This window comes from Ambystoma mexicanum, chromosome 5p (genome assembly GCF_040938575.1).
Source record: "Ambystoma mexicanum isolate Mex_15411 chromosome 5p, UKY_AmexF1_1, whole genome shotgun sequence".
NCBI lineage: Eukaryota > Metazoa > Chordata > Amphibia > Caudata > Ambystomatidae > Ambystoma > Ambystoma mexicanum.
Window position 1 is genome coordinate 626,735,126 of NC_090930.1, and position 144,179 is coordinate 626,879,304.

Sequence of the window (144,179 nt, forward strand, 5' to 3'; positions counted from 1 at the left end):
AAAACACAAAAGGGAAGAAACAAATAAGTGAAAACTTAGTCATTAATCTATCAAGCAAAATCCTTACCAGCGGTCAACTTGAAATCTTGAACCGTGGTGTCTCCTTTGTACCTACCTGTAACACCTCACTGTTTGAGGAAAAAATCTGTCTTCGCAAAGTACTGAGGAAACTCAGATTGAAGATGTTTTTCGAATCTGATTCTGAACTAGAATCACAGAATCTAGATGATGACAACTCGGAACTACGCTCCAAAAGTACTTTCGACCCACAGATCCAAAATTCAATTCTGGACCTTTTTGAGAAAAGTGTCATTAATGATCTAAAGAGAATAAGTACCCCGGCGAGAGACAATCAGAATGAAACAAGCATTCTGATTGGCTCTCGCCAGGTCCATACCCGGCCGGGAATCCCTCCGTCGGGATTCCATGGCCTTTTTCCCCAGCGAGGGGCGTGGCAACCCCTCAGCCTATGGGGAGGCTCAAAGCGGGGCCTCCCCGCGGCTGAGAGGCTGCCTTCACCCCCCGCCGGGGACTCGGGTAAGTATTTTTTTTTCTCCCGTCCCTCTCCTCCCTCCCACCCGCCCCCCCAACTTACCCACTTGTTTCTGCGTCCCCGGCGGGGGACGAGGGAAGTCTCCAGCCGTGTGGAGACTCGGAGCGGGGCCATCCCCGCTCTGCGCCTCCACACGGCTGGGGGCTTTCCTCGTCCCCCGCTGGGGTCGCAGGTATGTCTTTTTTTTTTGTTCCCCTCCCACTCCCACCCTCCCAACCCCACTTACCTTATTCTTGATCCTTTTTTGCATCCCCGCCGGGGGACGAGGGAAGTCTCCAGCCATGTGGAGACTCGGAGCGGGGCCATCCCCACTCCGTGCCTCCACACGGCTTGGGGCTTTCCTCGTCCCCCGCCGGGGACGCAAGTACGTTTTTTTTTTGTTTTTTTTTCCCCCTCCCAACCCCGCTTACCTTTTTCTTGATCCTTTTTTGGGAGCGGACGCGCTGGGAACACATGTGTTCCCAGCACGTCCGCTCCCGTGACCACCATGGAAAGGGAAAACGGACTCCGTTTTCCCTTTCCATGGCGGCGGCCATTTTCTTGGCCATTTCTATTTCTCTGTCCCGAAACGCTGCAGCGTTTCGGGACAGAAAGAAATTGCTTTTAGTACCCCGGTCACGCAAATATTGCGGGCCGGGATACTAATAGCAATATCACCCTCGCGGCGGGGGCATTACCGACTCTGGTAATGCCCCGGGGCCTTTGTTAAGGCCCTCGCTTCGCTCAGTCCTATAACTATGGGCCCCGGGGCATTACCTGAGTTGGTAATGCCCCCGCCGCTCGGGTCATATTGCTTAATTAACTACCACAGTACTACACCAGTGAACATTAGGAATAGTCAATTAGAACATGTGGAGCAATTGGCCAAAGATGAAGAACTTACCATCAAACCTGCTGACAAGGGTGGAGCAATTGTGATCATGGATTCATCCTATTATATACAGAAATGCCTGGAACTACACCATTACCTACACTAAACTTGACAGTGATCCACTACACAGAATCAAAGCCATCATTGAGAAAGTCATCGACAACGCATTTGAAAATGATTGGATCAGTGAAAAAACGTGTCAGTTCCTAATAAACAAACACCGAATCACGTCTGTGTTCTATGGCCTACCTAGGGTCCATACAGACAGTAAAAATCCCCCATTAAGACATATAGTAGCAGGCACAGATAGCATGTTTGATCCATTGGCTATCTATGTGGATCTATTACTCCAACCCGTAATCCAGGAAATACCAACCTACCTGAAGGACAGTACGGACTTTCTAAACTGCTTACAGGAGATTACAGCTCTAGATACAAGTTGAATCCTTTTCAGCATTGATGTGTGCAGCCTATACACCTCGATCTCTCATGCTGATGGGATAAATGCTGTACTTTGGCTCCTGATGAATCACGCACACATAAGAGGGAACAAGGAATTTGTCATGGAACTATTAGAAATAATACTCCACAACAACTACTTCCGCTTTCAGGACAAATACTATGTACAATCCTCAGGCACTTCCATGGGGTCGGCCATGGCACCTGTGTATGCTAATACCTACATGTACACATTTGAAAAGGAAAATGTACTGGATCATCCATTTTGGTCATTGAAGATCCTACTATAGAAACAATACATAGATGACATCTTTGGGATCTGGTGTGGAACTCGAGTTGAACTGGACCTCTTTCTGGAATACCTGAATTCAGTAAGTAACACAATCAAATTAACAATGGAAATAGGAGAACCATCATTAGATTTCCGAGATGTGAGTCTACTGATCAAGAAGGGCAACATCGACACCACGGTCTACAATAAACCAACAGACGTCAACAATCTTCTTCACTTCAGTAGTTTTCATCCGAAATCTATGTTGAAAAGTCTCCCGTATAGCCAAATGTTGGGACTTAAGAGAATTATCTCAGATCCAGCAGGTCTGGACTCAGAATGTTCAGTTCTCATTGAACGATTTGAATCCAGGGGATATCCAGATACAGTCACAGGTGAAGCTTGCAATACTTCGTATCCAGAGAGTCAAGGCTAAGTCAACACCACTACTTTATATCTCCAAGAACTCACGCCAGAGTTTCCAAATCAGTAAAATGTTGCGAAAACACTGGATATTCTAAACAATGACCCTGATCTCTTGTAATAATTTCCCAAACCGCCTATGATGGCCTATACACGTGGTTGTAATCTAAAAGATAAACTGGTGAGAGTGCAAAGACCTCTCAAAGACAAACAACTTGTGTTGAGTACGAGAAAGAAAGGCACTTTCCCTTGCCTTAATTGCACAAACTGCAATAATGTGAACAAAGGTGAAAAAATATCTCACCCCCAAACGGGCAAGAAATTTAAAATCAGGGATTTTGCAACCTGCCTCACTACAGGAGTTATCTACTTGCTAAAATGTCCTTGCAGCAAATTATACACAGGTCAAACAATGAGACCTGTGAAAGAAAGATGGTCTGAACACAAATCTACCATCAGGTGTAAGAACCTTAGATCCCCTGTGGCAAGACATTTTATTGAACACCAACATACAATCGCACAAATTAAATTCCAAGTGGTAGAAATTGTCAAATGACCATGTAGGGGTGGTAACTACCAATCTCTTCTATCAAAACAAGAGAAATACTGGATTCATACATTAGATACTCTACAGCCTAAGGGTTTGAATGAGGAATTTTCCCTGAGTTGTTTTTTATAAAGCAAGGACACATGCAATGATGAGGCATACCATCCCATTTTTAATTGAGGCAATTGAGCCTTACTAATTCTGCCTTTTGCTTGGTTAAAAAAAGAATGTGATCCTGTCTATTTCCATGAGATCGAAATATGATCTATGTATGACCTGTATATTTTTTCAGCTGTTTGAATTTTCATGATTATCCATGTTTGATGCCTTTTAACTTGACACCACATTGTACGAGTCACATTGTACATTGTAATCTGTATATATCTGTATCCTGTAATCTTGCATGTTCTTGACTCTGCAGCTCTAAACATGCTTAGAGTAACTCTTTAAAGAATACCTTGCCTTGGGTCCATATATTTGCTGCAGATAGATTTGTCTAGTGCCCTGTTCCTTGCTTTTATATACACAATCATACCATGGAATATTATGTTTCTTGTTGCTGTGCAATGTATTACTCCTTGTGGGTGACCATACCAGTAAATTGCATTGTTAATTACTCAATCATCAATATAGTGAATATTGTCAACATGTTTTAATTTTTTCTTTTGATAAATATAGCGGTATGATGCAATGCGGTGGTTAACAGCAAGCCATTAAGCCGCCTGATATAATTGCTAATCCGCGTAGCCCCAGATTCACATAATCGTGATTACATGTCCCTTTCTTTGGACATAACACTTTCTTTTACCCTATTTTTCTTTCTCTGTACGCATTTGGTTGAGCATTTTGGTCCTATTTTCATCGATCTCCCTGTGGTCATTACGCTTCCATATTTGAAGTATTTCCTTTATATTGATTTGGGCACTTCTGGGGCCCTTAAATTGCTTGACCATTTTCCATCATCTTACCTTATATGTTTGGTAAAATGTCTGTACCCTTTTCTATGGGTTACTTTGCACTTTAAACCATTTAAAGATGGAGGCCAGTTTTATTTCTATCCCCATGTTACTTTACAAACATGGTGGCCTGACTGCAACGTGGATCGTTTCCCTGGTAACGACCATGCTGAGAATTTGCTCGCCGTCCCCAGCCTTCCAGCATCGTGCCCCAAGGTTGTTAAAGGTAAGCGATCGTAATCTTCCCATCTTCCTGAGCCGTAGGATGGATATATTGTTCCATCCATACATTAGTTTAATCATATTTAACGTTTTGGTGGCATCTGCTTCAGTTTTCAGCAGACCTCCTGCTTGACAACTCGCCACTCGCTCGGCAACCGCAACACACGCAGACGCCGCTGTCTCCAAAGCAACTCCTTCCCGAGACGATTCTTTGGCAATAGAAGCCCATGCAGAGAGGTAAATTAGTTATTCCCTTAGACGCTTACACACAGCATTGTCTACTATTATCCTGTTTTTAATATGGACATTTCCCTTTTTGGACCCATTTTTTTACACTCACACATTCCTGTGTATCCATTTGTCAAAGTTTCACTGACATACTTGAGATACTCTGACCTTGTCAGTACTACTTGAGAATTTGATCCTCTACAGGATATCAAGACTATTGCCTTTCCAGAGCTCCGTGATGAGGTAATAAATGAAACATTTTAGTTGCTTCCACTTGTACTCAGCTGATTTTATATATAAGTAACTTGCTACATTTTGGTTCTGTGGCATTATAGATTTGTCTGAAATACTATTTATTATTGACAGAATAGCACAGTTGGGATACTTAATTCTGCCTGAATCTTAGTTGAGTTCAAACCATTGGGATGACCCGTTCGGCACTATCCGCCTCCTCTTTTATTACCCTATGTAATATTATACCATTTTCCCACAGCATTTGTTGTTCTGGGATGACATCCTTACTAGATACCTCGTCCTTTCGCACGGACATCCACAACATATAGACGTGGACTTCTATGCCGTTCAGATTTTCTTTTGACCACTCCCTACACTTCTCTTCATTTCACTGTACCTCTGGTTTTACCCCGTTCTCCTTCTTGGAACCTAGATATTAGTACTCTCGGATTATTTCACTATTAGTCAAATTACATTAACTCAATAATCTGAATATCACTTCTCTGGTGGACTTTCTGAGATCTTCTCCTTTGGAACGTGCTAATGCTTATTTCCTCCATTTTTACCCCTTTTGTGTCTTGTTCATTAAGACTGGATTATTGGGTTCCTCGATTATGACTCTCACAGAGTTGGCCATCCTTACAACACTGGATTGACTTTTCTCTGCACCTTGGCTAAATCGCTCTGCTCTTGACCATCGTCTTAGCATCTTGATATCTGTACTGTTGCAATATCTACTTACTGGTATTGACATGTATATTGTTTTCTTTCTGTTTCTTTGAATTGTTAAAAATAGTCCAATTAGGCCCTTTTGAAGAAGAGGGAATCCTTGAAACATGTCAGCCACAACACAATTGGACATCGCTTTTTGCATCATTTGTTGCTTCTTCGCATTTTAGTATGTTAAATGTAACAAATTATCTCTTTTATTTGTAAGTGCTTCTTGGCACATTCTTTCTATGTCAAATAAATTGTTATTTAAAATCTACATAACATTGTTATGCCCATATGTTTGAACACCCTTTGTGGCATCTGTAATTAGTGGTGCTCAGTTTAATGGTGTAGATGCTGGTGGCAGGATCATAGTTTGGAGCGCTTGATGGTCGATGTTGGCCGAGGCCACCAATGTTGGTTTGACTGGCAATGTAGTATGGCAGCGAAGATGCTGGTGGTTCGGAGGGTGGTTCGAATCTGGCAGACACAACACTGGATTTCGAGTTTGAGTTGATGCAACAACATGCCCCACTCACATGGCATGGCAGTGAACTGATTTGATGGCATGAGACAGAGGCTCTAACATCAGTTGAGCGACAAAGGCAGCTGTGGAATATCCTGCTGGCACAAACTGGGTAAAAACAGCTTGAGTCACTCCTCAAAGCAGTTCTACACTGAACAATAATATATTGTTGGCTGTCTTGGCTCTCAAATGTTGTTTTCCCACTCTGGGGTCTCAGGGTCAGGTTCAGTGCTTGATGGAATTACGAATAATGATCTCAGAGCAAATAATTGTACAGCCTCAAGGAATATGGCAAAGTAGTACTTTATTCTCATGTAATAAATCATGGAGAACTGATGGGCATCGGACTGATGCATGCACCCTCACACAGTAGCTTGCTTACTAGAGGTATTATACCCCAATATGTGTCATTTATAACATTATTCTATGTGGCAACCTATGAAACCTATTGATGGTAAGGATTGGTTAAGGGAACACATTTACATATAGAACATATAAAAATGAGTACATCATTATCTACCCATTATCTGTAGGGTATGCCTCAAACTACCTGTAAATATGTATAGTACTGAGTATAGCAGACAAAATTGCAGTAGATTGCTCTATGAAACATTGTATGTTAGGTTGCCCCTTAAACCCACTGATTGGCTGGCATTCTTTTCCAACCTTGGACTTTCAGCTCTTTAGCAGCATGTACGTGAAACAAAACTTAGGTGTTTGAATACTGTCAGACTACTCCCTGTTTTCCCAATTACTACATCATCTCTCATCAGTCGGCCATAAGCCAAAGTCTTCCATCTGTAGTTCACTGTGTAGCCAAGGGAGTGTGAGCACACCACTATCTTCGTCTGAGACTCTAATGAATAACCCTTGTCGACTTCTGAGTCACATGTTAAGAGACCACAAATGTGTCCATTAAAATCTCTTATTTACTGCTATTTGATTCAATTATGCATGGTGCTGTTGCTCTTCTTGGCCTCTAAAGACTTGTTCACTCTACCTTACATAGATTTCATAAACTTTTAATTGTCAAATACTTTGCCATTGCAGATGGTTTCTTCTTCTTAATCTAAGAGAAATGTCCCCTTTGTTCATAGCTTAACCTGGTTAACTCCCCTTGTGCCGTGCAATTATTCCTTAAAATAGCATCCTTGATCCTGGCCAACATATTGTTCCTGTGGTTCTGCACAAAGAACTGTTCAGCCTCTCCTGATTCTGCAACCTTAATCTGTCTCTGAGGTAGCTTGGTTGGATTTGTCATTTATTTTATTGTTTTTTTATAATGCGCTTAATACCTGAGTTTGGTTTCTAAGCGCTGATCTGGGATTCAAACCTCTGTTGCTCTGAGTGGTCATGCTTCCAAGACCAGCACGTTGCTCCTGTGCTATCCTCTGTTCACAAGCCAGCGTCATGACCCAGCATCCATTTTTCTATCATGGCCATCCTTGCTGCATTACATATTCCTCTATAGCAAGCCTCTATATGTTTCCTTTCTACCTTGCGTTACTCCATATTTACAGTTATTGACCAGTAATTTACTTCATCTTCTTTGCACTCATGATTACTTTAGCCCTAGGTACATGTTTCTTTTGGTGCTTCAGTTACATTGTTACTCTTAAGTATTTTCACTTCAACATAGGATTATATATCTTCTTCATGACATCACTCTGCCCTCATCAGTTTTCTTTTTAATGTCCCATGAAGTCCATAGGTGTGTGCTGACATTCTTCCATGCAGCATCCTTCCACACTTTCAGTGCCAGGGTACATTCTGTAGGGCTGTCTGAGTGCATAACATCTCTCATACACTTTATGCAGTAAAGGAACGATACAGGTGCTCCCATTTACTGTTCTAATTCTACTGTTCCAATCAATATAACACTGGCGAGGGAGTGGGAACTAGTGAAAATACATCCACATGCTCCTCTACAGTGCTTTGAAAAGTCAACTCTCCAAACAGAGATCCAATTAATTTTTTCTCAGATGTTTATTCCAAAGTGAATCAGATAAGTGATGGGATACCTTATATTCTAAAGGCAAATGTCCACAGTTGATTGGACTCAAGCAAGCCCGCTTTAGGGGTCCAATCCCCATCCTTAGGAAAAGAGGACTTTGACTTCTAACAACATACCTAAAGTGTGTTGTGTTGAAGGAAGTAGAGGACTGGAAGGAAGAGATATTCAGATGCTGCAGTATTCCTCCAGCTGGGATGTGCTACCCCTGTCTAAACTGACTCAGCCCCCATACCATTGTCAGCTGCTTCAAAGGCGCTTTTGGTATGCATCAAGCTGATGTGTGGCTAATACATTTGGGGTGGTTGTGCCCTTTGATTTTTGCTTCCCAGGTCAGATCCTGCTGGGAGGTTAGCTCACTAGATAGGAGTGCTACCCAACCTCACACAGGATCAAAGGAGAGGCATATCCATCCAGTTCCCTGCCCTGTCACTTGCAAAGGCTAGGCTGCCTGGCCAGAATTCACATAACCCTTCCAGAGCTGTGCTGGGCTCACAGTGTTCACACATCTACAATATGAAATTGATGTGGCTACAATAAGTGTCAGAGCTGCTAGCCACCATACCCTAACTCAGGCATGGCTCATATTTAAAGTTTACAACTACCTCAAGGAAAGTAACTCTCAGTTATGTGGTGGTTTTGGTGACCAGGTATACAGGGCTTTAAATCCTAGATGTAGCCCCTGCCCTGCAATGACTTAGCTGTCATCACACCTGTCAGAGGACACATTTAGGCACCAGGCTTGCTCTGTAAAATTCGGGAGCAGGCATGGCAGTTCAGAGTATTGATTCAGCAGGGCACAGGTGTACATTATGCTTTTGGCATGGAGACCACCAGCTCTGAGAGAAAATTACCTCCCTCGGGTTATCTATATATATATAAAAACAAAGTTGTGTTTGTTTCTGGGTTTGTATATAGCATTGATCTTGGGGACGTACCTCCACACGTACCTCCACACAAACAGTGAGGTCTAGCGTCATGAATTTTACATTGAATATTCTTTATTTCATTGCCAGATTAATGCAACTATTTCTAGCTCGATAGGTCATCCTGTTCCCGAGATAATTAATTGTTTTGTTTTTTGGTATTACGTTTTGTGGTGCTCCGGACGCCATCTACACGTCGTCATATGTAGAAAATGCTCATCATCATCACACTTCACATTTTTTTAGAAGTGAGTTAGGGCTTCATCACGATTTGGGCGGTAACGCCGGCGCTATTACCGCCAGCGCTATTAGCCCTACCACCAAACCCCCCCAGCGCTATTAGCACTGGATCATGGGTTTGGCGGTACAGTTAGTGCCCATTCCCCATTGGGCCCATTCGGGAATTCCTCATTCCCCATTGGGCCAAATGGGGAAAATTTGCGCTATTACTGCTGGCAGATTTCCCGCTGGCAGCAATAGTGCCGAAAATCAGCAAATTTGCCACAGGTTTCAGCTGGGGGAAATCCGCCAAGGCCATGATCTGGCGGACCCTTAAATGCGGCAGTAACAGCGCTACCGCTGCATTTAAGGGTTACCGCCAGACTCGTGATGAGGCCCTTAGTGTGTCTTTCTTTTTTTATTGATTTGTTTTCCAATGAAATCGATACATGTTAATGTCATTAATTAATTGAACACCAAATCTGTATTTACTTGTGATTAAAATTCTCACATGAATATCATATGTGTATGCTTACTCTGATTATTTGCAGTGTGTGTTGAGTAGCGAAAATGGCCACCACTGCTAACAAAACTGCAAATAATCAGAGTAAGCATACACATATAATATTGGATAAATAGACATTTGGTGTTCAATTAATGAGTGAAATTAACATGCATTGCGTTTTTCCTTTCATTGGAATATGAGAACAAATCTGAGAATGGACATCCCTGGCAAATCTGGGTGGTTAAGCTTGAAACAAAGGGAGGTAGTCCTACAATCTACATTTGGGTGTTTACATATTATTTGTGCGAATATATTACATTTTGTCATGTTTCACTTGACAGGTATGTCTCTGTGTCTACTATAACCTTAATGTTAATAGAAGAACACTAAACTGGTTTGAGTTGACACAGCATTTTTTATTTTGCTAGTAAAACAGTTTTTCTTCTTTTGTCAATGCTTTTTTTGAAAAAAAAAGAATTTCTATTTTCTATATGACTTTGTTGTCTCTTTTGTCATAGAACAATGATTACACAATGAACAGTGCAAATACAAGTGCATTCAACATATATAAACAAATGACGGATTACTGCACGTCTTAGTTTCACATATCCAGGTGTCATCCTTATGTTACATGAACTCATACAAATATAAAAAAAAACAACAGAACTCTGAAAAAATGGGGGCTCTGTTGCTTCAGCACAGAAGGTGCAGCGTCCAGTGACGGTTCGGCTGGTAAGTGAAATATCCTTCTTCTTGGGCCAGGACAAGGTCTCCCTATAGGAGGGACATATACATGCACTCAATTAGTGAAGGACTCTTCTCAATTAAACTTAAGTGCAACAGTGTAAAAATATGAAAATCAAATAAAGGTTAAAAACCGTATTAGAAGAGAAAAGACTTCTCTAGTACACACCTGTAATTCACTGACTTTAAATGTATTCCTCTTAAGGAGCTCCCTTAAAGGGAAGGGGCTGCAATCGCAAAGTGTGTCTTCAAAAAGTCTTGCCACATGGAGTTCTTAGTTTTGCGTTCTGTTAGAATAGTAGAGAGAAAGAAAGAACACTTCTAACTTTCAATACTAAGAGTTCAAAAATACTGAGCTACATGGTAGATTCCTATGCCTAGATTTTAACAAGGAGTGGAGGAAGTCGTTACCTGGTTATGTTGTGTGAGCCAAGCCTGGTAGCGTAGGAAGGTGATCTGGGGTTCTGCCGTCTATCTGCTTACGGTAATTGGTTCCTGTGGCACCCTAGAGGTGGAGAATAGCTGTGTTACGCTTGATGCATGGCTAGTGATATAATTGGATTATGTGGGGGACAGACAGTAAAAGGTATGCAAGGGCGCCTACCAGAAGTGGGGCCGTTGGACCATGCACAGCAAGTCGTGCTATCTGGAACACTCTCGTAAGGTGTCTGTGCTGTCCTTGATAATCTCTCTGTTCAGGAAGTGGAGAATTCCCAGAGCTGTGTGTTTTTATGTATCACGCATGTGCATGAGATTGCTATCTCCGCAGAATGCGCATGCAGCAGGGTGCACTCATCCCGTTACCATTGGAAACCCAAGTCCTAAGCAATGGGAAGGGAAGCAGCATACCTTAGGGTTTAACTCGCAGACAGGAGCATGCAAAGTGTGTAAGATTAGCATTGGGGTGCCGGCAAGTTGTTTGGTACAGTGTGTAATGTTATCATAGGACACGATTAGTGTCAGATCCTTCACACAGAGCGTAGCGCCTGCTAAGTAATTAACAGCACATCTTGTCCTGTGAAAACATTCACTGTAATTAAGCTTGTCTATATGTATAACAGTCAAAAATAGTGTGTTTGTTTGTTTGTGGGTTTGCGGCTTTGCAACATGTAGGTGTATGGGAGGTGAAGATGTATTAGAGACGAAAGGCAAAGGCGTATGGGAGGCGAATGGACTTCATGGGCGAAGGTGAAGGCAGGTAGCATTCCACATAGTTTCCAAAGTGTTGCTATATAAAGAGGTGTGATAGGCTTTTCTGTTACTCTCTTATGAATGGTGCTAACGTGGTATTTCACAAGAGCTGTTTGAACGAGCCACCCTTGCTGCTAAAAATTATTCTGTCAATGAAATGAATAATGAATAACCAGATTCAGGATTTGCTTCCATGCACAGTTACTGAGCACAACTCAATCGATCCAGTGGTGGATGCCGACGAAGCCGTAAACTATCCAACAGAATTCCTCAACCCAATTGACCCTCTAGGAATGTCACCACATCACCTCTGACTGAAAGTTGGGTCATTCATAATGCTGCTTCGCAATCTTGACCCACCTAGGCTGTGTAATGGCACATGTCTGTGCATTAAAAGATTGCTCCCCAACGTAATTGAAGCTACAGTGTTCACCAGCAAGGGAAAAGGAGAAGTATTCATCCCAGGTATTCCATTCTTCCAGACATACATGCCATTCAGTTCAAAGTGCCTACAGTCCCCTGTTAGGATGTTGTTCGGTATCACGATGAACAAGGCACAGGGCTAGTCAGTCAAGTGCACTGGTATCAACTTGGAAGCTCCATGTTTCTCCCACGGGCAGTTGTATGTCATGTGTTCTAGAGTGGATTCCCTGAATCAGTTGTATCTCTTTGCTCCAACTGGAAAAACTAAAAAATGTGTTTATAAACAAGCCATATGAAACATATTGGACTAGTAGGGGATATGCCTATAGATCCCCTTGTATCAATGTCACACACAAAAATCCAAGGTAAACAATTAATCAGTTATTTCACCAAAAGTGTAGCCTAAGTCTATCTTGCCCTCCAACATTCTAGCTAAACCCTGATGAGTGTTCTATCCCTAGTCAGCGCTAGGGATCCACTTATCTAGGATTAGGGTAAAGTAGAGAGAAACCTGCTCTAATCTATATGCTAATCACCAACCATGGGCTTCATTACAAGTTTGGCGGTAGCCTTGCTGGTAAAACCGGCAGGCTGTGGCCAAACTTGCAATTTATTCCAGCACCCGCGAACGTGCAATTACCGGGTCATTACGGCCCAGCCGGACCCAGTAATTGTCCATTCGTGGGCGCCGGAATGCTTTACTCCCCATTCCCATAGGGCTCAATGGGATTGGGGAGGTCAGATGCACTGGCACCATTGGCAATGGTGCCGGTGCATCCGACATACTCTGCTCGTGGGTGCCGGTATGGCCACCAGGACAGACCTGGCGGCCGTAATGGCACCCACAAGCAGAACTTGTAGTTTGCCGGTCCAGGAACTACGGTACTGGCAAGTTTACCGGTATCATAGTTCCCGGACCGGCAAACTTGTAATGACCCCCAATGTACCCTCTAGGTCTAATATCTACTTTGCCGCTCTATAGTTAGCCCTGTTTCCTTTTGAAATGCAACAGGTGTTCACTGGGGCACTTCTAAGGGAACATAACTCATTCCAGCTTGTCGTCATGTGGCCAGGCATTGCTTGTATACAGGCTCCAGGGTTTTAGGACCTCTGAATTGCACTGTAGTCTACACTGAATGATGTGAGCAAGGAAACCAACATTGGCCATCCTGGTGCTGATCAAAAAATCTCTGCATATAAAGGCATTCTATTCCCCCTCGAAGGGAAAAATGGCGTGTGTCATGCATTGCACGGATAATGTTTTGCATGTAATTCAATGTAAAAACACTCTCTCACAGTGTGTGGGCACCAAATGAAGACACAACTAGGCCATTGGCAAAGGAGAGGTAAGGTGGGAGTGTGAAAGTAAGCCCCTAAACGCTCACACCAGAGAGAATACAACTCGATGGGGAAGGAAGGCCCAAGTCGATCTTGTTAGGATAACAAGTTTAATCTCATGTGCAGATGACAGCAACAGCAAAGAACTCTGCTGCCGAGAACGTTCTGCCAAATAGAGGTACAAGCAGAAACATTTAAAGCCAAACATCGTCATTAATTACGCAATACATATGGTGACAACCCGCGTGGCTGATTGGATGGACTCTATACAGGTGCTGCCTTTATCCATATGGGATGGCAGTTTATTGGTCCCAACCCAATCTGTCCATCTTCCATCAAGTGGGTGCTGCAGGGCTCATCTTCTTCTCATGTCGAAGGTCAGAAAACACATTAATTATACTCTTACTATACAGCTTGTTTTTCACTCATACCATGCACTTGGCAGGATTCCAAACAGACACACAGGAGTTTGCAGGGCACTCTACCTTCACCCGCACATTTCACTCACTCCCTCCGCCCCATCCGGCTCCAAGGTCTCCACCCTCGAACTATCATTTATCCCTCCCAGTACCTTGCAATACATATCACACAATTGTCGCTGAAACAATAGATCCTGTCCATCAACTTTGGACATTTCTGGACTTTTTACTTTCGGGTCGATGGCCAAAGGGCACCTGCTGTCATGGAATTCGGGAATCTAAGGGTTTAGTCATTTATATGGGCTATAACTCGTGGTCACTCAGGAATGGGCCTCATCATGCTTTGGCCAAAGTGAGATAACATGTAGACCAGGGGCTGACCTCTGATCACAGCTTTGCAAGGCACATTCCTATTGGATGAAAGACACATCTTTGCAACACTTTCAAGAACAATGAACAAACAGTGTGGCGAGTGGGGCTGTGAATTGTCCTCATGGGAGCTCGGGCAAGACTGGAGATTTCCACTGCCTCGTGGATTTGGGCCTTGTGCATTCAATGCCGCCTGTACCACGCAAGCCTTATCTTCTACCTATGATTGTTAAAATCTATGCAAAATAGCGATGCCGCCCATGCCTTGGGTCACACTATATGGTTACACTATAATTGGTTATATTAGCATGGGATCCTGCTAGATGGGACCAAGTCCCTTTCGCTGAAACCCCGCCCCCTGGTTCATTACAGTGCCTTGAATGCATCTCGCCTTACTTTAATTTGTCTCGGGGGGGGCTGCCCCCTCCCATCGGTGGACTGTTTATTAATGTGGGTGGGTGGGCAGGGAAGGATACAAGGCAGGGGAGTATCAGGGGCTCTGAGACTGTCCCTCAGATATTGTGACTGTGGCACTGAGGCAGGGTGAGAAGGGCTGGAAACAAGGATCATGAATTCCATTGGTGGCCCCAGAGAGGTTGTGGAGGTACACGTGGCCAGGCAGAAAATTCATACATTTCTCATAACTCCCTTTCTGTGATAGTCATCCACAATGTGGTCTGTGAAATTGATCAATGTCACAATGGGACATAGGGCTGTGGAAAATATATAGGAGAACATTCAGATGTACAGAAACCCCTTTTTTCGTGGCTTGTGTGATACATTCAAGGGAGTCCTAATGACCTCCATGCCAGATCCTGAGAGGAACAGAAAAAACAAACTTGAGACAGAACTATACTATGGCATGTATGTGCTTTTTCAGAGTATGACATGTGATCCATTTTGTGCCCTAAAACTGTGCACTCCTTTGAGGCTTAATTCTGCTTTCACTATGGGTGTTGGATGTGACACCATGGCTGGATGCAACAATAGTGTGTAATACTAAGCATCACCATTTTCACCATTGGCTGCTGGTAGAATTTGTTTTACATCCTATCTTCCCTTGTGGCTGTGGAGTGAAGGTGCAGGTGTGTGGGCCATTGTAATTGTCTGTATGTGAGCTTATTTCCTAGGTTTAGGGTTGTGTCAGTCGGATGCCAAATACAGTATTTTTCTAAACCGATTGTGGGATTTTTGAGTCATGTTATGGCTATTTTGGTTAGGGTGAGATCCAGGATGATGTATTGGTCCTGGAAATAGTGGGGGTTACTCTTATTTGTATACCAATGTTGCTTGTGTTTTTTGCCCATAATTGATTGAGTGACTGAAGTTCATGTTCCAGGATATGATCTCACAGAATCACTAGGGAAGGGAATTTGGTCTGTAGATTTCATGCGAGATACCGTAGAATACATAATAGAGCATATAGTAGGTTGCAGTAAACCTACATCTAAGTGGATGCATAGTTTTAGGTTTGGATTAGTCAGCTGTTACTTGGGTACTATTGATCCATATTAAATGTCAGGTCTTATATATGGATGTTTTTAAATTATACACCATTCTAGGTGGTACTCTACGTCCATTGGTATCTCACGGTGTATGAGTTTTTTAGTGTCTGGTGACACGGGTGTATGAGTTTAATTTGCATTCAGAGGATATGTGAGTGCATTGATGCTGCATTTTTTGTGCATGCATCCGATAGTGTGAGTTATCCAGTGACCCAGGGGTTTGTGTGTATGGTTTCATTAAGTCCTCTTAGTGTGTTTATTTTTTATATTTGTTACATGGTACTAGTTTGGATACCAGTTCATTGGCTCTGTTTGTATTTTGGGTAGTTATGATATGATAAGTTAATTTTCTAAGAGCGACGAGGAAAGGCATGGAACACAGCGGGAGGACAAAACAAATGATCTTACTAGTCGTGTCATTCAGATTGTGCAAGTGCAAGAACGAGAACTGCAAGGAGATGGGGGAGTGCCAAGGAGAGGGAAGGGGAAACAGGGAAGCATTGCTCTGAGTCAGTGCAGCAGCGGAGCGCAGCCCTGTGTAAGTGCAAGGAGGCACAGGACTGTAGAGGTTGGAGTTACAGCACCTGAGGGCGTGGTAGGCACAGAGGCGGTGCAGGGCTGACTGATCATGAAAGAGCCTGGTACCCTGTGAGATTCTGAGGGTAGCCAAGCAACCAGTCAGGTGCAGCAGACATGTGGTCAGGTATGTCAGCAGGGGAGGGAGAGAGGGAGCGCAGAGGAGAAGAGGAACGTTTTGAGCAGCTTCCGGAACTTCAGGTGGTCTGGCTGAAGTTTGAGAGGGGCAGGGAGGCCGTTCCAGAGGGAGGCACCGGCAGAGGAGAGAGATCTATCCCCCACTCTCTGCCTGGAGAAGCGCCTGCCTCTTAAAGAGTTGGAGGTCACTGCGCAAAGGGCTCTAGAAGGAAGGTATTTTGGAAGAGAGAGTTGTATGTAGTGCGGACCCTGGCCCCAGAAAGCCTTGTGGACAATGCAAAAGGTCTTGTAGTTGATCCTTGGTGCCAGTGATGAGATTTCAGGGCTGGAGAGATACAGCGCCTGGACTTGAGGCCAAGGATAAGTCTTCCAGTCCTGTTCTGGATTAGTTGCAGAGGGTGAAGGGAAGCAAAAGGAAGATTGAGAAAGAGGCTGTTGCAGTAGTCCAGCCTTGCGAGAACCAGAGCTCTGGAGAGAGTGAGCTTCTGGGGGAAGGTGAGAAACACACTGTGCACCTTAAGTGTTTTATCTACCATTGGGGGGTTGCACTAGTTTGGTGTTCTATTCAATGCTAACTCAGAATGTATGGAGCAGTGGTGGGTTTTAATTAATGGTTGTTGCATGGTGTCCACCTGGGTCCATGAGGTGTGGGGTAGGAGAGAGAGAGAGAGAGAGAGAGAGAGAGAGAGAGAGAGAGAGAGAGAGAGAGAGAGAGAGAGAGAGAGAGAGAGAGAGAGAGAGACTGAGAGAGAAGAGAAATAGAGAGGGGGGGCAGAGAAATAGAGAGGGACAGGGAGAGATATTGGTTGTGTGTGTGTTGGAATCAAATCACAAGACCTGAATCTGCCATTTACAGCTCTCATGACTCATACAGATGTTACTGCCCATAGTGCCTGTGTTGTATCTGTAGGTCTTGCCCTGGATAGAATTATGGGTGTGTGACTGAGAAAATGATGCTGTTGCGTGTTGGTGTCTGTGTTTCATGTGAGTTCCTAGTCTGTCAGTTAGGGCAATTACATCTAGCCTTCCTCGGTGTAGGATGCCCGGTCCTCTGCCTCCTCCATTGTTACCTGAATTACCTACCTGGAGTCCTCTATCTGTTATCTTGGTCTCCTAATAAACCTACTCATGACTACACACCTGAGTCAGTGTTTTGCCTGAACCACTAGACCTCGATATTACAGTTTTTCTTTCATTCCAATACTTTATTTTATGTTATACTGTGCTATGTTATGTTCAGTTACGCTTGATTAATGCTGTGAAAAGATTTACTATAGTATAAAACAATGTTCAAACGGTAAGACCAACATTCCTCTTTCATCATGGTTGCAGTGGATATTATTATATTGTATGCAATAGATGACATTCCCTTGCTTGTACATTATTGGAGTGGGTCGTTTCACATTTGTTTTTCTGTAACCTTTGGCATTGACAAGATTCACCTAAAAGTCTCAGGTCTTAAAACAAAGTACCCGGCAAGGGACAATCAGATTGTAACAAACAATCTTATCCGCCCTAGCTAGGTCATTGACTGCCCGAGAAAGGCTTACCTGCTACGGTTTGGAGTGATGTGGCTTCATCTGGCCGCCATGGATAGGGAGAAGGCACTACCTGTAGTCCCTTCGCCCCAATCCATGGAGACCATTTTCTTTGCATTCATTTTTTACTATTGTTTTAATTCCCACTAAGGAAAGGGAGAATGGACTATATGTAGTCCCTTCTCCCTGATCCATGGCAAACGTTTCCCTCCCCCCTCGAGTTGAGAAATGGTTTACTTGCTGTTTCTCCACTTGAGTAGTAAAAATACTATTAGTTCCCCTGTCCAACATGCCGGGGCACTAATAGCTTTTTTCATTATAATGAGTATGGCTAGTAAAATTAAGCCTTTTTGCATAACAATCATCATTCTAGTTACACAACAGTTAAAACAACAATTAATAATCACTCATAAACATTTCACATTTAAAATCCTCATTCAAGAGTTCACATACTACAATTTCATGTTATCATTCTTTAGTAAGTACATATCCAGATTACATTATTCAGATAAATATATAAAAATCACTTTCAAGTTAATATACATAGGCCCCTTGATGCCAGGAATCTACCTCCATGCTTATTCTGTAGACTTGACCTTGTCACTATTTGCGTGTTATGTCCTCCCAGACGTGCATCGCAGCTGCAGTAATCACAAGCGACTCTTGAGCCACAATCATGGAACCAAAACTGATCTGTTACAATGCTACCTGGCCATGTGCAAAAGTGCTCATAGCCCTTGAAGTTGCCTTCTCACATGCCAAAATGTGCCTACTAGCTTCTATAGATATGGCACACAAACCGCAAAATCTTTTTGCACGTGTTATGGTCTACCAGATGCCAGTATGTTGCAAAACCGGCAAAATATTTAATCACAGGTACATGATAAAGCGTCCTAGTGTGTGAAAACATGCCCTAGGAAGGTTACTGCATGGCAAATGAAATTCAACGCGTCGTTTAGCATACTCCTCATAATGCCGCCCGGTCTATAGTATACCAATAGATCTCACCCGGTCCCCTGCCTGTGAGTTGAACTTTAGTTTGTTTAAATAGAAACTAATATCTGTTGCATCTGTCAGGGGCAGGCCAATATTCTCCAAAGTCATGCTCAGAGTCAGCCAATTCAAGCTTTTTTTACCCATTTGGTAATATACATGTCCTTTTGACATAGAAGCTATGTTAGGGATATCCATTTTAGCACTAATTTATCTTATTTTTTAATAGCCACTTGCTTCACGTTAGTTTCCCGATGGTATACAAGGTGGTAGTGCCTAGTTTCATTCTCAAGGCAGACACAGGAACGGTTGTGAGTGAGTTCAAAAGTGACCTAGGTATTTGTCTAACCAACCCACGTGATTTTCAGGAACTGTTTCTAAGCCATATAATATACATGGTGCAATGACTTTAGTATGCACTTCCAAATGTCCCTCTACTGACTCTCCACCAACTCTCTTGATGAATCCCCTCAATACCAGCCATCATTGCATAGCTTTAGCTTTAGCATAGGCATTCATTTATTTATGTATTTATTTAGTATTTATTATTTAGCATAGTTTTGTGAGGATGTAGGAGCACAATAACATAGTAGCCCAAAGTAGACATAGTTATTAACTTGCTCCAATGTTGTGTCATCAATATGCCAGCTAAACCTATATTGTGTCGACCTTTACTCTGTATGGGCATAACCTTGGTCTTTACAAGATTGATCTTCAATCGATTCTCGTCCGCAAACTGGGCAAGATCGTCAATAGCTCTTTGTAGGCCAAGAAGGGTGTGGTCAAGTACAACTGTGTCATCCACATAAGTAATCCATGGTAACGCCACACCTCCAATATGTTCCGGGAAAATCCATGTTTTACTTAATTTAGCCCACATGTCAGCCACATAGAGGTTAAATAGAAGGGGCACACAAACACACCCCTGTTTTAAACCACTATTAATGGGCATGGGGGAGGAAATATCCCCGTCTTGCGAAAGGCGAACCGTGACAATTGTATCGTTATGGGGGGCCTTGGCAAAATACAGTAAACATTTGTCGATACCCGATCTTTCTAATTTTGACCACAAGATGTGTTGATCGACACAATAAAATGCTGTCGAATAATCGACAAAACATATGAAAAGATCGGCATCTATCCCACTCAATACCTCAGCAGCTAACAAACAGAAGGCCCACATAGTCTCTATGGTAAAATTGCCCTTCCTAAATCCTAGCTGTTGGGGTTTTAACAAGTGTTTGTTGCTGGCCCATTTATTCAGAAATTGCAGCAAAATAGTTGTTAAACCTTGCTGCTAGTTTCTAGCATAGATAGTAATCTATACTTGTTACAGTCGCTGTAGGAGCCACGCCTGTATGTCGCAATCAATAATGGGTTTAATCAGCTCCAAGGGAGCACTCCTGTTGCCCATATTTTAGTGTACATGTCATGCAATACTCTAGCCCAAAATTGAGGGTTGGCCTTCAATACAACTTTGGCTAACCCATCGGGCCTTGGGGCCCTAGATTGTTTTAATCTCGCCAGGATATAACAAATATCACTCATTTTATAATCAGGAATGTGCCACCTGAGTAACCGAGAGGATTTACATTTTGCAATACTTTGGTCCAATAGAGGCCTTCTACATGCACCATCCAGGTTTCTTCTGCTGTAGCACGGATTTCCTTAGCGGCCATTGTAGCCAAATAAGGCTGATATAAGTGGCAGAATTCCTGTGAGTCATTTGTATGAATTAGTCTGTCAACCATTTTCCAAATTGCTGATTTAAAGCTGGCTTTTTAGCCACGCAACCAATTCTTAGGTTTGGTAACTATGACAACAATCTTAATTTTTTTTTTCGTGGATATTCAGGTTCTTATTTCTTTTAATGGACCTCACCCTCTTATGTAACAAGCGCTTTGCAATACGATTTTGATAATCAAAAAAATCATGGGTTGGCTTTTCCTTGCACAGTCAACTTCCCCACCATGTAAAGGCAAGGTTTAATTAGTGCACATAATTCCCCCATATCACCATTACAGTGATTTAGTACTTCTTCCGGGGAGCAAACTATCTGAACAATGTACTCATTGGGCCTTTTTAAATTGGCCTCAGATCACACAACTGCATTTCCTGGGGCAATAACTGACACCTTGCGTAGTGCTGCCTTATTTTTCTCCTGTGCTAACACATGAAAGGTAACTTTCATCATGTGTGGTCACTAATTGGGGCAAATGCAATTTCATATTTCATTACCTTACAATGTGCTGAATCCGTAAGGAAAATACTGTCTAAACATGAAGTACTGCACCCATTAGACCACATAACAACCTCCAGAAGGGTTTTGTTCTTACTTGGTAACAATGGTACTAAGTTGAATCCCAGTAGTACTCCCGACCTCCTCTGACCCCTCTGTACCAAAGCTCAGGAATGCTCTGAAAGCTAGCTCTGTTGTAACATCACTTACCAAATTAGTACAATGCACATTGAAGTCACCAGCTATAATTATACTCCTCTTGGTGTTCTTTAACGTCCATGTTGACAGCGACTCTGTCACCCATTTCAGCAGTGAAGCAGTATGTATTCCATCAGGGGGATTATATACATTTCAAAAGGGTTCTTAATTTCAACTGCAAAGATGTTGTCAGAAGATGTTCCAATATTCTACTCCACTGACTCATAACCTTGTCTAAGGCCTATGCATAAGTCACCCTTGGGTCTAATCTTCTGAGCTCTAATTGCTGGTTGGACAAATATTTGGTAACCATCCATTGAGAAGGTTGTCAAGCAAGTTTATTGTAAGATAAATATGTCAGTCGTGGCAAGAGCAGCATAGCCTATTGGTTATGTGGTGAACAATTTAAATACCCTTGTGTTGCAGGATAGGAGAAAGCCCAAATCAAGGCTGGCTGCTGGTCAGTACCGTGGCTCTTCATTCAATGTCACCCAAGGCTTGTTGGGCAAAGTGTACTGTTTCAACTTCAATTTTTGTCCTTGATATCCCTGCCTCTTTTAGGACCAAGCAGATTTTGCTACTGCTTGTCCCTCCATGGTGTACACAGGGGTCTTAAATCCTTCATCCTTCAGTGTGCCATAGTGCTGGGGTACTAATAGCAATATAACCCTCAGATGGTAGGCATTACCAGTCGGTTAATGCCCCCTGGGCTACATTAAGGCCCTTGATTTCCTCGGTCTTGTCACTTTCGCCCTGGGGGCATTACTCTACCGCTAATACCCCCCCACCTCCTCCTCCGGTTCAATTACTTTAACACCACAAGGAAATGTGGAGGTCATTCTCAGCCTTATCAGTTAAACAGAAATATAGATCCCTTAAAAAGAAGTATCCATTTGTCACCCCATTAAATGTCACCTCACGTTTCAGTGAGTGGAACTGTGACAACTGCTTAACAATAATTCTTGAAAAACACACATAGGCGTTTTGAAGTTAATGTCATGCTATCATATTTGCTATAAAAGGACAGAGGTGCCAAACAAAACTTTGAGAAAGAAAGGGACATAGAAAATAATTCAGATATGCAAAACCCATGAGATCAGCAAAACGATAGGTTTAGGGCAATGAAGCGGAGGTTGATTGCTGCATTGTTTGACTTTTACCTTGCAAATAGCATTGCATACCCAAATTTCTTCAGATTCTGATGAACTTTTTGCATGGCACAAATGTAATTCTTTGCTTTGACTGAATCCAGGAATGTAAGGGAAGGGTTACATTTTTCACAGCGCACCTTTGAAAATAAAGTACGTTGCCGTGGTGCCAATCTGTTCAGTATTACAAAACAGAAGTGACCATATTGCGAGCATTCAAACACAGATGTAGTCCTCGGCATTAATAAGGAGACGTGCGTAACCCCACCGTATGGCGCGTAACGGGCTCCATTCATTCTCCGTGACAGCCCTTTCTTTGACTTTGGCCCGAAGTGAGCGGGGGAAGATCTTGGCTCGCGTCACTCCATATAATTGTTCGTTAATTACAAGAGAGGTGCCATCATCAGTAGTAATTACCGAAAAGATGTCAGCTTTCAGGTAATGGAGTGAAACATTAGAGGACCTGAGCCTGCCAAGGCTGTGTCTCACCGATGCAAGTCCGTTGTTGTGTACTGATTCGGCATCAGTCATGCCGGTTTATTCGCCTTCGCCAGTGATTCAGGCAACACAGGTTACCTGGCTGCGGGGCAAAAAGAGTTATTTTGCATTATTCATCGAAAGAATCGATTTGACTTGACCACACTGCTCGCTGAAAAATGCTGTACCGTGGAAACAGCTCTATAGTTACAAGCTACTCAAGCAGTGTTCAGGGAAAAATATGTTGCGAGAAATGGTGGAAGAAATTCACCATCAGCTCGTGACTGGATACCACAGGTTGCGACGGCATGCTGTAAATTCAAGTTGCAGCAGATGAAAAGCTAAATCACCGCCCCACATTGAGGAAACCTTTTGAAACATAAGGGTGCAGCGTTTATGTGTGCAGAGATACACAGGCCGATACATTAATGTGCGCCGAAAATTACGGCGTAAGCGTACAAAAACGTGCGATTTGCAGCGAAAGAGCAAAAATCACAGTGCAAGTGCGAATATCGCAGGGAAACCATCGCACATCTATTCATGGAAGTCCGTGCGCGAGTAAAATCATGGATGTGCGCTGAAAAAGTGCGTGGCGCACGCCAGTGCACAGGTCATCTAACGGCGTGCGGTAAGGCCACAGCGAAAGCGCACATAGCACGGCGCACATAACAAAAGTAGGCGGAACACGGGGCGGAACACTCAGGATGGGGAACAACTCGTGAAAATGTGGGCGTCACGGGTGAAGTACAGGAGGCAAGTGCGTGGAACGCCCACAAGCTCGCCTACAACACGTATTCATGGAATCGAATAGGGCAAACCAGCGCACGGGCAAAGACGTGCACTGACCCAAACCCGTCCGCCACAGGAAGGTAGGCGGTAGCGTCCCTGCGCTGGAAAAAAATGTGCGCCAAAATGTGTGCTAACAAAAAGCACGAATAAACAGCTCTGATGAATGTCCCATACTGTGGCCCTCTAGGACAAATGACGTGCAAAGGGGTACGCGACAAACAGCGACACCCGCTGTGTGAAAATTTAGCTTGTGCGTGTATTTCGTGTGTGCGCGTGAAGTTTCACACGTGATCGGGCATGGGGGAGTGGGGTACGTGTATTTCAGGGGTGCGCATGAAGTTCCACACGCGATCGTGCCTGGGGGAGCGGGATACGTGTATTCCAGGGGTTCGCGGGAAGTTTCAAATGAGATAGGCCCTGTGCGAGTGGGGTGCGTGTATTCCTGGGGTTCGCGTGAAGTTCCACACGCAATTGGGCTGGGTACGTGTAAATCTGGGGTGCGCTGGAAGTTTCACACGCGATTGTCCTTGGTCGAGCGGGGAACGTGTATTTCGGGGGTGCGTGGGAATTATCACACGTGACAGGCCCTGTGCGAGTGGGGTACATGTATATCTGGGGTGCAGGGGAGACCTACACATGAATTGGCAGTGTGGGTCCTCCCAGGTGTTCCCTCTGCACCCTCCACGGCCCCTGCAGGCAGCCCACACCACAGGGGACTTCATGTTCCGCAGGCAGCCCATCCACCATGGGCATGCCCCCCAGGCAAGCCACATGTCAACTTGCACTACTACTACTACTGATCACCAACTCATGAGCCCCTGCACCCCCACCCCCCAGCAGTGTGGGGCACCTGCCAGCAGGCCCACACTCATGTCCCACGCATGTCCCCTTGCACCCCCACCCCCCAGCAGTGCGGTGCACCTGCCAGCAGGCCCCCACTCATGTCCTGCTGCACCCCCACCCCCCACCAGTTCGGGGCACCTGCCAGCAGGCCCCCACTCATGTCCCACTCATGTCCCCCTGCACCCCCACCCCCCACCAGTGCGGGGCACATGCCAGCAGGCCCCCACTAATGTCCCCTTGCACACCCACCCCCCAGCAGTGCGGGGCACCTGCCAGCAGGCCCCCACTCATGTCCCCTTGCACACCCACCCCCCAGCAGTGTGGGGCACCTGCCAGCAGGCCCCCACTCATGTCCCCTTGCACCCCCACCCCCCAGCAGTGCGGGGCACTTGCCAGCAGGCCCCCACTCATGTCCCACTCTTGTCCCCCTGGACCCCCACCACCCCCCAATGCGGGGCACCTGCCAGCAGGCCCCCACTCATGTCCCACTCATGTCCCCCTGCACCCCCACCAGTGCAGGGCTTCTGTCAGCAGACCCCCACTCATGTCCCCTTGCACACCCATCCCCCAGCAGTGTGGGGCACCTGCCAGCAGGCCCCCACTCATGTCCCCTTGCACAACCACCCCCCAGCAGAGCGGGGCCCCTGCCAGCAGGCCCCCACTCATGTGCCCTTGCACCCCCACCCCCCAGCAGTGCGGGGCACCTGCCAGCAGGCCCCCACTCATGTCCCACTCACTTCCCCCTGCACCCCCACCAGTGCGGGGTACCTGCCAGCAGGCCCCCACTCATGTCCCCTTGCACACCCAACCCCCAGCAGTGCGGGGCACCTGCCAGCAGGCCCCCATTCATGTCCCCTTGCACCCCCACCCCCCAGCAGTGCGGGGCACCTGTGAGCAGGCCCCCACTCATGTCCCACTCATGTCCCCCAGCACCCCACCCCCATCAGTGCGGGGCACCTGCCAGCAGGCCCCCACTCATGTCCCCTTGCACACCCACCCCCCAGCAGTGCGGGGTCCCTGCCAGCAGGCCCCCACTCATGTCCCCTTGCACACCCACCCCCCAGCAGTGCGGGTCACCTGCCAGTGGGCCCCCACTCATGTCCCCTTGCACACCCATGCCCCAGCAGTACGGGGCACCTGCCAGCAGGCCCCCACTCATGTACCCTTGCACCCCCAACCCCCAGCAATGCAGGGCACCTACCAGCAGGCCCCCACTCATGTCCCCTTGCACACCCACCCCCCAGCAGTGCGGGGCACCAGCCAGCAGGCCCCCACTCAAGTCCCCATGCACCCCCACCCCCCTGCAGTGAAATGGCGATCCCACGACACAAACCAAAAGTCAGCCATGTACATCAACACATTTCCGCCACATGAAGGCAGGCGGTAGCGTCCCTGCGCATTAAAAAAATGGGCGCTAACAAAAAGCTGTATATACAGCTCCGATGCATGTCCCATACTGTGGCCCTCTAGGACAAATGACGTGCAAAGGGGTACGCAACAAACACGGACACCCGTTGTGTCAAAAATAGCATGTATTTCGGGGGCTCGCAGAAAGTTTCACACGCGATTGGGCCTGGGCGAGCGGGGTACATGTATCACTGTGGTGGGCATGGAAGTACAGGAGGCAAATGCGCGGAACGCCCACACGCACATGCAAAAAAAGTCACGCTAATCCGGAAACACGTATGCAAGCAGGAAGCAGGCGTACGTCGACCCGCGCAGCAGAAAAGTGTGCACAAACAACAAACAAGCTCAGACGCCAGGATGAATATACCGTTCCTAGCAGCAGTGGCCGTGGGATACCGCAGGAGGAGGAGGAGGATAGCCAGGGCCAGAATTTTTACACCCAGAACCAGCCTTTTTGGGATGCCTGATGACCACGTGTATGGGAGGTACAGGTTTCCACCTCACATAATACTCGACCTGGTGAGTGAGTGGGAGGATGACCTCACATCACCCACCCTCTGCTCCCAAGCACTCAACCCCCTGGTGAAGGTCCTTAATGTACTGCACTTCTTGGCCACTGGATCATTTCAGCTGACAAGTGCCATAGTGGTGGGGTGTCACAGGCCACACAGTCACGCTGCCTACACCAGGTCTTGGCCATCATGACTGCACGCTCATCAGTACGCAGGCACATATACCTGCCCAGAACACCTGCAAAAAGGCAGGCTGTCCTCCAGAAATTTTACGGGGTGGCACACTTCCCCAAAGTGCTAGGTGCCATTGACTGCATCCATCTGGCTCTACTTCCCCCCAGGGCATCTGAGCACATCTATAGAAACCGCAAGCACTGGCATTCCATCAACATCCAGGTAGTATGTGATGCCAAGGGAATCATCACCTCAGTATATGCCAACTATCCAGGGTCCACCCACAACAGTTTCATTTACAGAATGTCAACCCTAAACCGGGACCTAGAAGCTGGTCGGCATGGCGATACATGGCTGATTGGTGAGTATAAATGCCACAGCATATGCATGCATGTCAGATACTGAGTAATGTCACAACCCCACTAATGATACCCATCACCACCTCCCCAGGGGACAGTGCTTACCCACTGAGCACCCACATGATGACGCCAATTCGGAACCCCACCACGCCACACGAGGTAAGATACAACATAGCCCATATTGCAACCCAGGGCATAGTGGAGCGCACATTCGGAGTGCTCAAGTCACGCTTTCGCTCCCTTGACCGTTCTGATGGGCAGCTGTTATACGCTCCCCCAGTAGTGTGCAGGATCATAGTGGCAGCATGTATCCTGCACAACATTGCAACACGCAGGGGCCTGCCAGTGGACATGGTGGTGCCCCCACATCCCCAACTACATGCACGCCCGCTGCGCATGGGAGGGGAAAGGGCACGAGGTGAGGCAGCCCGTACGCAGCTGGTGGCTAATTACTTCACCTAAAATCACACCCCTGTGGAGTGCACACAGCCCTGGCATATACCAGCCGACTATCAGTGATGATGAGTCAACTGACAGTCAACTGTCACAACCATACCAGCCTGAGATTGTTCACCTGGTAGTGTTCCATTGTGTGCATCCCTACCTACACAAACACCACCAATGCTGTGTCATCAAAAGACACACTTCTATGCTGCTAAAATCATTACCCCCTTGCAACAGTGCCATGTCACCCAACACTTCCCCAGCACCGCCCCCCAACACACCATGGCATGTCATGCTATGTGAGAGCAAACAAAGAAATCCCCAAAACATGACACAAGTGTCACAAAGTAAAGTTTCCCGATTGGAAAATGGCCACACACAATATGCTTCCATTAATTTAGAACTGAAAACACACATGACCAAAGACGTACCACAATACAGTGCTTTTAGCCACCCCAAACATAGCATTCACATGACAGTACTAAGTTAAAGGATACGTAGACTTACAACCTGGAGATGCTAGCACATCGAGAACCCCCAACTGTACAGTGTTGGTGCCACGCAAATATGGAAGTGCACTGCTTACAACATGAACTCCATCTCCAAAGTAGACAGCCTTGTGAAGACATGTGAAATTAACCTGAAAATTAGGAGGGAGACATGGATGCACAAGCACACATCAATACACCATGCAGTGTACAATACTACAACAAAATGCTTTAGGAATGTATACACAGTATTGACTACAGACTGCCCACACATGTCATGGGAGTCCAACGTCACTGTGTAAGTTACTGTCACTTGGGCACACCCTTTGCAAGCCCATGGTAACGGGAAGAAGGAGGGGTGTGTGTCTCACAAACCCAAGCATCTAACCCAAACTCAGGACAAGCCTGCATGTGTCCAGCCGGAATACAGTGGATGCTCACGGGAGCCACACAAGGCAACACACTGTAACACAAACTCAAAAATCAAAAATCAAAAACCAAAATCCAAAAATCAAAAATCAAAAATGGCCATGTGCAGGCCAGGGTGGGTGAGGGAGGCCACCCAGGAGGTCCAAGGACAAGGTGCACACCAACAGCCACCTGTGTGGATGTTGCGAAAAAAAAACACCTCCATGGGCTCATGCCCTGCACGGCTACGCTATCGTGAGAGATTCAGAATCGCTGTGGTCGCTCTCATCACCCTGTGCTGCTGCCGCCACAGGAGGTGGTGGTGCTATGGGAGGCAGCCCACACAAAGCCCTAGTCTGGTCCTCCATGGCAGCAAGCATGTGGGTGTGGAAAGTCTCGTTCTGGAGGATTATGGTGCAGAGATCCCCATGCACCACCTGACGTGATCCCGGACCTCCTCCCGAGTTGCCTGCATCTCTGCTGAGAGCGTACGTGTGACACGCTCCAGCAGCTGTTCTGTCCTCATGACAGTGGAAGCCTCAAGCTCCACAAGAGTCTGCCTGAGTTGACAGACTTCTACCCTCAGGGCTTCCCTCTGGCCCTGAGACTCTAAAGAAATGGCTTCCCGCAGAGTGTCCAGGGCTGCCCGTCTGTCCTTGTTGGACGCCAACATGTCCTCCCTGAGTGATTGGCAAATGGAGTCTATTGCCTGCTGTTGTTGCTACATCTGCCTCTCTGGGGGGACAATGGAAGTGGCCACCCTCTCCATAGCTTGAGCCATCATCTCAGATGCTGATGCCTGTTGGTTTGCCATACTGTATATGGATCTCTCCCATGCGGTATTGCCTGGTGGCGTACGGCCACCGCGTTGGCGGGCACCACACCTGTCTGGGGCAAGGCAAACTGTGCCTTGCTGTGTCGGCACTGCCTGAGGCTGCAGGACTGCATTCCCCCTCTGATCTGCTGGCCCAGGAACAGGATCAGATGTTGCGACGTGTGGCCCTGCATCCGTAACCACCAAAAGTGGACCTACCAACACTGACATCTCCATAGTGGGCTGTACCTCTGGTGCAGGTGGGTCGGACAGAACAGAATCCCTCCCAGAAACACCTACCTGCGAAGCCACATAGGTCTCGTCATCCGAATCAACACCCGAAAAGAGGTCTGGTGAGGTGCACCCAGAGACACCCCTGGAGAGAACGGTATGCAGCAAGAGTGGGTTCTCACCCACCACCACAACCCGTCCCCCACTGGTGCCCGGTCGTGCCTGAGATCCCTCCTGGGTCTGCACCATCTCCTCACCCTCAACAGCATCAAGTGCGTCATCCCCTGCAGAACCATGAAAGACAAAAAATGGAAACAGGCATTAGCACCATGGCACACAATTAGGCCTCACGAGGTACAGAACCAGTACTTGATTGACACATGTCCCACATGACTATAACCCTCCCATGCATGCACTGTCACTGAGTTTGAAGGGGAGGAAAATGTCAGACACTGATGACACCAAGATGGAAGAGCAACACATTAGCTGCATGATGGCTAGCAGAGCCATCACACTTTGACCTGTGAGTGGCATGTCCAATCCACATACATGACACATGCCATCACACAGATGGCATGTACCATAGGCATGTCACATATCATTTGACAATAGGGCTGAGATATGCGTAGTGAAAGTGGGGGGATCGAAACAATCAGCCTGAATGAACAATGAGAAATACGGAACAATGTTGTTGCAAGATGCCACTTCAAGGGCAACTGGCGTGATGTTGCACAAAAAGTCTACTGTGGGCAGAAGGGATACTGTAATACCCAAATCCAGGGGCGCAGAATGTCATGGATGAAGCACATGGGTGACCCAAACCACTCAGGCACACACACCCTCGCTTGGCACTCAATCAGAACCCCTCACACACACAACATACATATGGATCACACACACATGCATGTGAACTCACCGGACAATGCCTCGTAATCTGGCAGATCTCACACACCTTGGTTCTGTTCCTCTGTGATGTAGGTCCCAGCAACAGACTCATATACAGTGAGTTCAATGTCCTCTTGTGGAGACTCACCTCCAGTCACCAGAGTAGCGGCATGACTTGAGGCCAGCTTTTTCTTTGCCCTGCGCTTAAGGTCATTCCAGCGCTTGTAGCACTCACCAGCTGTGCGCCTCACTGATCCAAGGGCACTTATGATGTCCGCGACGGTCTACCAGTGTGCCTGACGTTGAGCAGGTGTGGTCTTGCACCCTGCAGTTATCAACATTTCGCTGTCGTGTGCGGACACATACTGCACAAGTGCATCACGCTCTGCTTCATTGAAGATAGGCTTCCTTTGCGTGCCGGACTGCGTAGCCGTGTCTGGGGTATCAGTCTGTAGTGGACGAGCACTCTTCCTCTTTTCTTTGGAAGGTGGTGGGGATCCTGAGTGGCCTACGCCGCTCTGGCCACTAGGGTCAGGAGCACCGGTGGACTGGGTAGTTGGAGTGTGGGAATGCACACTGAGCATGGGACTTGGTACAGGCATTGGCTGAAGTGTTACGTAGTCAGGGGGAACGTTAGCAAGATGGACTGGGACACTGCCCTGGCTGGGAGAGTCAGAGCTGGGGTGGATGGAGCTGCAGCTGCCCCTGCAGCCTCCCCACCCTGCCTACTCGGGGTAGCAGATGACATAGCTGCCCCTGATCCACATGGCCTGATGACACCAACTTGCACCGCCACAAGTGGCATAGACTTGGCGAACTGGAAGTCAGCCTGGGAGTCACCATCTCTAACAGGTCAGGTGCCACAATGGGCCGGTCCAACAAGGGCTGATCAGAGATGGTGTCAGCCACGTTTCCCTCAACTATGGGGGGGGCATGGGTGTCCCTGACTGGTCCTCCACACATGAGGGGCTAGGGGTACCCTGCAAATCCCGGCCACATCCCCTACCGCGCCCACCAGGCCACCTCTTGAGGCTCAGCCACCTTTGCCACCCTTACCGCTTGGTCGCCTCCCAACCATGGCACTGATGTTGTTGTGCGTATGGGAGTTGCAGTAAACTATTGTCCTGGTCAATTGGGTGTCAAAGGGGTAGGGTACTAGATGGAATTCATACCCTATTGCTCTAGCAAGGCTGTATGTGACCCCTGGGGAAAGATGACGGGTCACGCAACGTACACAGGCACCCCAAAAACAGAATATAACGTGCACGCAACCCCTCGTAGACCACGTGCGAGGAAAAATGAACCCGCACTATGCTATGGCACCCAGAAACACAAAATAGAATGTACGCGTGTTACACGCAGCCTACAATTACCTCTGAAGGGGTACGCGACACACCGGGCAAGCACAGTTGGTAAATACGTGCGCGACTCACCGTCTGCCTGGAAAATGAGCGTGAAAAATACACGCGCGTGCGCGTTGGCAACACCCCCGCCAAAAGAAGAATTGTACACTGTCTGAGGAGACAGGACAAAAGAAGAAGTGAACGCTGTTTGAGGAAACAGGCCCAACAGAAAATCAGAAAAAAGCTGTCAGAGGTAAAAGGGAGTACGAACTAGAAACGCTGTGAACTAAATCGCGTGTGAACCGACAAGAAGTACAGAATTCACCCACTCGCTCTCAACGAAAAGCACGTACAAGGAAATGATGTCCTACACGTGCCTTTTGAACCGGCCTACACCTCCAACGTCACTTCCGCGTATATTCGCTAAGGCCCTAACCTCCAATTACACAAGCTGACACTCGGACGTGCAGTTCTTGGACGTGTAACATGCACCCGTGTTCATGGAAATGCCTGCGCGCGCATGTCACAGACGCGCTTATGCGCTAAGGGCCTTTGGTCCAATGAAATCGCGTACGCGTGCTGACGCGCTTACGTGCTAAGGGCCTTTCCTCGAAATACACGCTGACGTGCTAGATTTTCATGTGCCAAATCACTCCGTATCAAGCTGGCCACGCGTTCACACACGGAAGACCATGCTCCTGCCCAGAAGGCCGAATTATTGCCCCCCAGAGCCCCGAGCACGGTCCCACCTGCCATCTGCTTCTGCCTGATTGCCTGCTGCCCACGTGCCCTGCCATTTGCTGCCTGCACGTCAGCCCGGGGTGCTGTTGCTGTGAAAACCCCTGCTGGACAGAAGACTCCCGACTGCTATTCCATCACTCCACAGCCCAGCCCCAGGACCCAGTTGCCCACCCACACCTGCCTCTGTGGTTGCCATGCCGGGCACTACACCATCTGGCACCACTGGCAACCCCCAGCCAGGGAGGCAGAGGGCCACCAGCTTCACTGCCACCGAAGTTGGTGTCCTGGTGGAGCAAGTGGTGGGGCAGTATGATGCCGTCGGCTGCCGACAAGGAAGGACGGACTCGGATCTGGACAGACATCGTGACTGCCATCAACGCGGAGGGGGTGGCAGTCCGTGAATTCTAACATCTCAAGGAGCACTGGGAGGACTTCAGGTCCAGGATCCTCAACAAGGCCCGGCGCCTCTTGAAGGCAGCGGATGCTAAGGGGCGCCGGGGGCCACCTGTCGGAACATCAGATGAGGGTCCTGGAATGCATACGCCCAGCGCTCCACATCCAGGTCCTTGAGAGGCAGACCCGTCTGGAGTCGAGCGGTAAGTGTACATGCACACTGATTTCAAGCTGTGCGTGTGATGGTGTGCCAGTAGTGTGCAGGTTGTACATGTGGTTTTGTAGGGCCATGTATGGATGTGTATGTACAGGGCTGTGAGGCTGACACATGCAAGTGCTTTCATGTGTGAGACACATGGATGGTGTATGTGTGGCTAAGCATGCAGGCCAAATGCAGATGTGTGAGCACACATGTTTGGATTACTGTGTATGTAAATTGGCATGGTTGCGGTGTCACACATGGATGTTGGTTCCAGCTGCATGTATCTGCACGGTGTACATGTGCATGTGTGTGTATTTGACATGGGTGCAACACTGATGCAACATGGATGCATGTGAGACTGATATGTAGAAGACTGATTGCCAGATGTGACATGGATGCCCATCCCATCACTGCGACAGTTGGCGGAGGTGTACACATGCATGTAATTGTGGTGGCGTGTGTGCATGTCTAGTGCACTCCCTGTGTTTCATGTGATGTCTGGCTCACCTTTGGCTGCTCATGCTGTTTGTATGTGTATCGATGGTGCTGGCTGTTGCAATATGGCTGTGGAATAGCTCATGTGTGGGAGTTGCAATGACATGTGTGTTGGGGATTGTGATGCCATGTCTGAAGTTTGACAATGACATTCATGTACAACTGTCATGTGTGTATGAGTCCATTGTACAGTGCCCTGATGCCTGTCTCCTATCTCTCCCTGTCTGCAGCGTCAACTGATGAAGAGGGCGGAGAAGGTGCTGTGGAGCACAGCGGCAGGGATCGCACCGCCAGCCGGAGACGCAAGGCCCGGCTCCCTTCCCAGGCTGTCATCTCGTCGGGGAGTGAGGAGTCAGGTGCAGCATCCCAGGTCGCAGCAGCCGAGGGGAGGTCCAAGAGGCGGAGGTTGGAGTTGGACTCCTCGGCAGCCGAAGGGGCAGCTGAGACCCCACAGGGCCCGACGGAGGAAGATGGCACAGAGTCATCCATGTTGGTGGGGCGTTTGGTGGAAGAGGAGGCCGTACGAGGGACAGAGACGGGGTCTGGAGGTGGGGATTCCACTGGTGCTAGTGGTGCAGTGCAGCGGCAGGGACAGGAGGCAGCACAGGCCGCCGCGGAGGTGCCTGTGTGTAATCCTGTCCCCGATCCTGTCACTGCATCATCTTGCACCAGCAGGGATACCTACGTCCAGACCAGTTCTCAGGGAGGTGATTGGCTTACACCAACTGGCCTTCCTCTCCCTGCGGATGTGGCTATCCGGCACCGGGTTGAGCCTGTCCTGGGTGGGGTGGGTTTGCGTCAACGTGCCATGCGAGCTGACCTGCAGTCTTTTCATGAGGAGACTGCACGTCTTCTCGCATGGCTCGTTGACCGCGTTGAGCCACTGGGGCAGCTCAGCATGGCCGGATTCCTCCGTTTTGTGGACCTTGTTCCGACCCCCTCCTCAACTGAACCCCCTATGCGCCAGTCGTCCTCCATGCCATTTTCCCACCCATGTGTCACCTGGGTGCCCTGTGGAGCTGCCTCTGACCCTGAGGCCAGGCTGGTGGAGGACACATCCCTGCCACAGTCGAGAGTCGGACGTCCTGCAGGGGTGGGCACCTCAACAACTGCACCCAAGCTGAAGTAGGATGTGCAGGTAGCAGGCAGCAGGAGCCAGGGCACAGGCATCGGCCGGAGGGCAGGAGGAGCCTGGACGGGAAGTGTCTTCCGTGTGGCAGCGGTTGGACCATGCGATAGATGCGGAGCGGCAGCGGGCGGAAGAGGCACGGCTCACTATGGTCAGGGTGGAGAACTCCATGCGTAGGGCCCTGAGGCCGGCCGAGTTCCTCGAGGCCATTCGCAGGGACCTGGAGTTCCAGATGTCATTGTCCCTGCGAACCCTCGGGGCCATGGAAGAGGACCGCCTCCGGGACATCGAGCAGGAGTTCGGTGATGCCCTGGCCCGGAACATCAACATGTGAGCCGTTGGACTTGCCCGCTGCCCTTGTAAATAGTTAGATAGTGTTAGGTTTCCTTTGGTGTTTTTCTTTAATTTTGGTTGCGCTTGGACAATGCAGCACCTTAATGTATATAGTTTTTCATTAGGTAGTATTTTTGATAGGTTTCATTTCTTCGGTTGGGATCATGGACCCTGGTTTGTTCTTCTGTATATAGTTCACCATTGGATTCATCTTTTTTATTATTTTATTTCCCCATGGAGCAATGGTTTTCACTTATTGACATGAGTGGGACATGAGTGGGGGCCTGCTGGCAGGTGCCCCACAATGCTGGGGGTGGGGGTGCAAGGGGACATGAGTGGGACATGAGTGGGGGCCTGCTGGCAGGTGCCCCACAATGCTGGGGGCTGGGGGTGCAAGGGGACATGAGTGGGGCATGAGTGGAGGCCTGCTGGCAGGTGCCCCACAATGCTGGGGGGTGGGGGTGCAAGGGGACATGAGTGGGACATGAGTGGGGCCTGCTGGCAGGTGCCCCACAATGCTGGGGGGTATGGTGCAAGGGAACATGAGTGGGGGCCTGCTGGCAGGTGCCCCACAATGCTGGGGGTGCAAGGGGACATGAGTGGGTGCCTGCTGGCAGGTGTACTACAATGCTGGGGGGTGGGGGTGCAAGGGGACATGAGTGGGACATGAGTGGGGGCCTGCTGGCAGGTGCCCCACAATGCTGGGGGTGGGGGTGCAAGGGGACATGAGTGGGGGCCTGCTGGCAGGTGCTGCACCACAATGCTGGGGGGTGGGGGTGCAAGGGGACATGAGTGGGACATGAGTTGGGGTCTGCTGGCAGGTGCCCCACAATGCTGGGTGGTGGGGGTGCAGGGGGACATGAGTTGTTGATCAGTGGTGCAAGCGGACAGGTGGCTTGTCTGGGATACATGGCCATGGTGGATGGGCTGCCTGTGGGACATGACCAGGGGTGCGTGGTAGTCCCCTCTGGTGTGGTCTGCCTGCAGGGGCCGTGGAGGGAGTAGAGGGAACACCTGGGAGGACCCACACTGCCAATTCACGTGTAGGACACCCCGTGCACCCCTGAAATTCACGTACCCCGCTCTGACAGCTAAATCGTGTGTGAAACTTACCAAGAACCCCTGAAATACACTTACCCCACTCGCACAGGGCCTATCGCGGGTGAAACTTCACACGAACCCCTGAAATACACGTACCCCACTCGCACAGGGCCTATCGCGGGTGAAACTTCCCGCGAACACCAGTGATGCACGTACCCCACTCGCACATGGCCTATCGCGGGTGAAACTTCATGCGAACCCCTAAAATACATGTATCCCACTCGCACAGGGCCTATCGCGTGTGAAACTTCACGCGACCACAGGAATATTGGCCCTCTGCGAGCGAGCGGGGTACGTGTATTCCTGGTGTTCGCGTGAAGTTTCACCCGTGATTTCAGCACGGTATGTGTATTACGGTGTTTGCGTGCAGTTTCATACGTGAACGGGCCCTGGTCGACGGAGTACGTGAATTTCAGGGGTGCGCAGCAGGTTTTACACGCGAAAGGGCAACGCCCGTGCACAATACGTCACAGACGCGCCTACGCGCTAAGGGCCTTTGGTCCAATGATATCACGTGCATGTGATGACGCGCTTACGCGCTAAGGGCCTTTCCTCAAATTACACGCTGATGTGCAAGTGATTTGGCACAGGCATTTCCTGTGCCAAATCACTCCGTAACAAGCTGGCCATGCGTACACACACGGAAGACCACGCTCCTGTCCAGAAGGCCGAATTACTGCCCCCAGAGCCCCGAGCACGCTCCCACCAACCATCTGCTTCTGCCTGTCTGCCTGCTGCCCACGTGCCCTGCTATTTGGTGCCTGCACGTCAGCCATCTGCAGGGGTCCAGTTGCTGTGTCCACCCCTGCTGGAACAGAAGACTCCCAACTGGGATTCCATCGCTCCACAGCCCAGCCCCAGGACCCAGATGCCCACCCACTCCTGCCTCTGGGGTTGCCATGTCGGGCACTACACCATCTGGCACCACTGGCAACCCCCAGCCAGAGAGGCAGAGGGCCACCAGCTTCACTGCCACCGAAGTTGGTGTCCTGGTGGAGCATGTCCTGGGGCATTATGATGCCCTCTTCGGAACATCACGCGCCAACAAGGAAGGACGGGAGAGGATCTGGGACAACGTAGTGGTTGCCATCAACGCGGAAGGGGTGGCAACCCGCGACATCAAGCACGTCAAGAAGCGCTGAGTGGACTTCAGGTCCAGGACCCTCCACAAGGCCTGTCGCCTCGCGAAGGGGGGCCGGGCACACCTGAGTGCCATCCAGATGAGGGTCCTGGAACACGTAGGCCCAGCGCTCCACGCCCAGATTCTTCAGAGGCAGACCCGTCTGGAATTGAGCGGTAAGTGGCCAAGCATTGCTGTGTGAGACAGTGCATGTTGCAGTGTGCTGGTAGTCTGATGCTTGCCTGTATGTGTGACATAGGCCATGTATGGATATGTGTGTGTGCAGGGACATCATGGTCATGCATGTGAGACCAGTTATGTGTGAGCCACATGGTTGGTGCATGTGTTTTGAAGCAACATGGGGAGCTCTATATGGAATGCACACATGAATGCATGGCTGTCTCTGTTCCTGGACATGGAGGGGAGGGGAGGTGAGGAATGGGTGCTGATGTCATGTACATGTATGGTGCACATCTGTGTGTGTGTGCCTGAGAAGTGTGTGTGTGAGTTTGAAACGCCATGGATACATGTGACTTTGAAGGCAACGTCTTGGTTTACAGGGGCCCTTCTACATGGATGTTGATGTTGATTGCAGGCGCACGGACTGTTTCTGCATGTGTGTTGCGTGCATTCACACATGTGTTGTGGAATGACAGGATGGAAGTGACATTTGACTGTGCCACTCATGTGTTATTGCTTCCTGTCTAGGGTATTTTGTACTGTACCCTGATGCTTGTGTTCTATGTCTCCCTCTACGCAGCGTCAAGTGAAGAAGAGGGCGGAGACGGCGCTGTGGAGCCAACTGGCGGGGATGCCTCCACTGGGCGGCGACGCAAGGCCCAGCCACCTTCCCAGGAATTACCATCATCCGGGAACGAGGGGGCTGGTGCTGCGTTTGCCTCAACAGCTGTGGCGGAAGGGCCGGGTGAGCCCCCACAGGGGCTTCCAATGGCGAAAGACGGTGTGGAGATATCCGGGTTGGTGGTCTCCACAGAGGAGGAGGAGCCCGCTACTGAGCCACACATGGGGCCTGGTGGGGGTAGTACCACTGGTGCAAGTGGTGCAGTCCAGGGCCAGGGTAGGAGGCAGCACAGGTCACCGCGGAGGGGCCTGTGCATGTCGCTGTCCTTGACACTGTGACTGCACCATCATGCACCAGCTGGGAGGCCCCGTCCCAGGCCTGTCCGCAGGTAGGGGAGAGTGCCATATCACCTGCCTCTCCACTACCTGCGGACGAGGGTTCCGCGACCGTATGGGATCCGTCCTGGTTGGTGTTGCGTTGCGCACGCGTGTCATTTGCGATGACGTGCGTTCTTCCTGGGCGGAGAACGCACGCCATCACGAAGAGCAGCGTCGTGACGTGGTACTGCTGGGAGGGGCCCTGGTCGGAGGGTTCCTACATGTGACGCGCACTCTGGTGGACCTCTCCTCCTCTGTGGAGGCTATAGGCCGGTCGTTCTCCACATCGTCTTCCAGCCCAGATTCCACCAGGGCCCCCTGTGGACCTGGCCTGACCAACACAGCCAGTTTGGTGGAGCTCACATCCCTGCCACAGTCGGGAGTCAGCGGTCCAGCAGGGGTGGACACCACAACTGGAGACCAGCAGATGGAGGATGTGCAGGCACCATCGGACAAGGCACATGGACAGCAGCAGCAGGAGCAGGCTGTAGGTGGGAGCAAAGATGGCTCGGGCCATCAACATCGGAGGGGCAGGCATCGGCCGGAGGGCAGGAGGACCCTGGACGGGAAGTGTCTTCCGTGTGGCAGCGGGTGGGCCATGCGATAGATGCGGAGCGGCAGCGGGCGGAAGAGGCACGGCTCACGATGGTCAGGGCGGAGAACTCCATGCGTAGGGCCCTGAGGCGGGTCGAGTGCCTCGAGGCCATTCTCAGGGACCTGGAGTTCCAGATGTCATCGTCCCTGCGAACCCTCGGGGCTATGGAAGAGGAACGCCTCCGGGACATCGAGCAGGAGTTCGATGATGCCCTGGCCCGGAACATCAACATGTGAGCCGTTGGACTTGCCGCTGCCCTTGTAAATAGTTATTTAGTTAGTATTAGGTTTCCTTTGTTTTTTTGTTTATTTTGGACCTTTTGAACAATGGGCCACATTTTTGTATATAGTTTTTTAATTAGGTAGGAGTTTTTGATAGGTTTCATTTCTTCAGTTGGGATCATGGACCCTGGATTGTTCATCTGTGTATAGTTGACTGTTGGATTCTACTTTTTTGTTTGGATTTCCCCATGGAGCAATGGTATTCACTTTTCTTTATCCCTTGGATTTCATTTTTTGAACTGTGACTTTGGACACCTACCCTTTGGATTATGATTTGTTGTTTTTCATTATTTTACGGACATGCAGCTTTTCGTTTATAATTCCCTTTGTCGTTTGTTTGTTTTTTGTCCATTCATGTTGCTTTTAATACATTTTTTGGTTCATACTTTGATGTGTGGTATTATCTCATTGGTTTCATGCGTGTCATGATATGGGTTTTGACATTCACTTGCACCCATTGTGTTTGTGTGATGGACATGTGTTCATTTACATACTTGCCATTGGGGTTGTATCATGAAATTGGCATTTCTGTGTGGGTGGATGCAATACTTGGGTGGGTCTTTGGCATGTGGAGGCTGGCCATGAGGGCCAGGGATCTAGATTGTGATGACGTGTTGGCTGGTGGTCTGCTGGCAGGTGCCCCACAATGCTGGGGGGTGGGGGTGCAAGGGGACATGAGCGGGACATGAGTAGGGGCCTGCTGGCAGGTGCCCCCCAATTCTGGGGGGTGGGTGTGCAAGGGGACATGAGTGGGGGCCTGCTGGCAGGTGCCCCGCACTGCTGGGGGGTGGGGGTGCAGGGGGACATGAGTGGGACATGAGTGGGGGCCTGCTGGCAGGTGCCACGCACCAGTGGGGGTTGGGGGTTCAGGGGGACATGAGTGGGGGTCTGCTGGCAGGTGCCCCGCACTGGTGGGGGGTGGGGGTGCAGGGGGACATGAGTGGGACATGAGTGGGGGCCTGCTGGCAGGTGCCCCGCTCTGCTGGGGGGTGGGGGTGCAAGGGGACATGAGTAGGGGCCTGCTGGCAGGTGCCCCACACTGCTGGGGGGTGGGGGTGCAGGGGGACATGAGTGGGACATGAGTGGGGGCCTGCTGGCAGGTGTCCAGCACTGCTGGGGGGTGGGAGTGCAGGGGGACATGAGTGGGGGCCTGCTGGCAGGTGTCCTGCACAGCTGGGGGGTAGTGCTGCAAGGGGACATGAGTGGTACATGAGTGGGGGCCTGCTGGCAGGTGCCCTGCACTGCTGTGGGGTGGGGGTGCAGGGGGACATGAGTGGGACTGTTAGGCGGAAACCTGTGGAGTTCCCACTGGGACCACTGCAAAAGATTTAGGACTACAGGTGTTAGGCAGTAAACCCACTTGGTAGCAGTCTGTACCACACAGATTCATTTGGTAGCTGTGGCTGAGCAGTCAGACTTCCCTCAAGAAGAGTTAGGCAGTATGTGGAGTATACAAAATAGGGCAAGTTACACAGTAGAACAAGCAAACACGAACAGAGCTTCGGTGTAAAGATATATAGGTATTTATTTATAACAACACATCTATGAAAAACACTCTGGCACTAATACGGCAAACAACTTCAATCACAATTACTATAAGTAGATCAATCCCCCTAACAATAGTTCGACAAGTCTAGGTTCAACGGCACCACATATTTGCAGACAGAGGTGAATGCTTTAGCCTAGATGGCACTCTAGTATACGTTAGGGCGGGAGAGAAAAGAAGCAGGTTATGAAATCAACTCGGTACCAATACTTTTACGAACAAATGCAAGGCAAGTAAGGCAGGGTCTACTGTAGATCGTAAAGTTCAGAGGCCAGGCCCACTCGGAGAGAGGCAAGGCGATATGTCCCAAAAAGTATCACAGTGGAAATGCACTTCGAGTCTTTGTCGCAAATTGTTATAGAAAGATTGGACCAGTTCAGAACAGAAAGTTAAGAAAGGTTCGAGGCGACCCAATGGAGAGGCGAGGATTAAGACACCTCACTCTATCCAACACAAGGGAAGCCAGGCGGACACGGTACCTTGTTTGTGGAGAGACAGCTCCGGCGGGGGCAGTTGTTCCTGGCGGTGGATGCACGTCGGGGCTTTGCCAAGAGAAGAGATGATCTCGTCGTCGAAGGAAAGTTGAAGATCGTTGCACCACCAGGGAAGAGAACAGCCGCGGAGTGCTCCGTCACAAGGCACCACCTTTTGGTTGCGGTACAGGGGTAGTGGCTATCCGGTTGCCGGGGTGCTCTGCACGGGCAATTCGACCACTACGTCCTGAAACAAAGAAAAAGCAAAGGGGACTGGTTGTTCTCACCAGTCAGGGGAAGAAGACTCTCCGGCCGGGAGATCTCCTCTGTCATCGGGAAGTGGTGAGTCGGTTCAGCAGGGCTCCACCGGAGGTGTCGTCGTTGCAGGTCGGCTCAGCGTTACCTTCGTCGGATTCTTAGGTCCTGTGGCGACTTCTCAAGATCCAGTCCCAAAAGCCCTGCTTTTATGCAGAAAAACCCTATTCATTCAGCCTAGCTGTCAATCAAAACACGCTAAGTGGTGAGCGGGGTGGCTCACCACTTGGGCCAATCACACCAGAGTGCGACTGGAGTTGGCAAGGCAACTCAGTCCAGGGTGCCTAAACCCCCTCCTACACCCCCTGTGGTACCCAGACAGAATGGCACCACTTTGGAGGGCCTCTGTGTAGAGGTCCGCCAAAAGTGGAACAAAGGGCTCAACCTTTGGTTTAGGAGTCACAGAGACGAACACAGACTCCATTTTAAAAACCGAGTTCTGGCAGAAAATACCAACCGATAGATTTATTTAAGATAAATAAACCGGTGGTATGTTAGAGATTAACGAGAAAAAGTATTAACCTCCAACAATGGGAAGAATCCCATAGGATTATATTTACGGTCGAATATAACGAGTAGTTTCCACTGCCACCAGCCAAAACTCGACCATGGGGGACGGTACAGTGCCCCCTCGAATAACAGACCCAGGAGTAATCGAATTACCCCTACTAGTATGTCCACAATAGGATGGTTTGTACTAGTTCTGTTAGTAAATTTAGGTCTAGTAAAGCCAATGGTGACTTTACATTCCCGGGGAGACAGAAGTCAGTCCCCGGGTATGGAGTCTATGGTGGAGGTCCGCTAGGACGCCCCAGTGTTACGGCACGGAGGGTGCATTGTAACACACATATGAGACCCTATGGAGTAAAAGACCCCATAGCCCATAGAACACATTGACATTCAAAGGAATTACACACATTCATGTCCAAGAGTGGGAGAAAAAGAGTCTCACTCTTGGCAGGATTGAAAAAAACAAACTCCAGAAATCCAGCAAAGCTGCTGGGGGACTCACTAGGTTAGGACATTCAGCCTAAACAGAGAATTCTCCCTAACAGGGACATGAGTGGGGGCCTGCTGGCAGGTGCCCTGCACTGCTGGGGGGTGGGTGTGCAAGGGGACATGAGTGGGGGCCTGCTGGCAGGTACCCTGCACTGCTGGGGGGTGGGGGTGTAAGGGGACATGGGTGGGACATGAGTGGGGGCCTGCTGGCAGGTGCCCCACACTGCTGGGGGTGGGGGTGCTGGGGGAGATGAGTGTGTGCCTGCTGGCAGGTGCCCTGCACAGCTGTGTGGTGGGGGTGCAAGGGGGTAATGCATTGGTGATCACTGGTGCAAGGTGACATGTGGCTTGGCTGGGGGGGCATGCCCATGGTGGATGGGCTGCCTGCGGGACATGACCAGACCTTCAGGGTAGTCCCCTGTGGTGTGGTCTGCCTGCAGGGGCCGTGGAGGGTGTAGACGGAACACCTGGGAGGACCCATACTGCCAATTCACGTGTAGGACTCCCCTGCACCCCCAAAATACACGTACCCCACTCGCACAGGGCCTATCGTGTGTGAAACTTCCCCACACCCCAGAAATACAGGTACCCTGCTGAAATCGCGTGTGTGATTTCCTGCGCACCCCTGTAATACACCTGCCCTGCTGAAATCGTGTGTCAAACTTCCCCGCACCCCAGAAATGCACATACCCTGCAGAAATCATGTGGGGGACTTCCCGCGCACACCAGTGAGACACAACTTCCCTGCTGAAATTGCGTGTAAAAGTTCCCCGCACCCCAGTAATACTGGTACCCTGCTGTCACATGTGAAAATTCCCCGCACCCCAGTAATACAGGTACCCTGCTGAAATCGCGTGTGTAACTACCCACGCACCCTTGTAATACACGTGCCCTGATGAAATCGCGTGTTGAACTTCCCCGCACCTCAGAAATACACGTACCCTGCTGAAATCGTGTGTGGAACTTCCCGCGCACCCCTGTAATACATGTACCCTGCTGTAATCGCGTGTTGAACTTCCCGCGCACCCCAGTAATACACGTTCCCCACTCGCTGTTTGCTGTTTGGCAGCCCTGTATACTGGTCCAGGGTTAGCGCAGCCCTTTGCGATGAATTGTGAATTTTGATGGCTTTTCCTTGCACGAGGGCGTTCTTGGGGGCGTAACTGGCGCAGCTGCAGGGTCGCTGCGCCACTCTGCGCCACGGCTGGTTTTGGCGGCTGAAATCCATGAATACGCTGTGCACGGATATCGATTTTAGCGCACGCGGCTGGCGCAGACATTCGCATGCGCACACTGTGCGCCAGCCGCGTGCGCCACTTTTCTGCGAAATTCTATTTATTACCCTGACAATCTCATTTGACTAACAGCACGGCATTAGATGGTGTGGCCCTGAAGAAAGTGGGTAATTAATCTTAAAAACCACTGAAACCGGTAGGCCAATAGTGACCCCCTAACAAGAAGTCTGGGTCACTCTATTTTGGAAGAAAGTATCATCTCTTCCGGGTTTGTTGCACATTCTTGCTGCCCAGCTGGGTAGCAAGTTTTATTTCGTTAACAATACACACTATATCCTCAACAGAGGGAGATATTAGATGCATTGATATGATCACAAGCAAATAATGGTGATCACTTTTAGAAAATAGATCAAAGCAATTTACCTTCAGCTCTGTATCATTTTAGAAGTGTGAAGATGCAGAGCAAAGAAAAACATTAAAGCTGAAGTATTTCGTTTGCAAAGCCAATTACACACGGTGATAAAGAAAAACATTACCTGGTATGAAAGATGTGGGGCTTCATCACGAGTGAGGCGGAATCCCGGCGGTATTGTTGGGGCTATTAGCGTTACCGCCAAACCCCCTGTTGCTATTAGCGCAGGATGACGGGTTTGGCGGAACAGTAATTCCTCATTCGCCATTGGACCCATTCACGAATTCCCCATTCCTCATTTGGCCAAATGGGGAATTTTAGGCACTACTACCGCTGGCGGTATCAGTGCACGGTAGTGTGGGATGTATTTACCCATGCATCCGAGCCCTACCTCAAAACTGTGCAGTACTGACATGGAAAACATCATGATGGCCAGAGCTTCCCAGAAAATGCACAGGGAAATGCATGAAGAATAGGCTGCCACTCATTTTTGCCGATGTTATGGGCACAGAAGGACACTGCCTAAAACCACCATTGGACTACCTACACAGTAGTCTGAAACCATTGGGAATGGCAATGCTGATTGCCAAAAGCAAACCCATAACTGTGGAGAATTCATTTTCTTAAATCCCAAAAAGGGGTGCAGTACCAGTACTCACCACTATCCAAAAGCCGGCGTTTTAAAACCACCAGATTTTACTTTTTTGTATAAAACTGAATAAATGAACCCAAGGCAAGCCAAAGAACAACTTACTGAGAGGTGGATCCAATGTAAAGTTATATTCTGAAGTGACTTGAAGGTTTATAACAAGACTGGCTGAGCTGGGGATTTCAGCAGTTTAAGTAAATGTGGACTGAAAGACACTAAAAAAATCTAAGTGTTTAAATTGACTGAGTGACCTACGTCTGAGTGTCACATAGGTTGCAATTGTTTAAATGTCATAGTTTTGAACTTAGAATCAGCATTCTAGCTGCATACGTAAAAAATTGTCTTGACTTAAACTGGGGAACAAAAAGTGACATTTTATCTGAAACCTGGCTTAAGGAACTGAATTCTGCCTGGCAACTACCCCCCATCAGGAGTGAAACTTGAGTCACAGCTGTGTTCCCAGGCCTAGCTGCCCTTTTGCTGCTCACACCAAAAGGGATATGACACTTCCCTGATTGAATTACCTGGGCTCTGCAGGAAATTGAACAAAGCCCTATCTTGACTCAGGCAAATGTTTTATGGCGGGAGTCGTAAATGGAGATTTCTCCTGGAAGCACAGGGGAGGGGCACTGTCTGTGAGAGCAAGCTGGCTTGGCAGAACTGGAAAAACCAGAAATTCAACCTTGTGCTGGGGGAAAACCACACCCCTTTGGGGCCAGAACATAACTCTAAAAAGATGAATAACTCATAGTACGGACTTGTGAAAATTATTTAAATGACACCATAATTCTTGTGATTTTTCTGCCCACATTTTAAGAGGTTTTTAGAACCGGTGGCATGTTCAGGGGAGTTTTAGCGGAAAAGAGGATATTACTCAAAATGTGTGCATGTGAAAAATCTGACACTTCATCAACTAATGTCCATACTCCTTGCGCACATGTGTGTAAATTTGGGGTAATGTCCGGTATCGCAAACCAGTTAAAAAGTGCAAAATATTGCCATTTCTGAATGCAAGCTCCCAGGAAGAGCAGAGTTTGAACAGGGTATACCTCCTGTAATGCATGATGGGTGCATATGATTTTAAAACAATATGTACCTCTGCAAATATGTATTTGGTTCAAATCTAGATTTGTGTGCAAGTTAACAGGAGGAGTGGACTTTCTGCAGGCTGTAAAATGACATCGCTCTGACTCACAGTTCCTTCCCCAATCAAGTGAGAAATGGAAGTTTGACCAATTAGAAGCTGAGAGAGAGGTAGGGTCAGTGATGCTAGAACACACCCATTTTGAAAACACATAAAAGCAGACAGACACAACAGATAGGGACCTTCAAATCCATTTGCAGCTGGAAGCTCTGCCGGGAAAATCCATACTTTACCTCCATCAACCTTCAGAGACCCAGACCAGCAGAGTAGAGCTGACCTGTTAGCAGAACCAGAGAGAGCTGACCCAGATCACTGTGAAGTGCAGAGACCAGAGGCGAGTCTAAAACCTGACCAGATCCGTGGCGTGGCCCATTTCATTCAAGAATATAGTGTGAGTACCTAGAAAACTGTGCAGAACCAATCTCTTAGTTAAAATAATATAATTCAATCCTATTTTAATCTAAGTAGAACTGTCTCCTAACTGTCACCTGTCATTTGTAAAGCTGTCACCTGTGATTTGCTAGTTGCAAGCTGCACTTGTCTTTTTGAACTTTAAAATTTCAAATATGAAAAACGACCTTTATTTAATCGCTCATATCTCCGTGACCGTTTGTGCTAGAGACTTGCAGTAACTTTCATCTGGAAGCTGAGATCCTAGGCTTTCCTAGGACCCTAAAACGATAGTGATAGTCCTTGTAGTTCCTCTGTAATCGCGCTTGGCGCATTCGCAAATTTAGCCGCGATTTGACATTTTACCGCGATTTGCAAATTTCTCCACGTGTAAAAATCTGCTGCTGCTTTCCTTTCAGTTGCCAAAAATTCGTTTAACCTGCTAGGTACACCCTAGATCCTTGCTAAAGTGATCCTGAACTTATTCAAAGCATATACCACTCACCCTGAACCTCTAGAGGGAATTAAAAGCATTTTAACATATTTTCACTCCATTGCCAGCACATATCAAAGCATTTTGCCTGTGTTTCCAACTTCTGTAGTCTAAGCTTGCTGGGGTTAACTGAATCACATTTAATTGCATTTCTGAGAACTGTGTGCTTCCTTCCATTTCCTTGCATTGCATAAAAGGGGGGTGAATTGTACAAGAAAGTGATTACATTGTCTTTGCTGAAATCCTATCAAGTTATTTTCTTTACTGCATTTCATTCCACATTGCATCCATTTGAAACCATAAAAGTATTGTTGCTATCTTATCCATTTCATGTCAACTCCTTAGTGATTATCAAGAAGTGTGCTAGTGCCAGATTCTCCGTTGTTAATCTTTATCATACGAGATTAAGTGTGATATCCAATTATTAATTTATTATAAAGCGTGATATAATATATATTGTTTAAGTTATCAAATAAACCTTTTAACTTGCAAAACAGAACTACTTCTTGGCTCAGTGGGGTCAGGGGGATTCCAAGGGAGGGGTGTTATATAGGGGTAGTCATCCAGAACGCATGAACTGGACATAAAGATATATCAATAAGGGTTTTCATTCAGTATTATAGACTAGGCGTTGACTTAGCTGTAGTGTTGAATTGAATCCTCTTACAAATTGGGGGCTCGTAGCCGGGATTCTGGGTTAGAATACCACTTGTGCAGCTTAATACAGTGTGCTAACTGACGGGATACATACATCCAGTCGGATCACCACGCTGCATTACACTGTGAAGAATTCCTCAAAAGGGACACTCCAAGAAAAGTTCTGTTCTGCAAAAATAAAATACTAACTTCTGTAAGTCAGGACAGAGACCAATCTCTAGAATGACGACCTTGGTAGATATGAAAATAGCCAGAGAGCACTTCTTACATAAACTATTTGTGAGAGGTGAATGGGCTGAGCAGGGCCAGGATGCCTGGTTGCAGGCCATCACGCGACAGGCCACTGAAAACAGGGTCAGACTTATGGAGAGATCAGGGTCCATTACATGTGGCGCTGAGTGAACTATATATGGCTCCTAAGGCCAAAGATGAACACGACAAGATTGTTAGGATAGCGGCATATTTATATTTATATATGGGAGCCATACAGAATAAATGTGCTGAAGGCCATGATCTGGCAAAAAGGCAACAGATGGCGTTAGAGAAGGCCCAATCTGATCTGGACTCTTCTGAGCAAAGGCTGCACAGAAGCCAGGAGTCAGAAAATGAGACCAGACAGTACATCACTAAAATAAAGGAGGATATGGATGTGCTGCAAAAGGAAAAGTCAGAACAGGATACCAGATTTCTGGCCTTGCAGAAGGAACACCAAGAAGGTTTGGACTCCCTACTGCAAAGCCAGAAAAAGCTGGAGCAACAACTGGACTTCAATAGGGTATGTGCTGAGCAGGTAGTCATCCTGCAAGGCCACCTAGATAGGGAAAAGGCAGAAAGCAATAAACTGATTCTGAAAGACCTGGATACCCAGGCAGAGTTTGATGAAGAGCGCCGGAAAGCTGGTGCCCTTCAAAGGCAGAGGGATGACCTGGCGGCACAGATGCAGGCTCTTAGTCAGGAAAGGGACACCTTAGGCCAGGAAGTCTGCCAGTTAAAAAGAAAAACGGAAGAAAATCACTTGGCCCTCCAGGGGCTGGGTGATCTCCAAAAAGAGCATGCAAACTTGTTAGAGCACACCAGAAGGGTGGAAGATGCTCTGGCAAGAAAGGAGCAGGCCAGTAGGGATGGGAATCAGGAGGTAACCCTCCTGCAGCAAAGACTGGCCCAGTGCTGCAGGACCAATCAGGAAGCACAGAGGGAAAATGAGGCCCTCTGTCAACACAATGATAGGCTCCAACAACAGGTAGCAATGCAGGAGAGACTGATAGAGTCTAGTAAGGCCTTAACTGAGGAACTGAAGGCACAAATGCAGGCTCTTGCATTGCAACAGGGAGCAGGGGCGGATAGAGATGAGGTTCGCTGGGAAATGGAAACTCCGGAGCATAACCTCAGGAGCCCTACTACCAGAGGCCCTCATACCTTTCAGTCCCTGGACTCTGCCACCCCCATGTCCCCTGGCGCACATGAGCACAGGGCCACAGGGATGGCAGATTACTATCCAGCCAGAAGCATGGGGCTCATAGGCCAGTACCACCCAGGAATGGAGGGGCGGGCATCCGGGTATGGGCACCCAAGCACAGTGCAATTTAATGGGGAATCCCAGGAGAGTAGGCCCATTAAGGGCATCCTGAAAACCTCTGCCCAGTTAGGTCAGTGGAGGGGGTACCCATCAAATCCTGGCAGCAAGGAGGAATCTGAAGACTCCTCTGAACTGCGCAGGACACAGGAGACCAGGTCCCCACATTCTGCCAGCCATTCCCAGGCTCGCAGAATCCGGGAAAACCTGGAAGAGCAGACAGGAACCTCTGGGAGCAGTGCCTCTGAGTCAGAGGATGAATGGACAAGGGTTACCCGAACCAAAAAGGCCAATAAGGCAAAAAGGGCCTTACTTAAGGACCCCTTAAAGCAGATTAAGGCGATCAGGAGCGTCATCACGCCTTACCATAAGAACGCTAAGTATTCTGTTTGGGAGCACTTAGAGTTGTTTGAGCAAATGATGGAGACTTTCCATTTGAAGGACAGCCAAAGCTGTATTCAATATGTAAAGTGGACCTTCTCCCCGGAATACTCCAGTTTCTTTGCGGGGCTGGAGGACCAAAATCATTTAAGATGGTCCACCTATAAGGCGGCCATCTTGAAACATTTTTCTGTTCACAGAAATCCTCAAGAGGCTCGCAAGGCAGCCTACAATTTACAATGTGGGGAGGATCAGGCCCCACAAGAATTTGTGCAGGAGTTAAAGCGTGCTTTTGCACAGACCACAAGAAGGGTGCGCACGGATAGCAGAGAATTTATTAATAGGTTTTTCCATGCCTTGCCCAAATACATAATGACCCAGCTCGTGAGGGATTTTCACGAGAAAAGATCTTTAGACTGGGTCATTGAACAGGCTACCCGGATCTATGAGGTGCAGAAACCGGTAGATAGCAAAAGTAATGCCCAGAAAAACCCCAAAGCCAACAGCACCCCTGCTGCTGCCAAGGTGGCAGAGGTAAAGGTCACCCCCGTTTTGGATTTGGAGATGGGGGGCCTAAAAACCTACCTGCACCTAATAATGCTAGGCCCAGAAGGTCCTCGGGCCAGTCACAGACAGGGAGCCAAGGAGGCAGCCCTACAAAGGGGGTCTCTCGCTCTCCTGATTATGTAAGTCCCCGTTACAAGGGAAATCGACCCATCCTGGGTTATGTGTGGACTCCTCCAGCCCAAGGGGGGGGATCCAGCCAAGCACCTAACCCAGGGAACTTCCCTCCTAACTTCCCACAGGAGGGCAGAAATTCTCCAAACCCTGGGCAGAACTTTTTCCCCAGATATCCACCCGACTTTCAGCCCCAAAACCATCCATCCTTCTTTCCCCAATTCCCTGAGCCCAGACCACTGAATCCGGGAGAGGGGAGGCCAAGGGTGGAGGGGTACCCAAATCTTCCCAACCCGGGGTATTACCAGAGGAGGGACAACTACCCTTCCCGGGATCAGCCCAGGGGAGAAAACAGGGCCCCGTATCAGCCTGAGCGGGTTTCCCAGTTAGAGCGCCAGGTTCAAAACATGGCGCGGGATCTGGGTCACATACTGAGGGCTCAGCAGAACCCTCAGATGGGCGTGCCGGCGCAGAACGCACCCAACTCTGGACCTGGTGCTCCAGAACAATGACGGGGGCAGCACCCCGATAACACACCGGTTCCCAGGGAGGAGGCACAAGGGGAAGGGGGGTGTAAAGCCTTGGAGGAAGCTTCCTTCCTCACTTGTAAACAGCCCCTGGAAACCCAGGAACCGGAAACAAAATCTCTTGCCCCTGAAAGTCTGCCTCCTAAGGAGCAGAGGGGGGGGTAGGAGAAACAAAAGACCCAAACAGACTCAGTTTGAGGAGGAGGTACAGATCTTCCAATTTGAGGGAGAGGGATCCTCAGAGGATCCTGGGAAAAAGATCTTCTCCTTCAGAGAGGGGGGAACTCCTCCCAAAGAAAAATGGGTCCCTAGGGATGAAAATCCAGACTGGGGAGATGTGGAGACTGAGCTACCGCCGCCCACCATCTCATCCCAGAACCAACAGCAAGAAAATCCCCTGGTTCAAACCCATCCTGGTGACTGCCTCCAAAAAGGGGGGGGGGCCAGGAACCGGAGCCAGGGGAACCCACAATGGCTCTGATCTCCAGTTGCCAACTTTTTCTTTCAGATTCCCAAGGCTCTCCACAGAAGTCTGCCTAAATTTCTTCTCTTGCAATGTCCAAAACCAGAAAGCTAGCCCACCAGTTGTCCAAAAATGTGCATTATCTGTGCCCCCTTGAGGAGAAGGAGGGAAGATATTATGCCCCGGTACAAGTACAGGGGCAGGGTACAATTTTGGCACTGGTGGACACTGGATCTCAAGCTACCCTTCTGTCCAGAAGGGCCTTTGATGAATTGAATGCAGGAAGGGGAGGGAATTACCAAATTCCTCTCACCTCACTTCCTGGACAACTCCAGAACTTTGACGGGAAGGAAATTCCCGTCGAGGGGACGGCAGATTTGGACATTAAAATTGGGCGACACAAGTTGAAACACCCGGTCATAGTTGTGACTCCAGAGGGAACCCCTTGTTTACTAGGGAATGACCTCCTGAGAAGGTTGTCACCCCTAATAGATTGTGTAAACAAGGTCCTCTGGACCCAGACTAGCCGACCAATAAAATTAAAACAGAGTGTCAACCATGTTAGTTTAAACGGCACCTGCCACATGGTTGAACAAAAATCTGACCAAGTAGAATTTCACTTCCAGAATAGCCAAATTCCAGACGTGACAGTAATAGCAGTAGGGCAACAGACTGGTGATGGGGGGTCCTCTCTATTTCTGAAAATCAACCTTCCTTCCAGTCTAAAGTGGTACTCCACGCTGGAAGGAAACACTCTGAGATTCTATACTAATCCACAATCCGAAACTCCCACTCCTATAGTCCAGAAAGATGTGAAATCAGCTCAGAGCCTGGCTGATATTCAGCAAATTGGAGAGCAGCTGTTCATCCCTGTCCAATTAAATGATGGGAAGGACTCTGTTCTCGCTCGAGTGTGCGTGAACAATGGTAAGAGCTTCATCAGCGAAGCCATGTTTCGCCAACTCCCAAAAGATCCAGCCATTCCCACCTTCAAACTGATAGACAAATGGGAAATGGACCTGGAAGCACCCAATTCAAAACATCTCCTGCCAAGCAGGTGTATGCTCAAAATCTCCATTGGCAACAAGAGCATAGTCCATAATTGTTGGGTCGTGCGAGACGTCACTGCCGCCTTTTACTTAGGCAGTGACATTCTCAATCGCTTTACCATTAGTTTGGACCTAATAAACTTCAAAGCTTGGTCCCGATTAGCGGATAATCCCATGGGCTTTGATGATCCAGAAAAAGCATTTAGGTCAGCTCAATTGCTACCTTATGCAGTTGAAATTCAGGTTAAAGAGGAAGTCACCATCCCAGAAAGGACCCGACAATTCTCCCTGGAAGTGAAAGTTAAAAGGGGACAACATTTGAAAAACCCTGATGCTTACATACATCTAAATGCTTCTCTCCAACAGCAAGGGTTGGGGGTAAACCCAACTCCATTAGTCAACATAGAACATGACACCATTCCAATAGAGGTGGATAACAGCGACTTAAAGAGTATTACTCTAGCCGCAGGCACCATTATTGGAATGGCGGTTGATGACCGACATTTCTCCATTGATCTTGGAAATGAACTGTTAGGACCAATCCCCAAGGACTGTTTTGACAGTGACAGGGATGACAATACAACACCAGACAGGATTTTTACCCGGCATGGGGGGAACTTCCTGGTGTACACTTCCTGCCCTTATGGTAAGGAAGATGTGACTTGTGACTTCAGGAGGGATGAGGTGATTTTCCAGGTCCATGAGGGCTGCCTTTCCCACCTGAAGCCTCCGGTCCAAATCAGCACTCTGACCAGGGACTTCTCCACCCAGCTGGAGGAGGCCGCGGAGATAGCCAAACCAGAAGTCTTTCAAGGCTTCAGGCAGATGGTGGAAGAGAGAGTCAACCTAGCTGATGCCTGTGTGACTCTGGAACAAAAGCAAAAGTTGAAACAAGTTTTCTTGGATTTCCAAGATCTCTTTGCGGTAGACTCATATGACTGTGGTCGCACTGACATCCACACAACAACAATCCCCACGGACCCTGGCATGACTCCTGTGTTTGTGAAGCAATATCGCTTGCCTCTCGCATCAATGGAGTCCCTTACTGAAATAATTAAGAACCTTGAGTCCCGGGGAATAATCCGTCCAGTCCACAGCACCTTCAATAACCCGGTGCTGGGAATATTGAAGCCGAACGGCCAGTGGAGACTCTGTGCTGACCTTAGGGAGCTCAACAAACGGGTCCATACTTCCCGATGGCCTCTGCCCTACATTGACCAAGGGCTGGCCCAGATCCAGGGGTCACAGGTATTCACTGCAATAGACCTGACAAATGGATACTGGACCGTGCCTGTCAGTAGGGAGGACCAATAAAAACTGGCTTTTACCTTTGGGGGCCAGCAGTATACATGGACCCGGACTCCCTTCGGATACCTTAACTCCGGTAATGAGTTCAATATTTTCCTACATAAGGCCATGCCCGACCTGGGTGCGAGGGGTAACCTGGTTTATGTAGATGATGTCCTCATCAAAAGTTCATCTGTGGAGGAACACATAGCGGAGATCCGTTATGTTCTGACGCAGTTGAGGGCCGCCGGAGCAAAACTTTCCTTTCAGAAAGCACAGTGGTGTAGAACCCGTGTTAATTTCTTGGGGCATGAGATTACTCCTCAGGGTCTCTGTCCCCAGGAAAAGAAAGTGGAAGCATTTCAGAAACTGAAAGACCCCACAACTCTGCGGGAACTAAGGAGCCTCCTTGGACTGACTAATTACAGCAGAAAGTTCATTGAGGGCTACGCAGAGATCACCAGACCCCTGATTCATCTCCTGAAGGGGGGGGGTCAAGTGGGAATGGGGTCCAGAACAAGCCGAGGCAGTAAGACAACTCAAGAGAAGCCTCTCACAAGCGCCTTGGCTAGCTTACCCTGTCAGAAACAAGGAGTTCTTCCTGGAGACGGGGTTCTCTAATACGTGCTTGACGGCAGTATTATACCAAAAGCATGACAAGGTCAATAAAGTAATCTCCTATGCGAGCAAAACTTTATCCTCTGTGGAGAAAAAATTCAACGATTGTGAGAAGGCACTCCTGGCGACGGTGTGGGCATTGAAGAATTACCGCCCATTTATCCAGGGGGAACACATCATAGTGGAGACTCCACACCAGCCTCTGCAATATCTCCAAAGTGACAGAATCCGGGCCGGAAATGTGAGTAATTCCCGAATTACCTCCTGGATTCTGTCAATGCAAGGCTTTCCTGTGGAGGTCAGATATGGCCAAAACAAGAAGAGTCCCCTCGCGCAAGGTCTGGCTGACTTGCATGATTGTGCCAGAGAAAACTGTCTCGAGGACGAAAGTATAAAAATAAAGGACAACATGGAGGCATACCTTAATTCCCCCCACAAAGTCTTTGAAGAAGACAAGTGTGAGGGAATGCCCACTGTGTATGTGGGTGAATGCTCTTACCATGTTGACAACAACGGGGAGAAAGAACTGGTGGCTGGCGTAGGGAATGCATGGATGAATGAGTTCCCAGAACCCTCCGCTGGATACAAAATTGGTCCCCGAAGTAGTCAGGTGGCATAATTGATGGCTGTGCATCAGGCCATCCTCACTGCTGTCCAGCATCAACTCCACGAACTGGTCATAATCACAGATTCGGATTATGTACGGAACGGGTTCGTGGAGCACCTGGTTAATTGGAAAACCAGAGGCATGTTATGTGCTAACAACAAACCCATGAAACATGGGAAGTTGATCCAAAACATTGATGATCTGGTCACCTCGAATGAGATGACCATCTATTGGAAAAAAATCAAGGGTCATTCCAAAGTAGAGGGACCAGACAAAACTGGAAATGACTTAGCTGATCAGCTGGCCAAAACCGGGGCCATCCAAGGGGATCTAATTGAGATTGAGTCCCTGTTGGGGGAAATCCAGGTCACTGCTATCACTAGGTCCCAGACAAATGCTCACAATGACCTTTCAATTGCACAATGGAGTAAGGAGACCCCTGATGCTGATTTGATTACCGCTCAGAAGGGGGATCCAATTATTGGTAAATTTTACCAACACCTTGAGGACCCTGAGAACTTTCCCCTGACGGATACCGATTACATTGGGAAAGAGGACCTACGAGTGTTGATGAAATGTCCAAAAATGTTCCGGATCCAAGACGGTTTGTTGGTAAGGAAATCCAAAGCTGGCCATGACCAGTGGGTGGTTCCTACCTCATTCCGAAGCCTGATGTTAAGTCACGCCCATGATGCGGCCACCGCCGGTCATAGGGGGTTTCACACAACATTGGAAATCTTAAGAGAGGTTGCATACTGGCCACACATGGGGCAGGACCTCGACCAATATTTGAAGGGGTGTCTGTGTGTGCACAATTTCAGCCAACGTCCCTCACACACCGCGCGCCTCTCCAAAAGAGGGGGATGACACTGCCATGGTCAGATTTACAAATCGACTTTGTAGGCCCCGTGATTCGCTCTGCTAGGGGGAATAAGTACATGTTGACTGTGACATGCTTGTTTACCAAGTGGGTGGAATGTCTCCCAGCCCCAAATTGCAAGGCAGAAACCGCAGCTGCCCTGATGATTAACCATATCTTTTCCCGTTTTGGTCTACCTCAAAGGATTGAGTCAGACAGAGGTAGCCACTTCACCAGTGAAGTAATGACAAAGATGTGGGAGATACTGGGGGTCAAGAGAAAGCTGCATATTGCTTATAGACCAGCTTCTTCTGGGGCAGTAGAGAGATATAACCGGACAATTGTGAGCATCTTAAAAAAACTTTGTGGCAGATTCTGGGCCAAGTTGGGATATCCGATTACCTCTGGTCCTAATGGCCATCAGATCTACCCCTTCATCTGCAACCAAAATGTCACCATTTGAGTTGATGACTGGGCGCAAGATGGTGCTTCCGCAGCATTTGCTCTACAGGACCCAAGAGCAGACACTGATAAATGCCTCCACAACTCATGAGTATGTGGAGAATTTAAGGAAACACCTTCAACATGCTTTTGCTTATGCTCAGCGGAATCTAGAAAGATCGGCTGATAGCATGAAGACCCACTATGACCTGAAAACTTCCAGGAAGGAATATCAGGTGGGGGACCGGGTCTATCTATACAACTTCCAAAGAAACCAGGCAAAACAGCGGAAATTCTTGCCTACATGGAAGGGACCCTTTGAGATCATCGACAAGATCTCCCCTGTGGCCTACAAAATCCACATCCCCAAAGGTCCTTTGGCAGCGGGGGAAGACAAGTGGGTCCACATAAACCAATTGAAATGTTGCCATCCCAGGCACACTCTGCAACAACTGGAGGAATCCTCTGGAATCCTAGCGGGTACTGTCTCAGATTAATTCAGTTCCAACCATAAAACATACCACATCTAGTCTCTACAATATTGTGATTTGCATGAAACTGTCTCTTAGTTATACTGTTTTTTTTTTCAAAATAAGAATGTAATGTTTGTTATGATGAAATGCATATGCTGCCCCACTATCTCAACAGTGGTGGAAAAATGTCTATGAATAGGTATTGCCGCTCTTCCTTTGTCGTCCTAGGAGAAAGAAAACCTGGAGACGGGCCAAGGAGGATGATCCGGAGACTGGGAGGATGACGCATGGGGGCCCGGGGTACCGCCCAATATTCCCATCAGGACCGGCGAGGAGAACCGATCGACCAGTACCGGATGGAGGAAGAGATGCTGAACTGGCCATCCACCGGAAGAAGATGAGAACTACATCCCAGATCTTGCGGTTCCCACCAGTGAAGGATAAGATGGCCACCGCAAGAAGGGGGGCTTGTGGGATGTATTTACCCATGCATCCGAGCCCTACCTCAAAACTGTGCAGTACTGACATGGAAAACATCATGATGGCCAGAGCTTCCCAGAAAATGCACAGGGAAATGCATGAAGAATAGGCTGCCACTCATTTTTGCCGATGTTATGGGCACAGAAGGACACTGCCTAAAACCACCATTGGACTACCCACACAGTAGTCTGAAACCATTGGGAATGGCAATGCTGATTGCCAAAAGCAAACCCATAACTGTGGAGAATTCATTTTCTTAAATCCCAAAAAGGGGTGCAGTACCAGTACTCACCACTATCCAAAAGCCGGCGTTTTAAAACCACCAGATTTTACTTTTTTGTATAAAACTGAATAAATGAACCCAAGGCAAGCCAAAGAAAGACTTACTGAGAGGTGGATCCAATGTAAAGTTATATTCTGAAGTGACTTGAAGGTTTATAACAAGACTGGCTGAGCTGGGGATTTCAGCAGTTTAAGTAAATGTGGACTGAAAGACACTAAAAAAATCTAAGTGTTTAAATTGACTGAGTGACCTACGTCTGAGTGTCACATAGGTTGCAATTGTTTAAATGTCATAGTTTTGAACTTAGAATCAGCATTCTAGCTGCATATGTAAAAAATTGTCTTGACTTAAACTGGGGAACAAAAAGTGACATTTTATCTGAAACCTGGCTTAAGGAACTGAATTCTGCCTGGCAACTACCCCCCATCAGGAGTGAAACTTGAGTCACAGCTGTGTTCCCAGGCCTAGCTGCCCTTTTGCTGCTCACACCAAAAGGGATATGACACTTCCCTGATTGAATTACCTGGGCTCTGCAGGAAATTGAACAAAGCCCTGTCTTGACTCAGGCAAATGTTTTATGGCGGGAGTCGTAAATGGAGATTTCTCCTGGAAGCACAGGGGAGGGGCACTGCCTGTGAGAGCAAGCTGGCTTGGCAGAACTGGAAAAACCAGAAATTCAACCTTGTGCTGGGGGAAAACCACACCCCTTTGGGGCCAGAACATAACTCTAAAAAGATGAATAACTCATAGTACGGACTTGTGAAAATTACTTAAATGACACCATAATTCTTGTGATTTTTCTGCCCACATTTTAAGAGGTTTTTAGAACCGGTGGCATGTTCAGGGGAGTTTTAGCGGAAAAGAGGATATTACTCAAAATGTGTGCATGTGAAAAATCTGACACTTCATCAACTAATGTCCATACTCCTTGCGCACATGTGTGTAAATTTGGGGTAATGTCCGGTATCGCAAACCAGTTAAAAAGTGCAAAATATTGCCATTTCTGAATGCAAGCTCCCAGGAAGAGCAGAGTTTGAACAGGGTATACCTCCTGTAATGCATGATGGGTGCATATGATTTTAAAACAATATGTACCTCTGCAAATATGTATTTGGTTCAAATCTATATTTGTGTGCAAGTTAACAGGAGGAGTGGACTTTCTGCAGGCTGTAAAATGACATCGCTCTGACTCACAGTTCCTTCCCCAATCAAGTGAGAAATGGAAGTTTGACCAATTAGAAGCTGAGAGAGAGGTAGGGTCAGTGATGCTAGAACACACCCATTTTGAAAACACATAAAAGCAGACAGACAGGACAGATAGGGACCTTCAAATCCATTTGTAGCTGGAAGCTCTGCCGGGAAAATCCATACTTTACCTCCATCAACCTTCAGAGACCCAGACCAGACCAGCAGAGTAGAGCTGACCTGTTAGCAGAACCAGAGAGAGCTGACCCAGATCACTGTGAAGTGCAGAGACCAGAGGCGAGTCTAAAACCTGACCAGATCCGTGGCGTGGCCCATTTCATTCAAGAATATAGTGTGAGTACCTAGAAAACTGTGCAGAACCAATCTCTTAGTTAAAATAATATAATTCAATCCTATTTTAATCTAAGTAGAACTGTCTCCTAACTGTCACCTGTCATTTGTAAAGCTGTCACCTGTGATTTGCTAGTTGCAAGCTGCACTTGTCTTTTTGAACTTTAAAATTTCAAATCTGAAAAACGACCTTTATTTAATCGCTCATATCTCCGTGACCGTTTGTGCTAGAGACTTGCAGTAACTTTCATCTGGAAGCTGAGATCCTAGGCTTTCCTAATACCCCAAAACGATAGTGATAGTCCTTGTAGTTCCTGTGTAATCGCGCTCGGCGCATTCGTAAATTTAGCCGCGATTTGACATTTTACCGCGATTTGCAAATTTCTCCACGTGTAAAAATCTGCTGCTGCTTGCCTTTCAGTTGCCAAAAATTCGTTTTACCTGCTAGTTACACCCTAGATCCTTGCTAAAGTGATCCTGAACTTATTCAAAGCATATACCACTCACCCTGAACCTCTAGAGGGAATTAAAAGCATTTTTAACATATTTTCACTCCATTGCCAGCACATATCAAAGCATTTTGCCTGTGTTTCCAACTTCTGTAGTCTAAGCTTGCTGGGGTTAACTGAATCACATTTAATTGCATTTCTGAGAACTGTGTGCTTCCTTCCATTTCCTTGCATTGCATAAAAGGGGGGGTGAATTGTACAAGAAAGTGATTACATTGTCTTTGCTGAAATCCTATCAAGTTATTTTCTTTACTGCATTTCATTCCACATTGCATCCATTTGAAACCATAAAAGTATTGTTGCTATCTTATCCATTTCATGTCAACTCCTTAGTGATTATCAAGAAGTGTGCTAGTGCCAGATTCTCCGTTGTTAATCTTTATCATACCAGATTAAGTGTGATATCCAATTATTAATTTATTATAAAGCGTGATATAATATATATTGTTTAAGTTATCAAATAAACCTTTTAACTTGCAAAACAGAACTACTTCTTGGCTCAGTGGGGTCAGGAGGATTCCAAGGGAGGGGTGTTATATAGGGGTAGTCATCCAGAACGCATGAACTGGACATAAAGATATATCAATAAGGGTTTTCATTCAGTATTATAGACTAGGCGTTGACTTAGCTGTAGTGTTGAATTGAATCCTCTTACAGTACGATCTCCGGAAATCAGCAAATTTGCAGCGGATTTACCCCCTGCTCAGAGCTGGGGGTAAATCCTGTCAAACCCATGCTTTGGCAGACCATTGAATTTGTCGGTAATAGCATTACCGCTACATTTAAGGGTTACCATCAAACTCGTGATGAGGCAGTAAGAGTATTACAGAGTGTCTGTGTCTGCAGTACATTACGCCTATACAATCCACACCATATTTATCCTTCCAAGAGTTTGTCTCCATGTGGCCTTTGAAGTCAGTAGCTTATAAAATGCTGCCTGGGAACTGGAGCCTTTTGTATTGTTTAATGTTGTAAATAGCAAACGGCACACGATAGAAATGTGTAAGATTAGCAAGAGGGCAAACATTCAAGTTGAAGAAACGGGGAAAAAGCATGAACCAACGCTAGGCTCCAAACACCAAGTACAGCGTGATTCAATGTGTAGCACCTAGATTTCCCTCTTAAGAATTTGTGAAAAAGGGGCAAGCACTGCATTCGAATGCACAATTTCCCAAGAATACGGGTTAATATGAGAATAGTTCTACAAGAAATTCCGAAAGAAAGCCGCATTTAATAATATCATTTTCAAGTTCTGGGTTTGAAACTAGTGCAGCAGTAAATATTTGCCCCAAGAAATCGGTGCACCAAGTGGAGCAAAATGAGCAATGTGCTGTTTCAAAGGACGACATTCCTCTCGCCTTCCCCGAAAGGATTTACCTTAGACACTCTATGAAGTGGAAATATTGTCTAATGAAGAGTTCCTCTCGTCGGACTTATCTTAAAATGCGAACGACAAAGGAGGCTATAGAATCTCAAAATGATAATTGTGCTGAGGGGCATGAGAGCATAAACAACAAAACAAAAGAACAAACCCTTGCTAGGCACATGTCATATTGAAGAACAAAACGTACTTATGAAAGAATCAGCACAAGAATGTTTGAATGAACGTGGGTATTTAAAATCAATAATACATGGAAATGAACACACACAATTAAGTAATTGTACATTGTAATTGTTCATTGGTAGAGTGCTTAAACACAGGTCAAGTGCTTCAGGGCAGGAGGAGAACAATAGATTACAGTAATCATTCTTAGTCCTTGGAGTTTCTGAATGAATTTTAACAGAACAAACTAGCATACTAGGCATAGTGCAAGTGCATGAAGTGTTACAGTTGGGGGGGAGTTTAAGGAGGGACAAGACAGGCGAACATTAAATGTTCTAGTACATGTAGGTTATGCATGCGTACGGACGGAGGTGCAACAAGGCCCTCGGTTAAATGCAGAGAGGTTGCCTCCCTCGTGGAGCATAAGCTGAAAGTGCAGTAATGTTGAACATAGAGGCAAGTGAAAATACTGGTGGCGGGTGAGCTGGGACCTGTAAGGCTCTGAGATGAACCAGGGAGCCAGTCAGCAAAACTGAACAGCGTTAGGGAGGAGTAAACGAAGGAGGGTGGAGTGAAAGAAAAAGTTAGCTGGGGAGAGGGAGAGCGAACGAGGAAGAGAAGAGGAAGGTCTTGAGGAGTTTCTGGAACTTCTGGTGCTCTGGATCAAGACAGAGAGAGGCAGGGAGGCTGTTCCAGAGGGAGTCACCTGCAGAGGATAGAGATGTACAGCCAAATCTGTTTGTGAAAGCGGCTCACCCTCAGAGAGTTTTAGGAGGACAAGCTGAGGACTCTAGAGGGAGAGTAATTAGGAAGAAAGTGTTGTAGATAGTGCAGACCCAGGCCCCGGAAAGCCTTGTGGATTATGCAGAGGGTCTTGAAGTTGATCTTTGCAGCCACAGGGAGACAGTCGAGGGATGTCAGTGCTGCAGAGATGCAGTCCCTGGGCTTGAGGTGAAGGATAAGGCTTGCAGTTCTGTTCTGGATGAGTTGAAGAGGACGAGAGTAGAAACAGAAAGATTGAGAAAGTGGTTGTTGCAATAGTCTAGCCTAAAGAGAACAGGGGGTCTTGAGGTAGTGAGCCTCTGAAGGAAAGTGAGAAAAGGTAGAATACCTCTGAGAGGTGATGTTGGTAGTGGGACTTTTTGGAGATGTCTGAGATGTGAGAAGAGAAGGAGATAGTGTAGTTGAAGATGACCCCAAGATATTTTGCCTCATTGGTAGCTGAGGGTGCAGGGCCAAGGGAGGCTGGCAAGTGTTAAAGTGGGAAAGCGGGAGCAGGGGTCCCAATGAGGAAGATATCGGTCTTACTGGCATTCAGGCAGAGATCGTTAACAGCACACCAGGAGGAGGCTGAGGGTAACCTGAAAGAGTGCTGTTTGTCATCCATATAACGGTATCCAGGTAAAATTTTGAATGAACAATTTCGAATGCATTTTTGTCGAAAAAAAAAGTTAAAAAAAAGGTTGAATATTTTTATTTTATTTTGTATGTTTTTCTGGGTTTAGTTAGTAGAAAAAGGGTCAATAAAAATAACGGGGGGGTTCGGAGGGAACCCCCCATTAAATGAATAAATGAATAAATAAATCAATAAAAAATTGATTTTTTTCCGGCATTACGAAATTGTGACATTCGAAAATGTCACTATAAACCCCGTATAACACTGAAAGTTAGAGCAAAAGGTAGAGATCCTGTGGGCCTAAGGAGCCATGTAAATATTGAAGAACCAGGGGGACAGGTTAGATCCCTGGGGGACACCACAAGTAGATAGAGTGATAGTGGAGAAAAAGGACCCATAATGATAAGTAATGGGATGTTTGTAATGTACAAATACTAATAGAAGTACGAGATGAACCTTCCACCAGTGAAAAAATAAAAGAAGCTAACAGGGATATGATATGATATTTATTTATATCGCTCGTACACAAGTGTTTCAGAGCAAGACCAAGCAAAGGGAGGGGAACCAAGGAGAGCAAAACAACAATCTTACTAAGCCCAGTGACATTGAGAACGTGCAAGTGCATGGGAAAGGGAACACGGGGAAAGTGCATGGAAGGAGGGCAAAGTGAAAAGTGTGAAACAGAGGAGAAAATAGAATAAATAATAATAGGTAAAACAAATAAATAAATAAAGGCAATAAACAATGACAGTGCAACCAGCAAGTGGCAAGTGCTAGGTTAGTCAAATAGGGTAAATCTGATATGTGAAAATCTGAGAAATGAAAAGAAGTGGAAATATTCAGACCCACCACAGAATCAGATGTGAAGGGGTCCAAAAACAATGTCACATTTCAGAGCATTCAAAACAGAGAATCAAATTGGAAGACATCAGTGTGTCCTATTTAGAGTATTTAGAGTCCAGCTTTATATATATATATATATATATATATATAAAGGATTTGTGAGGAATCAGCAAATAAGAAATTTATCAAATTAAGAGCACTTAGGTTTTGGGCATTTATTTAAAGCTAGCCCCTCTTCAGGATGCCACACTTGGGTGTATGCACTCTTGTGGTCAAACAGTAAGGGTCTTCTTGTCAGTCCAAAAACAAAACAAAAACATTTTGGTATGGATATTTTTTGGCACTGAAACAATTAGTATAAACAATTGTTTGCAATAGTTGCTCACTTGTGATCCACACGGATGCACTATACACGTTGTGTGGCATTAATGTGGTATGAGTCGTCATTGGTGTCCAACTGCAAGCAATAAGAAAAGGTAATGTGTTTATATAGAGAACCTCTCTATAACCCCATGCTAATCAAAGACCTGCATCGTTTGAATATTGGAATTTAAAAGTGATAAATTGAGGTGTTGGGTCTTATACAAATGCAGTTTATGGCTGCATCTTATTTTGATAAAATAATATTTCACTAAACCAATCTGGCTGCTTCTGCAGAGGGGAAAGGGTTTTTGACTCCAATGCTATCTAGCTATGGGATATAGTTACATTTCTAGTGTTGGATTCTGTATGGCAGAATATCTCTGATCTATTGTCCCTACACCACACAATTTCCACCCATAATCTGGTAAAAAAGGCTATTTTTAAAATGGATATTTAATTTGATTGACATTGATAAAACCAGGAATTAGTGGTGTTGCTCAACTTTCAATGCAGAGGAATTTGACCACAATGTATCAAATAAATACAGGCAAACTGTCTACAAAAAGGAAAATATGACATTGTTGCTTTTGTCTAACGAATGCTTTCATTCCACCTTGCACAAACATCCACACATAGAACAACACATATAAATAACAATTCTAGACGATAGAACAAAACATCCCACAATATACACAACCACACACACACATGTACATTTAGAGGAAATTAATGGAATATTGTGTGCCGAAATTTGTGGCGCAAGCATGAAAAAGCTAGCGCACGCGTGAGATTCATGGAAGGCCCTGCGTGTGTTTTTCCCGGGATGTGCGCCAAATCCACGCTTACCTTACACATCACTGCAACTTTCCAAACGCGTCCGTAACAGGAACGGGGAAAGCGCACGACTTCTCGCGCACACACCTAAAAAGGGGGCAGAACACAGGGAATGGGGAACAACGCATGAAAATGTAGGCGTAACGTGGGAAGTACCGCTGGGAAACACACGCAACGCCCACACGCTAGTGAACAAAACGTATTAATGGAATTGAATAGGGAAAACCCATGCACGTCAAAACACATGCACATGCACAAATACGTCCGCCACACGAAAGCAGGTGGAAGCACCCCCGCGCAGCATAAAAGTGCATGCAAACAACAAACAAGCATATACAGCTATGATGAGTGTCCCATTCCTCGCAACAGTGATCGTGGGACACTGCAGGAGGAGGAGAATAGCCAGGCCCCACATTTTTTTGCCCGGGACCAGCCTTTTTGGGATGCTTGATGGCCAGGTCTATGTCAGGTATAGGTTTCCACTTCATATCATCCTAGAGCTGGTCACTGAGTGGGAGGATGAACTCACATCACCCACCCTGTGCTCCCAAGCATTGGGCCCCTTGGAGAAGGTGCTCAATTTGCTGCATTTTCTGGCCACTGGGTCATTTCAGCGGACAACTGCGATAGTGGGGGGCATCTCTCAGCCCACTCAGTCACGTTGCCTACACCAGGTGTTGGCAATCATCACTGCACACCCCTCAGTCCGCAGGCACATGTACATGCCCAGAACACCTGCAGAAAGGCAGGCCGTGGCCCAGGACTTCTACAGGGTGGCACACTTCCCCAAAGTGCTTGGTGCCATAGATTGCACTCATGTGGCCCTACATCCACCTAGGGCCACTGAAAACATCTACCGCAACCGCAAGCACTGGCATTCCATCAACGTGCAGGTTGTATGTGATGCCAAGGGAATCATCACCTCTGTCTATGCAAACTATCCAGGGTCCACCCATGACAGTTTCATATACAAAATGTCTGACCTGAGCAGGGCCCTGGAAGCTGGGAAGCATGGCAACACATAGCTCATAGGTGAGTACAAATGCCTGTGCACATGCATGCACACACACACAGACAAATAAACAAGCCCAACTAATGACAACCATTATCACCTTACCAGGGGGCAGTGCTTACCCTCTGAGCACCTACATGATGATGCCAAAACGGAACCCCATCACACCACCCCAGGTAAGATACAGCACAGCCCATATTGCAACCAGGGCCATAGTGGAGCGCACATTCGGAGTGCTCAAGTCACGCTTCCGCTCCCTTGACCGCTCTGGCGGACAGCTACTATATGCACCCCCAGTAGTGTGCAGGATCATTGTGGCAGCATGTATCCTGGACAACATTGCAACACAGCGGGGCGTACCGGTGGACATGGTGGTACCCCAACATCCCCAACCACATGCACAGATGCTGCGCATGGGAGGGGAAAGGGCACGTGGCAAGGCAGCCCGTACCCAGCTTGTGGCCACATTTTTCACACAGGCCTGGCACATAACAGGTGACAATCGATGATGAGAAAGGGACAGTTACGTCACAACCTTATGACCCTGAGAATGTGGCCTCAGAAGTGCCACATTGTGTGCATCCCTAGCTACTTAAACACAACCAATCCCGTGTGACCAAAAGAAACACATGCAATGTGCATATGCCACCCCCCCCTGCAAAACAGGCCATGAAAGTACTAGTATGCCACCCAAACCCTTCCAACCCCCATGACACCCGTCTGCCACACCATGCCATGGTATGCAATGGCAAAACATCAAAGCAAATGCAAAACACATGACACAATCGTCATGAAGTGCTACGTGACAAATGTAAATAGTCAACAGACAATCACACCTGACATGGAATCTGAAGAAATGACTGATTAAAACCTCACACCCTGAAAACTGTGGCACAAATGCATGCCGCCAGTGGAACAAGCTACTGAACTCAGAATGCCTATTGCCATGCACATTGGACAATAGCAAATTGGCATTACAAACACTGTGGGCTGTGTGTGTGTGTCCCCTGCAACACACTACTCACAGGACAGCACAGTGAGTGTGCATTGTGTTGGGGAAACCCCTTGAGCATCTTGAAAAATAAGTACAATCAACCAAAAGTACCCTGTGATGCATGTACACAATCAATGAATTGGAAGTGAACATGGATTGCAGGGACACAGCATGCCTGAGAAGGCAATCTGGGTGGACGTGTGTGCATGGTGTCGTAGTTGGTGTGGGGGTGCGTTGGCTAAGTGTTTGTGTCAATAGGGACATGCCTTGAATATATGCATGTGAAATAATGTGACCTTCAGTGTCCTGTAGACAGCACATGTGAACATTGCCTTCAAGGACCCCCCTGTGTGTTAAACCACACCAATCCCCTGACACCTCAAAATCGAACCCAACATGGGATCAGCCATTGACCAGGAGAACATATCATGTACAGAGTACTCCACATCGACAATGGCAGACAGTGAGCAATCACTGATTGATTGATTGTAGATCCGTATACGGCCTACACACAAAGTGTATCAAAGTGCCTCAAGGAGGGAGGGAACAAGGGAGAATAACAGTACATTCCTACAAGTCCTTCAAACAGTCCAGAATGTGAAAAATAACAATCAAATCAAAGTAGATAGTACAAGTGCTTGTAACAACAAGGGATAGTCTACGGAGGGAATGTTGGAAAACAAAACTTGCATCAACATTGCTATGCCTGACAGCAATAGTTGCAGTGCAAGAGTCACATAAAGAGGGGGGGTGAGGGGAGAGGAGAGAAGAGGTGAGGAGAGTAACAAACCACGTGACAAACAATGAAAGGTCGATGAATAATCAGGATAGTGCTGGGGAGGGGGAGAAGAAACACATAAGGGGTAGACAGAACAGACAAGCTGTAATCAGTGGTGGGGGGACTGATGATAAAAGTAAGTGCCAAAATAAAACTCAAAAAGGTGAAGGTGGGGGGGGTGGATGGACGGAGGCAGAGGGGGAAGTGTCTGCAAAGAACAAGCGGCTACGTATCACCATGCCTGACAGCAATTGGTGTAGTGTCGGAAAAAGACAGACAGAGGACAAGGAGGAGGGGAAAGGGTGGCAGAGAGGGGGAGGGAGGAGAGAAGGGAGGAGGGGGCCAAGGTGTAAAGGCATGAAGGGGGAGAGGGGGAAAGAAAGCACACACATGGGGCAGAGGCAAAGAAGAGGGTGCAGAAGGGAGGGGGTGTGACAGTGAAGGGAGAGGCAGAGGAAGACTGGCGAGGGGCAGGTGGAGACTGGCGGGGGGCAGAGGAGACAGGGGGACATTCAAGGGACCCAGAAAGGTGGGGTATTGTGGTGGACAGGGGTAGACCGGGCCTCCGTTATGGGCCTTTGGTAGTGGTGGCTGGCTCCAGCCTCCTGGTTGCTCAGATTGTCTCAAGGGACACGTGCAACAAATGGGAGGGGGAGCAGGGCCAGGCCACAAACAGGACAGTCACGTCAAATGCAATGCAGCCATATTTCAAATGGCACAGCAAAACACCAGGCAGGGCTGCAAGATGCCAAAACAGGGGAAGCAAGGAATTGGGGCCTCAGCGTGCAGTGTTGATGTGGCATATCAAAATCACTGTAGGCTAAGTGTCCCAATGCAACATTGGGCCTCATTACGACCCTTGCGGAAATGGAAAAATGATGGCGGAAATGCAATACCGCCATCGAACACCGCTCGTTGCGATCATGACCCGTCACCGTAAAGTACGATGCCATTAGCGACACCGCAGTGAACGGCAACGCTAACTGCACCAAGTACGCGCACGCGCGCCTTGCAAAACCGGAATCACCGCCATGGCGCAACGGTACGCGAATTCTGACCCTAGCGGACATGTACTGAACGCCATCAAGCACGTCGTAAAGTACCATTCCGCCATGGCGAGAAATACGGCAACGTGAACCAACCGTAAATGTCCCACTGAGTGCCTGTACTCCACTCCCTGGCCTCATTGCACAACTCCTGGCAGGCGCAATGTACTCACACTATGCAACCAGTGAAATCCACAATTCACCCATGCATGCCAACGTAGAAAAGCATGCAGGGGCTCAAAGCGCCCCGTGAGTGGGCATCCATGTACGGCATGTCACCATAGCCGTACTGACGCAGCACAGGCATGTGAAGGTACAATACATCAAAATGAAAATCAAGAACACATGACACAAAACAACAGTAGTCCCCCATCGCTTGCCACCAGCGCAAGGCAACATCCAAAACAGCATCCTGAGGGGGATTGCACCAGCCCTGTACTCATGCCAGTAAACAAACCAACCATCAGCAGAAGCATGTACCACACAAGTCGGCAGAGTGACTGAGCAGCCAGGCTCATCCCAAGAGGGGCCGATGGGAGCTGCAGGGCACAGATGGCATCAATACAGAAGCTATTCCAATGGACATGACCCCAGTCCCCCTCCAACAAACGCACGCAAACACAGTCACCTGTGACCAGCCACATTCTGAACAACCCATCATTCCACCAATCGACCTGGCTGACAGGCACCAGTCGGCCAAAAGCCAATCCCCCGCCCCTGAACAGCACATCATGTAAACAGACACAATGGCAGCCCCTATCCGTGACCATACTGTGCTACGTAGGCAAACGCGGCCAGTACTGTACCACACAACTCAACTCAGAAGGCGGAACACAATGCAGATCATCTCGCAATACATACCGCCACAAAGCGAAAATCGCCACATCACCTGCAAAGAACAACGCAACACGACAAATATCGGAATACAATTTAAATGCACATCCAAATGACAAAGGCCCCACAGCAATTTGCAAAATACCACCAAAACAACCATCATCACCGAGGGCTGCATCTGCAATAATTGACCGGCTTCCACTTGTGTGACGCCCTGTACCATCATGGCACACAGGGCCTACATCAACGTTCCAAAAGGCAACATGGAAGCGGCAAGAACCGCAGGTCCGTCCCATGAGGCAGGCACTAGTCGAGCTGAAAGGCCGAAATGTTGCACCTAGCCACCAGTACAGCGTAAGGGCATGTGGCCCATTGGCGATCGTCCCATAAGATCGAAATGGTGCTCCACTGATTCACCCGAAGCTGCAGGAGTCGAGAGTAAAAACCATCTGGAGGAGTGGCGTAGAGATGGCATCTGCAATAGGGCAGGAGATACCTGTCACCCAAAAGAAACACAAATTAACCGATTGCATTACGGGACTCATGATGCATTACAATCTTCATTCAACACACCAAATCCACACCCATATGCATGCTAGCCCACTCCAAAGGAATATACACACCCCTAAATCAGTATCGAATCATAACGAAACCAATCGAGCTAAATACACCATTGGCAACGTCGGTTACTGTGCATGCGTCCGTCAAGATAGAACCCATGACATGGGATTAGTAACGTGCCTAGACACAAGTGTATGAAGGCGCGTCGAGACAGGGAGGATCCGACAAGGGCAGATAGACGTATGTCCCACTATGGCAGCCTTGCATCACATAACGCAGGGGAAGGGGAGTGAATCAAAAAACCCATGTACATGGCAGACCCTAAACGGAATCATCAGTCCATGCATCCATTCATCATTCCCTCATCCCGCAATGAAAACGCATGAATATACACTCACATAATATGTGAAACTTCCATCGCGTCTGTGCGTAATGCAGTCCGCAAAAACCACTGTGCCCCTGGCCGGATCTGTAGTGTTGTGAAGCAAGATGGATTTGGGAACGTCCTGCCTTATCGTCCACTACGCTATTGCGCATCCCATTCAAATCATATCATTCATTGCCTGCTCGTTATGGGCCATGTCCCAAGGACATTCTACAATAGAACGTTACATTTCCAGCCAGACCTGTGGGCGTATCCTCGCCGCTACTTCAAAACCCAAAATGCTGGCCTTCGAATTCCTCACTTGCAACATTACGTCGAAAAGGCTTCTGTGAACGCTTGCATTCACAATTACATCAATGTAGTGCGGCTGTGTGTCATGATGCTAACTGGCTGCAATCACAAATGGGACGCCACGCCCGTCGGTGAAGTACGTTACTGTGCTGCATGAGGGTCGGCCATCGATCGAGCCCTACATGCCACTGACTCTTCACAGGTATGTAAGCGGCTGCAATCATAGCATGTGTAACAATGGGAGCATACCATGAAGATCAGTCAAAGTACATCACACTGCCATCGGGATTAGATACATGATTCCAATCCCAAGATGCCATGCGGCCAAATGCAGCCTTACGTGCGGGACGTGCTCGGCCAGAAGGGATTGCATCTGCCACAGATTCATTCAATCAGCACAGGTGGAGGCCATACAGGCCGACAGCACATATATTGCAGACCCAAACCCCTCCCACAACCACTCCCACTCCAAAATGCTACCGGCAGGACTAGCGATGTTGGGCCTGGGGGACCAGATAGCACTGCAAGTGCTACAACTACAAGAAGACGACGAACAACAACAGGTACAACAACCGGGCGCACAGGGGAGACGGAGGAGAAGGAGGAGGAGGAGGGCAAGGCAGGGTCAGCAAGGCCCACAAGCACTGCCACTACCACCACGCAGGCGGCCCGCAATCCCACGCCTCCGAGCCGATCCGTTCAACCTCACTGCTGAGCAGATCCACACCCTCTACCGTTTGGACCGGGACACCATAATCGCCATTGTGGACATGACACATGCTGACCTCGTGAGCATGATAGATAGCCCAACCGCCATCCCACCCCTACTGAAGGTGGTGTCTGCACTCCACTTCCTGGCCACAGGCACCTACCAGCACACAGTGGGACAGTTGCATGGCATTTCACAGCCACTGTTCTCACGGACACTCTTCCAAGTGCACGATGCCCTCCTGAAGCACGCCGACGACCACATCACACTACCACGCACGTACCAGGAGATTACCAACGCTAAAGTGGGATTCCATGCACTTGGCGGCATCCCGGGTTGCATTGGTGCCATCGACTGCACCCATGTTGAATTGGTTGTCCCACATGCCATGGAGGTCCAGTACCGCAACCGGAAACAATTTCATTCAATCAATGTGCAAATGGTGTGTGACTCCAACAAGATATTTACGCATTGTTGTGCCAGATTTCCAGGATCTACCCATGATTCCATGGTCCTGAGGAACACAAGAATACCACGCTACATGGAGCGACACGCAGGGCACAGATCCTGGCTACTCGGTGAGTCTCATTCCATGCATGACATCGTGGCCCATTTGATGCGTCAATGACCTTGCAGGGGGGGGGGGGGGGCTACTTAGCACTATCATTCCACTGACACCCTTTATTCGTCTCATACAGGTGATGCCGGGTATCCACTGAAGAGATGGCTCCTTACACCAATCCGGAACCCACAGAACGAGCATGAGGAGGACTACAACCATGCCCACTCACGTACCCGTGTGGTCATTGAACAGGCATTCGGCCTACTGAAGGCTCGTTTCCGCAGCCTCAGCAGGTCTGGCGGGGCACTCATGTACAGCCATGAGAAGGTTTCTAAGATGGTCATGGCATGTGTCATGCTGCACAACATGTGCATACGTAGGAATGTGCCCATGCCCCCTGACGCTGTACTGCATGCACCTGAAGATGATGATGATGATGAGGGTGGGGATGTGGAGGCACCTCAAGGAGTCCATGAGGCACAGGATGCACGTGCAATCCGACAGAGCATCATAGATGCATGCTTCTAGCAACCACGCATGGTGCCTATTACACGGAAAGGGGACCTGTGGCACTGTGTGTGTGTAGTACAGGCACATTGTGGACTGTACGCCTATGAAGGCCTCGTACGCAAATATCAATGTCCACACATGTCATTGGATGATTATGAGATGCTGTATTGTGAATGTGATTTGATTCATACACCCTATGGACCCGCCACCCAGTGAAGCACAACACACCCCCTCCACCCTACTACCTCCCCCCCCAACACCAGTGTCCAAATATGCATGCTGTCCGTGGGTAGACGCTATTGCAAGCCCCCTCTACGGGTATCAGGGGCACCCCTGCCCGTGGAGCGCAGGTTCCTGCCAGATCTGCGTTGGGGGCTGCCCTGGACGGAACTTGCCACGGATGATGTCTCTGCCTGCTCGCGTCCATGCATGTCTCTGAGGGTTTGTGAGAGCTCCGAGAGCACACGGCGCACAGCAGCAAGTTCAGCACAAACGTCTTTGGACGTCGCATGCAGTTCCCCCCTCAGGCTCTCGGTGCTTTTCTCCATTTGTGCTCTCAGGCTCTCGGTGCTTTTCTCCATTTGTGCTCTCAGGCTCTCGGTGCTTCTCTCCATTTCTCCCCTGAGGCTCTCACTACTTTTCTCTATTTGTGCCCTGAGTGTCTCGGTGGATGTTTCCATGGCTGCCCTGGAACCCCCGCATTCATTTGCATGGTCCTTGAGTAGCGTGGACGCTTCCTGCTGTTGCTCGATCAGCAGGTCGAGGGACTGTTGCCTCTGCTGGGCCATGGACATTTGCGGTGGTGTGACAGGGGGGCTGCTCAACACATGTTGCCTTGGCACAGGACTTGTGGGGGTTGGCCAGTCGTCGTCTTCAGGGTGCCCCTGCGTGGTTTCGTCATGGTGTAGGGGATGGAACATGCAGGGGGATTGGGAAAGGTCATGGATGGTACCTACGTCGCCAGCACTGTTTTCCGTGTCGGAGCATGCTGGCATGACAGCTGTGTCACCTATGGTGCTGCTACCACCAGAGGCAGTGCCATCAGATACGTTCTTTGGGGGGACCTGTGGTGCTGGGGTTGTGGACTTGCTGGCTGCTGGGGTGCCTGTTGCAGTCCCCTCCAGTGTGCTGCCACTTGATTCCTGCTGCTGCCGTGTCTTGATCCTTGCACCTGAGGTGGAGGCTCTTGGGACGTTGGTCCTGGCCCTCTTTGCAGGCGTGCTGGTAGGGGTGTCCTGCAGCTCGTCGTTGGTATCGGACCCTGTGGTGGAGTAAAGAGGGGCGAGCGTTAGTTATGGGTCTGTCGGATTTGGAATGGCAACGTATCAAATGCATTGGGGTGGTACATGAGGCTGATTTGGGACTGGGCCTTGGAGGTGGTCTCATTTTCGTGTGGATTGAGGATGCATTCATTTGGCTGCCTGCAGTTAGGGGGTGCATGCTGCACATGTAGGGGTTGTTTATGGCTTCTTGATTGATTTGTTTGTTCATTCTGACTTTTAGAGGGCGCTGTCAGGGCAAAGTATGTATTGCACTATGGGGTCACATGGTACTGCACATGTTCGTGGTTTGTGGATTTCGCATTGTTTCTCTTGGCCAACCTACCTGATTCTCCGGATGTCGGCACTCCTTTCTCCATCCCTCCGACTCCCTCTATGCTCTCCATTCCTATGGTGGAGGCGCAGATTTCCTCCCAGGGGGTCAACTTGATGGGCGACTCTGAACCCCCCCCGGTAGCTGTGGCGATGTTCCTGTTCGCAGAAAGTATGCTGCGTACGCGGATCCGCAGGTCGTCCCACCGCTTGCGACATTGCTGTGGCGTGCGGGGTGTTGTCCCCACCGCACTTACGCGCTGTGCCACCAGGGCCCATATGGCCTTCTTGTTGGCAAGGGCCGTCCTGGTCATTTGACTGGAGAAGACGACGGCGGAATTTTCCTGGAGGGTCTCGGTGAGCACGGTCAGTTCCTCTCGGGAGAAGTGTACCTGCCGCTTGCGGTCACACGCTTTCTTGGCTACCTTTCCCATATTTATTTTTTTAACTGGGGTTGCTAACGGGTTGGGATGTGTGTCAGGGTCGGATTTTTAATGGTTGTGTTGGGATTCGGATTTTATAGTTGTGCGGCGTGCTGTTTCCCGTTCCGGCCACATGCTTTTACTTCCGTTTCCGTATATTTACGGTGGCCGTAATTTGCGGTGCCCGCTCGTTACGGTGACCGCTCATTACGGTGACCGCTAAGATGGGTGGCGGTATTGCACCTGGTGCAGCGTACGGCGGCGGTAAGGGCCGTTTTGGGGTCATTTCCGCCATCGCAGCCTTTCGGATTCCGCCATGGCGTAATGCTCGTGCCCGATGGGTCGTGATTGGCCGCACTTTGCTCCTTCGTGCAATGGCGGAAACGCTATTTACGCTGTTGCGGTCCGGTCAGTCACTTTCCGCCAGGGTCGTAATGAGGCCCATTGTCAGCACACGGACCCCTCCCACCATCATTGTGTGTTACACAGCCAAAGGGTGCATGGTACCAGCTACAGCAGGAAGTGCATGAACTTAGACAGTCAAGTCATAAAAAAATCACAAGCAACATGATGAAATGCACAGTCAACAGAATACTCACCAAAAAGAAGTGCATACATGCATTGGAGAAGCAATCCAGAATAGCCACTATGGGTGTACACACAAGCAGGACTGCAGGCTGGCCACAGATATGACGGAAGCCCAATGCTCCTGTGTACGATGCTGTCACACTGAGCCATCCTTGTGAGCCCATGGAATGGGGAAGCAGGAGTAGCATATGTGTCAGGACCCCAAGCAAAACACATACATGAGACAAGCCTGAATGGGCCCTGCTGGAACACACAGTGGATGCCTTCAAATGCCACAAAGCACCACACTGTCACATGAATGCACAATAGACAAAAAAAATAAAAAAATAAAAATTGCAGGAAAAAAAATGGCCACATACGACCCAGCGTGTGGGGGAGCACCCAGGAGGAGGGAGGTACAGGGTACACCTCAACACACACATGTGTAGATGTTGAGATTAAAAAAAAAAACTCAATTGGCTCAGCGCCTGCACGACCCAACCTATGTGGGACATAGGTTGTCGTCGTCACCCTCTGGATGGAAATCAGAAGGTGAACACGGCACAGTTGCCTGACCACGCGTACCCGCGGCTTGTCCCTCAGTCGCTGCAAGCATGTGGGTCTGGTAAGCCAGGTCCTGCATGGCAATGACACGTAGGTCTGCATGCATTACCTCAAGTGTCATGCGTGCTTCCTCCTGCAAGGGCTCACATATAAGACAGAGTTCTGCCTGCATGCCCTCACATGACAAACAGAGCACCTCCTGGCTTGCATGGTGTTCAGCTGAGATGCTTCTTTCAAGCCACTCCATCCTGTCTTCTGCCTGCCTACTCTCGCCCATCATGAGCGCACCCAGAGTAGATCGGAGGGATCGGTGTTCCTCCATCAGGGCCTCACAGTGTTCCTCTGCCTTTCTGGGGGGAGGATGGAATGGGCCACACTTTCCATACCTTGAGCCATCATCTCAACTGCTCCCCCCTGTTGCTGTGCCATGGCATAGATGGCATGCTCCCACTCAGTTGACCCCTGTGGCACACGGCCACTGCGTTGCAGGACACTACACCTACCCGGGGCCAAGGAGCCGTGGTCCTTGCTGGGTTGGTGCCACCCGCAGCTGCAGGACTGCATCCCTCTATCGACCTGATGCCCCAGGAACATGGCCAACTGGTGTGGAGTGTGACCCTGCACCCATAACAAACACAGGCAGACCTTACAACCCCACCTGGCCCCCTACTGCAGGTGTCACGGACAAAAGATCATCCAAGACAGGATCACTTACCAGCGACGACACGTCATGATGCAGATCCGGCTCAACATAGTGGTCAGAGGATCCATCAGAGCCTGACTCCTAGTCAGCTCTGGATGCGATGGCCTGGAGCACCAGTGGGTTCTCGTGGGCTGCAACCCCACGACCACTACTGGTGCCTGGTTGTTGATGTGAACCGACCACCGTGTCTGGGATGACATCTTCCTCCTCTGCCTCCAGTACGTCATCACCTGCAACATAAACAAAAGAAACATGAACACACATGTCAGTAGCGCATACCACACACATACTAATGACAACATTGACAGCCAACACATGAATCAGACATGTCACACGCAACTCAAACTCCAACACGCACCCAATGGCATTGCAATGCAAGTGTATCCCGAAAGCAGAAAAGGATGTGTGCAAAATGTGAAGCCAACACATGTACTGCATGTTGCACATCACCTGCATCACAAACAACTTCTAGCAGGCACATATCCAAGGCAGACATTAGAGATAGCAACAAAGAGATAGCACGTAGCATAAGCATGGGGGAACACAGAAATAGCCACAGCTGGCAATCAAACCAAACACATCATGATGCATGTAACATGCATGTTCATGTGCAGCACTCGACAACCATCGACTATGCGGAGTACATGCGTCACAGGATGCACCTACGCTAGAGTGTATCTATACAGTGAAAGGAGGGACATGGGTACATACATGTCAGGTCACTACCACAAAGCAGCATTGGGTTGGCATGTTGAAGGGCTGAACTTGGCACAGGAGTGGGTGTGTGTGGTGCAGTGCATGTGTACCCCCTCATCTTCCAACATCAACACAATGTTATGTTATGTTACTTTGCATATATATAGCACCTTATGTATCATCGGTATGATCCCAAAGCACTGGTGGGTTCAACGCCCTCGGGAACCATAGTTCTAGTTAGTTGAGAGAGAGAGAGGGAGAGGTGTAAGTTGCGTGGGTGCACCAGATATGTGTGCAGCTGGTGTGGCACTTGCGTGATAGCTGCTTCTTAGCGGTAGGTATGGTGTTTGGGAGGTCAGTAATATGTGTTCATTCTGGGGGGTTGACACCCAGACTGATTTCTGGCTGCGTTAGGCCTGAGGAGACGCTTATGCTAGCAGTGTGTTCTGAGCTTGCTGTGCTTAATCTGGATGTTGAGGAGTAAGAGGCAGGTGTTAGTATGAGAACAGCTATACTGAATGTGTGATAGTATCACCGTGTTCTATTTGAGTAGTGGTAAATAGGAGAGAGTAAGTGTGGTAGTGTGATATGGTGGTTTTCAGTAAGGCCGTTCCATCCACTCCGTCCGTTCTCTGCACTCCATCCGTTCCATCCGCTGCATTCGTTCCATCCACTCTATCCGTTCCATCCACTCCATGTGGTCCATCCACTCCATCCATTCCCTCCGCTCCATTACTCCAACCGATCCATCCACTCCATCGATCCATCCTATCCATCCATTCAATCCTATACATCCATTCGATCTGATCCATCCACTCCAACCAACCCATCTCCAACTGATCTATCCACTCTATCCATTCCATCCACTCCATCCGTTCCATCCTCTCCATCCGTTCTATCCACTCCATCCACTCCATCAGTTCTGTCCACTCCATTCGATCCATCCGATCCATCCACTCCATCTACTCCATCCATTCCATCCATTCCATCCGATCCATGCGATCCATGCGATCGATCGATTCCAACCAATTGATCACTCCATTTGATCCATCCACTCCATCTGATCCTTCTTATCCATCCGTTCCATCCATTCCATCTACTCTATTCGCTCCATCAGATCCATCCGAATCAGCCACTCTATCCACTCCATCTACTCCATCCACTCCATCCGTTCCATCCACTACATCCATTTGACCCACTCCATTCATTTGATCCACTCCATCCACTTCCATCTACTCCACCTGTTCCATCCGTTCCATCCACTCCATCTGTACTATCCACTTCACCTGATCCATCTACTCCATCTACTACATCTGTTCATCTACTACATCTGTTCCATCCACTCCAATCTGCTCCATTCATTCAATCTGCTCTATCCGTTCTATCTATTCCAATTTTTTGTTCAACTCTTCCATCCCTTCAGTTCCATCCACTCCTTCAGTTCCATCCACTCCTTCCCTTCCATCCAATTCATCCTTTCCATCCACTCCGGCCGTTCCATCCACTCCGTCCCTTCCATCCACTCCGTCCCTTCCATCCACTCCGTCCCTCCCATCCACTCCGGCCGTTCCATCCACTTTGTCCGTTCCATCCACTTCGTCTGTTCCATTCACTACCTCTGTTCCATCCACTACCTCCATTCCATCCACTACGTCCGTTCCATCCACTTCGTCCATTCCATCCACTTCTTCCGTTCCATCCACTTCATCCGTTCCATCCATTTCATCTGTTTCATCCACTCTATCCGTTCCATCCGCTCCATCCGTTCCAGACACTTGGTCCCTTCCTTCCACTTCATACGTTACACCTACTGCTTCCGATTCATGCGCTTCATCTGTTTCATCTATTTCATCCGTTTTATCCAATGCATCCATTTCGCCCATTGCATCCGTTTTATTTGTTTCTTCCATTTCATGTTTTTCAACCATTTCTTTCGATTATGTTTAGTTTATCTGTTTTAATTTACACTGGCAGTTCTAGTTTTCAATTTTTTTCATGATCAGGACTCAATGCTTTTTTTGATTCAGCAGCCTTGGGTTACTGTTTATTGTTGCTCTTTATACTGTTTGTGTTAAGAGTTGATTTTTAGGGGAAGAGCCACGTTTTCAGTACTTTGCGGAAAGAAATGAGGTCTTCGGTGAGTCGGTGTGGGGTGCAAGTGAGTTCCACAGAGTGGGGGCCAGGGGAGAGAATGATAATCCACCTAACCTAACTGAGTTGGTTTTTGGAATCACTAGGAGGCGGGCAGAACTTGGCCTTAGAGTGCGTGGTGGATGGTAGGGTCTTAGTTTGTCCTGTAGATATTGAGGTCCAGTTTTATGCATTGCTCGGTGCGAGATGCATAAGGTTTCGAAGGTCACCCTTCGGCCAACCGGGAGCCAGTGCAGAGTTTTGAGAGATGGGGAGGGGTGATCCCTTGGGCCAAGTGCTAGTAGCAGTTTGGCTGCGGCATTTTGAGCTCTTTGTAATTTAGTCAGGTGGTACACATGGACTCTTAGTTAGAGGGAGTTAGCATAGTCTAGTCATGACATTAAAGTTGATTGGACCGCAGTGAGTCTGTTGGGAAAGTAGAGGTAAGGAAAAATGGGAATAAGAATTTTGAGGTGGTAGTGGCAGGACCTAGAGACGTTATTGACTTGGTGCCAGAGGGTTAGGTCAGAGTCAAGAATGCATCCAAGGTTTTTTAATGAGGTTGAGATTGTCTGGGAATTGCCCAACGCAGGTGGCCAGGGTAGAGGGTCCGGAAGAAGTTTGGTGTTGCCACACACCATGATTTCAGTTTTGGAGGGGTTTAAAAGGAGATGGTTTATGGTTATCCAGTGGTCAAAGTCAGGGAGGCAGGCAGCGAGGTCGGGTTGGCAGCTGGGTTTTGAGTAAAGGAGTTTTAGGATTAGTTGGGTGTCGTCGGCGTAGTTGTAGCACAGGATATTAAGCAAGTGGATTATTCGAGGGAGGGTGGACATATAGAGGTTGAAAAGGAGGACTGATAGGAACACTCCTTGTGGAACTCCGTTATCGATTGGTCGGGAAGCGGAGGTAAAGGAGGAGAGTAGGGTTATTTGGTTCCTATTGTTGAGGAAGGATGCTATCCACTTGAGAGCTTTTCCAAGGATTCCAAGTGAGTGCAGGCGGTCGAGGAGGATTGAGTGATTGATTGTGTCAAAGACGGCAGATAGGTCAAGAAGGATTAGTGCAGCGCATCCCACAGAGACTGAAGTTTTTTTGAGGTCATCTCAGATTTAGGCTAGGGTGGTTTCGGTTCCGTGTCGGGGTCTGAAACCTGATTGAGCGGGGTCTAGGAGATTGTTGGCTTCGACAAAGGCATTTAGTTGGGAGTAAGTGGTTCGGTCAATGAGTTTAGCAAGGAACCTGGTGTTTGAGATGGGGCGGTAGTTTTTTGGGTCGCGAGGGTCAAGGGATTTTTTTTTTTTATAAGAGGCTTGACGAGCATTTTTTGAACACGTCACAAACAATTCCCAAGGAGAGGGAGTCATTTATCATGGTTCTTGCGTGTTCACCTGCGCAGGTAGATGCAAATATTTTTTGGATTGTCAGGCTGGGCAAGGGTCTAGCAGGGAGCCAGATGGTTTGCGGGCAGAGAGAAGTTTGAGAAATTGGTTGGTTGATATTGGTGTGAAAGAATCGAAAGTCGGGTGGGTTGCAGTTGCAGGTGGTGGGTTGGCGGGTTTCTTGATTAGAGAGTTTGTTCTTTCAAGAGCAGTGGTTTGGAAGTGGAGAGAGAGTGAGTTGCAGAGTGATTGAGAGGGGCTCGATTGGGTGGTGGTAAATGTTGGTTTGGTGAATTCAGAGATGATTTTTTGGAGTTGATTCGAGAGTTGTAATGGGCTTTATTTTGCTTTCCGGATTTCAGCTGTGTAGTGGCGATGGTGCCGGGCCAAAGTGGATCTGCTCAGAGGGGTTTTGTCTTTCCGCCATTTGCGTTCGAGGGATTTGTATAGTTGTTTTGCAGTCTTCATTTCTGGTGTAAACCATCTAGGAAAAGGGCCAAGGTGAGCAGATGGTTTGCGTGTGGGGGTGAACGGGATTAATGAGGTATTGAGCCATGAGTCAAAGGCGTCAGAGGTTAAGTGTTCCTTGCATGGGCAGTTAGGGGGAGGAGACTAAAGGAGTGCATCAGCCAGGTCGGGAAGGATTTTTATTTTCTTACAGCATTTGCATAGATTTGGAGGTTCTGGTTCGGGTACGGCGAGGGGGGCAGGTGAGCGAATGCTGAAAGGGACAATGAAGTGATCGGACCAGATGACAGGGGTGGGGGATTTAGGTGTATCTGGTCGTGGGAGCTGAAGATAGCATCAAGGGTGTGTCCTTTACAATGAGTTGGGCCACTTATGTGGGTACGGAGATTGATCGCATCAAGGCAGTCGACCAGAGAGTGGGTCATTGGGTTGGTCGGGATGTCGAGCCAGATATTGAAATCTCCTAGAAGAGTGAGAGTGGGATGGTTTAATTGGATGGTGGCTTTCGAATCACAGAGGTTGCTTGAGAATTGTCTGTCATAGCCAGGAGATCTGTAGATGATTAGGAAACTGTGGGAGAATGTTGGGAGGAGGGATAGTTTGACAAGAAGCGATTCGCAGAAAGGGATGGTTGGCTGGCTGTTAGTGATTGAGGCGGAGAAGTTTGACTCAAAGGTGATTGCTACTCCTCCTCCTCTAGAGGGTCGGTTAAGAGGGTTGAGCGAGTACTCTGTGGGGAAGGCTTCATTGGCAATAGGGGCAAAGTCATCAGAGAACCAAGTGATAAAGACTAGGGGCCTCATCACGAGTTTGGCAGTAACCCTTAAATCCGGCGGTCGCGCTAGTACCGCCGGATTTAAGGGTCCGCCAAAACAGGGCTTCGGCGGATTTCTCCCCAGCTCTGAAAATCCGCCGGCAGTAAGAACGTGAAAATTCCCCATTGAGCACAATGGGGAATGGGGCATTCCCGAATGGGCTCAGTGGGGAATGGGGAATTCCATTACCGCCAAACCCATGATCCGGCACTAATAGCGCCGGGGGGTTTGGCGGTAGGGCTAATACCGCCGGCGGCAATACTGCTGGTTTTACCACCCAACTCGTGATGAGGCCCTAGTTCTGGCTTGTCTGATGTGAGGAGGTCAAAGATGCTGTGTTTGTTTCTTGCTACAAATCGGGCATTAAAAAGGATGCATCTTACTTCGGTGCAGGAGGATGATGTGGAGGTTGCAGAGGTGGAGGTTGGGAGGGGTGGGGGAGTGGGCAAGAGGGGTAGTGGGGTTGGAGGGTGGATGGGGTTAAAGGGTGGGAGAGGAGAGTGGGCGGCGGGAGAGGGGGATGGTTGTCTGGGGGGTTGGGTTGGACGGGTGAATGAAGTTGGATGGAATTGGGTCAGGAGATTCGAAGGTAGGGTGTTGGGGGTTGGGAGTCTCAGTTGTGTTTGTTGAGAATTCAAGGGAGAGGGGTTTGAGTCAGGGTGAGGTGGGGGGGTGGTGGTGATGGAGAATGAGGGATTGAGGTGGTGGGTCGAGACAGGAGTGCTGATGAGTAATGAGAGATTGAGGGAGACCAGGTGCATTTCCTTTTAGGGTATTTGTTGCAGTTGGAGTGTGAGAGAGGGTAGGCGGGACGGAGGTGAAAGAGTTGCAGCTACTGTTCTTGCCAAGGCGAGGCATGCGTTTTTTAGAGAGGGGAAGGAGTGAAGTCGGGAGAGGATATTTAGGGGAGTTGATTAGAGGAAGTTCGAGGGAGGGGTGGTGGGGCTGAACGTGCCTTGGAGGCAGGTCAGGAAGTTAGTTTGGGGGACAAGGGGTGCGGGTGCAATGATAGTGGGCGGGTGGGTGCAAGGGATGGGAGGAGCAGGGGTCTTAGGATGATTGGTTCGCCATCGGGCTCCTCTGGCTTGGTGTTTGGATAGGGGTTGGGTTGGGGATGTGGTGGACAGTGGGTGGGCTGAGAATGTGTTGGTGGGTTGGCTGGGTTGGGATGGGGTGGTTCTTCTGTCTTGGGAGTTTGATTGGGGGTGGACTGGGGGTGTGGTGGAGGGCAGGATGGTTTGGGGAGGGGGAAGGGAACTGAGGCGAGGGGGAAGGGAGGTGGCCGGGAGTGTGTCTCTTTCAGCAGACCATGGTTGGCCGGGTGGACTCAAGGCTTGGCTAGGATTGCACTTTGCTATGGTTGGCATAGGATGCTTTGTTTACAGTTTCAAGTTCTACTATACCACAGGATGATATTATTCACACTTCTAAGTTTAGTCATACCACATTTAGGGACACATTCTAATTTCAACTATACCGCAGGATGGTTATTCACACTTTCTAAGTTCAGCTGTACCACAGGGTGATATTAATCACACCTTCTATGTTCAGTTATACCACAGTTAAGGGCATATTCTACGTTCAACTATACTACAGTTGATGGTATATTCTAAGTTCCACTATACCACAGGATGATTATTCACAATTTCTAAGTTCAACTATACCATAGGATGATATTATTCGCACTTTCTAAGTTCAGTTATACCACAGATTGGGACACATTTTATGTCCAACTATACTGCAGGATGGTATTATTCACACCTTCTAAGATCAGCTTACCATAGGGTATGATTATTCATAGGGGTCATTACAAGTATGGAGACAGCCATGGCGCTATTAGCACCATGGCTGCCTCCAAACCCGGGTCTGGGTCCGGTGTCACTGAATGGGGACTTACCGGGACATTCGGACCTATGCGGAACCGGTAAGTCCTCATTCAGTAAACCATTCCCCATTCCCATTTGAGCCCCCATAGGGCTCAATGGGAATGGGGAAGGCGCTAATAACGGGCCTGCAAATTGCGGGCCCGTTTTTAGCTCCAAGGTCGCTTAACGGGTCCTGCAAAGAACAGCTGGTCAGACCAGCTGTTCCTGCTGGGACCCGCTAAGGGACCTCGGAATATGACAGTAGGGGCTTAACGGCACCGCCATCCTTAACGGTGCCATTAAGCCCCTACCAACAATACTCGTACAGTTTCTAAGTTCAAAAATACTATAGGATGATATGTTCACACTTTCTAAGTTCAGAAAAACCACAGTTAGGGACACTTTCCATGTTCTGCAGGACCACAGGAATATATTATTTGCACTTTCTAAGTTCAGTCCAGTCCAGTCCAGGTCCAGACGGTACAGGGTGTGTATCTGCTCAGGTGTTAGGTTAAATGGGCTGGCTCTGATTTGGGGAATTGGTGGGTGCCTCTGTGGTATGATTAGGTGGCGTGGTGGTGCTTGCTGTGCCTGTCTGGCCCTCCTCCTGCCTCTCCTCTGTGCAGCCTGTTGCTGTAGCAGCAGCGCTGCAATCAGGTCCTCCAGGCCATGTAATGCTGCCAGTATTGGAACCATCTTGGTGTGGGAAGGGGTGTGGTGTGCTTCTTTTGAGCAGCCACAGTCTCCATTGCCTCCACCTGTGCTGATTTTGGCCACCTGTGGCAGGTGTTGACACTGCTTAGTTCTTTTAACAGGTGGTTCGCGATGGCGGTATTGCCGCCATGCCGGTAAGGGGTTTTGGGGTATTTACCATGGCGCTATTGCCGTGTGCACTGGCCTTGTGATGGTGTGCTATTAGCGGCATGTCGTTATTTACGGGTTGGCGGGTCGCGCGCACGCGGACTGACCGCTATTAGTGGCACTGTAATTAGCGGTGCCGCTAATGGCGGTGAGCCGGGTCGTAATCCGCATGGGCATTTAACGTTACCGGTATTCCATTACCGGTAACATTAAATACCTACCACCATCCGTGTAATGAGGCCCTAAGTCTCAAGAGGGGTGAGGGTGACTGAAAGACCTCAATGAGCACACAAAGCAAGGACATTTACAAATTACTTCAGACAGGAGTTATATTAAAAAATATAGACACATTTATTACAAGGCCTTTGTAACATTGACCATAGCAAAGAATCACAATAATACAAAAGTAAACCAACACATCACAATCAATACAATACATATACAAGACCGATGGGTCTATGGAGTTATGAGCACGTAATATGTAGACCACCTAGATGGGGAGGAAAACAGGCAGTGCCAGTAATCATTAGACCCAATTCGACATCAGAAACACACCTACCTAGGAGGAAGTCCGAGCCCTATGAAAAGAGGAGCCTTATGCTCAAAAGTACCTGCATGCGCTTGTGCCAATGGACAAAATAGGGTCTCTTCAAGGATCTCAGGCAGTTCAGGAAGGTGAATGAAGTGATGACGAACAAGTCCCCACTACTCAAGCAAGGCCTCCACTTGTGGGCAGAGGCAGGGTGAGAGTGCGGGATAGAGTCACTATTTTGCAACAGCTGTAGAAAAGAAACAGGCTCTTGCGCGAGGGGCCACCGGTTGGTGTATGGACTACTCACCGGTCCCCGACGCAGGCAGACCCAGACTTGTCCAGTTCAGTTCACGTTGCTGGCAGGTTCAGCTGTGATGATCAGGATGTCTCGACACCGTGTAGATTCTGTGTAGCAGGATGCAGGGTCGAAGGTGTCCCAAATGCAGCGGACGTGCACAGGTTGTTACCGCAGCAGGGCAACATGGCAACCGCGTTTACTATTGTCCGGGCGCACTCGTCTCACTACAGACCTGGGAATGCCAAGTGTATGAAATTCGGTGTGAGGGTGCCGTGGACGCAGATCAATCAGTAGACCAAGTTTTGAGGGCTTCCCCAAAATGGCGGCGGTGACAGAGCAAAGCATCCTGCATAAGCTGGTTAGCCCACTGGTTGGCCCAGGGACACTTCCGAAGAGGCTTACTTGCAGGGTTTGATGATGGTGCCGATAATAGTTGATCCCACTATTCCAATGGGTCGAAGCGCCTTCGCAGACCTTCTAGGATGATGAGATGCAGAGGGGTCTCGCAGGACGACAGCGGCTCAGGGTGCCAAACCTTCAGCGGGTCACCAGCGGTTCCTCGACTCAGCTTCTTGTTGCAGGATACTTGGCTCCTTATCCCTTGTTCGGTGTGAACACAGGAGATCGACATGGTAGTGGTGTTTTCAGCCTCCTCTTAACCAAAGTTCCCTTCGCGCCACAATGGAGAGGACCCAATGGGAGATCTGCTCACAAACACTATCACGGACCACGGTGGTCCCAGGCATTCAGGACACTCCAGACTCTCTGGCACCAAGGATGTTTATTGGGAGCAGACATCTCAGCCCACATCCTGGAGGCACACATAAGGCATGCAGAAGCCTGCGAAAGCGCTGGGTTTCGCGGGAAAGTGCATGACCAAATAAGGATAGACCTGGGTCGGCTCGACCTGGGGAAGGTGAAGGGGCAAGACGGTCAGCAGACAGGACAAACAAACTCGTGGCATGGCCATTTTGGGAGCCAGGCCACCTATTTGTGCCAAACACGGGAAGCACGGATAACATGGCAAAAAAGGGTTTAAAACACAAGAGAAATGATAGCTGCCACCAGTCCTATCCGTGACACACCTGCACAGTTCATAATAAGTCCTGCGAGAGTTTCTAGGGCCTTTGGAATGACTAGAGACCCAAGAGCGCGGTAAAGTAAGTTACAGTGCACTCTTGTATCATGTTGCACAAAAGCTGCAACATGAGGAAAGGACTAAGGGAAACAAACTCTCCCAGTACTGACTGTCTCAAGGCCATGTCAGTTTCCCCATAAGAATTGAGAGAGATCCCAGAGGAGTGCGTCGGAAGGCTGCGCTTCTCTGGCAAAATCTAGATCAGGGTGTAAAACAGCAGCAAAAGGTTTGGGGGTTGCCACATGGAGGGAAAATTACATACAATTATGAAATCTTTCCTAACACGGATTCACTATACACCCGTGCCAAGGGAAACACCCACGTGCGTCACGTCACTAATGCACTTACACGCTAAAGCCCTTTCCTCGAATTACACACTGACATGCTGTTTTTTCACATGCGGATTCACTCTGCATCAAGCTGGCCACGCAACAACACACGGAATACCACATTTCTGCCCAGAAGGCCATTTTCCTGCCCCCTGAGCCCTTCTCCACCTCCCACGAGCCATCTGCTGCTGCCTGCCTGCCTGCCTGCCTGCTGCCACGTGCCCTACTATTTGGTGCCTGCACATCAGCCATCTGCAGGGGTCCAGTTGCTGCGACCACCCCTGCTGGAACAGAAGACTCCCGACTGCTGTTCCAACCCTCCACAGCCCAGCCACAGCCCAGCCCCAGGACCCAGTTGCCCACCCACACCTGCCTCGGGGGTTGCCCTGTCAGGGCAAACACCATCTGAGACCACTGGCAACCCACAGCCAGAGAGGCAGAGGGCTGTCAGCTTCTCAGCCAGAGAAGTTGGCATCCTGGTGGAGCAAGTCCTGGGGCATTATGATGCCCTCTTCAGATGACCCTGCACCGGCAAGGAAGGACAGAAGAGGACCTGGTCGGACATTGTGGTTGCCATCAACGCGGAGTGGGGGCAACCCGTGACTTGAAATATGTCCAGAAGCGCTGGGAGGACTTCAGATCCAGGACCATCACGTAGGCCCGGCGCCTCTTGTGTGCAGCGGATGCCGGGTCCAACCTTCCATCGACCAGATGAGGGTCCTGGAATGCATCGACCCAGTGCTTCACCACCAGGTCCTTGAGAGGCAGTCCCGCCTGGAGTTGAGTGGTAAGTGTCCATGTGTACTCATTGGACGCAGTGCATGTTGAAGTGTTCCAGGAGTGTGCAGCTTGGACATATGTCTGACAAGGCCCATGTACGGATGTGTATGTGCAGGGACATGACCGTGCTGCATGTGAGTCCAGTCATGTGTGATGCACATCAATGGTGTATGTGTTCCAAAGCATGATGCACAACTGCACTTGGAGATGCACACATGTTAGCATTTCTGTGTATGTACTATGCCATGGTTAGGGTGTGCCACATGGATGCTGGTTCCATCTTCATGTACGTGCACGGCTTACATGTGCATGTGTGTGTTTGACATGTGTGTGACTGAGATACACCATAGATGCATGTGACACAGACATGTAGGTACCCGATTGGCACATGTAACATATTTGCCGATGGTTGCACTGTGACAAGTGGTGGAGATGTACAGATGCATGTCTGGCTGGTGGCGTGTGTGCATGTGTTTGGCACTCTTCATGTTGCTTCGGATGTTCATGCAGATGTGTGTGTATGGATGCTGCTACCTGCTGCATGATTCCTGTTAATTTGTGCATGTGTGGGGGTTCAAATATATGAGTGTTGGGGAGTGTGATGCCATCTGTGAAGTTTGACACTGCCACTCATGTTCAACTGTCATGTGTGTATTAGACCATTGTACAGTGCCCCAATGCCTGTGTTCTATCTCTCGCTGTCTGCAGCGTCAACTGATGAAGAGGGCGGAGATGGTGCTGTGGAGCACAGAGGAAGGGATCACACCACCAGCCTGAGACGCAAGGGCCAGCTCCCCTCCCAAGTACTGATATCTTCCAGGAGTGAGGAGTCTGGTGCTGCGTCCATGGCCGTAGCTGCCGAGGGAAGGTCCAAGAGGCGTAGGTTGGAGGTGGACTCCTCGCCAGCACTAGGGGCAGATGAGCCCACACAGGGGCCTACGGAGGAAGATGGCACAGAGTCATCCAGGTTGGTGGGGGGTTTGGTTGAGGAGGAGGCCGTGGAAGCCCCATGCACGGGGCCTGGAAGGGGGGATTCCACTGGTGCTAGTGATGCAGTCCAGGGGCAGGGACAGGAGGCAGCACAGGCCGCTGCAGAGGTGCCGGTGTGTAATCCTGTCCCCGATCCTGTGACTGCATCATCCAGCACCAGCAGGGATGCCTTTGTCCAGACCCGTTTTGAGGGAGGGGATACGCAGATAACAACTGGCCTTCCTCTCCCTGCATATGTGCAATCCGTGACCGGATTGAGCCTGTCCTAGCTGGTGTGGTGTTGTGCCAACGTGGTAATCGGGATGACGTGCAGGGTTCTCGTGAGGACAATGCACGTCATTTTGAATACCTGTTTGGCCACGTCGCACTACTAGGACAGGTCCTCGGCACTGGATTGCTCCATGAGCTGGATCTTCTTGCAACCCCCTCCTCAACTGAACCCCCTATGTGCCAGTTGTCCTCTGTGCCATCTTCCCGCCCAAGTATCACCTGGGCCGCCGGTGGAGCTGCCCCTGAGCCAGTGGCTAGGCTGGTAGAGGACACATCCCTGCCACAGTCGGGAGTCGGAGGTCCAGCAGGGGTAGCCACCGCAACATCTGAACCCCAGCAAATGGATGACGTGCAGGCATCAACAAGCAGAGCACGTGCACAGTGGAACAAGAGGATTCCCTCAGCCTGGATGCCGTTGTGGTGCCAGAGGCAGTTGCATTGGAGGGAGCAGCAGGCTCACCATGGGAGCCATCATGGCTCGGGGCCATCAACATCCCAAGGGCAGGCATCGGTTGGCAGGCAGGAGGACCCAGGATTGGGAGTGTCTTTTGTGTGGCAGCGGTTGCGCCAGCAAATAGATGCAGAGCTGGGGCGGGTGGAGATGGCACGGCTCACAATGGTCAGGGCAGAGAACTCCATGCACCGGGCTTTGAGGCGGGTCGAGTGCCTTGAGGCAACTCGCAGGGAGTTGGAGGATGCCATGGCTGCATCCCTGCGAGACCTCCAGGCCAGGGAGCAGGCCCGCCTCGGAACATCATCATGGAGTTCGATGATGCCCTGGCCCGGGACATCGAAAAGTGAGCTGTCGGACTAGCCCGCCGCCTTTGTATATAGTTATTTAGGTTTAGGTTTCATTTCGTTTTTTTATGATTTGGAGTACACAGATTTTGCTCCACTTTTTGTATATAGTTGTGTTTTACATATGGTTTTTTGTAGGTTTCATTTTGTTTTGGGATCATGGACCCTTCAGACTTTCATTGTAAATAGCTCTACACGTGTACATACTTCCCTTTTAACGTCATCCCATGGAGTAATGTTTTTTTATGCTTTTAAATTGAGGATTTTTTATATGGACTTTGGCAATGGACTACTTTTCATTTTTCATGTCTTGGATTTTCATTTTTCCTTAGATTTTAATTTTCATATTGCATTCATTATTTCTTCATTTGCATGTGTGGTTTTCATTTTGTCATTTTGTTTTATTTTTAATACATTTCCTTATTCTTCATTATTGGTGTGGTCTACTCTCATTGGTTTCGTGCATGTCTCTACGAGCATTGGCTCAGTCATGTGTTGCCACTGTGTGGCTCTGTAGGACATTTATTCATGGGCATGCTAGTTCTTTTCAGACTCTCATGGCATGGGTAATTTACTAGGGAGTGGGTGTAGTGGATTGTTGCGTGTTTGTACTGGGGGTTGGGAATTAGGTTGACATTAGGGCCATGGGTCTGTATTGTTATGACGTAGTGTTTGAGGGAACATGTCGGGGACAGCGGGCAGGTGCCAGTCACTGGTGGGGGACATGTGTTGCGGCCTGCTGGCCCCCCTGGACATGCCCCAAAAGCAGCCCATCCACCCTCCCCATGCCCTGCATGCAGCCCATCCACACTCCCCTTGCCCAGCATGCAGCCCATCCACCCTTCCCATGCCCCGCAGGCAGCCCATCCACCCTCCCCATTCCCCGCAGGCAGTCCATCCCCCCTGGAAATGGCCAGCAGCCAGCCCACACCACAGGGGGGAGCTTTTCCATGTTATTTGCCTGGTGCGAGCGATGTCTGCATATTCCGAGGGGTGCGCTGGGAGTTTTACACACGCTTGGCCTGGCATGAGCGAGGTACGTGTATTCTGAGGGTAGCGTGGGGAGTTTTACACGCGATTGGCCTGGCACGAGCAGGGTATGCATCTTCTGAGGGGTGCGCAGTGAGTTTTACACACGATTAGCCTGGTGCGAGTGGGGTACACGTATTCCGAGGGGTACGCACAGAGTTTTACATGCGATTGGGTTGTCACGTGAGGGCTGAGTGGTGTTTTTTGGGTGATCTTGTTGGTGTGGGGCTGTATCCTGGTCCACTGGCCTTTGCGCAATGTAGGGGAGTTGGGTGGATGTTTTTGGCACACAGGGGTGGTGTTGGGGGCGTAACTGGTGCGGCTGCAGGGTCGCTGTGCCATGTGCACCACAGCTGGTCAGGGATGTTTGAATCCATGAATACGTGGTGCGTACAAATGGGTTTTGGTGCACGCGGCTGGTGCAAGCTGGCACGTGCTCCCTCTGTGCGCCAGCCACGTGCGCCACTTCTGCGCTTGAATCCATTAATTACCCCTAATTGTTTCATTAAAAAAGATACAACGGTTAACAGGATAACGTTCAGAACAAGATAAGTATCTTAGTTTCTATCAAACCATGGACAAATAGTGGCATAACAGAAGAATCTTGAATCTAACATATTGTTCTCTGGGGTTCATGCATATATAGTTGTAGGGGTCATGTAGAAATACAAACATCATAAATGGCTGGCGTGCATCATAAATGCAAATGCACATATTCTTGCAGTGAGCACATGTTTAAAAAATGTCATAGTTCAGGGTAACATTTCTGGCTTGCACTATAAATACTAATATGAACTAACAATCCCTTCCCAGTAACCTATAACATGTCATTAACAGATTAGTGCAAATGGATCCAGATGAAATATCCTGAAAATTATTTTGGGATAATGCTCTTCTGCAACAGAGTTTTAAATGTGCAGGCAGTTATCTGCTGTGTGGTTTCATTCTTAAACGTGCAACATGGTATGAGCTGCGAAGATGGAATGTGCATTTTTGAAAAACACCATTGTTAAGTCAGGACGCCAAAGAAAGACACATGTTTCTTATTGCTGTTCAACACTAATGCCACGTGGTGCAGTGGGATGATCCAAGCAAGGGGAAGGGTAATTTTTGAGTGAAAGTGGGAAGTCAAATGGTCAAGTGGCACAGCAAGTAGAGCACTTGCTTTGACATCAGTACAGATCCTGCTAACGCAGGTTTGAATCCTGGCAGGGCCCAACTCAGCCTTTCATCCTTGTGAGGTCAATAAATGAGCACCACACACCGTGGGTAATAATAAGCAGTGCTCAGATACCTGAGGGTTCGTAGCGCTATATAAATGCGAAATTATTATTATTATTATTAAGTTTTTAAAAAAAGCTGGGAGAGGGTGCAAGTTCAGACGTGCAGTGAGACATGCACGAGTCACTTGGGAGAGAGACATCCAGGTCGTGTCCGAGAGCTGGGCTGAGGCAGTGCTGACAGCTGTTAGGATCGTGACCTCCCTTATCAGTGGCGAGCAAAGGGAGAGGGGTTATCCACGGTCATCAGTGCAAGGAATCGCATCAGTTTCTAGGTAATTATGGTTCAAAGTGAGGGTGTGCTGGATTTTGCCTGTATGATAGTCAGTTAGGAGTGGGTCATTACATGTGTAATATTTCAATATTAAAAGTGCATGGTTCTGATGTCATGATCTCTGCTTCCAAAAGGTCAGGGTTTTCCCAACTCCCTTGGAAGCAGATCCATAACCCAGGTTCCGAGTGCCAACCAGTCCCAATTAGGACCTTTTGGATCCAGTCCTGGCGCCAGTGGCACCAGGCTCATAAATATGCCCAGTCCCAGCGCTGGAAGCGCCGGGCTCATAATGCTTGGGTGGACTTACCTGCAGCAGACCATGCTGCTTACTTGCCTGCCAGTTGAGTCTCTGATCCTCTTCTGTTTGGAACTACTTTTCCTGTTGGGTGGGGCAGGAGGCACTCCCTAGATTCAGAACACTGGAACTCTTCTGGAAAGCAGGAACTCTTTTCTTACCTAGGCGTGGCTGTGGAAGGAGACACCTAAGCACTACAGGAGGCTATTTAAACCACACCCGATGGATGAATCTTGCTTTGCGTTATTCTGCATTCTCAGCAGCAGAACGCTCATTGTGTCTTCTGCATCTGATCCTGGGCCTAAGGAAAAAGGCTTACCATTCTGAATCCAGTCTTCAGCAACACCTATAAAGACAAGAAAGAACAGGTTAGCATTACGGTCTTCAGTGACAGCTCTTCACTTACCTGGTCCATCGGCTGTCACCAACGCCTCGCGCTGCATTCCGGCATCTGAAAGACAAAGGCTTACCTACTCTTCGTGCGCTCCGGAGGTCTTCACACTGCATTCCGGCATCTGAAAGACAAAAGCTTACCAACTCTTTGCACGCTCCGGAGGCCTTCAGCGCTGCATCCCGCATCTGAAAGACAAAACAAGGTGCGTTTAAAGACATTGGGGAACTTTAATACTCACGTGCCATTACTCCTTTCCACATCTAACCCAGTGGGTATTCCGGCACCCTGCAGCCGCCCCGAACTTGTACCTGCAAAATAAAAAGACAGTTAGAGCGCATCGTGAAGCAGGCAACAAGCGCTTACTTATGTGCTTCCAGGCGCTTCTATTCATCACACGGGCTCCATCTTCAACTCACTTCAGCCCGCCATCCGCCATCGCCGGAACCCTGCAAAACAAGAGACATCATTATTAAAGACTTTAAAGACATTAGAATTACTCGAAACTTACCGTTCGTGCAGTAAACGACGGAGAGCAGTCCTCTGAAGTCAAGAGGCCTGCTCCCCTTATCCAGTGAAGAAACTGGTTACAGCACCCTGCCTCGAGGCAGATGGAGAGCACAGCGTTCACTTACCTAAGGTGAGAGCGTTAACCTTTGGGGTTCTACAGGAGAAGAGAAAGGGAAGAAGAGAGAGACATTCAATAACCCAGTTCATTAATCCCACATTTTCTATCTGCAGACATCTTACCCTTCGAGCCAGACATACAGTGCACAGAGGTCCAGCCCAAAGAGCCAGCCGTATGTTACACATCACCTTTGAAGATACGGTATACGCCCAGTCAAGACCGGCGCCTCTACGGGAATCAGGTGAGCGTTACAGAACGCAAAGCCTACCACAAAACTCCCGTCCAGGCGCTATGGAAACCTCGGATACCGACCAGCTAGCCCAGTTACTTGGGGAACTAAGGGCAGAAGTGCATGCAGCCCGTCAGGAAACGAACGCTCTAAGAAGGGAACTGATTATTTCCAAGGAGCGAACAGATGATCTCGCTAGACAATTGCTACAGTCACAAGCCGGACACACCCCGTTACCTGCATCGGGGGGAAATCTTCCTTCTACATCCTCTATGAATCCAGTGCAGATCAACCTACCTGGGAATGTACCTCTGGCTCCGCCCGAACGATTTTCTGGTGACCCAAAGAGGTTTGCAGTATTTATCAATCAGTGCCGGTTGCATTTCTTATGTCGGCCAGCAGCCTTTCCAACTGATCAAGCTAAAGTAGCTTTTGTGCTTTCGTACCTTAGTGGCAATGCAGCAGACTGGTCGATCCCTCTAGTAAATCAAGATGATCCGTTCCTCCATGATTTTCAAGCTTTTCAGCTCAGTATGGAAAAACTGTTCGCAAGACATACACAGGGGCAGGCCTTGGACAATGAGCTTCTTTTGTTGCGACAAGGTAATCAAGACCTTTTGGCTTATATTGCGTCTTTCAACAGACTGATAGTGGAAACTCACTGGCCTGAGGACAAAAGGATTACGCTGTTTTATAGAGGTCTACGCTGAGAGCTCAAAGATGTGTTAGCCCAAGTAGTGAATCCCCCACAAGATTGTTTGGACTATATAGACTTAGTCGTTCAAATAGATCACAGACTGCAGAACAGGAAGGCCGATCGTTCCAAGTTTGATGCTCGAGTATTTTCCAAACCGCCAACTCCTTCCAAAGGAGTTGACTCCGGGGAACCCATGCAAATAGGGGGTCTGAAAGGTCCTCTAAAACAAAAGGAGCGGGAAAGGAGAAAACAGTTGCAATTATGCCTCTATTGCGGAAACTCAGGGCACTTTCTTCGAGACTGTATGGTGAAACCTGCCAAGAAGGCAGTAGGAGCTGCAGTTACCAAAGTTACAAACTCTGAGCAGGGAAACGACCTCGTCCGACAAGAATAGAGGTCCTCGTGCCGAGCGTGAAAACCAGTTCCGTGACCTCGCATTTCGTGATACCTATGGTCCTCATCAGCCCTGATAATCCGGATCGATTACATGCAATTGAAGCTTATTGTCGACAGCGGTGCCATCGGCAATTATGTGGATCATGAAATGGTTTTGAGGATGAATCTAACTCTTTGTCCCAAGGCTGTAAAGGACGTCATTACTACGGTGGATGGTACGGAGATAGCCTCCGGGCCAGTAACGCATACCACTCAAGAAGTGACGCTAGTAAGTCAAGATGGACACCATGAGAAGATCGTGTTCGATGTGATCAAGGCCCCTCAGTTTCAGATTATTCTAGGAATACCTTGGTTAGAGAAACACAATCCTCTGATCGATTGGCGAGCAAGAACGGTCCAGTTTCCAGAATGTGTCTCTACTTGTCACCCTCCACCTGGTGTTGCACTGGCAGCAATTTCTTCAGAGACTCCCCAGTTACCTCCCGAATACCTAGAATACCAAGTTGTTTTCCGGAACGATCAGGCTAACTCTCTACCTCCTCATAGGTCTTATGACTGCCAGATCGACCTGATACCTGGATCTACTCCTCCTTGTAGTAGAATTTATGCCCTCACTGAGCCTGAGAACCTTCACCTTCGACAATACCTGGATCAATACCTGGCAAATGGGTTTATTCGTCCTTCCAAGACCCTGCTTCTTCAGCTTTGTTCTTCGTTCCAAAAAAGGAAGGAGACCTTAGAACTTGTATAGATTATCGCTCCCTGAACCAGATCACCGTTAAGAATAGGTATCCGTTACCTTTGATCCCTGAACTCCTGGACCAAGTCAGAAAAGCATGCATATATACAAAGCTGGATCTTAGAGGAGCTTACCACTTGGTACGAGTAAAAGAGGGCGATGAATGGAAGACGGCCTTCCGCACCAAGTATGGCCTATTTGAATATCAGGTCATGCCCTTCGGACTTTGTAATGCCCCGGCCGCCTTTCAATATTTTATGAACGATGTCCTCAGAGAGCTCATAGATGTGTGTGTTGTTGTTTACATTGACGACATCCTCGTTTATTCTTCATCGGAATCTGAACATCGGAAACACGTGAAAATGGTCCTCGAAAGATTGCGTCAACACAAACTTTTCGCTAAGTTGGAAAAATGTGTTTTCAACGTGACTGAAGTTGAATTCTTGGGATTCATATTATCACCTGGCGGAGTGCGTATGGATTCAAAGAAGGTCGATGCAGTTCTCAAATGGCCATCACCATCCTCCGTAAAAGGTGTGCAAAGCATGTTAGGCTTCGCTAACTTTTACCGCAGGTTTATCCCCGAATTCTCTCGAATAGTCCAGCCCATCACTGCCTTGTTAAAGAAAAACAAACGTTTTGAATGGTCTACCGAGGTGGAACAAGCTTTCCAGGATTTGAAGACTAAATTTATCTCTGCACCAATCTTAAAACACCCTCGCCCCGAACTCCCCTACATCGTGGAAACTGATGCTTCAAGCCTTGCCATGGGGGCAGTTCTATCACAAAAGGACCCGGTAACCAATCAGTTGCATCCCGTGGCATTTTGGTCCCGCAAATTCTCGCCTCCTGAAATCAATTACATGATTACTGACAAGGAACTTCTGGCTATCAAGTCTGCCTTTAAGGCTTGGCGGCATTATCTGCTGGGGGCCCGACACACCGTTACTGTGATTACGGATCACCGAAACCTGCAATATTTGAAAACCGCAAAAGCCCAATCCTCTAGACAACTGCGTTGGGCATTATTCTTTGCCGAGTTTGACTTCATAATTACCTATCGACCTGGTACAAAAAACGGTAAAGCTGATGTCCTTTCTCGGATGGGAGTGGAAGAACACTTGATCAACCCTAAACCTGTACCAATCATTCCCGAACAAAGAATTCTGGGTGTAATCGCCACAGAATCCATAGAGGAAGTTAAGGATAAAGCCAGGCAACTTGTAACTCCAGCAGACATACAGAATTGGCATCTGCAGGGAAAGGACTTTGCAGTAAAGGACAACTTATTGTATTTCCAAGAACGATTATACCTACCCAGCACAGATTTACAGAAAAAAGTAATCTCTTGTTATCACGATTCTTTAATGGAAGGACTTCCCGGTATGGCCAAGACCTCAGAAAAGATCAAGCGCTACTTCTGGTGGCCGTCTTGGAAAAAAGATATCAGAGACTTTATAATGTCCTGTGGAGTATGCGCCCAAAACAAGAGTCAAAAGGAAAGACCAGCAGGCCTCTTACGCCCTATTGACATCCCACCTCGCCCTTGGCATACGCTTTCTATGGACTTCATCACCGATCTACCTCCATGCTCCGGATACAATACGATTCTAGTAATCGTGGACTTATTCTCCAAGATGGCGCATTTCATTCCGCTCAAAGGCTTGCCAACAGCAGCAACTCTGGCCCGAGAATTTCTCGAAAACATCGTCCGACTGCACGGTTTTCCTTCGGTTCTAATTTCGGATCGAGGTAGTCCATTTATTTCTCATTTTTGGCGAAGTTGCTGTCGGTCGGCTCAAATTGATGTGAGACTATCGACCAGTCACCACCCTCAGACCGACAGACAAACCGAGAGGACCAATCAAACTCTGGAACAGTATTTACGCTGCATGCTGCAACAAACTGAAAAAACTTGGAAAGACATCCTTTGGATAGCCGAATATGCCTACAATAACTCTGTCCATTCGGGAACTGGGAAAACCCTGTTTTTTCTTTTGTACGGCAGTCACCCTCGAACCTCGGAGTTGGATCCCCTCCAAGATCTTGAAACACCAGCAGTAGACTACCTGCATTCTACAATCACCCAAGCCTTTAAGGAAGCTGTTTCTCACCTTCAAAGGGCTAAAGAACAATACAAGAAAGGAGCAGATCAACATCGGAAGGAAGCCCCTCAATATCAAGTAGGGGATCAAGTCTGGTTATCCACCAAATATCTACCTCTAAAAGGGCCACGCACATTCAACCCAAGATACCCTGGTCCCTATTCCATCACTACCATAGTAAACCCAGTAGCGGTCAAGTTGGACTTGCCCCCGCACATGAAGATACATCCGGTCTTCCACGTCTCTCTATTAAAACCCGTGCAACCTCAAACCCGACTAACCAAATCTCCAAAACCTATCCTAGTTGATGGAGAACTCGAGTTTGAAGTCAAAAGCATTCTGGACTCCAAGATCTCCAAATCTAAACTATTCTACCTAATTGACTGGAAAGGCTACGGCCCCCAAGAGAGATCCTGGGAACCTGCTGAATATGTCCACGCTCCTCGCCTAATCAAAAGATTTCACCGAACATTTCCTGACAAGCCAAAACCCCCGGAGAAGCCCGGTTTGGGAGGGGCCTTGAGGGGGTTACTGTCATGATCTCTGCTTCCAAAAGGTCAGGGTTTTCCCAACTCCCTTGGAAGCAGATCCATAACCCAGGTTCCGAGTGCCAAACAGTCCCAATTGGGACCTTTTGGATCCATTCCTGGCGCCAGTGGCACCAGGCTCATAAATATGCCCAGTCCCAGCGCTGGAAGCGCCGGGCTCATAATGCTTGGGTGGACCTACCTGCAGCAGACCATGCTGCTTACTTGCCTGCCAGTTGAGTCTCTGATCCTCTTCTGTTTGGAACTACTTTTCCTGTTGGGTGGGGCAGGAGCCACTCCCTAGATTCAGAACACTGGAACTCTTCTCGAAAGCAGGAACTCTTTTCTTACCTAGGCGTGGCTGTGGAAGGAGACACCTAAGCACTACAGGAGGCTATTTAAACCACACCCGATGGATGAATCTTGCTTTGCGTTATTCTGCATTCTCAGCAGCAGAACGCTCATCGTGTCTTCTGCATCTGATCCTGGGCCTAAGGAAAAAGGCTTACCATTCTGAATCCAGTCTTCAGCAACACCTATAAAGACAAGAAAGAACAGGTTAGCATTACGGTCTTCAGTGACAGCTCTTCACTTACCTGGTCCATCGGCTGTCACCAACGCCTCGCGCTGCATTCCGGCATCTGAAAGACAAAGGCTTACCTACTCTTCGTGCGCTCCGGAGGTCTTCACACTGCATTCCGTCATCTGAAAGACAAAAGCTTACCAACTCTTCGCACGCTCAGTTCATTAATCCCACAATTTCTATCTGCAGACATCTTACCCTTCGAGCCAGACATACAGTGCACAGAGGTCCAGCCCAAAGAGCCAGCCGTGTGTTACACATCACCTTTGAAGATACGGTATACGCCCAGTCAAGACCGGCGCCTCTACGGGAATCAGGTGAGCGTTACATCTGAGCTTACAAAGTTTTTTTTTTTATAGCTGGATTTTCATAAAGCGTAACTCCTGCCAAGTCCTTTGCTTCAAGGTCGGGTTGCCAGGGCGGACTACAGTTCATTCTGTTTTTTTTTTAAATGTTCCTTTCTCAATACCACTGTTCCACATGTTTGTTTAAAGAAAAGCTTCCAGTTGATGTATTGTCTATGGCAGATGATAAACACATGAGTTTGTATTCTACATTTCAATTTCAGATGCCTAAAGTGTCCAGAAATCCCAGATTTCAGGACATAAACTCTAATAAAAAAGATAGTACCATGGGTTTCAATGTTTAATTATGAGGCATAATGCCCATACACTATGTTCTTCATTCCACATTTCAGTGGCATATCTTATAAATAGGATTCCCCAAAAATACAAGGAATTGCTGTCTGACATTTAATCCATTATTTTGACATTTGTCTAAACACTCTGAAAGCATTGTACTCACTTTTGGTTTGTCTTTAAAAGGCCCAGGTAAGGTAGGGATGCCAAACGGCTTCAGGCAGCACCACATGGAATGCTTATCTTTTAGTCTGTCTCCCTGCTCCTAAAATCTCTATAAGCTAATCTTGCTCTGTCTTGAGAAAGGCATTCACATTCTGTCCCATCCAGAAAAGGCCATTTCCCAACAGCTATTTCCAGTTGAGGTCCCAATGGATATGTATTCTGTTGGACTGGTTCTCTTTCTTTTCTGTCTGTCATCCTACTGCACACTTGAGCTTCAATACCCAATACATATACCCCATGCAGCATCAATTCATAATACATTTCTGGATATTTGCAGGGACTGCAAGGTTCACTTCAATTAGTCACTAAGACTTGTGCCCTCCACCTTCCTTTCATTGTCCCATTTAACTATTTTTATTTTCATTATAAAGGTATGTGCTAGCTAAGATTTAGATTGGATTCTATTTTTCTTTTAATTTCCCACACAACATGTGATGTTAATAATATTCAGATTGACAAGGATATGCTGAATCCAAAGAGATATGTGTCCAAAGTCATGTGAATTGAAATCAGTTATGATGTATTGTTTTGGTTCCAATTGAAAACTTGCGCATCCACCAGTTGGTAATCTGGCATTTGTATTCAAAACATCTGCTATCAATAAGGTGTTTAAAATCCCTCATATCAAGACCATATTCCCATGTATCTAGTAGATTGTAGATGTTTTAGTCAGGCGACAATTAATTCTGGGGAATTTCCTACAAACACTAAACCAGGTGATCACAATTTTCATATATTTAATACAATTATGCTTATGAGCATGGGACTCCCAATTCATTAATATTGATTCCTAAACCCTCGTCCCCCTTTCAGGACACAGGGTTGCACAGAAGGTGCATTTTTAATAAATAGAACTAATTGAATCAATTTAAATATGAACACATTATGCATCAGTGAAATTATATTTTCAATAGTAACTACAATGAAGAAAGAGCATTACACCGGTCACATTGCTTTGCAGTGTCACATTTAATTGAGTAGACTTTTGTAAACACACATATATCACCATCTGTACATTTGGTGTACCCAGAGCACCCCTCCAATATGGACTGAAAAAATGAATGAGGACTCTGGAAAAAGCTTTCATTTGATAACAACAAAATTGACATACGTCTCTCTACTGCCCCTTTATTGAGCATTGATACCTTTCCCTTTCCTCAATGGACATGTCAGAATTTCAAAACAGCAATCTAGAAAACCCAATTTTAAGACAAGCTAGTTAGCCTTCCGGTATGTGAATCACTTGTAAAGAGAATGATTTCTGTTTAACATACATGTTCGTTTGATTCCTTTCAGTGATGCTTCTATTGCATTACCCTCTAAAAGTCTGCCTTTCTCATTTTCAATTGACAACTTAAAGTTGGTAAAATGGGTAGTAGTTAATTACACTTTCCCTGTTGTCTTGAACAATGTTGGGCCAGTAACATAACTGTAACCCAGAATGACTTCAATTTGCTTTATTTTTCTATGTATGCACACAGTGAGATATCCTTGTGCATCCCATAATACTTCTTCTGTCTTTGATCATTACAAAGATAATGAGGCAGGGGATATCCCAAATACACACCATAGGACCTATTCTATGAATCTAAAAGTACAGAAGCACACACAATTCTAGAATATGTACTGATTTCTCAGCATGCCCAGTCAATTTATATACGCCACCTGCTTAGTACTTTTATTAATTTAAAGGACTGAGATTTAATCTTTTCCCTGTTAGAGTATTGCTTCCCTCTGGATAATTCTACCTTTGGCTCATTCAAAGACAGGTTAGCACCCTTCTAAGGACTAGTTCAGCTCCCCACATCTAGGAACAAGTGGGCTTCAGTCCGCAAGATAGGAGCATCTTCCCTCCACAGTCTGGTTCCCTTTTTTTCTTTTTTGGGCATTTCTATTATCTCTTCCACTGAAGAAGGGCTGGATCCTTAACTCCAGGTAGGCCTCTCTTAGCGTGTGTCACTGGAAAATTAGAAAATGGGTCCAAAGGAAAGCAATGTATTCCCGTCTCCTTTGTGTAGTAATAAATTCTCCTTTGTATCCTTCTTTGTGGCCAAGAGTCATCCAGCCAGTGAGTGAGTGAATAAGCAAGTGTCCCTCTCTAGAATCTAAGGGATTGGAATTTTACAGAGCAGAAAACAATCCCACACTTCTCTAATCTAATTGGTCAGTGTAGTGAGGGGACAATGTTTCAAAAATGACACCACGTCATGCTAAACATAAACCATATTCTACATACTCATTGGGCATACTAATGAAAGAGGTAAGTCTGATGTGGGTAACTTCCGAACACAGTTTCACTACAATTTGATGCTGTGTCATTTTAGAGATTTTGACATGAAACAATTGTAACTTTACAAAAGATTCATATTCTACACCTTTGCCCCTCCTCTCCCCTGCTGATCTTTCTCTCTCTGCAGGGTGCACCTGACCTACCCTCTGTCTTCCGGGCCCAGGTATCTGCTGACCCTTCCACCCACCCACACTGCCTCTGGGCAATCCCTGCACTGGGGTCTGTACATGTCAAGAGACAGACCCCCACCTTTTTTTCTGCACTTAGCAGACATACCCTCTCTGCTGCCACAACCCAGCACTTGCCACTTGCTGACTGCACTACAACTTTTTTTTGTTGCCTTTATTACTTATTTATTTTATTATTCATTCATTTCTCCTTTGCTCTGCACTTTCCACTTCTCCTCCCTTCCATGCACTTCTCTCCTTTCCTTCCCCCATGCACTTAAGCATTTTCAATGTCACTGGGCCTAGTAAGAGTGTCGTATATTCTTCTCCCTCCTCTCCTTTGGCTTGTCGCGTTCTCAAACACTTGTGTATAAGCACAATACAAATAAAATATCATATCATATCCCACATGTGATCATATTACTAACTAGTTTCCCAAATTGCTCTCACTTGGACAAATCAAATAATGCAATGTTCAACTCAGCACAACGTGGGATGTCTGTGCTACAAGTTTTTTTGCTTTTTCTCTCCAATACTTTTACACAAAAATTCCTTTCCCAGCTCACAATAACGGACTCACTGGCACAAATGCTGGGATATGTGACTAACTGACACACTGTGTTGGCGTGAAAAAATCCATATTCAGCTCATTTACATAATAAAATAAACATAAACATGGTTTTACATTCAGTTTATAGAGCTTTTAAGCCTTAATATTTTTTTTAATGACCTTCTGTAAAAATTACCTTTCTATGACTTTTCATTTATTTATTTATTTTGTTTATTTATTTTTACATTTGTATTACATACACAAAACCTGAGGCATCAGGGTGGTGTAAAGGATCGACATACAGGAACCTGGTCAAGTCCAGGGACATGAGAGGTAGGTACAAAGGTGGTCAAAGTACAGCTGGGTTACAGTAGTATGAACCTGACATTAGATAAACAACCAAGTTGTAAGAGCCTCCTGGAATGCCCAGTAAGACAGCTCTGGTCTTAGGGACTAAGGGAGAGCATTCCACATCTTGACTGCAATGACTGGGAGCCGAATCCTCCTGCTTTTACCCGTTTGTACTTAGATTGGGATAGTCTGTAGGTGTAAGGCGAATTAGTTGTCCTAGATGGGTGAATCATGGTGATTTTATGTGATAGTCAAGGCGTGGCAGTTTTGGCGATACACCAATGAGTAATGTCCAGAGTCTTGAAAGCAATTCTTTCTCTGATCAGGAGCCAGTGCACTGCTTTACGCGCAGCAGTGATTTTTTATTTTTTTATTTTATTTTTTTTAACATTTTTTTATTGAGTTATACAAACAGCCAAACAATACAAACTGAACAAACAGTGCATGTTCCAACAGTTTCATTACATTTTCTTAACTACAAACCACTACTTCCCTTAACCCACCCCCCTTTACGAGTCTATTGCATTAAACCTTCCATTTCTGCAACCTGTGGTTCGATCTCCTCTTCTTCAGGCTCCGCCGGGTAAACAGTATGGCTATCAGTGATTTCCAAGCCATCAGGGACTCTTCCCCCCCTCGTGCTACTCACTTCTTGCCATGCCATGGGTTCGGCTTCCGCCCATTTTTGGAAATCTCTCCACCACACCTCTACCTTTGGCACGTGGCATGACTTCCATCCCATGGCAATCCTCCTTTTTGCAAGCACATAAGCCAGATCCCTCAGCTTACTTACGTGCCTGAGCTTCTGTGGTCTGGGGAACCCCCCAGCAGACAGGCCCACACTGTATCCACTACCATCTTGACCCCTTTTTCTTCCAGTTTCTCTTTCACTCCCCTCCAGAATCGCTCTATGATCAGGCATGACCGGAACATATGCACCATGCCCGCGTTCTCCTCATCACACTTGGGGCATGCTTGCCACCCTGCATTTTCAAACCTCGATATCCTCCAAGGCGTCATATATGCCCTGTGCGTTATGTACAGCTGAATCTGTTTCAGCCTCGCGTTTATAGACACCTTCTTATGATACCCCTGCACCCGTTCCCACATCCCGTCTCCCATTGGGCCCCAACCTCCATTTCCCAGTCAAGTCTCAACTGCATGACCGACTTTGCATCACAGTCGCTGCTCAAACCAATCCAATCTTTGAATTCCAATCCAATCTGTATAGGCTTGCATCCATTCTAAATTCCCTTTAACCAAAATCACACCAAACTTCCCGTTCCCCCTCCATCCCACCTCCCGTCCCTTCCCCAACATCACACCCCACAACTGTTGCCCAGCTCCATCCCTGGCTCTCAGGCTCCCCCGCATCTAGCTCGTTCTGGCTCTCGCCTGTACTCGAAGCTCTGCAGGGTGAGGCCGCCCTAGTGGCCAACCTACTACTACTACAACTATAACTCGGGGTGTAGGGTGCTTTCACCCTGCCACTCCTATGACACATCGGATTGACTACATATTGCTATACAATTTGAATATATGTACATGCTACTATATTCCAGTCCTTTCAGTCCGTTACAATCAGCAGTATTTTATCAAACTATCAGCCTCCTACAGCCGCGCCCATTGTTCTTAATCTTCATCTAGGCACCCCCGGGGTGCTCACTCGACGCCTTAACAGTATGCATACCGTATCCCAGTCACTTATCGCGTCCCTCTTGGGTCTCTTCCGTGTCTTGTTCTGGGCAGGCCTGCAGATCCAGCCAAGTCGTTGCTTCTTCCGGAGTGTCAAAAAAATACATTTTGCTCTTGTGCACCACCTTCAATTTCGCGCGGTACAGAAGCATATATTTTATCCCAGCCGCACGCAATCTCCTTTTGATTGCCAGATAGCTGTACCGTTTCCTCTGGACCAACATAGTGTAGTCCGGATACGCCGTGATGGTGCTCGAGGCCCTTTCGATTGTTCCACCTTTTCGGAAGTACTCCAGTATTTTCTTGCGGTCTTTGTAGTTCAATATTTTGGCGGTTATCGCCCGGGGAGGGGTCCTTGGTCTCGGCTTCCTCATAAGTGCTCTATGTGCACGCTGCATTGCGAATCCCTGTGAGAGTTTGCCAGCCCCAATTCCTTGTAGGAGTAGGTTCTCGACATAGTCTGTCGGGTACTGTCCCTCCTCACCCTCCGGCAAGCCCACCACGCGAATATTGTTTCTCCTCGCTCTCCCTTCTGCTTCCTCTGCTCGAGACTCCAAGTTAGCCACCTGTTGTTTGAGTACATGGATCCCCTTTGCGTTGTTAGTGCTGGTGTCCGTGTTAGTTTTCACCGCACCTTCCAGGCTGCTTGTTCGTTCCGCCAGCCCCCTGACATCTTGCCTCAGCAGGGAGACTTCTATGCCCACTGCGTCTATTTTAGCCTCCAGGGAAGTGCGCAGGTCCAACATCGCAACCCCCCAAGAGTCTTTCAGCTCCGTGATGGCCTCTAAAATCTGATGGTTATCAGCCACTGTGGTGCCCTCCGCAGGTATCATCGAGCCTTTGGGCGCGATGGCCGCAGGAGAATGTTGCGTTTTGGCAAAAATATCCATTGTAGATTGTTTATTCTTGTTCTTGCCCACGGCCCGTCGCGCCGACATTCTGCAGCCTCTGTTGGGCCTCACTATCACGAATCAGCATCCACGTGCCTCCCCAACCATCTTTTCCACCCTTATCAGCTGTTGTAGTACTCTTCAAGCAGTTGCACCGTCCGCCGCCTCTCGCCGCAGCTTACTGCTGATCGATACTGAGCGAGCGCTTCCTATGTCTGTCGTGGCGCGGCCTATCTGTTAGCACCCCCGCTGCCCCCAGGCTCTTGCCTTCCGGGTCAGCACGCAAGCCATCGCAACACAAGGATTACCGCCACAGGGGTTTCGCTCCGTCTCCACTTCGCCATCATCATTCTTTCCCCGCGGCTGCCGCCTCTTTTCTGCCGCTCCGGATGCTCCAATTTCATTTCCTTTGTTGTCAGCCATCTTGTGTGACAACGGACCGAGCAGCCGCCGTCGTTTGCCGAGCAGTTCCTGCAGAATTGCACACACAATTCACTCGGTCTTTATACAGTGAGCAGAACACACGTTCCCATGCATGTATAGTCAATCCTGGAACCAGTAGTGCGTTTTTGAAGGTAGTTTTCACAGAACATATGTCGGATCCTCTGGAGCTGCTCAGGAAGCACGTCCTACTCCATGGCTGCCCAAGCCAGGCCCCCCGCGCAGCGGTGATGTGTTCTGTTTTGAGGATGTTTAGGGCAGCTCGAAGGGCGGTACTTTGGAAAATCTGGAGTTTTTTTAAGTTGTGGGCCGAAGTTCCAGTGAAGAGAATGGTGCAGTAATCCAGTCTTGTGCTGATTACTGCTCAGGCATTGGTCAGGCAGCTTTTTGTGGAAAGGACAGGCCTAGCCGCATTTAGCAGTTTAGTTGAGGAGGCTATGGCATTCACCTGCTGGATTAGTGATAATGTTGTGTCCAGGTGGACTCCTAGAGTCTTGACCATAGGGGAAACTTTGATCGATCATGGAGCCATCAATGTTTAAGGCAGCAAAGTTGGGATCTATATTTTTTAGCACAGGCAGGGGCCCCACGAGGAGACATTCTGTCCACTCATTGTTAAGGCAGAGACCATGGGTCACCATTCAGGGCTAGATGATTGCATAGGTGGTGTTCAGGGCAGCAGCATCAATGGTGTAGGTGCCAGAGATGGGAAGTAGGATCTGGGTGTCATAGGGATAGTTGCTATATCTTATGCAGAGAGAATCTAGAAGGTCGAAGAGTGGCTTCATAAACAAATTGTGAAGCGTTGGTGAGAGGCTGGATCTTTGAGGTTCCCCACAGCTGGTGGGGACCGGTTTGGGCCTGGCCATTTCTGAGAAGACTTTCATGGTTCTACCTTCTAGGAAGGAGGCAATCCAGGAGGCTGCCTCTACGGTGAATGAGGCTGCTGATATTAGGTGTTGGCATGGTATATTATGATCAACTAGATCAAATGCTCCAGAGAGGTCTAGGAGGAGCAGGAGTGTGGTTTTTCCTGTGTCCCTAATCTCGTTGATCTGTTTTTTCAGGTCCTTGAGTGCTGACTCAGTGCTGTGATGAGGGTGGAAACCTTATTGACGGACTCCTAGGATGTGGTTATTTTGAAGGTGGTGTTGGATTTGTATGAATGCAGCTATGTCAAGAATCTTCAATAAGAATAGGACCATGCTGATAATGGCTGGTAGTTGTTCGGCAAATTGTCTGGTCAAGAGATGGGTTTTTTAGGAGGATAAGGACCCATGACTCTTTGAGGCAAGCAGGCACTGTACCATTCATGAAGGAGGAGTTGATGAAAGAAGTGATGAATGGGGCAAGTATTTCTGCACTCTCCTTAATGGAGGGTGCAGGACAGATGTCTCCTTTACATCTGGATGGCCGCAAGCCTTTTAGTATATGGAGGGTCTCTGGTTCAGTGATTTTATTGAGGCTGAATGGGGGTGCTACTGGAATATTGCGGGAGGATATGATATGATATGGCATTTATAACGTGCCTATGCACAAGTGTTTCAAGGCGCAACAAGGCAAGGGAGGGGAAACAGAGGGGAGACAGACAGCGATCCTACTAGGCCAGGTGACATTGAGATTGCAGAAGTGCAGGGGGGAGGTGAAGAGGAAAAGTGTAGTACATAGGATAGCAGTACAATAAATAAAGAAAATAATTAAAAAGTGTGGCCAGCTGGTGGCAAGTGCAAGGGTAAGAGCCGACATCAGAGGTCAAGAGTGCGTAAGGGCTGTAGGGATGCAGAAACAGTCCCCAATGAAAGGGTTGCACAGGGTAGTGCAGGTGTGCAACTGACAGGGAGGGAACCTGGGCCCAAGATCATAGGGTAGCCAGGGAACCAGTGCAGTTTCAGCCAGGAGATCAGCAGGGGAGAAGAGGAGAGAAAGCAGAAGCAAAGAGGAATGTCTTGAGGTGCTTCCGGAACCAGAGATGGTTCTCCTCAAGTTTTTGAGAGGCAGGGAGGCTATTCCAGAGGGTGGCCACAGCAGAAGAAAATTATCTACCACCAAATCGCTGCTTGTAGAAGCGACTGACCCTGGGATTTGGAGACGGGTGAGTGAAGGGCTTGAGAGGGCAGATATTTAGGAAGAGACAATTGAAGGTATTGAGGTTGCCAGGCCCCAGAGGCCTTGTGGACAATGCAGAGGGTTTTTAAATTAATCCTCGCTACCACTCGGTGCCAGTTTAGATATTTCAGTCCTGGAGAGATACGATCTCTGGGCTTGAGGCCAAGGACAAGTCTTTCAGTCCTGTTTTGGATTAGTTGCAGAGGGTGGAGACTAGAGGCAGGCAGGTTTAGAAAAGAGGCTGTTGCAGTAGTCCAACCTAGAGACGTAGAGATGTGAGGAGAGAAGGAAAGTGTGGAGTCGAAGATGACCCCCGAGTTTTGGTTCCGGTTCCCTGGATCATGCAATCAATCAATGGTAAAAGCCTTTGAAGTAGGTCTCTAGAAAAATATGGAGAGGAAGTAATATTCTCTGTTTTAGTCCCCTAGTTAGATTCATTTTTTGTTCTTCTTTTTGGGTCTTGTGTCTAAGGGTTTCTTGGTTAATCTTAGTCTTTATTTTTGAATGTTTTGTTATTCTTCTGTTAAATTTGGTTAATTGCTTTTTTCAAGGTGGCAATCCATCCATGAAAGTTAAAATGGCTATATCTCAACTAATCTCTTTACATTCTGAACTGTGATTTTCATGTTTTTCTCTTAAATTAAATGTGCTTTCTTTTTGTTATTTGATTGTGTCTCAAAGAATGTAGAGGTGTTACTATTGACCTTATTTTCCCACAGTGTAAAAGAACCCCGCCCCAATGCTTTGTATATCATTTTTAAAATTCCCCCCTCTTCATCTTCTCCTTATGCATTTTGATTAGAAATATGTTCCTTCTGTTATTGTCTGCTCTAATCTATTGATTTATTTTGAGCAGGAGTACTTGGATCATTAGAATTAGGATTACCCTGTGGGGACCTCAACATTTGGCCAATGCTTTTTGCCAATTGTTTTACCTGTCACTCCAATTGAGAAAACATGTACCCATCCTCTGGATCTCAGGGTGGTTTTTAGCCATATATTTTTCGAATCTGTCCATAATGATTGCCTCTTCTAGGGGAAACTGTCTGGTAATTCCGATACCTGATTTTGTTTGGATTGTGTGACATCCCCTCAACTTGATTTTGAGATATGTTATCCTGAACCTAGGAGAAGAAGAATGACAGTTATATTGCCAGTTGCTTGTAGGTGGAGATGATACATGTCTGTATTCCACTGGGGATCTGTTCCTGTGTTCTGATTATTTCTCCTTGGTGGTTTAGTATATATTTAGCACAGGTTGGACCTAAAACCCAAGTACCAAGGACTAAAGTATGTTTCCAGTTTTATTAGATCAGTATTTTGCATACCCCCACACCTTCCTCGAAGTCCAAGAGAGGATCCCTCTTTATCTCAGCTACCATAAAGGCAACTGGCAGAGTTGTCTGTTTGGGGGGTTTTCTTTAATTTCTTGGAACGGTTGGGTTGTGTACCTCATATATCCTTATAGGGCCAGTAATAATGCACTAAAATGATCTTGAGTCCTTAAAATCATGGACTAACTGACTCATTACATATTTCCAAAGGCATGTAAATAAAGTCATTATAAAAGGTCTTTGGTATTGATATGTTGAGAAATTTGGTCAAATGCATGCTTTAGTTCTTAGTACACATTGGGCTTCATTACAAGTTAGGCAGTAAAAATCCATCATTACCGTCATGCCTGTATGAGAGTGTCCATGTTGTACTGCGCCCGTAATGAATGGGAGATCACGAGTCTGTGTGCACACGCGTACCGGCATGCCGGTAATGGATGCACTGCCTTGCCGGTGAAATCCCCGACCCTCCAATAGCGGCATCAATGAATCAGTTGAAACTTCCCCCAGCTTCGTTGGCACACTAAATAGCACTACCGCTAATAACAGCACCGTCATTACCAGTACCGTCATTACCAGCACCGGAAGTAACGTCATCGCACAGGAACAGGAAATGCTCCAGCGGCCACCTTTAAATACACAATCCATTGCAATCCCTTGCCCACAGGACCTGGAACTGGAATCTCTGAATCCTGCCTGCCAGAGAATGACTCAATCCACCCGCAAAGGCACACCTCGTCAGCGCAAACCATGGTTTAGCGATAAAGAGCTTAACCTGCTAAAAGACAACATGGTCCAGCATGAGGATGTGGTGTTCTGCACAGACCTGCACTGGTGCAGCAGCATAAATGCAGTAGAAACACATCTGGGAGGAGGTGCCCAGAAGGTGCCCGCAGTGGGTACTACACCAAGCAGTGTAAAAGACTGTTGCAAAAGGTGGGACGATCTGAGGCTGCGTGTCCGCAACATACTGACAGCCAACCGTACACAGGCCCAGGCAACAGGTGGTGGACCACCCTTGCCCATTAGGCTAGCACGGTGGGAAGAAACGTGCAGCTCCGTGATTCACATGGAGGCCATCAAAGAGGTCGGGCATGCCGAGCAGGGAGTCCCATTATCGGCTGATGAAGGTGAGTGACCATTAGCACAATCCAAAAGTGTACACACACACACAACACCCCAAACACAATGGTGGAGTCCAAATGGCAAGTACATGACAGCAAGCAGATTGCCCATCACCTCCCATCTAAAGTCTCTACCAATAGAAATGCCACACCGCTGTCATGGAAACACACAACCAACCCCACTGACACAAACCACATGAGTCCCCAAATGCAAACACAAACAACATCTGCATGCGGACGCACACATGCATCACCCTAGTGATGCAGGCCTCAAAACTTTGACATCTCATTGCATGGTGCTGACATATCCACCAATGAGTGCACACCTGAGCCCCAACCACACACCACATGGCACGCAGACATGCCTTCCACATGCAATCCACGACACACCTGTAGGCCATCCAACAGACAGCATGTCCAACTTGGCTGCAAACGAAGGATGCACAGACACTGCACCCCACCCCCAACTCCTGTAAGCAGCATGTCTGCCCCTCCAACATGCACACGGCAATGCAAAGGACCCAAAATGTACAGACATCAATTATGTAGGATGTACCTTCACCCATGATCCATGTCCTGCCTCTCCATCCCCCACAGGCACAGGATCAAACAGCGATGCATGGCCCACCACAAAAACCAAGGCAACACCTGCACACAGGAGCAGAGGGGATGACGACGGCACCAGGCCGTCCGCGTCAAGGGCTGGCCTGAGGTGAACCACCAACCCCAAGCCACAGCAGCCCAGCAGACAGGTCCCACAGGCTGGAGGACCCGAGGAGCAGCCAGTTCTGACACCTGGCAATGTGGCCCAGACAGGGAAAATTGTGCCATCATGGCACACATGCCAAAAGGCACACTGGCCCCTAAGGCCACAGGCAACACAACCCCTGCCCCACTGCAGCCACCTCATGTGGACAAGGAGGGTTCACCAGCAGGCAGTGATGCTGAGGGGCCGCAGTCAGCGGGCACAAGTGACCTAGGGGAAGCGGCACAATCCGCCCTAGATAGCGTAGAGGAAGATGGCCAACAGGACGAGGCTGACACAGCAGGCCAATGCATATCAGAGGACATTGAGCAAACACCATCCCTGCCGCCCACACCACAGCACTCCCTGGGACATGGGTCAGGTGGTCGGAGCTCTGGGGAGGAGATACCTGGAGACGTATTCAGCCCTCAAGGAGTCCCACTCCAAATCCTGTGCAACCACCAGCTGGTGTTAACATACAGGACCTAGAGGGCTGAATGACCCGCATGGAGGAGCAGCAGCAGGCCATGCAGGATATGGTGTGACAATACCTGGCAGAAGGGAAGGCCACACGCCAGGCCCACCGTGACAACAACCAGGCACTCACCCGTGCTTTGTAACGGGTGGCCAGGCAGGTGCGCGATGAAATGGAATCTGTGACACAGGCGCTCACACAGTTGGCAGCCACCATGGCCCAACGTCATGCTGCACTGGCCAAGCCACAACCCCCACCATCGGCGAGCAGACCCCTGGCAAGCTTGACTCAGATGAGCCCGGTGCGTAGGTTGCTACGCAGCATCCGCCGGCCAGAGGAGCAACAGCCTCCATCGAAAAAGGGGCCGTCAGTAGCCAGACATACATGCCGGAGGGAGTCTGGTTGGACTTGTATTGGGTGCAGGGACGTGGATGTGTGGGGGAGTTGAGGGATCAGGTGGTGGGTGGGGGGTGTGGGTGTGTGGGGGAGTTGAGGGGTGGAGGTTGGTGGGTGGGGGCATGGGTGTGTGGGGGGGTTGGGGGAATGGGTGGTGGGTGTGGGGCACTTTGTAGAACAACAAAGGGGTTTGCTGCACATTTATACATGTTTTATGTATATAGTTAACATTTCCTTAATACAACTGGTGTGCACATGAGGAACTCATGACTGGACATTGATCACTGAGTGTGTGTCAATTTATTTGTCAACAGTGCCCAGTGTCCATCAATTGAAGTGCCATGTGTTACCGAGTACATTAGTAATATTGTTGAATCAAACATTGCGTACAGCACGTCCTTCAGGCACATTATGCTGTGGCCGAAATGAAGTATCTTCCCATCTTCCCCATCATCATCCTCATCTTCTGGTGGATTTACGTACATGTCAGGAATCAGGGGTACATTGTGCTGGATGCACATGTTATGCAGCATGGCACATACCAATTCTGTTTTCCCCACCTTTTCAGGTCTGTATATCAGTGACCCACCAGACCTGCTGAGGCAGCAAAACTGTGCCTTCTACAGCCCAAATGGCTGCTCAATCATCACATGAGTGTGTGCATGCACACAATTGTAGTCCTCTACGTGCCTGGTGACTGGATGCCTGACCGAGTCGAGGAGCCATGGCTCCAGGGGATACCCAGCATCACCTGTATTGGAACAATTGATATTGTAATTGTGAGGGTTTTTGGCATTCCTTGTGTACACTGGATGTACATTGTTCGTGGTCAAATGCAAGGGATCTTCATTGCCAGCTATTGCCATTTCATTACAGCAACACTCAGGTCAGTGCACTCAATGTTGGCCCAGGTCCACGGTAGGGGAGCATGGGTAATGTACAGGTCATACGGATCTTGTCACCCAATACAGCACTCACACAGATGATGTCAGTAGGCCCATGATGTGCTCACATGTGAAGGCTGTGTTGTAGTGGTAAATCCAGTATGCATGTAGGGCACTGGATGATGGTTTACCATGATGTGGAACATGATACACGTTGTTTTGCCAATCATGCTTCCATATACATGATGACGACACGTACATGTCCATCACCGCCTTCACCCATGTGACCATGGCACAAGGAAATTGGTGGTATGGTCCGCCAGTGTAGGGAGACAGTTCTGTGATGGCGCTGGGGGTCAACTGACATGGTAGAAGTGAGGTGCTGTCTATTGGTCCAGCAGCAGTCTCACATGTGTCAGTGGGGTTCACCAGTTGCTGGAATCTATTCTGTACAACCATGTCCCATTGGATTTTTGGGTGTCCCTTCAGGTGCTGTGTACTTGTCGGGCAGGGGAAGGACTCCCTGAGAGGCAGTTGGATTAGGCTCAGTCATGTCTGCATGACCTGTGCTGTATTCTGCTGTCCTCATGTGAATAATGCATTGTGAGTGTAGGTTGGTGAATTGTGATACCTGTGGTTGAGGTCTGATGATGTACCTTGTGCATGTGCAGGGGTGGGTGCTGTGTACGTAGCTAGCATTTACACATGGCTGTGCCGTCATGGCACATCTGCATCCTTTGTCTGTCTCACACATCCCATCATATTTATTGGGGTCACAGTGGTTGGCACCCAGGACGGTGTCCCCCAAACAAACGACTCCCAAGGCCCAGCCAGCAGACAGGTCACATATGCTTGTGTTTCCCCCCAACCACAACCCCTATGGCTCTTTGGTTGGACTTACCCAGAAGCCAGGCACCTCATGCAGCGTGACGTTTCATGTAGCAGGGAAGCATGGAGTTGTGCAGCACCATTGCAAGGAAGTGGAGCACAGACACTACCTTCAGCAGAGGGGGGATGGCGGCATGGATGTTATTCAGGCTAACCAGGTCATCGTGAACGAGACCCACAATTGAGCGTATTATGTCCCTGTCAAGGCGGTTCAGGGTGTGGATCTGTGCAGGGGTTAAGTCAAATGGACTGACCCTTATGCGAGGGATTGGTGGCTGCCTGCGGAGTACCACTGCCTGCACTGGTGGTATGTGCTGGCCCAGTCTCTCCGTCATTCTCCCCCTGCGACTCCCCTGCATCCCCTGGTTTAGTGCCTGCTGGAATAGTGGCAGTATAGGCATGTCCTCCAGCCCCTGTATGGCAACTGCTAGTGGTATCATTTTGGACTTGGAAGGGGTGTGGTGTGTGGGTGTGCTCCATTTGTGCTGTGCCTGACTCCATTGCCTCCACCTGCGCTGATGGTGTGCGCCGGTGGCAGCTGGGAACATAGCAGTTTGCTATTAACGGATGATCCGCGATGCCGGTGTTGCTGGGATCATGATGGCCATTCTTACCAGCTCCTGGATGCCTGTATGTGCATGTCAGTCCAACTCGTAATGTCCCCTTCCTTGCAGCATGCCGGTGTTACTGGCACGGCACACGCACGCATGCTCGCCGGTATGGTGGTCCCTGTCGATGCCGGTAGCAGTGGCATCTATGGTCGTAATAAACCAGCCTGGTAATGGATGCCGGTATTGCCTTACCGGTATCATTATTACCGGAGCGCAAACCTTGTAATGAGGCCCATTAATTAATATTATTTTTGATACGTTTAAAAATATCAACCTTTCAATTTTAATACATACAAAAAGAGAACATTTTTTTTATTATAAAAGATCAAATAAGTTTAAAAGCATATTGATCAAGATGTTTGAAATAGTAGGTTCTAGAAAGGCTCAGCATCACAAGATATAAAAATGTCATTACAACAGGATGTTCATACTTTCAATAAACTGTTAAAATTGATCATCAGTTGTGTAATTATTTAAATTACAAATTGAAATGATTTAAACATAACACTCAATTACAGGCAGGTTCCGATGGAAAATATGATGATATTACATAACTGCAATCACAACTTGTATCAGGTTAGTAAGCCATCACAGGTTACATTCTTAATATAAATTCTTTACATAAATAGACCAGATGTTAATAGTTCTCAAATCGAAGTTGCTAACACCCAACATCTCCAAATGTTCTCTTTAGCCTACTTAACGTGTTAATCAAGAGTGAAGTGGTGCTTTCCAATTTATTTTAAGCAGTGATATTAGGATTGATTGTTTTCAAGGTTCTGGGCCTCGAAAAAGCTGACTAAGGCTATTCTAACAGTTATGCGTTGACTGGCAAAGATAAGTTGCCAGAGCATGTTTGAATCTAGAACTATAAAATCATCAAAGCAGCATTTACATAAAGGTTATGCATCACACTAAGCATAGAGCATTCAGTTAGTAGATGTTGCAGACTCTCTGGATTTTTTTTTTAGTCTGCAAAATCTACATTTGTTTTGACTCTAGTCAATAAGGCTACATCTGTCCAGTATATCTTTGGACGGTTGTAAATTATATCTAAACCTTAAATAGGCATTCCTAAATTTTACAAACAGACTTCTGACAATATAGTTAGCAACTGCTTCTATGTCATCTGTCCAGTATATCTTTGGACGGCTGTGAATTATATCTAAACCTTAAATAGACATTCCTAAATTTTACAAACAGACTTCTGACAATATAGTTAGCAACTGCTTGTTGTTTTTTGGTGATAAAAGGATTAGATCTAAAATCAACATTTGAAGCACACTTCTGTTGTGAACTGCTCCATTCATAATGATAAAGTTTCAGTTTGGCTCGAGAACCATTATTCATTAAAAGATTCAATGAACTGTCAGCCGCAGATAAAACATTGTGTGCCACAGAGCGCCAAGTAGCTACGAAATCTTGGATAGTGGTCCGTACATGGGACGCCAATAGTTCAAGTAGTGTGTGATTTTTCGGAGCCCTAACACATTTTCTAAAGAGACTGCACAGTTTCTACGACTAGCTAGTGTTCAGGGAAATAAGGCCTCATTCGAATCGAACCATTGCCACTGGTATGCAATCTGGAAGTCCTAGAACTTGTCGCCAAGAAAAAAAGACCTTCCAGTTTGTCCCAGAACATTTTCTGAAGTATCTTTTTGGACTCGGAATAACATTGGGACAACCTTCTGATTGTGATAAGTGAGCACAGGAAGGCAGGAACATGTACCATATTTAGTTAATATGAATTTTGCTTGCAACATAGCTGTAGTTAATTTTAGATTAATGTCAGCAAGGTATCCATCATCATTAGGTCGCTCATTTATATTAATGCCAAGATAAACATATTGATGCACCATCTGTAATTGTTCAGCATGTAAAGGCCAAGTCAAAATTTTGGTCACAGATTGTGGTTTCACACAGTGCATAACTTTAGTTTTAGACAGATTGTTTTGCAACTGGTTTTCCTGAGCTTTGGTGCCCATCTCGTTAAGTCATCTTTGGAGAACTTTAGGAGTTCTAGACGGCAGGATGAGGTCAACCATGCAACCGGTTGGGCTCCTAATTTAGGAGCGTCTGTAATTACATCGGTAAATGTATCTTTAATATCTAGAATAAATAAATTAAAAAGCGCTGAGGCCAAAAGCCAACCTTGCTTGATGCTCTGAAGGTAGGAATGTGGGTAGAGAGAAGGCCATCAAGCATAAGACTAACTTGTATGGATGTAGATGAATGCAGCACGTATATTAAATGTATAATGCTTGGCGGACATTGAGCCTGGATCAACTTGTTCAGAAGTATTTAGTTATAGGTTGTCTTGCATTGCCTCCCTGTACCATCCCTGGCCAATATCTGTAATAACTACTTTTCAACTTGCTCCTTCCCACCACCCCTCAAGAACTCCCTTGTGCATCTTCTACTTAAAACTTCCTCTGCCGACCCCTCTTGCCCTGCTAAGTACCACCCTATCTCCACTACACCCTTCCTGGGCAAACTCCTGGAGAAGTGGCCATCTCCCAACTGATCCCACCTGATCCAACACACTGAATCGGTTGGTTGTCTCCACAACCACCAGTTTGGATTCAGATCGGCCAGAGGCACGGAAACTGCTCTATTGAACACCCGTGAAGTCTTACTCTCAAATCTTGATTCCAACTCTCCTTCCGTTCTTATCCTTCAGGATCTTTCCTCTGCCTTCGACATGGTCGACATGGACAATCATGCCACCCTGACTAATCACCTCTGTGATACCCTTGGCATCGCAGGCCTTGTGCTGGACTGGTTGATCTTTTCTTTCCCCTAACACTCAATCCACCTGTGATGACCCTCCAGGCTCTATCCTCTCACTTTGGCTTTTCAACATCTACCTTTCCCCTTTGGCCCACCTGAACTCCTCCTTCTCTTCTGTGCAGTGTTATGCAGTCAACATGCAGCTCGCCTTCACGCCTCCTTCTACTGCCTCCTCTTTCTACTCTCTCATCCCTGACTGCCTGACTGATATTCAGTTGTGGTGTGCTTCCAATGATCTCTGCCTTAATGGCAGTAAGACTGAGATCCTTCTCATCGGGACCGCAGCCCCTACCTTCCATCCCACCCTCTGGCCACCCTCTATGGGTCCCCTCCCCACATCCTCTTGTGAGGCAAAAATCCTTGTTGTCATCTTTGAGTCCTCTATCTCCTTCTTGCTTCACATCATGGACCTTGCCACGAAGGCCCACTATCAGATGCACCTCCTCAAAGGCATTGTCCCTTTCCTCACCTTCCCCCAGAAACTCAAGGTCTCCAGAGCTCTGGTCCTGTCTAGGCTTGAGTACTGCAACAGCCTCTTCCTCAGTCTTCCTTTACCCTTCCTTACCCCCTTCAACATATCCAGAACAGGACTGCGAGACTTATCATTGACATGATACAATTCCCTCTGCATCATCCACAAGGCATTCTGGGGCCTGTGAAACTGCTACATCCAACTCTCTCTCATTAAATACCTCCCTGATAGAGCCCTTCACTCTGCTTGCTCCAACTCTCTGCAGATCAAATGTTTCTCTAAGCAGAGAGTGGGGAGTTACATCGCTCTCCTCCGCATGAGACACCCTCTGGAACAGTCCAACTGCCACTCTCAGGTTTGAACCAGATCTCCATAAGTTCTGGAACCTCCTCAAGCCCCTTCTTTTCTCCTCTTCCTTCAATCCCCTGCTAACTCCTGTCTCTGCCGCAGTGACTGGCTGGTGCGTTCCCTCTGAGTTCTAAAGGGCTCAAGTTCTCCCTCCCTACTCCACCCCCTTCCTCGCACTTAGCATGTGGACCCACACTACCCCAATCCCTGGCACTTGCCTTTCTGGCCTACCCTTAGCACTTGTATCTGCTTCTCTTTATCCTGCTTTTCCCTTCCCACCCTAACACTTCACTTCTTTCACAGACTGGCACTCCCCCCTCTCAATTGTACTTCTCATTCTGCAATTGCACGATCTGAATGTCACAAGGCCTAGTAGGACCAGTATTGTATCATTCTCTCCTGTCCCCCACCGCTTTTTTGTCTTGAAACACCATGTGTTGTATAGGCGCCTTACAGGTATCCAATAAATAAATAAAATTAAAATGTTCTTGGCAGTTTCTACATTTAGAAACAATTTTAAAATACCACTTTGTAAGACAAAAATGTATAATAAGTTTTATCAACCAGACTGGCAAAGAAACCAAACATCTCTTGGGGAACATTCAATTTCATGAACTCAATATTTTAGTTTGTTTTTCAATCCAAATGATGTCATCATCTGTTCATACAATTCTAAATTTTGCCAAACAGAATATGTAGCATTTTTATGATAAGTTGATCATTAAGGATTTTATCACCTTAATCGTTTGTTGGGATCTTTCCCAACATCTAATTGTGATTTTCTTTTTCTATGACTTTTCACTTGAGTACAATTACCCATGTGAGAGTCGGAGTCACCAGTTGAACCCTAACCAGTTTACATATTTATTAACCCTGTCGTAGTTAGTGTAGGAATGTTTCCCATGTGTACAGTACACGGGGTGCTCTATTTTCTCTTGTCTGTATGTTTTCTAATGGGTTGGATCACATTGTATTTATTCCTTGTGTTTATTAAGATCAGTGTCTCTCCATCTATCTATGGGTTCTGGGTTTTACTCATAGTCACTTGTGTAGAAATGGGGGTTTAGAATGCCCGTTCTGGGTTACAATTCTTGTTTCTCAACGTTATGCAGATTGACTAAATGGTCTCTCCATAGGGTCATATGTTGGAATTTGTATTATCCCAACTTATTTTGATGAATGTCTTCACACATTCTCTGTTAGGAGAACTCTAATTCCCTCTCCTGTCCACTCCATACATATTAAGGGGACATTCCCCTTCTCTCACCTGATGGTCTAGATATTCCTGTTTATGTGACATGGAACCCAGTTCTTCTTGCCACTATAAATGCACTTTGGAAGTGATAAGACTTCACTATGATCAGGTGTATCCACTATTATGTCGAAGGGCATTTCTGTGCAGTAGCAAGGTGTCTTAGGGATAGGATAAAGTCACCCCTTTTCAGTGAAATTCTCTTATTTCTGAACTTTAACTGCTGTCACAGATGGCTCATATAATACACCAACACATGGTCCAAGCGTTTTTATTTGTTTTCCAATAGGCTCTATAGCCATCCCTCTCTCTCTCATCTAATAAAGAATCTCTTCCCAAACCAGGTTAGTAGGTATCAAATATGGACCACTACTTTCTAAGGCATGGCTTCTGCTGGGGACGAAGACCTAAATGGTGTTTTTCTTTTCTATCTAATCTTTCTCAGGTATTTCCTTGACTGACCTTACTCTTTCCAGTGGTTAGTGATTTCATTGGGTATTGGGACGTGCTTCTAGACACTGTGCCCAACTTGATTTACTTTCATCACACCCTTGTCTTCCTTTCCCCTCACTATCTGATCTGATGTTCTTGTCTCCTTACTTTCCTGCTTCCAACACTTCCCACCTACTCCCTATGACCTTTTATTCTGCCCCTCCAATGTCACACTACTTCTGCAATTCACCTTATGTCTTCGGTTTTACTACTCCCTACTTTAGATTACTGCTCCCTCTTACACACTACTACCCCCTTCTACTCTACTACTTCCTCCTCCATGCTATTACTCCCTCCTCCACAGGTGACATTGCTTCCAACACCTGACCCATTTCAGTGGTTTAGTTGCATTAAATTGGCATCTTAACATCAATTCAACTAACATTTTCACTGACCTTCACAAGTTGTGATGCTCTGAACGTATTCACCTTAACTGTCTCTTAATTGAAGTTTTTTTATTGAACTTCAAATGTTGTTTGATGCGAGATCTCCTATCACCTGCAATTGTGTCGTTTATCTTCTCCTAATAACATGGCTGGTTTCAAATCTTTGGTTATCAATAGCTTTCTACATCTAAGCAACATGGGCTGTATTAAGTATTCTATCTTTATATTCTCCATAAGATAAGAATGGATCACTAATGGCGTACTGTGCCAATGGAAAGGAAGGTGAGGTAATGCAACAGATTACTATTTGGGTACTTGGATGAGAAAGAGGGATGTGGGGGTGATGCAGCATATTACTAATGTAGTACTGGGACAAACAAGAATGAGGTTGCTTAAAGGTAGGATTACCGGTGGGGAACTGGTACAATGAAAAGAAAGGTGAAGTATTGGGGGATTTCTTTAAAGAATATTGTGTTCAGCACTTGCTCCTTCCCACAGCAGAAGGTTTTGGAGTACCTTAAATGGTTCAAGGTTTGAAAAGTCTGGAGTTGAACAAGAAATTGCAAAATGTTAGCAGGATCGGATCGTAAGCTTAGGATAGACAAGTGGTAGCAGTGGAGAAGGGATGAAGTATGTGTTCAGAAACAGGTAGGTTTTCAGGCTTTTTCTGAAAGTGATGATGGAGAGTGTAGTGCAGATTTGAAGAGGTAGGATGTGCCATGCTCTGGGTGTCCAGTGGTTAAATGCTTGTTTGTGTGAACAGAGTGACATGTGTACAAAGTGTAGGTTGAACTTTTTGAGGATATGCCATTCGGCAAGGGAGAAAAGCCCTGGCTATTTTGATTTTTATTAATACATAAAGTGATGCAGATGATTTCTTCTCCCAAAGGCTCATCTACGAAACTGATCACCCTTTGTCGGCAAATCCATGACAAAAAAAGAGTGCACTTATGCCGTTCTGCAGCAGTAGCCTAATCGGCAGCCCCTGCTCAGCTTGTGGCTAAGAGCAAATCCAAGTTTCACAAGACGACCACTTGACTGCTGCAGTGACAGCAAAGACACTGGGGCACAGTGTCAGCATTTAAAATATGCACCTTATCAAGAATACCCCATGCCCATGGCAGGGTAATCTTTAAACGTAAGATATACTTGATTTTAGGCATAGCACGTTTTATGATCATGGCTGCCATATCCAAATTGATATCACACATGTATCTGTCCTCTGAGTGAGCTCTTCTGTGGAAGGGAATGTGTATTCAGCTTAGAAGGGCCAATACTGCCAACCAGGACAGAAATCCACGGGACCCAGCCTTTCTTTGATCCTTTTGTGAGTGCCAGTAACACCCTCCCCCAGAGACTGCCGCACAGCAGGCCATTGTCCTAGGCCAGGCATCAAAGTAGCACACCCATTCAGGAGTAATCTCATACCAGGGTGCTGCATGTCCAAATGCTTAGGAAGGAGGGGGGCAGGAGTAGTATATGCAGCAGTACTATGGTCACGGAAAAAGACTTCCACCATCTAATTTGTCACAGTCTCTCTTTCCTGTCACCTCCACTTCCTCTGGAGCAAAGCACGTTGGGTGTGACATCATCAGGGCAAAGTCCACTCAAGCCAAGAGCAGGGATTGTTCCACTAAAGGAGACTAACTCTCTACCAATTGCCTGTCGACCTGTGCTCTCACCTCTTCAGCAGATTGACTCAGTTCCTCAAGGATCCTCTAAGCTGCAAGGGTCATTCAGAATATTCTCATTGGACTTTTTTTGGGACAGTTGTACTGTCTAAAGTCTTCAGCCTAATGTGACAAAGGGGATGTCCAAGACAGAAGGAAGATCTATTGCCTTACCTCTCCCAGGGCACATCAGGAGAGAGCAGTTCTGTGGACTAGGACCAACCACTCTGCCATGTATCTCATAGGCTTGGAGAGCAGACCCTGAACTGAAGTATTATGTCCTCAAGGCCAGACCAGAATAAGTTCCCTGTTTTACCACACCAAACCGGTCTCTCCAGGTTCAATGCATGTTGAACAATAGGGAATGTGCTGATTCTGGTGTCTGCCGTAATCCAACCAATCAAACTATGGCTTGCATCGAAACCAGTTTGAGACTGCATTGTGTCCTAGAAAAGAACGTCACCTGCTAGGCCCGAAGCAATTGCTCAACACCGGACCCCAAACCAAATCACCAGGGAGTCACCTGCTTACTCTAACCAGGAGTTGTGACTATAACTTGACCCAGCTATCCTGTGAACTGCCAAGTCGTTCATTGCACATTGTCACACACCCATCACCACTTCCACGACCATCGCCCGCCAACTCAAACCAATGGTGCATCACTCAGCAACACCTCCCAGCGGCTGAATCCCGACTCAGCCTGACCAACTGCAAAACATTCCTGGCACTGCCCGAACCAGCATCTTTGAAGAACTGCTGTTCTACTTCACAGAACACCTGCATTCACCCATACTCGAATAACACTTGGTACAAGGGCCTCCTTAATCCTATGTGTCGTAATTGAACATGAGCAGCTTGCATCACTGTTCGACAATGGGTATGTTGCGTCAGCCCACCAACAACTGAATCCAGGTACTGTTAACACTGAACTGCCCCCACCGCCCACTTGGACCCTGAAGACTGGTTAGGTCACGATTGTCCCTGTTTTCAAAAAGATATCCTTTTTATGGTAGTACCTTACCTACCCATCCTGGGACAACGCTCAGAGTGCTACTTTCTCTAGTTTGTTGCATTTTCTCTTTTCTTTCCTTTGGGGGGGGGTTGATTTTTAATACTTATCGCTTTTCGTTCTATGAGGAGATGGTGATTGTTTATCAAAGTGCGTATATTTTCATTTGATTGGACATCCCTTTATTTTGGACTCTGATACTGTGTTGTTTGGGTCACTACTGGTTCACCTTCACACCCCTCTTGAGAGAATAGCCTTCCCTCGACCCATGTTGCCACAAACAGCAAAGGCAGTATAGCTCTTGATGGTTCCTGTTTTCCCTTTATGATTATGTTGTGTTTTGATGTGTAGAAATGTAAGGGTTCTTTTTTCCCTTACTCATCCATGTACTCCTGAGAGGCAGAATGCAATTTGTAGTAGGCTTGTCTGGCATCAATGTGGGTGATGGGTTTGAATTTGGCATGAAGGTAAGGCAAGGTTTTGTAGCGGAAGGCTTTGAAAATGATGACGATTTATTTGAAAGCAATTATGTGGGGTATGAGGAACAAGTGGAGCTAGGAGAGAGCAGGGTTGAAGTGCGAATGTTTCAGTAGGTTGAGGATGTGTCTGGCTGCTATGTGAAAGTGTGTTGTTGTGGAGTCCAATGTAGAGAACATTACTGTAGGCCAGCTTTCACAGAACCAGTGCTTGGACTGCATTGCAGAAGCATCAGGAGAAAGAATGTATTTGACATTTTGTAGGATATGTAGTTGTAAATTGCATGTTTTGGTGACAGTAGCTATTTGATGCCTGAAGAAAATATGGGGGTTGGTGGTTAATCAAAGCCACTTGACAGTTATGGAGAGTGAAATGTCTGTGTTGTCCGTGGTGAGTTATTGGATCTGGGGGTGAGGTTGGCTTTCTGCCTGTTGGGCAAATGTTGAGGTTTTCTGTTTTGGAAGTGTTGAGTTTGAGAAACTGGGTGGCCAGCATGTGGGGGATGGTGGAGGGACATCTTTTGAGGGTGTGGACCTGTGACAGGGATGGTATTTAGAAATATATGTGTGCATTGTCTGTATCTTAATAATGAATTGGGATGTTGTGTTTGCTAAGGATCTGTCCAAGGGATTCAGCATAAAGGTTGAAGGGGAGTGAAAACAGGCCGGAGTCTCACGGGTCTCCATACTTGACCGGGGTGACGTCTCATCCTTCAGAAGGCAAAGAGACAAAATGTGTCCTGTCAATGAGGAAGGAGGTTAACCAGTTGAGTAAAGTTCCAGAGAGTTTCATTCGGTGGGCTGGGAAATTAATAGAATGGTGTGGTTGATGGTGGTGATGGCTACAGAATTTTGGGGAGTACAGGTAGTAATGGAAGTGTTTAGGAGGTAGTTTGTGGTAGTTACAGTTGTCCAGTGATAAAGCGTTTCTGGTGAGGTATGGCAGGATAGTAATTGAGCGGTTGGTTTTTGGGAGTTTGAGATCATGGGGAGGTTTTTTTGAGGAGGGCTGAGATTTGTCCACTTTTGTGTGCAGATGGGTTAGGGCTATGTCAGAGACAGGAGTTGATGATGTTCAGCCAGTTTCGAGCGAGTGAGTGATATAAGTGGATACGGCTTGAGGTGGCTACCCTGAGAGTGATTAACATGTCTGTATTGATGGGTGGGAAGTTGTCCTGTGTTTGGGTGCCGGGCATAGGAGTGGTAGAGCAGAGGGGAGGGCTTGCTTTTGTGTATTTTGATGTTGAAGTAGTCCATGAGGGAGTTGCATATTGCAGTGAATGGCAGTTTGGAAGGTGTGGATATTGGTTTGGAGACGGACTCTACGACGTTGAATAGTTTATGTCTATGATTAGTGTAGGATTGGAGTTCTTGGGTGAAATAAATGGCTTTGGCATTGTCTATGTCTGTTTTGTATTTGTTGCAGCAGTGTTTGAGGGGTGTCCTGGTTGTGGGACAAAGGTTCCGTTGCCAGGCTCTTTCTAGACAGCTTGCTTCCTGTGTGATAGAGAGGATGGGAATGTTGAACCATGGATCTGGGTGGTTATTGTGTTTTTTGTGTGACTTGAGGGTAGCAATATTGTTGAGTGCTTGTGTGATAATGGTGCTGTAAATGCTGAGTCGAATGGAAGGATGTACATGTGAGTAGGAGGGGGGTTGTACAAGTGGTGCTAAGGCTATGGGCCTCATTACGAGATCTCAAGACCAGTAAAAATGCCATAAAGATTGCTGGTAATACCGGCACCAGGATTTTATATCAGACCGGGGAAAACAGAGTTTGCCAGTGGGGGCTCTGATCTACCGGCAGGCCCCTACTGGCAAAGAAATGCCAGAATCATTGGCACCAGTTTGGCTGGTGCTGATAATTTCGGCAATTCCATCCCATGGGATCCCTATGCCCCGGCTGTAGGAAACCTTTTAATGAATCAATTTGAAACTGAACATGCTCTGATGAATTCTTTATTCAGTGAGAACATTGTCAAGTGGTATTGTTATATTCACAATATTCTAATGATTTGATCAGGTACTGAAGAACATCTATCGAAATTAAAACATATCTCAACTCCTACACATCTGACATTTCCTTAACGTGTAATTACAGCAAGGAGGTGATTGATTTTTTTGAATATTAGCATAACTGTGAGTATAGAGGAACTTCTAAAAAAAACAAAGCGCAACGCGACTGAGGCTAATTCTGTGCTCATGCAACAAGCTGTCACTGAAGAAGCAGAATACACAATATTCTAAAAGGGAACTATGTACGGAGCATACTGCTCTGGGACAGAGTATTCCACCAGCTGCCTCATAGGCCATAAAAGAAGTTGTTGATCCATATCTTTCCAAAACAGCAGTACTCTGTACCTACTGCTAAACACAGCTCTGCAGGGGGGAGCAGTTTCAAAGTGTTTTCGAGGATGTGATAAAGGAGCATGAGAAACATTGCCACCTGCCTTAGATTTATGGCACACCCAACATCTTCCCCTGTGCACCAGCCCCTCCATATCTGTGGTTGGTGCCCATAATTACTTTAAGCTTACCCTTAATCACACCACACTTCAAACAAACAGCTTATCCCACTATATCCATGCTACCACACACATATATTCTGTAATATATATATTCTTTAAAACTATGTAAATGCCAAAAATCTGTAGGTAAATACAATAGGATTTTATTTATCCACTATGGATATTTTTCCCCAATCACCCAATTGTTATTTCATGTTAATACAACAATAGTGTACCACACACTAATGTTGTACAAAATAAAACACATACAATTTGCTATTTATGAAGGTTAAAGCATTACATCTATTTGTGCAATCATGTGCAATTAAAGGTTTTTAACTATTTTGTTTATCAAATTATACTGTTGTTTTCCCAAAAAAAGAACCAGCGATTTACAAAGAAACAACTGCAGATTCCAGAAGCGTTATACTCCATTGTACTATGATCATAAATGCCATTTACACTTCAATTATATAATTCCACCATATTACAAATACTACATACTCACCCTTTTTTATTACCTATAACTATTTTTTGCAAAAACACGCTTTCAAAAATAAAGTATCGCTCCTTGCACACATTTCCTAAATATACATACAGCGGTTGTGCCGTAGGGGCAAGCAAAATGTTTTCTCCATTATGTCTATTATGATTTTAAACTTTTTGGGACCCCATATAACTTTGACCCCACTAAATTTAACCTCACCAAACTTTGCAAAATCCTTCTGAGGTGGCCATATACTTTTTTTTGTAAGGATTCGCCACACAGAGCCAAAGTTCAAAGCCACTCACAAACTGCTCTTTCTATGAGTTGAGCAATTTACCCATAACTGCACGGATTATCTTGTCTAGAAAATTGGATGAACCTAGCAATAACTTTAAAAAAAAAACCTAAGTTAAATTAAAAATCATGTTATTAAAAATGATGATTATTACTATACTACTGGCACCTGTCCCCCGTGTCCCAAGCAATCACCCCAATCAAATTCACAAAATATAAAGGAAAGACGGTTTGGTGAAACGTCTCTTCCTCCCTCCCCCGATGATGACTTTCTGGAATTTCCAAAATCTCCCATCTATGTTTCCGTTTTCCGATACCCCATCCCTTTCATAAATAATGTTTTTATACTATAAATAGCTTGTACATTTTTCTGTGATAAATTCCTTATTTTTATAAACCCCAAAAAGCTCACCATAGACTGTCCAGGGTGTCGGTTTGCAAAAGGGAGTGTCCGCGGACATCGCGCTGTGTTCAGACATGTCTGGTCTGGCATGATGCACTCTTAATTAGTCCGCCGACAGCAACGCTGTTTGCGCACATCCATGCGCATGCACCCAGCGTCTCCAGCTCAATGGGGTCTGCCTACACCCGCCCCGGACGTCTCCGGATGTCATATCCTAGGATGCTGTCAGTCACTGCGGACAGTTTCAAATTGCATTTTACGCAAATCAAGGGTGTTTCAAGTTGAACATTTACCATTCCAGTTGATTCCAGTCCAACTTTCCAAGGCCTATTTTTGGCTGTGTAATTTGTGGACAGTCGCGCGGTCTGCATACGGTTCCTCTGAAGGGACCCACCCATTACTTTTAGTCATTCTCATTCTGTCAAACCAGGAGAGAGCACCTCAGAGCACCTGCTTCGTAAAACTTGCAATCTGCTGTAATGACATCAGTCATGGCCATCCCTCCTTCTCAGGGACCACCACCAGCACCTGGACAGGGGAACAGGCACAGTGATGGTGAAGAGGGTGATGAGGAACAGAACAGGAAGAGGAGGTAGAGGAAGTGCCTACCTCCAGTGCCCAGAGAAAATCATGGGTGTTGCATATTCTTACCACCATTGGGGGTGTGCCAAAAGCATGGACTGCCCAGGTGAAATGCACTGAGTGTGGGGCATACTCAGTCATGGGAAACCTGGGCAGTACTGTTTTGGGACCACCTCCATGTGCCACCACACTCGATTCAATCATCCGGGAGCTCGGAGAAAGGCTGTTCCTTTCTCAGGGAGAAGCAGATTAATATCCTCTACCCCATCTTCCTCAAACGATTCTGCCACCACACAGGGTACTCCACTGGGGCAGGGAATCCCGCTGGCTGTTTCGGAGGACATACAGGATGCTGTTGATCATTACCTTTCGAGGCTGGCAGTCTTCTGTTTGTACTATGACACACCACTCACAGGGGGCAGCAGTTTCAGTGTGCTTTCGAGGCTTTGGCCAAGGAGCATGAAAAACACTGCCCCCTACCTTAGATTTAAGGCATGACCAACATCTTCCCCTGTCCACCTGCCCATCCGTATCTGTGGTTGGTCCCCCTTCCTCCCTTCCCTCTCTTGCCTCCCCCACCTTACCTCCTCGCCTCTCCTACAAAAAAAGCAAAATCCCCCAAAAATGTAAAAAAAAGGTTCATTTAGGAGCCAGCTTTCACAGTTAAAAAATAGGAAAATAAAATCACAGGCCCTTTTGCAGAGTGCATAATCCACGGAGAGGACAATTCCAGAGATGGGTGGGGGACTTATATCAATTGTTTAAAAATGGTGCCTCTTAAAATAACCTTTAAAAAAAAAAAAAGTTTGGGTGTTTAATCTACTGAACTAACATATGTTCTACTAAACTTAATTATTTCACAAAAACTGCTTCTTATTTTTTTTTCTGCTGTTTTTCATTTTTATTTACTACAACTAATAACACATCCATCAAAAATACTGTAAAATTGTCCAAGATTTCTATTTCTACATTCCAAAACATCTGGATCTAACAAGACATAGTACAGGTATGTTTATATTTTTAAAGTATTTTGTTGTCAATACTTTTACAACCATTGATATACAGGGTTGCTGCCACTTACCCCGTAATAAGATTCTCAATAAGTAAATTCTCTTTTTTTAACCCCTCTATCAAATGCCATGTATTGCAGCATTCTGGAACTGGTCACATCAACTGAACTTACATGTCTGTCAACATATTAAACTTCCACACACCAAGTGCCACTTAAACATGTACTACAAATCTTTTACATCTACTTTTCCATGCATTCATTTTACTTCAACTAAATACTCCTAAAAATATTTTAAACACACAGCATTTTCAATTTTTCCTTCCAAATAAATGCCATACTTTGCAGCCGGCTCACTCATATGTGTATACTGCCAAAGTATCTACATACAACACGTCACCTTACATATAAAGTAGTATTCTTGCCCAACCATTACTGTAAGACACCAAGCACTGCTCCAACTACAATCTGCCACTGCATTGCCACTAGGCCACAGTTTCCCTTTCTTTAAAAATAGTACATCACAAACACAGCACTTATCCAACTAAGTATTATCCTATTTTTATCGTCACAAAGAAACAAATAAATATTCCATAAACACTACCCCCAATTGGACGACAATGATAAATACTGTACACACTTAAATTATATCATTCCACCATATTACAAATACTGTATGCTCCCCTACAGTACCTATAATTACTATACACATATTACTATGACGTGTCTGGCCAATAACCTACGGCCATGCCCCCAAGAATCAGCCCACTGACCACAACCACCACAATAGAATTAAACCATATAACAAGTACGTACAATACACAGTCCAATAAAATGTCTCACCCTGAACCTCGCCACTCTTGTGTATACATACTGAAAATCCCTTAGTGTCTTGTTTCTCAATAATTTAAAATATTTGACCCTAATTAATCAGCATATCTAATCCCTTAGTTTTGAATTTCCTGATCACTAAATACCTTTTTGTAGGTTAGTTTAGCCCCTTACCAAGTAGGGTACGCACCCTAACATATCTTCTCCACCTGGCACTCCTTGTATCCACCATCACGTTACACCCTGCCTTCCTCGTCTCAACCACCTCTTGCCTCTCAAGACCAACACTCCACCTGCAAGAATGTCTGACCTGTCCACACAAGTCCCGCATACCTGCCCCCCAACCTCGTCGCCCTCCCTTACCCTATAATAAACAATAGCCAATGAGAAACATGAGAAACTTGAGACATCCCATGAAGAAAATGCCACTGGGATCATCCCTCATTGACCTGCCTATATGAACTACCCACCTCGGTTTCAAGTTAGTCCATCCAATTCTTGATCAGGAGGCCCGGTAGAAGAACACGAAGAGTAGTCGCTGAGTTCTTCCTACCAATGTGTCCCTTTGTATTTTCAAAATAAACTACAAAGGAACCAATTAGTCAAAAGATGGATCTACTGCAGCAGCTGGAGATGGACACGGATGCCGTGGAGTGTAGAAAAGGCAGCCGGTTTCAGAACGCAGCAGTGGCTGTTGATGGACACAGACAGCGTGGACTGTAGAAAGTAAAGCCGTATATGAGAGGAGTTCAAGACACATAAGGTGAGAGAAAAATCAGGAAGCGACAAGAACGTTTGGAAGATGAACAAATAACAAGCATAGAATGACTTACCAATGGACAGGCACCGGGAAGGCAACACTGAGAGAACTCTGCAAACCCAACCTATTCCTAACTCACGACGAAACGAGGACACCTAGATGGAATTCAGCAGTCTCTAGTCCACAAACTACCCCGACGAAACGAGGACGCCTAACGACCTGAGCGCAAGGTGGCAGTCTCTAGTTTGCGTGCTATTCTCTTGGGTTATGCAGATTCACTCAGGTAAGGTGATGCTGTTCTTCCTTTTGATCCAGCGAGATGAAATGTCAATCAAGGGTGATTACAACTTTGTTGCAAGGCAGGTCAAACAGCATTCCGGGGTTCGGCAAGGTACGGACAGTAGACAGAACAGAACAGCAGGCAAGACAGGTCAAACAGCGTTCCAGGGTACGGCAACGTGCGTGCAGTAGACAAAACAGAACAGCAGGCAAGGCAGGCCAAATAGCGTTCCGGGGTTCAGCAACGTGCGGACAGTAGACAGAACAGAACAGCAGGCAAGACAGGTCAAACAGGGTTCCGGGTAGCAGTTCAGTAGTAGATAAACAGGAAAACAAGGCGGTCAAGAACACAGACTGCGGTCAAGTCCAGAAACATAAACAGGCACAGTCAAGAGGGAACAGGGCATAGGGACGAGAGCTTAGCTGTGATTCAAACAAAATCAGAAGCAACAAGTACGGCTACCCGGAAGCGTTATAACGGGTAGCCACAACCTCGTTTGGCACCTCCTCCTCACTACAGCGCAGTAGTTTCGCTTGTGGAGAGGACGCCATAGTCGCCATTGTAACGTGGCAGCACGCGTTTGGAAAAGGCATTTCGGCTTGTTAACAGAGGAACAGAGTTTCCTTGAAGTGCGCAACGCACGTTGTCAAACACTTAGAGCTGGATGTTTGGTAGTAATCCTGACACTCGGCTACAGTAGTAGTGAGATCACCTACAAGCAAAGCATCCGCCCAGCAACCACCCACCCAGCCATACCCCTAACCACTGAGTCAATGGACTCTCCCTTCTTTTTAGAAGGCTTCCCCAGTCTAAGGAATGTTCATCCTTCAGGAATCCTTTTCCTCAGCGTGGGACCATGCTGTAGATCCTTTTTCTTCACCGTGTTCATGGCATCAACTTGATTTCTTTTCCTCTGCTTGTCGACTCAAAATATGCTGTAAGACTGAAGTCACTGTCACTCCTGATGAAACCCTGAAGTCCTTGTTACCCACTTCAACGATCAAAGGGGAATACCCAGTGTTCTCTAATCCCCTTGGCCTTTAGCCATTGTGTGAGTGGGCAACAGTTTCTCATTCTGACTAACAATGAGGCCTGACAAATCCTGGTAAACCTTCAAAATATCCACCTTGTGCAGAATCTCCTTCAGTAGTTTGGCATTGGTCAACTCTTCTGACTTTTCCCTTAAATAAGGGAATCTTACAACGATCGATCTCATGCAACCACGTCCTGCTCTGCCCCGGTGCGCTCTATCAATCAAGACCACCTTTTCACCTTCTTCCATGAACAGGGCATTCACAATCTCCTGCATCTTCCTCTCTTTGTCCTTACGTGTCTCCCTAGGGGATTCCTTCAGCCATAGTATCCATAGGTTTTTCCTCCTTTCTTAATTTTTCCAGGTTGGCCACCTTCAGAAACACTTTCAGTGTATGGGGTTTTCAGGTCTAGTAATCTTGCATCATACCATATTTCCAGCATATTCCCTTGTAACTGGTTGTTTTCCAGACCCTCAAGCTTATTCTCTAAGATGTATTTCCTACTTCTCAAGTCATAAATAGACACCTGAATGTTTTCCCTTAAAGCCTTTATTTCCTGGACAATAACGGATGTGTCCTCCATGGTCGCGAGATGGCTGTGACCATTGTCACTCATGGCCGCTGAATTTAGGGTGCCTCCTACAGCCACCCTTTGAATAATTCCTCTCTATTGGTGTAGTGCCTGGATACTTCGCTGAGCCCGCATTGCTCCCATGGGCTCCAGGACTCTACAGAAAATCCTTCAATCATCACTTGCCGGTACCCTTGGACACTGAGTTGTCGCAGCTCTCCTCAAGGCCAGAATCAAACTATGGTGGGCCGGTTGCCCCCTGTCACGCCCCTCAGTTCCCACACTCAAAGTCCGAGCATGCCCCACCTCTGCGCACATTCTCCCCATCCACTCCTGCACGATCACATACCTCCTGGCAGAAAGTGAAGGTCCCCTCAGCTCGTTCACGGGAAAGCGTGTGCTCTCTAGCAGCCTGGACGCAGCAGGGCTGGCACTGTTCCCATGGCTTGCGCCTCTTCCTACACTGGCAACTACCTTGGCGTAGGACAACAAGCTTAGCGGGGCTTTGCGTTACCATGGATGCACGCATCATAGCCAGTCACGTGACATGGAAACAACGATCACGTGACACGGAGCAAGTTTAAAAGGACTGAACTTTTGTTGCACCGATCTTCACAGCTGTTCTTTCATGTTGTTTGGCGGCTGCAGATATACTCTGTTTCCTCGGATTTCACGAACCACGGATCACGCTTACCGGACTGCATCTTCTTTCTCCTTCTGGTTTTGGCGACGGCTTGATAAGATTGGACGCTCAAATTTGGATCAGTTTAACAGACTTCTTCTCCTGGATCCTGCTTTTTGGACACTACGTTTTGGTTACCTGGATTTTGGACTACACAGCACTCTTGCCCCAAACAGTGCTGCTTCACCTCAAGTCATCCTTCTGGGTATCCAGTGAATCGATAAAGGGCTGCTGCTACTGCTTCATCTTGCTGCCCCCTTTCACTGAGGGTACAGGGTTTGCATACCCATTCCATTGGTTTTCTTCAAGAATCCTCCTTTCGCTCGCCCTGGTAAGGTTCTTGCTTGTCAATACCTGTTTTAGACTGCTATCTAGTTCTTGCATCACTGTATGCTTTATGTAATTGCTTGTTTCCTTTGCAGTGGCTGTCTGGGATCTCCTGCATTCCTGTACCAAACTAACACCTTAGGCCTCAAAGACTGAACAGCGAGTCATTAATTATTCTCTGTTCTGTACTTGGGGATGGAGGTTTCTTTAATCCTCGTGACAATCAAGTCTTGACACCCCCGCTCCATTCTTCAAAGTCCCCATGAAAGTTATGCACTGTGGTCCTATTGTGCTCAGACAAACAGAGAGCCCTCCAATCAAGGCCAGGGTGCAACAATGGAGGATGGGCTGCTGCCACCATTCCACCCAGGCTTCCACGGGATAATGCCTTGCCTCCAAAGAATGTAACAGGCCAATCCCCAACAATTTGTCACTCCTCACCTTCACCATCTCAGTCGTCATCAGCCATCCGCCTCCCAGAACTGAAACCCACAGTTTAGCATGTGACGGTCTCCTCCTGGTGGTGTTTGCTCGTCTGGGACATGGCCAATGTCATTCACTTCCCGGCATCCTCTAGCAGGGTACCTGCTCTGACTTTCCACCGACCTTCTGTGGTCGACTCACCCCTATAACTCCATGGCTCTGCTGATGTGAGCCACCACCAGGACAGACACATCCTCCCATAGGGTGGCCTTTCAGGCAAGCTTTCACCAGACTATGGTTCCTCCTTTTCCATTAATACGTGTCCCAGCGTGGCTCACTGTGCCCTAGGTAGTCCAACTCCCATCCGGCCTCATTAATCATCCTCCGCTGCCTCTCGACAGCATAATCCACTGCAGGAGCCCCTCACTTCGCTCACCCACCACTAGACATCACAAAACGAGGGCTACTTCTGCTGCAATTCTCCAGACTTGGCTGGGCAAAAAATGAGCTTATGATAAGGAAGCCATCTTGGTCCGCACCCGTAGCAAAGGTAAAGTACTTCACAGTCATTGACTTGTAGAATGCCTTATTTTCTATTCCTTTGCACCCAGTTCCAAGATGCTTGTGCACGGTTACCTATTGCAGAGCCAGATTTGAGCACACTCAGTTGTCTCAAGGGCACTGCGAGTCACCTAGCGGTTTCCTTCTCTGGTTTTTATAATTTCTTGTATGGCATTCATGCAGTGGAAAGAGGCTTTGGGGAGGCGGGCCATATTGTTGTTCAGAGTGATACACTGACCACGATCAAGAGAATATGTTGATCATGACTGGCCCATCAACGTTGTCCTGTGGCTCTGGTGTCTCCTCTTCATGGCCATGGCCTCAATCATTAAAATCCAGAGCTACATTGCCCTCATCGAACATGGCCCCATTGCAGCTGATGGCAATTGTTTGTAACTTGCAACACATGGCCACAGTGAGGCAAACCTTCTCAGGCCAGTACAAATATGGAGCATCTGTCCAATACAGGCACTGAAACACCCACACAAATGGGTTTCATGTGCAAGTACAGGCGTAGGCAGCATTAAGCAGTGCTCAATGTTCACAGGAGTCCAAAGGGATGCCTTGGGAGCGTGTGGTATCCAGTGCCATGAGTTTGCCCTGAAGAATTGCATTTCTTATCTGTGCAAATTACCCTTAATATGCCCTATGGAAATGTGTGTGAGACAGGCTTTTCTGTGTCAAGGTGCATTTGGCCATGCTCAGCAGCTGTGGAAGGAGAGCAGGTGAGACTCATGTCTATGTGTGTGGTAGGTCGGTAGAAACTTTATTCAGAAAATATCCATTAAACTAAAACATATACAGCACTCATAATCTTAAACTTTAGAAACATAAGTAATCAACATCCATATAAAACACACCAGAATGCTCCAGATCATACTAAATGCTGCTCTTACATTGTCTTCCTATATGACGTAATATTATTTTGAATAAAATGAGGCCTAAGCCATCTGCTTCTAAAATCTGCAAAAAGTGTACAGAATAATTATCCTCTTTGCCCGCACTGCAGGTACACAGTTTTTCAAAACCCAACCAACTCATTCGGGCCTTTCGGAGGAGCACATTTAATCTAATCTTCAGAGCTGTTTTTCTGCACTTTGGGGACGTGATTATTAAGTTTGGTTTAGCATTAATTATCCATTAACCCTCACACGCTTTACCGTACAGCTCTAATGGCTGTATTTTTCTAATGCTAGACAGAATTCTACCCTGTTCCACTTCTACAGCTATTTCTTTTAAGAAGGGCTTTCCATCAGGTGAATCCCACTTGAATACCAGCAAAACCTTTGCTGTATGGGCGAAGACACCATCTCCATGATGGCATTGCCTATATATCTGTTTATGGAGATATCTAACTGAATCTTCAAAAATAATTCAATAAACGTTCTTTATGCTTGGGAGGTCAAGCTAATAACACCTGTATTGAGGCTCAGAGCATCGCCAGGGGTGCTAGGCTATAACCCTACCACTTTTCCAGAGAATGTGTTCTGCAATACCTCGAAAGCTATGCAGGGGGAAAAGCCACAGTGCTCAGATCCATAAAAGACTGACATCTGGGTTTTCACTTCCAACACTAGCAGGCATTTGTCTAATATTTTCTCCCCATATCGATGATGAAAGCAAAGTAGCCACTTGTAGCTTAGTGTAGCATAGGTGACAACCTTTTTTTTTAATGTGTACACCCCAAGCAGCATTAGTTACAAACTCCAACACTAAACATCAATAAGCACTAACAGTCTCTATCTTCATTATTGATAAACCAACCACACTATGGCCCTCCCTTTCCAATGATCATAATCGTTGTTTATGTCAGATTTAATTTCAATCCATGATCATTAAAATATAAATGTGCATAGAGTAGACTGGTTTGTAGACTACCAGGAGAGAGATCTAGTAAAACTGCTTCATCGGCATAGAACAGAGAGCTGAATGTAATCACATTCAATAAAGGTGGGATGAACAGGCCAAAGAGATATTTGGGTTGATATCTGACAGAAACAAAATAAAGACTAATAGTGCAATTGGACAGCCTTGTTTGACCTGGCACCCCTATTTGTCAGAAAATCCTTTGAATAATCATCTGTCTTGTGGACAGCAGCTGAAGCATCCTCATGGAGCAATTTCAATTAACTGAAGGAGGCCTTGAGGTACACTGATGGGGGTCGAGCTTCTGCCATAACAAGTCTAATTGATTAAATCGAAAGCATTATACAGGTCTAGAAAGGCAGCATGTACCCAACCACTTCTCAGTTTGGTATATTTTTCTGTAATAGTATTCAGTTTCAAAAAAAGTGGACCATGATAGAAAAGCCATTCCTCAAACCAGCCTGACTATCTAACAGAACGTTATTTTCCAAAGCCCATTCTTCCAGCCCAGCAAAAAAAGACAACTTGTGAAAATCTTGCTCGAGATATTAGGAGGGAAATCGGGCAATAACAATTATGGTCAGCTATCAATGCTGTTTTAAAGAGGTGGACCACTGAACTTCTCTTCATAGATATTGACCTGGTTTTGGCCTGGCCTATTACCTACCAGTCCCTAAACCATGTAAAAATCTCATGTTTTAAGCCATCAGGGCCAGCTTCCTTTCCTTTTTTAATTTCATTTAGGCGGATAGCTATTCCTTCTTGTAAAGTAAATGATTTGTTTGGAGGGGATTAGGACCACACATTACATAAAACCCTATGAAACTGCACTATCCACAATGGAAGGTGGGTAGCCCCATATCACTCTCCTCATTCTTCCCATAGCCTTTTGAGACCAGTTTCCAAAATACTTTAGGGTCGTTTTCCCAAACTGATGTGTACAGCACCTCCCATTTGGCTCTATAAATTGATGTTTCTATAATGTAAACATTTTCCCATATGCTTGCTTCTTAGCATATGTTTGCCCTGTGGTCAGAACCCCCACCTTTATTTCCATAGTCAGGAACCATTTGAGAAACCTGCTTTCTGCATCAAACTAGGGGGAATCCTTTAAACTGATGGCTTTTTCTTCGGCTGGTAAATGGGATTGCATACTACTTTACTATTGCTGAGAAGGTGCTAAATAAATAAAACCACCTCTCGAGGAACCTAGCTACTGCAAAGAGCATCCCATAAATGCAGGACATCCGCATCACTATGTATACTTGTCACCTTATATTTGTCTGCCTTCTGCATCTGAAAATTGCACCAAATCACTCTTTTTTGTTGTGTGGGCTCATAATGGTGCTCCATCATCCATATAAACGCCAAGGGATTGTAATCACTCTTAAGGCGCTGCACAATCATAAAATCCCCAACTTTATGGAAGGAGAAGCAGTCGATAAGCAATAATCGGTAACCTATTTCCTGGCCCCTAGTTTATAAGTTAGTTTAGATGCAAAGTCCTCCTTACATAACTCATTTAATTCCACAAGGAAATGGCTGCACATAAAGTTATCTATGATATGGGTTTACCCCAAAATACTGAGTAAGAAGAAATAGGCTGAATGCACATTTAGTGTGCATTGGGCCTGGTAGAAAAGACTGAAGCTCATCATACCAAACAAGGGGATCAGGGGTTGTGAGGATATCCCCTGCTACTCTAGTATTGGTATTATGGGCTGCAGGAGTTGCAGGGTTGTCCCCCACATACATTAAATGCCTAGCAGGAGACAAACAACAAAAATCCCAAAAGCTTGAATTACAAAATACGAACAAGTTGAACTGGGGACTATTAGCCTTTAAGATGAGTAGCAATACCTTGGAGATGGATCGGGATGCAGATTTTAATCAAACATCAATAATTCAGACGACACAAAAAGCTTGGCAAAGGTTTGTCTGTTTTAATGTAAGTAAAACAGGGAGTACAACGAACATCAGCAATCGCTCGATACTCAACTCTCAATCATTTCATTAAAAAGTTTGGTTCTTAAATCCTAAATTAGTCACAGCTGACGTGTTGACCTGCGTCATTATCAATGTCATCCTACGTGGCAAACATCTAAAACCTATCTGTACGCAGGATTGGCTCTAAGTGAACAACTAAGTATAGGAATAATATCTGTGTAGAGTAAAAGAGAGAAATAATTGGATAGTTAACAAGAGGTGGGGCAACTAAGCCCTCCCTTCAAAATGGCCACTATGAGTGTCACTAAATGTACGACGTCCCATTGGCTACATAACTATAGGACCCCCAACTACGTGGTCCTCTACAATTGGTTGGCTACTTATCCCTGTCAATCACTTTCTAGCTATGTGAGCAGCATGTAGACTGAACAACCAGGTGCAGATGAGCTTGTCTCGATACCAGCCTCCCATGAATTAAAAGGAAACGCCATCATCACCTCAATGGTTCAGTGTCAATTAGTGTCTGAAGTTGGCCTGCAGTTTGTACTGTTCTCTGGGATTTTTTAAGGAGTATGAGTACTGTCTGGCTTCTGTGGGTAGGTGTGATCTCCTCATGCGTCCAACTTTCTTCCATCACGTGACTGGACACCATGATTTGAGCCTTTACTTGTATGTGATTTTATTCTCCATTAGTCCTCTGATGTCTTTGTTTTCATTAGACCTTCTTGAACAGGAGTTTCTGTTCTTTCACATTATTATATCCAATGTCAGCCAATTCTCGTTCTGATAAGACCTTGTCTCTCTTGACTCATCCAACTCCTTTGCTGAAACATATTCTGTTTAATTCAGTTGCTTTTGTAACTGCAACACTGAATTGAGACCTTCCTAGTTGTTCAAGACTGCTCTATTTGTAGTGGAACAGTCATTCTTTAAATCCATATGTATCTATGAGGTATATATGTACATGTTGGCACTTGCTACAATCTACTTTACTAAAAGCATTTGGCTAGCTTGACGATTGCTTTTCTGCTTGCGTTTCAGTGCATCTGTACATGTTTAAACTAACTAAGTATCTTCATTTTGCTTACGGCATATGTCTCTTTATCTTGATCCCAAGATGTCACTTATCCTTAGTACTTCTTTGTTCTTCATGAATCATATTCCTCTTTTGTCTGGTTATTTTCTATATGGATTTGATTCAGTTTCGTATGAGGTCAACATTAATCCTGGTCATTCACTTTCTTTGGTTCATCTGGAATCACATTCAAATGGCCATCATATTGTCTTGGATGTAGGTATGGTTTCCTCAATGGGTACCTCACTTCCCATATTCTCTTAGGTCTAGGTATTCTTATGGGTACTGTATAGAGTCGTTGTTCTTCTTCCTGCTTTCTGATTGGTGAAGTATGCATCACATTCTTTGGTTCATACTTCTCAGGTAATGTAGGCAGGGCAGGTGGAGTGGGGGTACTTGGCTCCTCCTCTACACTCCCCCCTCTGGGCGATTTATCAACCACTCTCACATCGTTTTTTATTCCTAGACATCCAAGTCTGAAGAAGTGCCTCTTAGGGACCCTTATCTTTATGACTCCCTTCAGGCATACTGCGGATTTCACATTCTCATCCTTGTTCCATGTCATGAGCGTGCACTGTCCACTTGGACTGCAATAGATCCATCTTCCCACATATTTTCTGTGTTTTTTTGGATACAGAAACTTCAATTCCTCAGGTGCATGGATGATAGACTTCACAAAGTCTCTGATTTCTTCATCAGTCAAGTCTTTAAGCTTCCATCCTGGTTCAACATCAATCATGCACTGTGAGATTATTATCTTGATCACACAAAATCCAAGCATCACCAATAATAGCAAGGCTCCAGGAAATGTATCTGCCATCCGTTGTGGAACCCATGAGAAGAGATTTCCAAACCAGTTCTCATTAGCAGTATCTTCTACTTCTTCTATCATCTGGCCATGGCGGTTCGTCAGCATGTTTATGGCTTGCAACAAAGTTCCATTCTCGTCATCGTGAGAAGGTATAAATGTGCAGCATGATTCTCCAATTTTGGCAAAAATATCTCCATCCATGGCTGTAATCATATCCAGGACATGTATGTTCTGGAGAGCCATCAGTTTTACAGCTCGTAGTTCTTCTATGATTGCATTAAAAACTTCTATAGTTGTGTTAATTGTCTGCAGAAATTCCCATCTGGTAATTTGTAACCACTTGGTATTTGCTCCAGCCTGTATTCTTGGCATAAAGATCATCGTGAACACTGATGAGGTCTGGCTGAACAGCCTGTGTTCATACGGGATGGCATCAAAGGCTTCTGTTGATTTAGCAGAGAAGTAGTTATCTCTCTTTGTTGGACTAATCAGTTTCACAAATCTCTTCTTTCTTAGATGTGCATCTGCTTTTGGAAAAATGTCAATGTTCAGGGCACCTTTTGGAATCAGCAATGCAGGAACATGGACATTCATCAATGTGCACATTCCTCCCCAGTCTTTAGGCAGTCTGATGTATGCTTTTGATCCACACGCCCAATAGTGATCCATGATTACGGCTGTTCCATGCACCATTCCTGGCGCATCGAATATTCATCTAGAGTTCCCCCATTTTTCTTGTACCATTGTTCCTGAAGCAAAACTTACAACTTTCTAATAGTACTATCTGCAATGGTCCTCCCCTGTGTTCGACCCATGTCAACAGTTTAACAATTTTTGGCCATTGGCTTGCATAACATTTGTGAATTTCAATTGTTTCTTTGTGATATCCAATGATCATCTATGCTCTGCAGATCACCACTCCTTTTTCCCATCCATCTGATGATAGGACTGTTCCCCAAATTTGCATGTGGCCTTTGTCCTTCCATATGCAACCTTCTTCTGCAGATTTTCCTTTGACATCAAGTTTTTTATTCACTTCCCATATAATGCCAGCTCCTTTCACTCCTGGCTTCTCATATCTGATCACATGATTTCTCGTATGGGCTCTGTTTCTTGTCTTTATATGTTGTATGCAGTCATCTTTATCTGGATCTGTCTTTTCAGTTGCCCATTTAGGAGAAGCATCACTTCCCATAAATTGACCTCTTGTTTTGCAAAGTGCTATGTGCTAAAGGCAATGAGCTGTCTGGCTTCAATTTCAATTGCTATGAAGATTTTTGACTTCCCCATGCTGTATGGAAAGAGTGCACATACGAAGAAGTCTTCATCTGATTACCTTCTTCCAACTTCTTTCATGTGTTGGTACCATATGTTGTTTCCCAAGTGTGCTGTGCTGTCTACATAATCCTTCAGCTCATAATTATCTTCTTGGGTGCTTCTTTTAACTCTCATAGGGCCTAATTACGCATTTGGTGGTAGCCGTGCCTGTTTCACAAACTCAGTTGGCCCATTAAAGGTTGAAAGGGATGGTAATTGCCCATTCGTGGGTGGCAGGATTGCTGGGCTCCCGATCCCCATTCTGACCCATAGGGCAGAATGGGGGTGGGGAGCATGGTTGCACCGGCACCGTTGATAATGATGCCGGTGCAATTACTAGTTATGCTCGCGGGTGCTGCACAGCCCGCCAAGTCAGAACTGGTGGGCTGTCAGGCACCCGCGAGCAGAACTCCTAATTCGGAGGGACGGTATGAACGGTGCCCATGCCTTACCGACACTCTTCATACCGTGTCCGCCAACATCATTATCAGGCCCACTGTCTTTATGTAGTTTTCTATAACCACATCTCTGAATACATCGGTATAACTTCTTCTGGTTGGTTCATTTGCAGGAACATCCATCCAGGCTATCTGCGTAGAAGAAAGTTCAGCAAGTCTTAATTTATCCCTCTGTCTTTTTCTTGCAATGGCTATAAATGGCCATATCGATTCTGCTATCATCTCTGCACGTGATTGTCTTGTGGGACTTGTGCTTGGGCTTCTTGTACTGGATCAGATGTGTATGCATGTATTACCCTTGTGTGCCCAACCTTTGGCAATCCCTTATTTTACTTGTTTCGCCGACCCTGTCTCCAGCATTCAAAAGTAGTGTTTGGAACAAGTGCTATTTGTGATGTATTAGTAATAATATCCATTTCAATCTCAGATATCTGTCAATTTTTTCTAGGGACGGGAATGACTATGAATCGCCTGGGTTGTCTTGTAGTTGCCATGTTTACCTTTTCTTTCTGCTCAGACACATATATAGGAAGCTTTGCATCATGTGCTCCTATATAAAAAGCATTTCTTCCTGTCAGTGAAAGCATTATTAGTATGAATACAATACATGTGTATGTTATCTTGCAGAGTCTGCTTCTGGTGCAATTCGAGCATCTGTCCTCTTGGGGCAGTACAAAATTACTGTTCTGACTGCCTATCTCGATCATTTGATGATGAGGAAGGAACAATATTTATTTAATGACACTGCATTTTAAGATTGCTTCTGGAAACTTGTTGACTTCTGCAGCTTTCGTCCATGATCAACAAGCTGCTTTCTGGAACCAATTTCTCTTCCAGTCGGATTACAAATGTTCCTTTATCATGAAAAAAGATGATTCCTGCGGGCGTCTGTACATTCTGCTTCATTAACCAGTTCCCAAACGATGCCTCGAATATGCTTCAGGCCAGATGACATTGTAGCTTCACTGTCAGCATGAACAACATTTTAGGTCTTAATCACTTCCTCAATCTGTCCCCTAGAGGAAGTTTTCTAAACAGCTCTGTGATTTCTTTCAGAATAGATTGCTACCTGGATTATGATACCTTCCAGGATCACATTCAAATTAGTAGTATTTCTTGGGTCTCGAAGAAATGTCACCCCATCCATGTGTCTTCCAACGAGATGCGGGTAGTCTTCAATTAAATGAAAAAACACCACACTGACCAGGTTATTTGCTGCTACGGGTGATAGGGGAATTTGTGTTTTCTTCACTGAATTTCGAAAACTCTTCAGTGATAATTGTGAGCAGTCTTCTAACAATTTTTTTGTTGTCAGTATTACAAAGGAAATCCGGAATGCGACAAGTTCTCCCATCCAGTGGTGGATAAGTATGTAATACCAACTCAAAATATGTAAGTAAGTGCCTAGAAAGATCATCACTGGGTAATACCATGAGTAACTCCAAACAAGAACTCTGTGTGGAAAGAATCAGGATATTGTATCCTTTTCCAATAGCTGTGTCCACGATAAAAATTTGGCATATCGTTATTCTTATTAATTTTTTTGTTGGGATATTTGTTGGTACAACCTCTTCTGTTGACGACCTTGTATTTAAATATTAAGGCTTTTCAGCCGTGTCGCATCTGTGTGGCACTTGTTGGAGGAACCAATCCCCTACCACCTTGATTAGACAAAAATCAAAAAATGGTCTGCCGCTCAAAGATTGCGCCACACATACGTTTTTTCAAAAAACACAAAAAGCCCTTTATTCCTTGTTTACACATGTTTTGGCTGCTCCAGAGCCTTTCTTAAAACAAATAGGGCATTAACAAAAGACCAATTATATTCTGTGTACAATATTGTTTGAGCATATTCATATGTTAAACCCCAAAGAAGAACAAAAAGAACGGAGGGTTTGGAATTTCGAAAAATATTTCACATAATTTGAAGAATATACATTAAAATCACAAGAATTACACCCAATAAAAACAATGGTATTTGTCAATCATTACGAACAAACATGAGACAAAACAGGAGAAAATAAAATAAAAATAAAAATAAAAAAACAGAAATAAAGAAAGAATATTTTAGCATGATTATTTTTAATTTGTTTGTTTTTACATTATTTGTTCCTAGTTCAAAAACCTCTTTTTTACTTTCTAGTCCTCCTTAATCCTATGTTATGTCTTTGTATTATATTATGTAATACATTATTAGGTGTAGGTTATAAAGCATCTTCCATTTGACACTCACCGTTTATGCAATAATAAAAATAAACGAAAAACTCTCTTACCCGTCTCTTTGCTTATTAGTCCCAGGTAAATCCCTATAGTCAAGATAATGTAAAATAGATTTGCAATCCAATTGCATATTCCTCATAGAACCATTTACACATATTTGTTTTAAAATCTTTGATCATGCGCTGTTAATACGCCCCTCCTTTAGATGTTTTCCAGCATAATGTGAAAAATAATAAACGGTCCTGTTTTGTATTTGAACATGCACAATTCTAAATGAGATAAGTACCGTAACTGCGCCTCACTTTTATGCAGTTTCTTAGTCATCGAGATACCTTATCCACATTATGTGCTCCTCGTTATTAAAACTAACCATAAATGTTTTGTGCATCCCTCTGTGTTAATTTTAGGCATTCCCACGTTATGTGCTCCACATTATTTATGACTAGCAGAGATAGTGCTCCACATTATTTATGACTAGCCGATATAGTCCGTGTGTCCCCTTGCGTATACTTTGAAGCCTGAATGCGGGCATAGAAAAATGTCTCCTTTCCCCCATCCAGAAACACACAGAGTCTCCTTACCTCGAGCACTTTCAGTCCAGTCTCCTCGTGTCGGCCTCGCACAGTAATGGGCCGTCGCGCGGATCTTCCATGTAATCTATAGTGTCACCATAGTTACAGCGTCCATCCTTTCTCAG